This window comes from Antedon bifida, chromosome 4 (assembly GCF_963402885.1).
Source record: "Antedon bifida chromosome 4, ecAntBifi1.1, whole genome shotgun sequence".
Classification (NCBI taxonomy): domain Eukaryota; kingdom Metazoa; phylum Echinodermata; class Crinoidea; order Comatulida; family Antedonidae; genus Antedon; species Antedon bifida.
Genome location: NC_136229.1, coordinates 7,681,206 through 7,825,384, shown reverse-complemented (window position 1 = coordinate 7,825,384; position 144,179 = coordinate 7,681,206). Strand labels below are relative to the sequence as shown.

The 144,179-nt window shown below is 32.0% G+C and overlaps 10 protein-coding genes and 1 long non-coding RNA gene across 18 annotated transcripts in view; 3 read left to right on the top strand and 8 right to left on the bottom strand.

Moving 5' to 3' along the window:
- LOC144839671 (uncharacterized) overlaps positions 1-178 on the bottom strand; it is a 2,783-nt gene extending 2,605 nt beyond the window's left edge. Inside the window, exon 1 of the mRNA XM_078695125.1 lies at positions 1-178. This exon is cut by the window's left edge and continues 2,605 nt beyond it. The gene's annotated coding sequence lies outside the window, so the exon portion shown is untranslated.
- A 35,312-nt stretch (positions 179-35,490) lies between these two features.
- Positions 35,491-46,562, top strand: LOC144839149 (PR domain zinc finger protein 14-like). Its single transcript, XM_078694461.1, has 9 exons — positions 35,491-35,516; positions 40,024-40,361; positions 42,009-42,080; positions 42,224-42,435; positions 42,845-43,006; positions 43,446-43,557; positions 43,770-43,999; positions 44,744-45,041; positions 45,799-46,562. The coding sequence occupies exons 1-9, from the start codon at positions 35,491-35,493 to the stop codon at positions 46,056-46,058; spliced, it is 1,710 nt and encodes a 569-aa protein (XP_078550587.1). The 3' UTR covers positions 46,059-46,562.
- Positions 46,563-56,728: 10,166 nt separating this feature from the next.
- LOC144840138 (uncharacterized) lies at positions 56,729-74,794 on the top strand. Its single transcript, XR_013611847.1, has 3 exons — positions 56,729-56,817; positions 74,242-74,373; positions 74,604-74,794. It is a non-coding gene; the product is annotated as an uncharacterized LOC144840138 (long non-coding RNA).
- LOC144840944 (echinoidin-like) lies at positions 63,170-66,267 on the bottom strand. The gene is made up of 4 exons (XM_078697043.1): positions 66,204-66,267; positions 65,509-65,778; positions 64,284-64,394; positions 63,170-63,514 (listed from the first exon to the last, which is right to left on the bottom strand). Exons 1-4 carry the CDS (start codon positions 66,265-66,267, stop codon positions 63,417-63,419), a joined length of 543 nt encoding a protein of 180 aa, XP_078553169.1. The 3' UTR covers positions 63,170-63,416.
- LOC144840135 (low affinity immunoglobulin epsilon Fc receptor-like) lies at positions 68,256-75,317 on the bottom strand. The gene is made up of 4 exons (XM_078695818.1): positions 75,081-75,317; positions 74,336-74,461; positions 73,532-73,651; positions 68,256-68,439 (listed from the first exon to the last, which is right to left on the bottom strand). The coding sequence occupies exons 1-3, from the start codon at positions 75,292-75,294 to the stop codon at positions 73,563-73,565; spliced, it is 429 nt and encodes a 142-aa protein (XP_078551944.1). The 5' UTR covers positions 75,295-75,317; the 3' UTR covers positions 68,256-68,439; positions 73,532-73,562.
- Positions 75,318-83,915: 8,598 nt separating this feature from the next.
- On the bottom strand, positions 83,916-84,672 carry LOC144839148 (regenerating islet-derived protein 4-like). The gene is made up of 2 exons (XM_078694460.1): positions 84,609-84,672; positions 83,916-84,196 (listed from the first exon to the last, which is right to left on the bottom strand). Exons 1-2 carry the CDS (start codon positions 84,670-84,672, stop codon positions 83,916-83,918), a joined length of 345 nt encoding a protein of 114 aa, XP_078550586.1.
- A 3,120-nt stretch (positions 84,673-87,792) lies between these two features.
- On the bottom strand, positions 87,793-93,766 carry LOC144840746 (low affinity immunoglobulin epsilon Fc receptor-like). 6 transcript variants are annotated; one of them, XM_078696742.1, is made up of 7 exons: positions 93,608-93,766; positions 93,283-93,373; positions 90,780-90,874; positions 89,978-90,238; positions 89,240-89,365; positions 88,435-88,554; positions 87,794-87,960 (listed from the first exon to the last, which is right to left on the bottom strand). In XM_078696742.1, exons 3-6 carry the CDS (start codon positions 90,841-90,843, stop codon positions 88,466-88,468), a joined length of 540 nt encoding a protein of 179 aa, XP_078552868.1. In that variant the 5' UTR covers positions 90,844-90,874; positions 93,283-93,373; positions 93,608-93,766; the 3' UTR covers positions 87,794-87,960; positions 88,435-88,465. The 6 variants fall into 6 exon arrangements, with proteins under 6 accessions (XP_078552869.1, XP_078552868.1, XP_078552867.1 ...); XM_078696743.1 differs by lacking the exon at positions 93,283-93,373 and having other exon boundaries at positions 87,793-87,960; positions 90,780-90,859; XM_078696741.1 differs by lacking the exon at positions 93,283-93,373 and having other exon boundaries at positions 87,795-87,960.
- A 3,344-nt stretch (positions 93,767-97,110) lies between these two features.
- LOC144839146 (perlucin-like protein) lies at positions 97,111-97,461 on the bottom strand. The gene has a single exon (XM_078694459.1). It carries the CDS (start codon positions 97,459-97,461, stop codon positions 97,111-97,113), a length of 351 nt encoding a protein of 116 aa, XP_078550585.1.
- Positions 97,462-98,770: 1,309 nt separating this feature from the next.
- On the top strand, positions 98,771-110,080 carry LOC144840136 (uncharacterized). 3 transcript variants are annotated; one of them, XM_078695821.1, is made up of 3 exons: positions 98,771-98,843; positions 108,094-108,288; positions 108,406-110,080. In XM_078695821.1, the coding sequence occupies exons 1-3, from the start codon at positions 98,810-98,812 to the stop codon at positions 108,588-108,590; spliced, it is 414 nt and encodes a 137-aa protein (XP_078551947.1). In that variant the 5' UTR covers positions 98,771-98,809; the 3' UTR covers positions 108,591-110,080. The 3 variants fall into 3 exon arrangements, with proteins under 3 accessions (XP_078551947.1, XP_078551945.1, XP_078551948.1); XM_078695819.1 differs by having other exon boundaries at positions 108,394-110,080; XM_078695822.1 differs by lacking the exon at positions 98,771-98,843 and adding an exon at positions 101,820-101,862 and having other exon boundaries at positions 108,394-110,080.
- A 1,568-nt stretch (positions 110,081-111,648) lies between these two features.
- On the bottom strand, positions 111,649-118,751 carry LOC144839145 (adhesion G-protein coupled receptor D1-like). The gene is made up of 15 exons (XM_078694458.1): positions 118,622-118,751; positions 116,825-117,079; positions 116,475-116,717; positions 115,286-115,387; positions 114,731-114,815; positions 114,479-114,599; positions 114,234-114,298; positions 113,899-114,010; positions 113,535-113,638; positions 113,331-113,436; positions 112,778-112,998; positions 112,573-112,639; positions 112,167-112,270; positions 111,894-112,062; positions 111,649-111,723 (listed from the first exon to the last, which is right to left on the bottom strand). Exons 1-15 carry the CDS (start codon positions 118,749-118,751, stop codon positions 111,649-111,651), a joined length of 1,959 nt encoding a protein of 652 aa, XP_078550584.1.
- Positions 118,752-125,686: 6,935 nt separating this feature from the next.
- Positions 125,687-144,179, bottom strand: part of LOC144839144 (perlucin-like) — a 22,343-nt gene continuing 3,850 nt past the window's right edge. Inside the window, exons 3-4 of the mRNA XM_078694457.1 lie at positions 126,191-126,442; positions 125,687-125,832 (exon numbers count right to left, since the gene is read on the bottom strand). Of these exons, the coding sequence (XP_078550583.1) occupies positions 125,687-125,832; positions 126,191-126,442 (398 nt within the window). The remainder of the gene's footprint in view (positions 125,833-126,190; positions 126,443-144,179) is intronic.

Below are 144,179 nucleotides of genomic sequence, written 5' to 3'. Positions count from 1 at the left end.
CCGATTGTATCAGACGATATAATTATATCTGAGTATTGATGTGTCGTATAAAGCGGATTAACCGCGTGATTCGATCATTAATACCAGCAACTTTTGACTACAACATTCTATACGTGTTATTCATTTTAAAAGTCTAAATACGTAAGCTAATGTTTATACACTAATCATTTTCGATGTTAGTATATACCTCCCGTTGAGGCCTCTCGTGTTAAAACTCTCCGATTATGAACCCGTAGCTGGAATGAATCTAATATTATACTGTACAGGCTTAAGACAGGGAGGTAAAAATACCTCACTGCTTAAGATATGGTCCGGAAAAAACTCAACACAATACAGAATTATACATCTACATTAACGGCTGTGTATATGTATAGGCTGTCACAAGTTTATGCAATGCCCAACCCAAATTAAATGTGTTCCAATACCAGATTGATCAATATTAATAGTCTAATATAATACATTAAACAACTGAAATTCGATTCCTTCTTGGCTTTAACATAATATATATATATATATAACAATGGATATGATTTTAATCAACACTACAACATTACATGTTTAGTATTCCAAGGAAGAGGGAAATTGGAAAATAGAGTCTTTCCTGATTACCTACAGGATAGACAAGTCAAATAATGATTCTTAAATATTTAGGACTATGCCTGCGGTGATGGTAACATCATCCACCACGGAAGCATAATGACGATACTCCGGTTAATTAAAAACTAAACCATTCCATTCTGGGTATATAACCATAGGTTAATGTCTACTAAATACATATACTGACATCACTCGTACATCGTACATGCCTATATACGTTAATAGCATGTTAATACATGCCAAGAATGTTGAATTTTGTTTTGCAAGATATAGGTTCATTGTAAAATAATAATAATTACAGTATACGGTTCGTATCTCTAATGTTTTTTCCTGAATAATTAAAAATATTCATGGGTTACGATCGCCGTCAATTTGTTCCTTCAGATAGACAGAATTAAATGTTAAATTCCCACGATTTTTGACCAACGCTGTTTAAAGTTTAAAAAAATAATAATATGGACATAATTTAACGGATATATTTATATAAGGTCTTATAATTACTGTACGTATATGTATTATCAAGACGCCACATAAGCATATCGTTTAAAATATTACTAATTGAGTTGTGATAACACATTGAAACAAAGGCGAATGTACACAATTGAAGCGCAGAGTATAAGAATAATATTGAACCAGGTACTTTGCAGTGGTGTGGCAAGGAGGTGTGGTTAAACTTACCCACTTGTGTTCAATGTGAACTTAAAGGAACAATAAAGGTCTATTATAATAACAATAACGTGTTGTTGTCGATTATTAATAATGGGGCTCCAAGCTTCCCGAGATCCATTCGATTGCCTACGTACTGTCAAATACACTAGTGATTAATATTGAGAAGGGAGTTGATCTCGGATTTGATCTCTAAGGGCCTGTTTCTGCTGCATAAAAATAACCGGTTAAAATCGGTGTGAATAAATTAAAATCGGTGTGAATAAATTAACATTTTCTTGCCAGCAGAAACAGGACACATTTTTGGTAACCGGTTAAAAGGCAGCGCAAAATAACCGGTTAAAAACACCAATTTAAATCGGTGTTAGAACGCCGTTTAACCGGTTATCGCTGAGCAATTCTTGCTGCAACACGAAATAACGGTTATTTGATTGACAGTTGTGACCCCGGGTCAGATACCGTCGCGAACCATGTGTGTTTTCCTCGTGGTTTTGACAATCGAACGAAGAAGTGAACATGTATGTGGATGAATGAAATCACAAGATATGTTATTCAGTTGTGGGGGGAAGAGAAACTACGGGGAAGGATGGCAGGCAATAGAAAAGATTCACAGATATATAAGAGCATTTTTGCGAAAGTAAAAGAGGAATTCGGGGTGGAGTTCCGGACTACCCAAGCTAAACAATTTGAGGTGTTAATACACGCTCGCGAAGGGTATATGTATGGTCCTATAAATACCAAAACGGAAACAAAAGGGACTCAGAATGTTGCAAATACCTACCAAACGAGAATAGATAATGGTTAATTAATTATGAAAACCCAAATTTTATAGCAAAAATCGTCCGAATTTATGTTAAAAAAGATGAATTTTAGCAACAAAAACTGAAACCAAACGAGCGTATTTATGGCACGCCCTTAGTGCCTTTAATAGGAGAACAATGAACAATCTTACTTTGATCGTTTTACATCATCATTTTTTATAAAAACATCACATCGACCGAAAACAAAGGTTATCAGAGCCTTTGATAATATATTACATATGATTTTATTAAGCATAAAAATGTGCTATTATTTATGTTAGTACATAAATATACGAAATAATGTTCAACACTCATTATTCTATCAAAGGCACTATGTGCGTGCGATATTCTATGACTTGGATACACTCGTTTGATTTAAGTTTTTGCGGTCAAACTCATCGTTTTTAACATAAATTCGGACGATTTTTGCTATAAAAGTTGGGTTTTCATAATTAATTAACAATTATATACTCTCGTTTGGTAGGTATTGCAACATTCTGAGTCTGGTTTTTTTTCCGTTTGGTGTTTAGTAGGACCGCGCTCGCGAAAGACAGTCGTTCACGTGGGAAGGGCCGTATGACATCGCCTTTTTGAGGAATTAGGCTAGATAATAATGATCCTAGGCGATCGGACGCTGCACGACCCTCCCCATGTTTATTGAAGGTGGCATGAGAATTAATTTTATTAGTGATGGTAAGTAGGCTTTACAAAAAACAAAACTTGTAGACCCGGAGACAACATTTTATTATGTTCATGTTTGAGATGTTCGGCGATATCACACACGTGTGTACTGACGTCGATGTAAACAAACAGCCAACTTACTACTTCCGTCTGAGTGTATTGCATTTTGGGTAATGATGACGTTTTGCTCGACGACCACCCATAGATTTAACCGGTTATTTCGGAGCACAAATTGAGCAGAAACGCGGTCTTGTTATTGTTATCTTTTTTTAATCTATTTTAAAATAACCGGTTAAATTGCGTTATGCAGCAGAAACAGACCCTAAAGTACCGGTAAGGTTTTTTGATTGTTGACCTTATTCGAGATTTTCAGAAAAACATTACAGAAATATATCTATTTAAAAAAAAACCGGTAAAAGCAAAACACAATACAAAAACATGTCCCCCACCCTCAAAAAATAAATAAAATGTTGAGTGTTTCGACGTTTCGGTTATTATGCTAGGCTATAAACATCTTCGCATGTACGTAAATTTGGTCTCCTATACATATATAGTCTAATTCCTCGTATTTGCAGAAGTAAAAACCCCATCCCATATATACCCATTAGGCATATACATAATAATGTATACTGTATATGCATATTATGCCTAATGATTCTTAGTGGTTAGCTTTAAATGAATTCAAAGTTTAGGCCTACAATGATTTTACGATTCAGGATGAAGCTCTCTGTGTATAATAGTTATGTATAAGGAGTGTTTGCTGTGTCAATGTGCCCTTTATGTATTTTATGGCACTATTAACTTTTATTCAAACTCCTGTCTAAAATGAATGAATCCATAATGTAAATCTGACAAGAATGGAAATTAGAGGCATGTTTTTTCACTCTCTAATCAAAGGGTATCGTTTATAAGCACCAAATCCTCGAGATCAAGCATAAAATTCCTACAAGTATTTACTTAGACGGTGCGAAATTAACTGTCCAGTCCAGACAGAGCTAAACAGGTAGACTGCTCTTTAAATTGAATTACAAATATGTTTCAAATGTAGGCCTACTCTCAACAGACAGATGCACCATGGAAACCGTTACACGTGACTGAAAAAATCAAAGATTGAAAAGTTTTCCATTTAGCAATTGACTGCCGATCAAACCCTAAGGTCACAAATGAACACAAGGGATACGCATCGTTGTAACTGTATATAAAAATAGGCCTAATTATTAAACTGTGTTGACTGCGAATACATTGCTTGAACAAAAAAAACACACACACAATGAACTATTAAACAAGGGTTATAAGTTCTAGTAATGTTGAAAAGGTTACTGAAAGATTATGGGTTGGCTTGTAAAAGAAATTTATTTACACACTATTATTTTTTGAAATTAATAAATCAGTATTCAACAACTCCAGCATTCTATATGTTCGAAAAATCACCTTATTTTCACCTTAAAATTATAACGATAATGTTGTACTGTATTTACTTATAATGCCAGGGAATCTATAAGTAGTATTCGCGTTAAGGTTGATTTCATATCGATCAGATCGAGGACGAGAAAAGGGAATTAGATAAACCAAAGTATGATATACCAAAAACCTGTTCCTCTATATAAATTAATAAAATTCAAGGGTTATTATAACCCCCGAATCAATAAGCATACGTGTTTATTCTGATTGTATAATTTTCTTCTCGTAGTTAAGCTCTGTCAACACTATCAAACTTTATGTGACAAAAAGAATGTGATGTGCTCATATGGACATGATGATGTCATATCACTACCATATTTGGGTATATCACTACCATTTGGGCACACTTTTTTTGTCAAACTATAAGTGTAGTGTAGAAACAGATTTATACACAAATCACGCATGGCAGGACAATGCTAAACGATTTTTGCTTTTATATAGGCGAAAGCCTACAGCACAGTTACGATGTAACTATGTAAGTAAATTATACTAGCCTAACTGTACATCAATTTTGTTTTGAATATGGGTACCATGCATATCTAGATCACCTCTCTGTAGTGTATGGACATGGTAGGCTACGACGTAACAACACGTCACAACAAGCGCGACTACTAGTTTGAGCATTTCACACTGTGTATATTTACAGCCTAACGCGTAAAATCTAATCGATTTGAGTCTTAATGAACGTGGTCTGAAATGCGAAGCAATCAGAATCATCTCATTTTTTGTTTTTCCTTTACCAAACGTTTTGCAGGTGTTTCATCACCTGATTTCATTCGTCATTTTATCCACCGCATTTACAGATCGATATTACGGTAGTGTACATGAGGCATGCTTTACTGATGAAAGGTATTCATTTGATGTGTTGCCTGGTGAAACTGGAAACTCATCATCATCCAACCGAATTTGTTTAATCAACCGATAATATTATTAAATTCACGATTCAATTTTAGTAAAATCTCATATTACACTCACAGCAGGTTGACGTCATAATAATATGAGAGAATGTCATGACCGGCCTGTTGAGCGGTTTGCCTATACCTATCCAGCCAATTAACACATTTTAACATTCAATTAAGTAGTCCAATTTATAATTTAACTATTACATATCACTGTATTCATCGTCAATGGTAATTTTGGAGTAATTTTACAGTATAGAGGGTAGCAACGTGACGCTTTCGGTCACATGATTACATATACGCCCTCAATCCCGCGAAATGGGCCACAACTTTTAACGTTTACAAGTCGGAGAGCTTTAATAAATAATAAGACATAATGAATACATTTGATTAGGGCCTATTATCAAATAACATTCGATTTTTAAAAAACTAATATTCTCTTTTTTCCCTTTCAAATAACCTCGTATTTATTTACTTTTGAATAGGCATTGTATTCATGCAATGGTACCAACATTTGTTTTCCTATTCATGGCCGGTCCCAATATGATATGTCAATCTCCACTCTCTCATCCCAACTTCACTATACAATTTGGACAATCAACAGCGCCACCTGCAATTATCGATGCGTATACTATCAGGAAACCAATGGAAGCACATTCAAATAACAAAGTGTTTCGGCCTACGGTAAGTTCGTACTAACAGTTGGTTTTCTAAAAGTAAAAAAAAAAATAACGTATAACGGTCACAAAAATACAATGATCATTTTTTAATAATTAAATCTAGCTTTAAAAAAACGACATGAAGCAATTTTTTCAAAAGTAGGCCTACATTATAATTTTGGAAACAAATATATACATTTTTCCTGTATATTTAATCAGTAAAGGTGTTTATATTTTAAGATAGATAAGCAACCATATGTTTATGGTTTGATTCGAACCTGCGACTTATAACACAAATTGTAAACAGTAAAAAAACGCCAGGAAAATACTTATACATGATTCGATTCTGGACAGAGAAATAGGCAGTGTGAACATGGGCTACCGTAGTTAAATACAGTTATATTAGATTTTACAAATCGATATTGTTATATTCCTCATTATTATGTTAACTAGACCTTCACATCGGTCAAACAGTATGCTTAGTATTATTAGCTTATCTCTAATAACCTTGAAAGTACGGATAATTTCAAAATATATATGCATACTAAACTGCAAGAAAAACACCAAAAAGGAAGGAAACAACGTTTGTATTGCTTTGATCTTTGACCTCTTGTATCCAAGCGGAACTACAACTTACAAACCACTTAAAATATCAGTTTTTATGTTGTTGCTGTATTTGTCAATTAGATTCAGTACCAGTACGAATCATGGCCCTGATATTGAACATCGTTGGCATATTATGGCTTATGATGCTAACTGGACAAACTATAGGGCTAAGGTGTATGGTGTCCAAGTCTGATGTTCAAGTTGGAGACGTTGTTAATTTTTATTGCATAAGGGATTTTAGAGTTTCTTCGACGCCGATAAAATTGATTTTGAAGTACGGCAAAGCTTTAGAACAACAACGGATACAGACGTCCAGTAATGTTTCTCTAACGACAACAATAACGGCGGAAGATAATTACCGACCGTTTGTATGTAAGGAAAGAGATGGCCAGAAAACTGTAGATAATTGTAACCTTATTCCTTTTGCCATTCCAACTACAGTCACCATTCGAAGTCACCAGACTGATTTGTCAGAAGGTGATATTGCGGCGTATACATGTAACGCTGAAGCACAGCCACCTGCTGTTCCAAGTGATTATAGTTGGTACTTCAAAGGGGCACCTGTTACCTCTGGTAGCCCATCCAGGATACACATTGCACAAGCTGGTAGAAAAATAAAAATCTTTGACATAACACTTTCTGACAACAACTCGGAAGTTAAATGTGTAGTCATCAACTCTGTAGGAATCAATGGTACTGACACACTGAAATTAAAAATACAAAAACCACTTAAAAATAAAGATGTGCTAACTACACCAACTCTACTGAAAAACAACAATAGCTTGGTTACTAAGATTTCTGTACAATCTACTAAAAAACCTGATGTAATTTATACAACATCTGTACATGCTACTGATGAGTCAGACATGTTTGTTACCGATGAAATGTTTTCGACAATACTGGCATTGGAACAGGCTGATAGTGACACAAGTAGTTTCTCAAACGTCAAACTTTGGTATTATAATGTCATTGAAGGAACGGCTATTGGAGGATTCGTGCTTTTAGTCATGTTGATAATGTTTACTAGTTGTCTAATTGGGCTAGTCTTACGACGAAAATCTAAAGGTAATACAGAATGGGAAGAAGAACAAGAAAGAGAAGTGAGAAAACTCAAACGTTTATCTATAATTCCTGATGAAACGCGAGTCGGAATGACAGAGAACGACGCATACCTATCACCAGCTAAAACAAATAATTCTAATACTGTTTCCTACATGAACCAAACTACATCAGCTTATCATTTTCCACCAACTCCTCCTGTAACGCATGTATCACATCGTTCTGCTTCTCTACCATTAACAACATTATCAACGCGTTACGATGATCCGTCAACACAAGATTATGTAAACACCATTCCGCGTCATCACGACGACGCCGGTTACGTAAACGCACCAGGAACCAGTGATGCATCTAATGTATTTAATTTTGACCAAATGCAGGTTAACGCATACTTAAATGAGGAATATAATCGACTAAGTGAACTTTATGAGAATGATCCATCGTTAAGTGATATATTCAAACTAGAAACCACAGCTTGAGATTGACAGATCTATTATAAATGACATTGAAGCTTACGTAATTATTAATTATTACCAAATCATAATATAAATGTATCTATCTATTAAGTAAATATCATTACAGTACAGTAGGCGGTATATTCATGCAATATCCATATGACAAAATTTAAACATCTGAAAACGTATGTTTTTAAAGACAAAAAATATGTAAAATGGGCCGTTTTAACAGTAGGCCTACATAATTATAACATCTTTTTCATTTGTTTTTTCTCAATGATTAACTGAAATTCACATAAACATTTTATCAAACGTTTAATAAATGATATTTTCACAACTTAAGTAATCTGTTAAGACCAAAATTATGTGGACAATTGTAAGACATTTGAGAACTCTCTTTTAGCTTTAAAACCTTCGAATTAGGCCTAATTTTCAATCTCTAACTTGAAAAAAAAATTCATATAAATGAAAAACATAACGATTATTATTACATACATACACTGAACGTCTAAATTTAATTTCAATTAAATTTCAATTTTTGAGACAAACATTCCGAATAAATAATATTGTGGAATTTGTTCATTATAATTGATATAATACTATACTATAATACTTGCACTGATGAAGGGCTAGTGTTGCCCGAAAGCTCTGCTAACTTTTCTGGCTGTTTACTTTATCGTTTTGATTTAGCTTTTCGTTTTTTTTTTGTATCTCCATTGAGATCCAGCCACTGATACCCACAGCATTGTCATTTTTTTTAGTAATTTGCCTTTGGATTTATAATTGATATGTATTATAATGTAAATAAAATATATATTATAAACCATTATCGTTCTATTTTATACAAAAAATATATGGTATTTTGAAAAATAATAATAAAAAAAACCAATATTGATTATTCTGGCTTTGTTTTTATTTTAGAAAAACGTATATAAGGATATTGGGCATTTCTCCTATTGTTTAAGCTTTCCTTCTTTTCTGTTGGGTGTTACGTCACATTTCTATTTAATATAATCTCTGAACTATTTAAATGATGATAATAATATACAATAATGGTTAGATAAAAAGTGCAGTAGTATAATATTAATAGAAAGTTTCATAGAACCATACTTTATTGAGAACATGAGTATGTAGACCGCTAACTTGTCAAACTTGTGATTTTATGTTGTAGGATCCACCACTAGTGGTTGGCCATTGTTTTTCCTCAGGTCTATGTTATTCATGTTGTAAAAGAATAAAATATACCAAGTTCAAAACTAAGATTGGCTAATCTTAAAGTCTATAAGTAAAACATAGCATATGACATGATATGAACTCCGTTATTAACTATGGTATGGAACTATTTTTACCGGTAGTATTAGCCTAACCGTATTAGGGAAACTGAACTTTAAAAACCTCAATCAAACTCCGGAAATGATCTATAGAAGGTGTTCCGCAGTTAACATTCAAGATGGGTGTTATTTTTTTTGGACTGAGTACATTTAAACAGACATATAATTGTCTCTGGCGTAGTCGTGGAAGTTATCACAACGCGGCTTGCTTTGTACGAATACTAATAACATATTACGCTTTGAAATTGCTTCGCTGTATTTATTTATATAATTTTTATGTTTAGTCCAAATATGTAGGAAATAGTCTAAAACTATATTCCTTCAGTCGGTGGACTTCCTTACGAATGAGTCAGAAGTATGCTTCACCAAAGGCCAATATTAACTTGTTTGATTCCTAATACGGGATCTGTTATATCCTATCGAATTTCCTTTTACTTTTATAGCATTTTATTTTATATTCTCGTTAACATGAGGCTTTAATTAGACCATTTGGTTTTTTTTTACTAAAACAAAATGTCTATTACTTACTAGTCAATACCATAAATTAATTAGCATTTGTCTACTGCCAATGTTTAAAAATAAGTAATAGGCCTACACACTGAGAGAGATATACGATTCATGTTTTGGGGACTCATACTAAACCGTTAGGCCGCAGGAAGAAATTAGGTTTTCTCAGTCATTATGTTGTTATTTTTATGAATATATTAATTCCTGGCATCATTTTGAAACGGAAAACAAAATGTAGCCTACTCAGCCTATGGCGGAGGAAGACCTGTACAAAGCGTGCGCCAGATTATAATTCCTATTGTATATGGTTTTACATGGTTATTTAAATGCTTAAAAAACAACTCTATCCAGCTAGTCAATCTTTTGTGACATCATCGCAACATTCTCCACCCTCACACATTGGTTAAATTGCTAGTAGTACGGCAGGCCAATCATGCTTTCAGAAACTGCTATAATTCTGGTAACAGACTAAAAACACATTCTGTTTTTTTTACATACAATCAACATTGAGATCATGCACATTTTGTTACGGTTTAGGCTACACACCATTCGGATCACTGTTTTACAATGTACAGTTTGTCGTCTGGTGCAAGAGTTGACTCCTCATTGTTTTAGTATTTATGTTGTACGCAATGAATAAAACAGACGGGATATAATCAATTATCATGTATAGAGGTGAAACAGAGTAACAGGAAATCTATAGATCTAGTTTAAAAATCTAGCGGATCAATTCAAACATGCAAGAGACACACATCATTATGTGAAATAACTCACTAACTAAGTGCAGAACATGTACCCTCAAAATAAGATAATATGTTAAAATACTATATACATCTTCGCATGTACGTAAATTTGGTCTCCTATACATATATAGTCTAATTCCTCGTATTTGCAGAAGTAAAAACCCCATCCCATATATACCCATTAGGCATATACATAATAATGTATACTGTATATGCATATTATGCCTAATGATTCTTAGTGGTTAGCTTTAAATGAATTCAAAGTTTAGGCCTACAATGATTTTACGATTCAGGATGAAGCTCTCTGTGTATAATAGTTATGTATAAGGAGTGTTTGCTGTGTCAATGTGCCCTTTATGTATTTTATGGCACTATTAACTTTTATTCAAACTCCTGTCTAAAATGAATGAATCCATAATGTAAATCTGACAAGAATGGAAATTAGAGGCATGTTTTTTCACTCTCTAATCAAAGGGTATCGTTTATAAGCACCAAATCCTCGAGATCAAGCATAAAATTCCTACAAGTATTTACTTAGACGGTGCGAAATTAACTGTCCAGTCCAGACAGAGCTAAACAGGTAGACTGCTCTTTAAATTGAATTACAAATATGTTTCAAATGTAGGCCTACTCTCAACAGACAGATGCACCATGGAAACCGTTACACGTGACTGAAAAAATCAAAGATTGAAAAGTTTTCCATTTAGCAATTGACTGCCGATCAAACCCTAAGGTCACAAATGAACACAAGGGATACGCATCGTTGTAACTGTATATAAAAATAGGCCTAATTATTAAACTGTGTTGACTGCGAATACATTGCTTGAACAAAAAAAACACACACACAATGAACTATTAAACAAGGGTTATAAGTTCTAGTAATGTTGAAAAGGTTACTGAAAGATTATGGGTTGGCTTGTAAAAGAAATTTATTTACACACTATTATTTTTTGAAATTAATAAATCAGTATTCAACAACTCCAGCATTCTATATGTTCGAAAAATCACCTTATTTTCACCTTAAAATTATAACGATAATGTTGTACTGTATTTACTTATAATGCCAGGGAATCTATAAGTAGTATTCGCGTTAAGGTTGATTTCATATCGATCAGATCGAGGACGAGAAAAGGGAATTAGATAAACCAAAGTATGATATACCAAAAACCTGTTCCTCTATATAAATTAATAAAATTCAAGGGTTATTATAACCCCCGAATCAATAAGCATACGTGTTTATTCTGATTGTATAATTTTCTTCTCGTAGTTAAGCTCTGTCAACACTATCAAACTTTATGTGACAAAAAGAATGTGATGTGCTCATATGGACATGATGATGTCATATCACTACCATATTTGGGTATATCACTACCATTTGGGCACACTTTTTTTGTCAAACTATAAGTGTAGTGTAGAAACAGATTTATACACAAATCACGCATGGCAGGACAATGCTAAACGATTTTTGCTTTTATATAGGCGAAAGCCTACAGCACAGTTACGATGTAACTATGTAAGTAAATTATACTAGCCTAACTGTACATCAATTTTGTTTTGAATATGGGTACCATGCATATCTAGATCACCTCTCTGTAGTGTATGGACATGGTAGGCTACGACGTAACAACACGTCACAACAAGCGCGACTACTAGTTTGAGCATTTCACACTGTGTATATTTACAGCCTAACGCGTAAAATCTAATCGATTTGAGTCTTAATGAACGTGGTCTGAAATGCGAAGCAATCAGAATCATCTCATTTTTTGTTTTTCCTTTACCAAACGTTTTGCAGGTGTTTCATCACCTGATTTCATTCGTCATTTTATCCACCGCATTTACAGATCGATATTACGGTAGTGTACATGAGGCATGCTTTACTGATGAAAGGTATTCATTTGATGTGTTGCCTGGTGAAACTGGAAACTCATCATCATCCAACCGAATTTGTTTAATCAACCGATAATATTATTAAATTCACGATTCAATTTTAGTAAAATCTCATATTACACTCACAGCAGGTTGACGTCATAATAATATGAGAGAATGTCATGACCGGCCTGTTGAGCGGTTTGCCTATACCTATCCAGCCAATTAACACATTTTAACATTCAATTAAGTAGTCCAATTTATAATTTAACTATTACATATCACTGTATTCATCGTCAATGGTAATTTTGGAGTAATTTTACAGTATAGAGGGTAGCAACGTGACGCTTTCGGTCACATGATTACATATACGCCCTCAATCCCGCGAAATGGGCCACAACTTTTAACGTTTACAAGTCGGAGAGCTTTAATAAATAATAAGACATAATGAATACATTTGATTAGGGCCTATTATCAAATAACATTCGATTTTTAAAAAACTAATATTCTCTTTTTTCCCTTTCAAATAACCTCGTATTTATTTACTTTTGAATAGGCATTGTATTCATGCAATGGTACCAACATTTGTTTTCCTATTCATGGCCGGTCCCAATATGATATGTCAATCTCCACTCTCTCATCCCAACTTCACTATACAATTTGGACAATCAACAGCGCCACCTGCAATTATCGATGCGTATACTATCAGGAAACCAATGGAAGCACATTCAAATAACAAAGTGTTTCGGCCTACGGTAAGTTCGTACTAACAGTTGGTTTTCTAAAAGTAAAAAAAAAAATAACGTATAACGGTCACAAAAATACAATGATCATTTTTTAATAATTAAATCTAGCTTTAAAAAAACGACATGAAGCAATTTTTTCAAAAGTAGGCCTACATTATAATTTTGGAAACAAATATATACATTTTTCCTGTATATTTAATCAGTAAAGGTGTTTATATTTTAAGATAGATAAGCAACCATATGTTTATGGTTTGATTCGAACCTGCGACTTATAACACAAATTGTAAACAGTAAAAAAACGCCAGGAAAATACTTATACATGATTCGATTCTGGACAGAGAAATAGGCAGTGTGAACATGGGCTACCGTAGTTAAATACAGTTATATTAGATTTTACAAATCGATATTGTTATATTCCTCATTATTATGTTAACTAGACCTTCACATCGGTCAAACAGTATGCTTAGTATTATTAGCTTATCTCTAATAACCTTGAAAGTACGGATAATTTCAAAATATATATGCATACTAAACTGCAAGAAAAACACCAAAAAGGAAGGAAACAACGTTTGTATTGCTTTGATCTTTGACCTCTTGTATCCAAGCGGAACTACAACTTACAAACCACTTAAAATATCAGTTTTTATGTTGTTGCTGTATTTGTCAATTAGATTCAGTACCAGTACGAATCATGGCCCTGATATTGAACATCGTTGGCATATTATGGCTTATGATGCTAACTGGACAAACTATAGGGCTAAGGTGTATGGTGTCCAAGTCTGATGTTCAAGTTGGAGACGTTGTTAATTTTTATTGCATAAGGGATTTTAGAGTTTCTTCGACGCCGATAAAATTGATTTTGAAGTACGGCAAAGCTTTAGAACAACAACGGATACAGACGTCCAGTAATGTTTCTCTAACGACAACAATAACGGCGGAAGATAATTACCGACCGTTTGTATGTAAGGAAAGAGATGGCCAGAAAACTGTAGATAATTGTAACCTTATTCCTTTTGCCATTCCAACTACAGTCACCATTCGAAGTCACCAGACTGATTTGTCAGAAGGTGATATTGCGGCGTATACATGTAACGCTGAAGCACAGCCACCTGCTGTTCCAAGTGATTATAGTTGGTACTTCAAAGGGGCACCTGTTACCTCTGGTAGCCCATCCAGGATACACATTGCACAAGCTGGTAGAAAAATAAAAATCTTTGACATAACACTTTCTGACAACAACTCGGAAGTTAAATGTGTAGTCATCAACTCTGTAGGAATCAATGGTACTGACACACTGAAATTAAAAATACAAAAACCACTTAAAAATAAAGATGTGCTAACTACACCAACTCTACTGAAAAACAACAATAGCTTGGTTACTAAGATTTCTGTACAATCTACTAAAAAACCTGATGTAATTTATACAACATCTGTACATGCTACTGATGAGTCAGACATGTTTGTTACCGATGAAATGTTTTCGACAATACTGGCATTGGAACAGGCTGATAGTGACACAAGTAGTTTCTCAAACGTCAAACTTTGGTATTATAATGTCATTGAAGGAACGGCTATTGGAGGATTCGTGCTTTTAGTCATGTTGATAATGTTTACTAGTTGTCTAATTGGGCTAGTCTTACGACGAAAATCTAAAGGTAATACAGAATGGGAAGAAGAACAAGAAAGAGAAGTGAGAAAACTCAAACGTTTATCTATAATTCCTGATGAAACGCGAGTCGGAATGACAGAGAACGACGCATACCTATCACCAGCTAAAACAAATAATTCTAATACTGTTTCCTACATGAACCAAACTACATCAGCTTATCATTTTCCACCAACTCCTCCTGTAACGCATGTATCACATCGTTCTGCTTCTCTACCATTAACAACATTATCAACGCGTTACGATGATCCGTCAACACAAGATTATGTAAACACCATTCCGCGTCATCACGACGACGCCGGTTACGTAAACGCACCAGGAACCAGTGATGCATCTAATGTATTTAATTTTGACCAAATGCAGGTTAACGCATACTTAAATGAGGAATATAATCGACTAAGTGAACTTTATGAGAATGATCCATCGTTAAGTGATATATTCAAACTAGAAACCACAGCTTGAGATTGACAGATCTATTATAAATGACATTGAAGCTTACGTAATTATTAATTATTACCAAATCATAATATAAATGTATCTATCTATTAAGTAAATATCATTACAGTACAGTAGGCGGTATATTCATGCAATATCCATATGACAAAATTTAAACATCTGAAAACGTATGTTTTTAAAGACAAAAAATATGTAAAATGGGCCGTTTTAACAGTAGGCCTACATAATTATAACATCTTTTTCATTTGTTTTTTCTCAATGATTAACTGAAATTCACATAAACATTTTATCAAACGTTTAATAAATGATATTTTCACAACTTAAGTAATCTGTTAAGACCAAAATTATGTGGACAATTGTAAGACATTTGAGAACTCTCTTTTAGCTTTAAAACCTTCGAATTAGGCCTAATTTTCAATCTCTAACTTGAAAAAAAAATTCATATAAATGAAAAACATAACGATTATTATTACATACATACACTGAACGTCTAAATTTAATTTCAATTAAATTTCAATTTTTGAGACAAACATTCCGAATAAATAATATTGTGGAATTTGTTCATTATAATTGATATAATACTATACTATAATACTTGCACTGATGAAGGGCTAGTGTTGCCCGAAAGCTCTGCTAACTTTTCTGGCTGTTTACTTTATCGTTTTGATTTAGCTTTTCGTTTTTTTTTTGTATCTCCATTGAGATCCAGCCACTGATACCCACAGCATTGTCATTTTTTTTAGTAATTTGCCTTTGGATTTATAATTGATATGTATTATAATGTAAATAAAATATATATTATAAACCATTATCGTTCTATTTTATACAAAAAATATATGGTATTTTGAAAAATAATAATAAAAAAAACCAATATTGATTATTCTGGCTTTGTTTTTATTTTAGAAAAACGTATATAAGGATATTGGGCATTTCTCCTATTGTTTAAGCTTTCCTTCTTTTCTGTTGGGTGTTACGTCACATTTCTATTTAATATAATCTCTGAACTATTTAAATGATGATAATAATATACAATAATGGTTAGATAAAAAGTGCAGTAGTATAATATTAATAGAAAGTTTCATAGAACCATACTTTATTGAGAACATGAGTATGTAGACCGCTAACTTGTCAAACTTGTGATTTTATGTTGTAGGATCCACCACTAGTGGTTGGCCATTGTTTTTCCTCAGGTCTATGTTATTCATGTTGTAAAAGAATAAAATATACCAAGTTCAAAACTAAGATTGGCTAATCTTAAAGTCTATAAGTAAAACATAGCATATGACATGATATGAACTCCGTTATTAACTATGGTATGGAACTATTTTTACCGGTAGTATTAGCCTAACCGTATTAGGGAAACTGAACTTTAAAAACCTCAATCAAACTCCGGAAATGATCTATAGAAGGTGTTCCGCAGTTAACATTCAAGATGGGTGTTATTTTTTTTGGACTGAGTACATTTAAACAGACATATAATTGTCTCTGGCGTAGTCGTGGAAGTTATCACAACGCGGCTTGCTTTGTACGAATACTAATAACATATTACGCTTTGAAATTGCTTCGCTGTATTTATTTATATAATTTTTATGTTTAGTCCAAATATGTAGGAAATAGTCTAAAACTATATTCCTTCAGTCGGTGGACTTCCTTACGAATGAGTCAGAAGTATGCTTCACCAAAGGCCAATATTAACTTGTTTGATTCCTAATACGGGATCTGTTATATCCTATCGAATTTCCTTTTACTTTTATAGCATTTTATTTTATATTCTCGTTAACATGAGGCTTTAATTAGACCATTTGGTTTTTTTTTACTAAAACAAAATGTCTATTACTTACTAGTCAATACCATAAATTAATTAGCATTTGTCTACTGCCAATGTTTAAAAATAAGTAATAGGCCTACACACTGAGAGAGATATACGATTCATGTTTTGGGGACTCATACTAAACCGTTAGGCCGCAGGAAGAAATTAGGTTTTCTCAGTCATTATGTTGTTATTTTTATGAATATATTAATTCCTGGCATCATTTTGAAACGGAAAACAAAATGTAGCCTACTCAGCCTATGGCGGAGGAAGACCTGTACAAAGCGTGCGCCAGATTATAATTCCTATTGTATATGGTTTTACATGGTTATTTAAATGCTTAAAAAACAACTCTATCCAGCTAGTCAATCTTTTGTGACATCATCGCAACATTCTCCACCCTCACACATTGGTTAAATTGCTAGTAGTACGGCAGGCCAATCATGCTTTCAGAAACTGCTATAATTCTGGTAACAGACTAAAAACACATTCTGTTTTTTTTACATACAATCAACATTGAGATCATGCACATTTTGTTACGGTTTAGGCTACACACCATTCGGATCACTGTTTTACAATGTACAGTTTGTCGTCTGGTGCAAGAGTTGACTCCTCATTGTTTTAGTATTTATGTTGTACGCAATGAATAAAACAGACGGGATATAATCAATTATCATGTATAGAGGTGAAACAGAGTAACAGGAAATCTATAGATCTAGTTTAAAAATCTAGCGGATCAATTCAAACATGCAAGAGACACACATCATTATGTGAAATAACTCACTAACTAAGTGCAGAACATGTACCCTCAAAATAAGATAATATGTTAAAATACTTTTAATAAGTTTTTGTTAAATGCAAAAAAATAAGGCTCAGAAAGTCCAAACAGTTAGGAGTGTATTATTCTACATTCATACTTGCTTAATTTAACGGAACAGCAGACGGTAAAATAATGAAATACACAAAATTGAACGGCGCCTTTTTTGTTGTGTGAATGTAGCTTTACACAGTTAAACCTGTTCGAAAAAAACCCGCTTGCAGAAGGAGGCGACCGCTTACAAGAGATGTCAATGGATGGGTACAAAACAAAACAATAAAGTAAAAATGATGGCGAAGTTTTTACTGTACGTTAGAGTACGTGACAGCTATCCCTGGCACTTTCCATTACGTTCAACAATAACAGCTTAATACTGGCGTTTTGTACATTGGAAATATAAATAATCAATATATCAACCATATTTGTGTATTTGTTATTGTATAAAGGTCATATATAGTTCAAAATATTCTGCTATTTATTATGAACCTAGCCTATATTGTTGATCAATTCTTTATTAATTCAAAAGCGAATGATTCATATCTGTAGTTATACATAACTAGGTCTTTTCAATAAAATATTATGGCTGACATTGACCTTTCGTATTTCTCTTTGATCTATCTTAAAGTAATTGGTATTTGACCAGGTAGTATATGCCCTATTTTATAGTATTTCTATAATAATGATAATATATATTGGCGATATTGTCTACCCTTGAACTAAAAAAATGCAGGCAGTTAGGCATGAGAAGAAAAAAACACATTTTAATTTCCATTAACATAGGTCACAATTGAAACTATTTGATGAAAGTCAAGGCCCTGGATTAGACAACGACTTCTCTAGCAAGCAAAAAAGATAAACAAAATAATATAATAAATTAAATAAATAAATAAAAAAAATCAGCTTATTCTCATGTAACACATATAGGGCAAAAACTGATTTACCTACTTGATTTCGTCCGATCAAGAACTTTAGTTCAACCACATAAAAGATGCCCCTAACAAAGATGTGCACCTTCCAAACTAGCCTACGCCTTTGAAAGTTGGGCAATTGTTTCAAATCACAACATTTCAAATTAACTTGCCTGTACCATCAGTAAGTGATCATACCTCATAATGAGAGATCAGTCTCACCAAAGTTGGAACCAATTTAAATTTTGTTTGATGATATTAGGCGTGTTGTCGGTACACTATGACTGTTTCGGTATCCATAGACAAATTAAATTCTTTATTATTTATAATACTAATACCAGTGTAATACTAGTTATTTAGTTAATATTCGTTTTCTGGATAAAGAAATGAACTGGAAAAGCACAATCCTCATTATATAAAAGACTGTTTATCTTTATAGAGAGAAATAAATTAGGGCTTTTCAATCAATCATTGTCAAGTGCATTGTCTTTTCCCCATAACATTGTCTAGTTAGGTATACGTTATTCATACCACATCACCTTGATGGTTCCGATCGTTAAGATAAACGACTATAAAAATGATCATGAACTTCTTTACAAATTCCCCGATGGAGATCATCGGAAACATTAATTGTTAGACATGAGTCTATGAATGTGGGAATTTTCCACATTATTTTATAGTACGCGAGTTAAACTAATCATTTTTGTCTAAAACTACTTTTTCAATACCATGTACTTTTTTACCTTGAAAATTAATTGTTTTTAAAATTCATTTTACTACAAAAAGTACAATACCGGAACAAATAGCAGAGATATCCATTGTGATATGCGTGTTACTAAACGGATTGCTTATGTACTGAGTATAGGCTATTTATCTTGATACCTCACTCTCAAATACTTTAGGATTATTCAAATCTTTGGGGAGTTCTACCATAATAAATATCTGAAATAAATTTATTCATACAATTTATAAATATCGAAAACAGAAACACTTTCTTTGTTAATAGTAACATTTGGATATTAATATTTTAAAATTTGATTGAAACATGATGTGACTATTTTTTCTTAATTAATTACATTATGATCATAATGATGATGATGATGATGATGATGATTATGAGGATGATAGCAAATCTCCAACATATTGGAATGTTAAACTATTCAATCTAAATAGCATCAGTTTTAGACATATTTACCGAACAGTTCTCTATTGCTGTCCGAAGTACTTCCACATTACATATTTTACAAACTTGGGTTTAACTATAATATTACATAGTGGATTTAATGAGCCATCCTCTAGAGCAATATAATCTAACTATTTATAAATAGTATAACATAATATCGTAAAAGCAGATGTTAAGGATTCATAAAGATATAATAGTTTTATCCACACAGCGGTTAGCCTAGGCCAACATGCACTTAAGATTTCCCAACGGTGTGAATGAGTATCTCCGCAAAGAAACCACATAATCTCGCAGGAAATGGAGCATATTGACTGATCCCCTTACTGAATTAACTTTGGCAGCAGACAGCATTCTTAAATATGTATGAATGTTATAATGTTAGTGGGCTCAACGTGTGTAGTCCTACACACAATCGAGTAAACTCTGCGCTTCAGTATATGTTCTACTGTATTTGAATATTAAGTTACTGACGAAAATGATACTTTCTGTTATTTTCAGTTACTGTCCACTGAATAAACAGTTATACCTAACGGAGAAATTCTAAGCTAAGTTTGTCCGTTATAATCTTTTTACCCCGTTCTATAAAATAAAACCTATGCTGCTTGTATTGCCATGATAGTGTTGCGGGGAATCGGCTGTGAATATTCTAAACTAGCAAAATATTTACCATTTCCTCAAACTGATGGTAATTAGGTATACCCACTGCTAAAGGATGAAAAATAATTCCAGATAAAAATGTTGCATATTTTCCAAACCTTTAACATTAACTAGAATGGCATTCGAATTGAAGATGTACTGTATTGTCTTTTTATCTTACAATTAATTAATTATTCATAAAGTTAAAAATTACAATAGTAAATAAATAAAAACATGTTTTTAATAAATGCAGTTAATATTTCGTAAAAGATAAATGACAAACATGGATGTACGCTTAAAGTTGTTGTTTAAAGTGGAAGTAATTTCCTTGCAATAAAAGCGTGCTAAGACAATAGAAATAATTATAACAAACACCTATTTCCTTTCTTTCTTTTGTGTATCCTACTTAATCGAAGAATATTTTACGTCACACTGTGCTTCATTTAAGTTTTGAGAAGTTACTAAAATAATAGAGGGCGTATTCGACTATTTTGAAAGAACCGATAACATAGAGTGTGCTCTTCAACTTTGGCAAACCTAATGAAAACTGTGCATGCATTGTTATGAAGTTTTAAAAGTTGTATTCGTCAATAAAATTTAACTGATCCCACTGTTAGTACAGTATTTAATAGAACAATGTTGAGCTTATATTATTACATGGTACATTATGTAGACTCCGTCACCCACCACCAGACGCCTGTGTCCAGGGGACTATTTAACATGTGTGCATAGGCCCACATAAAACAACCAATATAAAACGTAAGCTGTAATGTATTAAACAAACAGTGTCATATTGTAAATTATATAAATTACAATTAAATATTATTAAGAAAATGTAAATGTAAACATTTAATTCAATTGCTCCCTCTATTTTTTATTGTGAAGTTAATAACTCCGCTTTAACCTTAACGCCCTCTATAGATGAGCACGAGTTTACATCGGTTTTGTAGAAATTCAATCAAAATAACTTTGTTTTTATCGATGTTTCAAGAAACAATCAAAGTATGAAGAGTACCAACAAAACATATTATATATAAACATACATTTCTGGCAGAATGTAAATGTACTGTACAAAACAGCATTAGTATAAACAAGAACATAACACGCACTCTAAAATTAATACTATCGTTAGTAGCATTGAGATATCGAAAGTGTTACTGTAGAGATACAGTCATGTGTAAGACATCATTTACCATAATCTTGTGACATTCATAATTTTGAATACGTGTTTCTAAAATCGCATCTACGAGGCCTATTAAGTGATAAAGTACAAACATGGTGAAAATAAACCCTGGTACGAATAGGTATGTCAGAACAATGGAATATGATCCGTACTACCTAAACACTTCCACACAATCGAATACATTGTCACAACATGTATACCGTAAATCTTCTAATAGTAACCCCACTTCTAATAGTAGCCCACCTTATAAGTCAATCTATAATAATAACCCACTACACTAATAGTAACCCATGGTCACAAAGTCACAAAAACTATTACCAAAATGACATTATGAAGATTGGCCGTTTATTTATGCAGCCGTATTTTGAAAATAAGGAGATAATGCATGTTGATCTCGGGAGTGGGAGGAGGATTGAGTGTTTTTGGGTTTATAGAATAAATCTAGAGTTCAAACCAATTTTTTTATTCGTACTGTTTTGTTATTTTTCTATGAGTTGCTGACCGGAAAAGTCGGGTGTGTTACTATATTCAGGCGCCTAATTTAAGATTAGTAATAGTAACCCACTACTCTAATAGTAACCCCCTTCTGAAAGTAACCCCCCCCCCCCCCACCCACCTCCTAAAACACAATCAAAGAATAGAATTAGAAGATTTACGGTAAATGTTGTTTCCAAAAAAGAAAAAAAAATAAAGAAAGATGACTGATCAATTCTCTATACATTTTCATTAATTTTAGTAACTTGAGGATACATTTACATTTTTTATGACTTAATTGTTGTTTTGTGGTAATTTTGTGTCATGTGCTACCGTTTGGTATCTGTGTTATTTCTTTTGAAATTATGTCAATTGTTTGTTTTCCTGTCTATTTCTGGTTAAACTTGTCGGCGTTTAGTTAGTGGTTTGTCTACCATTTTCTCCATTAAAACATTACTAATCGTCATTGATGATCAAGCACTAACAGGTGTAAAAAAATGGTTACAAAACAATTTTGAATGTGTTCTTGGTTTTTAATATTATTTTGAATCATTGGAATATTTTAACAAGTACAAAACTGTAGGTACTATTACCTAATTATAATAATTACATTAATTATTATTGTTATAATTAGCTATAGTACATATTTCTTTTAATGTGTTTATTTTTATTTATTCATTACCAAGTCCCAATTTGTTTCACTTTTTCCAAATTATTATTTTTAAATGATTTATCCAATTTCCCAAACAACATAAAACTCAAGTTTCACTGCATACAAATTGCAACGCACAGAATATAAATGAACAAAATACTAAACTATTAAAAATGTTCCATTATTATTATTATTGCTAAAATATCCAACTCATGATTCTTTAAATTAAAGCGAACAAATGATAATAATGTACTGTAATGTAATAGAAAATTCAATCTATTTTACTCTTGCGTGCTAAAACAAATATTAAATTCATGGTTTTTCTAAATATATTTATTTATAAATAGACGGTCTTATTATAAGGAATTTAATTCTTTCCCACAGACAGGCATAGTGCATATAGACCTGCTGCATATGCCCTACTGCATGGACCTCACTGTATAGGCCTTTTACAAATAACGCTGATCATTGTATCTCATATCGGTATACCACAAACGGATATGGAGCATTATTAAGAAAACATCGTGTACTTTTATACAATCTATTCAGAACGTTGTACAATGTGTTACAAGACCTGCAAATGAGTCAATTATTAGAAGGTCGTAAATAATAATCACACATATTTAAGAGCAATTAGGTCAAATGATATATCAATACGATGACACTAATATATATGGAATACCATTGTTTAAGTACAATTATGTCATTAACCTTAGAAGAAGAATATTTTAAAAATTGTTTATTATAATTTAGGCTTCTGTATCTTCTTTTTCATTTGTTTTTTCTCAATGATTAACTGAAATTCACATAAACATTTTATCAAACGTTTAATAAATGATATTTTCACAACTTAAGTAATCTGTTAAGACCAAAATTATGTGGACAATTGTAAGACATTTGAGAACTCTCTTTTAGCTTTAAAACCTTCGAATTAGGCCTAATTTTCAATCTCTAACTTGAAAAAAAAATTCATATAAATGAAAAACATAACGATTATTATTACATACATACACTGAACGTCTAAATTTAATTTCAATTAAATTTCAATTTTTGAGACAAACATTCCGAATAAATAATATTGTGGAATTTGTTCATTATAATTGATATAATACTATACTATAATACTTGCACTGATGAAGGGCTAGTGTTGCCCGAAAGCTCTGCTAACTTTTCTGGCTGTTTACTTTATCGTTTTGATTTAGCTTTTCGTTTTTTTTTTGTATCTCCATTGAGATCCAGCCACTGATACCCACAGCATTGTCATTTTTTTTAGTAATTTGCCTTTGGATTTATAATTGATATGTATTATAATGTAAATAAAATATATATTATAAACCATTATCGTTCTATTTTATACAAAAAATATATGGTATTTTGAAAAATAATAATAAAAAAAACCAATATTGATTATTCTGGCTTTGTTTTTATTTTAGAAAAACGTATATAAGGATATTGGGCATTTCTCCTATTGTTTAAGCTTTCCTTCTTTTCTGTTGGGTGTTACGTCACATTTCTATTTAATATAATCTCTGAACTATTTAAATGATGATAATAATATACAATAATGGTTAGATAAAAAGTGCAGTAGTATAATATTAATAGAAAGTTTCATAGAACCATACTTTATTGAGAACATGAGTATGTAGACCGCTAACTTGTCAAACTTGTGATTTTATGTTGTAGGATCCACCACTAGTGGTTGGCCATTGTTTTTCCTCAGGTCTATGTTATTCATGTTGTAAAAGAATAAAATATACCAAGTTCAAAACTAAGATTGGCTAATCTTAAAGTCTATAAGTAAAACATAGCATATGACATGATATGAACTCCGTTATTAACTATGGTATGGAACTATTTTTACCGGTAGTATTAGCCTAACCGTATTAGGGAAACTGAACTTTAAAAACCTCAATCAAACTCCGGAAATGATCTATAGAAGGTGTTCCGCAGTTAACATTCAAGATGGGTGTTATTTTTTTTGGACTGAGTACATTTAAACAGACATATAATTGTCTCTGGCGTAGTCGTGGAAGTTATCACAACGCGGCTTGCTTTGTACGAATACTAATAACATATTACGCTTTGAAATTGCTTCGCTGTATTTATTTATATAATTTTTATGTTTAGTCCAAATATGTAGGAAATAGTCTAAAACTATATTCCTTCAGTCGGTGGACTTCCTTACGAATGAGTCAGAAGTATGCTTCACCAAAGGCCAATATTAACTTGTTTGATTCCTAATACGGGATCTGTTATATCCTATCGAATTTCCTTTTACTTTTATAGCATTTTATTTTATATTCTCGTTAACATGAGGCTTTAATTAGACCATTTGGTTTTTTTTTACTAAAACAAAATGTCTATTACTTACTAGTCAATACCATAAATTAATTAGCATTTGTCTACTGCCAATGTTTAAAAATAAGTAATAGGCCTACACACTGAGAGAGATATACGATTCATGTTTTGGGGACTCATACTAAACCGTTAGGCCGCAGGAAGAAATTAGGTTTTCTCAGTCATTATGTTGTTATTTTTATGAATATATTAATTCCTGGCATCATTTTGAAACGGAAAACAAAATGTAGCCTACTCAGCCTATGGCGGAGGAAGACCTGTACAAAGCGTGCGCCAGATTATAATTCCTATTGTATATGGTTTTACATGGTTATTTAAATGCTTAAAAAACAACTCTATCCAGCTAGTCAATCTTTTGTGACATCATCGCAACATTCTCCACCCTCACACATTGGTTAAATTGCTAGTAGTACGGCAGGCCAATCATGCTTTCAGAAACTGCTATAATTCTGGTAACAGACTAAAAACACATTCTGTTTTTTTTACATACAATCAACATTGAGATCATGCACATTTTGTTACGGTTTAGGCTACACACCATTCGGATCACTGTTTTACAATGTACAGTTTGTCGTCTGGTGCAAGAGTTGACTCCTCATTGTTTTAGTATTTATGTTGTACGCAATGAATAAAACAGACGGGATATAATCAATTATCATGTATAGAGGTGAAACAGAGTAACAGGAAATCTATAGATCTAGTTTAAAAATCTAGCGGATCAATTCAAACATGCAAGAGACACACATCATTATGTGAAATAACTCACTAACTAAGTGCAGAACATGTACCCTCAAAATAAGATAATATGTTAAAATACTTTTAATAAGTTTTTGTTAAATGCAAAAAAATAAGGCTCAGAAAGTCCAAACAGTTAGGAGTGTATTATTCTACATTCATACTTGCTTAATTTAACGGAACAGCAGACGGTAAAATAATGAAATACACAAAATTGAACGGCGCCTTTTTTGTTGTGTGAATGTAGCTTTACACAGTTAAACCTGTTCGAAAAAAACCCGCTTGCAGAAGGAGGCGACCGCTTACAAGAGATGTCAATGGATGGGTACAAAACAAAACAATAAAGTAAAAATGATGGCGAAGTTTTTACTGTACGTTAGAGTACGTGACAGCTATCCCTGGCACTTTCCATTACGTTCAACAATAACAGCTTAATACTGGCGTTTTGTACATTGGAAATATAAATAATCAATATATCAACCATATTTGTGTATTTGTTATTGTATAAAGGTCATATATAGTTCAAAATATTCTGCTATTTATTATGAACCTAGCCTATATTGTTGATCAATTCTTTATTAATTCAAAAGCGAATGATTCATATCTGTAGTTATACATAACTAGGTCTTTTCAATAAAATATTATGGCTGACATTGACCTTTCGTATTTCTCTTTGATCTATCTTAAAGTAATTGGTATTTGACCAGGTAGTATATGCCCTATTTTATAGTATTTCTATAATAATGATAATATATATTGGCGATATTGTCTACCCTTGAACTAAAAAAATGCAGGCAGTTAGGCATGAGAAGAAAAAAACACATTTTAATTTCCATTAACATAGGTCACAATTGAAACTATTTGATGAAAGTCAAGGCCCTGGATTAGACAACGACTTCTCTAGCAAGCAAAAAAGATAAACAAAATAATATAATAAATTAAATAAATAAATAAAAAAAATCAGCTTATTCTCATGTAACACATATAGGGCAAAAACTGATTTACCTACTTGATTTCGTCCGATCAAGAACTTTAGTTCAACCACATAAAAGATGCCCCTAACAAAGATGTGCACCTTCCAAACTAGCCTACGCCTTTGAAAGTTGGGCAATTGTTTCAAATCACAACATTTCAAATTAACTTGCCTGTACCATCAGTAAGTGATCATACCTCATAATGAGAGATCAGTCTCACCAAAGTTGGAACCAATTTAAATTTTGTTTGATGATATTAGGCGTGTTGTCGGTACACTATGACTGTTTCGGTATCCATAGACAAATTAAATTCTTTATTATTTATAATACTAATACCAGTGTAATACTAGTTATTTAGTTAATATTCGTTTTCTGGATAAAGAAATGAACTGGAAAAGCACAATCCTCATTATATAAAAGACTGTTTATCTTTATAGAGAGAAATAAATTAGGGCTTTTCAATCAATCATTGTCAAGTGCATTGTCTTTTCCCCATAACATTGTCTAGTTAGGTATACGTTATTCATACCACATCACCTTGATGGTTCCGATCGTTAAGATAAACGACTATAAAAATGATCATGAACTTCTTTACAAATTCCCCGATGGAGATCATCGGAAACATTAATTGTTAGACATGAGTCTATGAATGTGGGAATTTTCCACATTATTTTATAGTACGCGAGTTAAACTAATCATTTTTGTCTAAAACTACTTTTTCAATACCATGTACTTTTTTACCTTGAAAATTAATTGTTTTTAAAATTCATTTTACTACAAAAAGTACAATACCGGAACAAATAGCAGAGATATCCATTGTGATATGCGTGTTACTAAACGGATTGCTTATGTACTGAGTATAGGCTATTTATCTTGATACCTCACTCTCAAATACTTTAGGATTATTCAAATCTTTGGGGAGTTCTACCATAATAAATATCTGAAATAAATTTATTCATACAATTTATAAATATCGAAAACAGAAACACTTTCTTTGTTAATAGTAACATTTGGATATTAATATTTTAAAATTTGATTGAAACATGATGTGACTATTTTTTCTTAATTAATTACATTATGATCATAATGATGATGATGATGATGATGATGATTATGAGGATGATAGCAAATCTCCAACATATTGGAATGTTAAACTATTCAATCTAAATAGCATCAGTTTTAGACATATTTACCGAACAGTTCTCTATTGCTGTCCGAAGTACTTCCACATTACATATTTTACAAACTTGGGTTTAAATATAAAATCGTCCTATACTGTATTTAAGTTAGCTGGTTTGAAATCTTAAGCTGGGTTCCCACTGAGACGCAACACAAGAACGCAAGGAATTTGACCAATCACGACACGATATATCATCCGAACTATCGTTTGTGATTGGTCAACTCACTCCCTGTGTTGCGTCCACATGAGAACCAAGCTTATAAGCTACGTATTGCAATAGTGCCATTATTTTCTCTTTTTTTCATTTTAATTTATATTTGCAGTAGCTTGTTTATTTTGTTACCACTATTTTTTTAAACTTGTAAATAAATACCAACACATTATAATAAATGATTGTAGATATTATTTTACTTTAATACCCCTTAATGCGTTTTGAATACCCGGAAGTAAACGTATGGATTACGACGGATACAGGAAGCAATTCAAAAACGTACTTCCAGACCAAGTCTGTAACCGCTCTCTATAATAATACTGTGTTCAACTTGTTTAAAATACCAGGCTTTACACAGGTTACACACAAAAAATGTACTCAATACTGCAACATACGTGTATTGTACTTTTTCTATCAACACTGGCACACTGTAAGTTACATTGTTCAAAGGATCCAGATAATCTAATGTTAGGAGACTTTGTTACTTTAACTTGTAAGAAAGATATCATTACAGAAAACGATTCCTTTCGATTAGTGTGGAAATCACTAAAAACACAGGCGATTAATACCGATAGTTATGTCCTTTCAACGGGACAGACAGCCAAATTGGTCGTAAAGGTAAAACTTACCGAAGAAGATAATTACCAGAAGTTCACATGTAAAGAAAGGCGGGATCAACAGACAGCAGATATGTGTGAGGTAACACCGTTGAAAATTGCGTCAGAGGTAATGGTTACGGCTTCATTACAGCCCACGTATCAAACAGCAAACGTAACCTTTTCTTGTGAAGCAAAAATGTTACCAATTGTTTCAAGATATTCGTGGAGTTTTGATGGAAACACGATTCAAGATGGTGGACGTTTTCAAATATTGAATGGTGGAAAGACACTTATTGTTCAGAATGTATTGCTTGATGACCACAAAAAGATAGCAACCTGCACAAGCTTTAATCGACTTGGTCTAAGTAAGTCAGGCTCAAATATTATTATGATAGATCCTGAAATGATCCCTCCTTCAATGATAAAATCCGACAAAGACTTATTCATCCTTGGTATTGGAGCTGGTTTTTCAGCGATGGCTATCCTTGTCGTGATATTCTGCATCGTTGCTGCAATTGTAAAGAAAAATTCCAGAAAGAATTCCAAACCTCTTACTGATTCCGATGAAGATGAAGAAACAGCATGTAAGGCAATCGATGGCCATACGAGGTCAAAGTGCAATCCATATGCGTCTAGTGATCTAGGAGTTAGCGGGCCTACATCGATGTCTGAAAGATGTCAGGAGAAAGAACGCCAGCTTGACCTCGAGGCAGAAAGTGACCAAGAAAGACGCTATTTTACGTTAGAAAAACCAGATGCTGAGAGTTTCAGTAAACCTGAATCATTATACGCTTCAATCGAAGAAGAACGTTTATAAAATGATATTTTGTAATTAAAAATGTTAATCAAAATACAAAAATTGTTTGGTATTATTGGTACTTTCAATACGGAACTAACCTGTACTAAACTGCTAATCTACACTATTTTTGTGAGTTTCTACTAGTTGATTTTTTAATTTATAAGGTAATTTTTACAATCAAAAACTCAATTTGTGTTTATTATAGAATAACTAATTGTGTTAATATATAATAACTTTTGAATAAAAAGCAGATTATGTTTGAAATAAATAAGAAATGTAAATTAACTACTGTATGTTCATAACTAGTATGAGCATGAATTATTTAAAATTAATAGTAAATATTAAATAGAGGTTCAGTTTTATGTTAGTAATATTTGACCAAAGTTATTAATGTATATAATATAATGACAATATCATTACTATTAATATGTTTTCTAACAGTCAGACTGTATCTGCCCAGCTGGCTTGGGTATTAAGTGGAAACAATACTAAGGTCGAAATTCTCCATAGATCATCTATTCATTTCACAGACAATGCCTAAAGTTTAATATACATCAATTGTGGCTTAGGTTACCATAATATAAAATTTAACAGTTGTAGACGTCTGTCATAATAATATTGTTCTCCTAATTATTTATTTGGAATACATGAATTATCAATATTAATACCGTATATATATCATTATTCGTTAACAACACATTTTTATACCATTAAAAATAAAGAAACGAATGTACCGAACTGTTATTAAGCCTAAATGCGAAATTTAAATTATTAAATTTTCTGAATGTTGAATTTATTTGTAATAAAAATTGTACTAAACTAATTAAATACTAAAATATCAAATCGTGTATCATGTAACTTTATACTGCTTTTTTTATGTACCTAAAAAATAGTAATGCATAGATAACAATATTGATAAAAGCAAAGCGATACAGTTGAAATAAGAATGTAATGTGTCACTGTGCTTGACCTTCTATCACGTGATATTAATAATCACCAATCACACTTGAGAAAGATTATTTCACTTAATTACTAATTATTTCAAGTCAATAGAATGGTTAAGAGTTGTTATTTGTAGCTACCATCATATATTTTCCTTTTTTTTAAATTTTAAATTTCTCTTAACCTAAGTGTGAATGGTGAATAAGTGGTGGTTACTTTAATGAACACGTGAACACCGGTGCACGTTAGTAAACATTTTTAAAACGCTGTAAACTAGAAGCATAATTTCAAATTTGACTAATTTCGGGCATTTTAATATCCAAAATCCTTTATTTTTTGGCCAAATAATCAATGCTATATTTATGCAACTATGTATTGGTATTTTTTTGATCTTTTTTTTTACTGAAATTTAATAACTTTATACGATTATGACAGACAGTGAATATTCAAATACCCATTAAAAAAATGCTCTTCGATACTGAACAATCTTTTCACTACCTAACTTTGAAGCGATTACTTGTAAGTTTATAATTAAAATGCCGTTGACAATTACATTTATCATAATTAAATGCAATCAATTTGCAGGCCTATTATTTGCGTGCGATAATACATGTAATCACTTTATATAAACCCCGTAGGCGCTAATCGGTGTGTTGAATGACGATCAAACATGAATAGCAGGATAATCATGATAATGAATTACATCGTGTGTATGCACATCGTTTTTCACACATCCCTGTTATCCCAAGGGAGTTAAACATACGTTCTTAGTAATCCAGAAAAAAAGAGGTAGCCGAAGTTATGTTTTTCTCTTTTTTTCTTATTGTGATATTTATTTGTTTTTACTAAGTCAAAGTGGCAAAAAGGAGTAATCAAGCCCGAAACTGGTTGTTTAAAATTTGGAATATCAAATTCCCGTAGATATTAGTTGAAGCCAAGCTTCTCATAAAAACCTAATCACCGACCACCGTATTTAAGTATAGAATATATACATTTATAATACTGTAGGGCCTAATGAATAAATGTACGAGTGGATGAAATATATATATATGTTACACCAATACATTTTATGCCCTATTTATTTCCAATAAGGTTTAGGCCTAGGCCTATACAAACAACAACAAAATACACGCAGAAATACAGTAAAAATATATAACCTGAAGACTAGTTAAAAAGGCCCTACATTGGCTCTATTTTTAAAACGTTCCCTTTGTTTTAACAGCTTCTATAGATTTACAATTTGCTGATTACTGTTATTGTTAATTTGATTTGATAAATTCAGTTAGAAATTAACACATTGACGAAAATAATTTAATACGATCAACATAAATTAACAGAACTAATATAGAACGGGAAATTTGAAACTTAATAAGATGTCCCTCGCTATCCCAACATGCAAAGGGAGTAACCCAAATCGGTACGACCGAACACTGCCCTCCCCGCGACACAACATTATCTTTTATCGTGCATATGACAAAAATTGTTTTATGTTGCTCCGAATGAACTCCCATTAATCTAATATTAATTAATAAATTGTATAATATATATTACATAGTTAGAATGATCACTGAAACCCTCGGGGAAGATGTTTTGTGACGATCAGTGGTGTAATTATTGAAGAAAATCGTAGGCCCACAGAATAGAATAATCAGTTGCGTAATTGCAGATTAAAAAAGAGAGGACGGGATAGGCCTAACTAGAAACATAATGTGCAATGTAAAAAAAAGAGAAACTTATGATGATTTTGAAGTTGGTGGTGATAATGAAATTCACCAATTTTAAACATGTTGTTAGATAATTTCAATATAATTATTTATTATAGTTATTTAGTTATTACTGCATTTAGTATATTTTAGAGAGTGCATTTTATGTCATTATCAGCTTCTTATTGGACTTGTAAAGCATAACATGTGTTATAAACGTTTAAAAAAATATTATATTTATTTAAAATAAAGATGATGTTGTTGTAGATGATGATGATGATGAGGGTGAGGGTGATGGTTTTAGGATAATGATAATAATCTCGACAATAATGATATTAATAGTAGGCCTACAAAAATGACGATATGATTACTGCAGCCCCTAATCCAGTGAAAAGATATAAAACGAACTCATAGCATTCCAGACAACATGAACGAAGTCGAGGCACAATCTAAACATGCAATTGTGAAACTTAAGGAAAGAATGAGAAGAAAAAAACATATCCGACCTAGATTCATTAAAGAAACTTTAAACGTATCTCATCTTTCTGTAGGCGTGGGTAAAGTAGCCTGGTATAAGAGAACCTATTTATAAAATGTAATCCTGTGTTTAATAAACATTAATAATATTTAAAACACTTGTGTTGATAATCTAAAGTAAATTGCCTAAATTAATATTTCATTAAGTTAAAAGGTTTCATTACTATCGATTCGTTTAGTTTTGTCGATAAAACTAGAGAAAGGTAAAATTCACCGTCTTTTAATTTCTACACGCAATCCGTAAATACTCTCAGACGGTGTTCTAAAAGAACATAGGGCTAATCAACGGATGTAAATGTTTGTATTTAAGCCAGCAATCTAGGTTGGTGATGATAGTATAAAGCTATTAGTAAATTACATAATTATAGAGGCGTTTCGGTGATAATTCTTGGACGTATCCTCGATTTTAATGCTATTGTGAGGAAAATTGTTCGGTATGCGTTAATTAAAGGGCTTCCACTTTAATATACAACATTGCTTTGCTATACTTATAACGATTAGAAAATAGGAAATGCAGTTAATTTGTGAGGAATTAGACGGATTAAAAAAAGTAGCAACTGTTGTAATAGGCCTTCTCCTTTTTTTTTTATATAACAACCATGGCAGTATCTAAATCTTCTAATTGAATATGTTTGTTGTGTTTATTTGCTTGCTGCAAGTACCACTTGGATATTTATATTCCATTATTTTTTTAAATATTTTTGTGGGGGTAACCCGCGTTTCAATTGTTTTCATTTTGAATTCCTTCTTGATTTTAACTCTTTTCCATTAAAAAAAAAATAATAATTTAGTAAGAACAAGTACGTAACGCAACATAAGTGATTTTACCAATGAAAAGCGATGAATTATTCGAACAGTCGCTTGTCATTGGTTAACTTGCTTGTTGCGTCTACGTCCTTGCGTTGCGCCTCTACTGGGAACCAAGCTGTAATTCGACCAATCACGAGGCGATGGGCCATCCGAATTGTCGCTTGTGACTGGTCAGTTTAGTTGTGTTGCGCCTACGTCATTGTGTTGCGTCCAAGTGGGAACCAATGATGAGTGCTACCTATGTTAATGTCATAAAATATTAATTGTATTTGTGTTTGTTATTAATATATTAATCGTCAACTACACTATTATTTATAAATAATTTAGTAACTTACAACTACCATGAGAGTATGACTTAATAAGACTAAGTAAATGCCTGGTTAGGGATGCGCGCTCAAACTTCACATCCAAAATAAATTCGCCTCAATGGTTCTTGCTTAAGTGGTAATTATATAAATAATTAAAATCCTAATTATTATAATGCAACAAGCTTCTTCGGAAATTGAATTATTTCTTTAATAAACATACAACTAAATAATGCTGGTGGTAAACAGAATAATTATTAATAAATGCACTATTACAATTAGCTATTTGTTTAATATGTAGATTAATTCAAAAAAAGTATAAAATAAAAAAATAACAAACTTGAAATTAATAGAGTGAATGGTAACTCTCATAATTGTATCTTATAACTATCATAATTATACTTATTATTTGCTACTAATTAATCGGGTCATGTTATATCGAATTTGATCTCAATAGACATGTATTTGCATTTTCTTTCCTTCCTTTCTATATATCCATTATTTATCCATTTTTTATGGCAAACGTTTATATTATTATGTTTTATAGGTATGTAGAATTTTTTATTTAAAAAAAATTGTTTGTAATAAAAACATATATCATTTTGTAGATTTTAACCTATTCTTAGTGAAAAGGATTGTATTTAGGAAGCTAACAAAATGTTCTCTGAAATTATTGAATAGGCCCAACATTATTTCAATAGAAAATGATATTTGTTAGTAATAATGTTATGACCGGGGTAATAATGTTTAGGCCTACAGCGCATTAACATTATTTTTATTACTATTTAGCATTAATATTATTATACTAAATAAATTACTAATTTAACTCTTCCCAGGTTTATTATTATTAATATTTAAAACATAACAAATACTTTGCAAACAAACAGTATAACTTAAATTACACTCTTCCCTGGGTAAACGAGTTTCTAATAGCAATATATCTAATTTCGTTACATCGAAACATTGCTTACGCTTGTGTTTGTGCATATAGAAGGATACCGGTAGATAGTATAAGGAGATACCAATTAAAATACTAATCGTTTGCATTGTCGGAATTAGCCGACCGACACCGTGAACAAAACTTCGAATTAGTTCCTAATTTAACGCCAAAGAAGTAAGAAAACAATGGCTTGGTTAAACCAGCCATGTAACTAATTCCTCTATTCATACCAGACACTTCTGTACACAGTACTTCAATGTACAGTTTATGTAAGCCAGATCTTTCTACCAAACTAAATTGCTGTGAACACGCATGCGCAAAGCTTTCGACGAATTAGATGAAGTGTGTTTCTAGCTGGGAGATTCTGAAACCTTATATATAAAGGACTATTATGTTCTAATTATATGATAATCTTCGATCTTTGAAGCATAGTCACGTTAATTTCTACAATACACATTTTGTAGTACAAAAACACCTAGTTGATCGTCTGCCACTCTGTCGTCTGTAACACCTCAATAAACAACCATCAATATAAGATGTCTCTCCTTCAAACTACTCCAAGGTAAGACACTTTTTTTTTTCAAAAATAATATAACGCACTGCTCAAACAGTATTTGTTTTAACATTTTCAAAAGTGTAGCGGTACCGTAGGAAAAAACTAGTTTACACAGTATAATTATGAGTTTTTCTCTTTTTAATCTCTGGTATTCGTTATTTCCCGTTAATAAAACTATTTAAATGAAACGAAATTAGTATAGTGACTGTATTATACGAATAAGAATACTTTTTCTCACATGGCCAATGAAAGTAGAATTTACAATGAAATCAGGTTTAACCAATGTTTGTTTGAATGAGAATACACATAATTATGAAAATTAAAAAAGATAGGAAAGATCATAAAGAAAGAAAAAAATGGGATGTCGGTATTTTACTTTTTGTAAAAGATCATGGGTACAACTTTTGGCCTAATTTATTTAATTTCCAAAGAAATATACATGTAGGCCTAAACTATGTATTCCATTCAAATGAATTTTTCTTTAAATAACGTAATGTTTGACTGTAATTAAGTATAAATAAAGAATTGTAATAAATTTGATTTATATTTTTAAAACGATAGCATTAAATAACATAATATTATTGCTTTAACGGTAGCTTTAAAATATTAAATATAAATAAATAGGCCTATTTGAATTTAAATTTTAAAAGTTTAAAATAGTTTTATCTTTACAAATAGGAATAGAATTTTTTTGTGAAATTAAGTTAATTTATTCATTTACTAAGTTACCGGTATTGTTTTTCACTTTTCAGACAAATAAAAGTATACACATAATTGCTATACGTCCATGTTTAGAAGTTACAAAAAGACCATTGCCTTTGAATTTTAACCAGATATATTTTTTTCTTCTGAATAGATTTAAGGTTTATTCACTTATCATTCATTTATGCATGAGGTTTCAATTTACTAATATTGGCTTTGAACCTTAGGTTCGTAATATAGGTTGTTAAATCTTGCAATTTCTCCCCTAATTTTTCCTTTTAATATTAGGCTTATTCACTTATCAATCATGGCGTTTATGCGTTAGTTTTTACTTTAAAACTTAATTGCATGATAACTTTGAAATTAATTGTTGAACAGCATAATGCTACTCAGATAATCATAGTTGCAAATAAACACGCTTTAAAGAAACATTGTCTCATTTCCTGAAACAAACTATTGTTGATTTATCCACATTAAAGCGTATGTACATATTTTTTATAATCGCTCCCTTTTCTGTTGGTTGGAAAATGATGTAAAGGCTAAATTCAACGAAATCTGGTACTCTATTGATATTACAAGAAATATGTACGTCATTCCTTTACAATAAATTGCTGTTCTCATCAGGTATTCCATATCTAAAGCTCTGTCCACACTATCAAACTAGTTTGACAACAATGTATGTGGTGGCGTTATGGCCAAATATGGGAGTGATATGACATAATCATGTCCATATATGGGCACATCACCTTTTGGTCACATAAAGTTTAATAGTGTAGACAGAGCTTAATATACCAGATGTAGCAACTGTCTATACTATAAAACTAGTTTGACAAAAAAAAATGTGATGTGCCTAAATACGGTAGTGAGATGACATCGTCGTATCCATATAATAATAGACACTCAACATAAAGTTTGATAGTGTAGATAGAACTTAATGCATGTAGCCAACTTGAGATTTTTAACCGAAATGGTGAGGTGTTATATCTGACTTTGTTTTTGTTTGTTTTAGTTTTATTTATCAACTTATGACAGGGAAGAGTAATTTCACTTTCATGGCTATGGATAGGCCTATTTTGTAAATTACTATTATTTATCTTTATATTAAATTCTGTATGTATTAAATGAATTAAATTAAGATAAAACATGTATTTTAAATAGTTTTGAATTATCTAAAATTAACGAATCAATACAAGTATAGATAACATTTAGAAAAGCATCCTTCTTGAAAAAAGGAATATCACCAAATATCATAAAAACAGGGATATATTCTGTTAACAGTTATACAATCTAATAAGAACAAGTAGAATATAAATTATCATACGGGTAATTTTATAGACCAAATTGACTATATAATCATTAGCCTTTGATGTATACAATATCTCTCTATGTAATCAAGTGCAATAATATAATTAATTTTGGATTACATTACACGACACCATTCACCAAAACAATTATTATAGTGTGGTAGATATCATTAATGTAGAATTATACACAGTTATTGTTTGGGAGAAGAAAAAAGTATAATTATATCCTATAACGGTATGATTAAAAAGCGTTGTTAGATTAAAATAGTTTTTCATTCACCGACTTCCAATGCAAGTCACTAATGCGTTGGAATATCATTTAAGGTTATTTAATTTATTGGTGTCAATATAATTACCCGTACCTTATCGTATTTGAGACTTAATTCGAATGACAACAATGGAAAAGTGTAATTCTTGAGTAGAATGACAGATATTGAATCAAATAATTACCGTAACACAATTAACAACACGACGATGCGATAATTATATAATTAAATATACAGCTAAATCGTTGAAATGTTGTGATGATATTACAGTAATAATATGGTAAAAATAAATTAAATCAACGTAATGAGTTAAATAACTGATAGAAATATAATCATTGCTGACGAAGGAACAGTGCTTTCCTACAGCCGACGTGTTTTGTTCGCTATTCATCTTTAATAAAATCCACTTACTGTTCCTATAGGCCTACAGTAGGCATACATCAATGTTGTCTTTTTCTTAAGGCACTATGCAACTGTTTTGTTGAAAGGCATATAAAAAATATCTAACGATATTATAGTACGCTAACTGTATCAAAGAGCGGGAGTATAAGACCTATGGAAGCACGTTTTTTATATAATATTTTCTAAAAAGTAATTGTTTATCTTTGTATTTTTGTTAGTGTAATTTCTTCTTTTTATTGTTTACACGTTGATAGAGTTCCTTTATTTGCGTTTAAAATGATTTGTAATAAAAATTATGTTTAATTTATATAATATATAGATAAAGAATAAAGAAAATATAGGCCTAGGTATACTTGATTGAAAACCTACAGAGCTTCAGCAAATCAATTTAAATCTAAGATGACAAAGTTTGCTTAAGCTAAAATATATGCACATACAACATTGTTGCCAGCCGGTATAAGAGTGAGAAATCGACACCTCTGGAAGCGATATGTTAAGGGTTTCATTCAGTATATATGTGGTTACTGATTGAGTGTTAAACATGAGATTATTCTATTTAGCAAAGCTAATTATATCTTATGAAAATACGTGATTATAAATAATAGTTTATGTAGTGTAATGAATCTTGTTAAACCTTAACTATTAAATTATTCCACGAACGGCCTTCCTAAACCCGCGTACCGGACCCTCTGTGACAACATAATTGTTTAACGCTAACACGAATTACAATGTGCTTTAGCGGTTACAATACGAAGTAATTAAAATGTTACGATGAGTGGTAGTTTAGCAAACAACTAGAGGACAGTAAACATTCGTAGACAATGGAACTGGCTCGATCTCCAAATAAAAAAGAAGGTACTAGTTTGTGTTCCAACATCATCTGTTGCTAACTATTACTGTGTATTAATCGCCTGATAAAAATATAGTTGGTCTTTACCAGGGCTATTTGGGAAAGACTTATAATATGTTTGTGTATGCAATAAATCAGTGTGATAATTAAAAAGAAGTTTCTTTTTCTTATAATTTCATAACAAGTAGTTGGAAAACCTTGCAATATATTTGGGAGTACAGAAATAGAAATAGATATTCTAATTATAATACTAAGAGCTTCAAAAATTCAGTTTTTAAATCTATCATGACTAAATAGTTTATTTCGTTATATAAAAATTCTGTTCTACGTTTAAATGAAAAAAATAAATATTTAAAGTTTAACAATAAGATCAGTATTTGTGGTAGATATACGATAAGTATATTTTAATTTAGTTGGGTTGTTTGTATAAAAGGAAAACATATATTTAATTCTAATATCTGAATAGAAGGGACAAACTAAAGTAAATGATATTCATCTTCAATTGCTTGTAAAGCACATAATTTGCATAATCTTTCATTTCTATTTATACAATTCCACCTTCCTTTTTCAATTTCAATATACATACAATACAAATGGGCACTGTAAGGAAGTAGGGGATTGTTTGAACATTAGGGAACTAGGCCCTCTTCAGATCTGAATAAAACCATAGTTAGATCTTTCTAGTTCAAAGAAACGAACCGAAATGATGTTATTCAATATGATTTAAAACAATAAATACATGCAAGTTTAAAAGAAAGTTCAGAGTACAGAGCCCAATGGATATGTGGACATAGATAATTTAAATTTAATTTAAACAGAGATAGATGTTTATGTTAACATACGTTATACTGTACGTGTACATGGAGTGGAGTGAAGTGAGTACACAAAAGGCTTTTTCTCCACTAGTATAAAATGATTATGATTGGTGAATGAAATCATCCTCATTATGATATAAATCATTATTATTTTTCTTGATTTTTTTACACTAGTCTAACTCTACGATGGCCCCCACCATTCGGCAAGCTGTTGAGCAACGACGACAGTCGAACAAGCATCCCGCCTCAAAATCATCATCTGTGGTTAGCACCAGAATTTCTACGACCACCACACCGTGCTACGATTGAAACGCCAACGTACCATGCAACTCGGCCTAAACATGTTAATGTCGATAAAAACAACAATCGAATAAAAAGTATAACAGAAAGTATGCAACCGCTACGATTTTCTTTCACTCAAGAAGAACTTGACACATCTCTGTATGGATACAGTAAAGGACAGATTGGTTGGACCGGACATGCACTGTCGGGCCTACACGTACACAATCCTGGTAGGTACTTAGTTACAATTCAAATCAAAACATTAATTTAAAGCTCAGGTACAGGCATGAATTTTAAATATAATATCTGGTTAATTGTACATAAATCAAATATTTGTAACAGAAATCAAGACGAAAAAACATGAATTTTCCTTAATTATTATGGTCAAATACAAAATTTGGCAAAATTCTACCATAAAAACCAGGAAGACCTTTTTTCAGTAGTTAGGTAGTTTAACTTAATGTAATACCGGTAACATTTCTGGTGACTCCCTAGAAGGTGAAAAAAGATGGTGAATATACGGTGGATAATTTTTGCTATAGCATGAAAATAAAAATCTGAAGTTGAATAAAAATACCAGAAATGTAAAATTCAAGTTATATTACCTATATTTAGTCATCAACATTTTTTACCACACCATTTATTTTTCATAGCTTTTTAAAATGCTTCTCTATTTACAAAATTTGTGTACAAAAGAATAGAGATTTTACTGTGTAATTTGAACTATCCCCCCACTGATAAGAAAGATTTTCAACAAGCTCGTGTAACACAAATAAAATCCCAAAAATTATGAAACATAGGGCTATCGATAATTATTGGAATGTATGATAAATAGAAATTTTTTGCCCGCACCTGGCCTTTAAAAACGCGCCAATTTCAGCTAGAATCAAACTCACGCCTTCTAAATTTAGTATAATTAATTGTACGGAGCTTGCTATTAGAAACAAAAAATAGTATTGGGAAAACTGCAGACTTCATGGTTAATTTTTATTGTTTAATATGTTATTTACTCGTTATTCATAAGTATTTTAGTTACATCACATATATACAGTAAGGTCACGTATTAGAAAACTCACTCATGAGACTGAGGCTAGAAGTCAGTGCTGTGAAAAATAAGAACAATTTGTCTGAGCTTGATGCAAGTGTTAGATGTTACTAATATGCCTACACATTGAAAAAAGAAAATAATATTAACCTATATTTTGCAATGCAAATGCATGGTAGGAACGAATGTCATCCAATATGATGATGTGTGATTAATTGAAATTTAAAATCTAAACCAATCTTGCTTCCTGGCAGCAGCAGTGACAGCAGCAGTAGTAGCACAGAATGATACAAATTACATTGGTTTCTCTATAACTAGAATAAGTCTTGGTATTTATTTGTTCGTTTATACAAACCAGTAAGGTATACCATCAACAAGGTTAACGATAGATTAGAAAAGGTATAACAAAGGGATGTTAATTTGAAAGGTTTTCAGGGAGTACTTGTGAGTAACACGGTCAACAGTTAACCTATTATAGCGTGCACAACGGTTCTAAAGGACACAATACGCCAAGTAGGCATTAAAATAAGGTCGGTAAAATCAAAGGATAAACCGATGTTGCCTCCAACCAGAGTACGCATGCCTTGTAATTTGCGATTTTACACTGATTTTGATACCATTATATCATTAAATACACTGATCGTTATTGTGTTTTGTTTTTCAAAATATAGATTACACATTATACCACCATAACTATTTTAAGCAGAAAGTATTTATACCTAGCACAATACTTTTTCTGAACATTCCTTACGAATAATAACTCCAATATTATTATAATATAAAACAACTTACAATACTATTTTTGTTATTGTTTACCTAATTATTTCTTTAGCGATAAGAAAAATCAACACATCTAAATCGGCCGTAGACCACATTGATATTTCACAGATGGAAATACCAAATGGTAAGTGTTTTATTACATTTTTCTAGCTTTATTTTTTTTATCTTTATGTACGTTTATACCATAATTTCTTAAGATCTTCAACAATAACTACCTTAATAACACTGACTAAAGTGGACAATATAATAGGCCTATCTAATTTTTAAAATCCAATGTTACTAATTTAAAATATGATGTGTGTTTGTCGTTTGTTTCAGGAGTGATCATCAGAAAGACGTTAGTAGGTGGAAACACTCACCATGGTGCGTTCTGTGACAAAGCAATGACGCCTAAAGGCACTAAATTTGGTCCGTTCCGAGGTAAAATTGTACACCCAAGTGAAATTAAAACCACCGATGATAATAGTTGTATGTGGGAGGTAAGTTTAAATTGTATAAGGTGAGAACCAAAATATCTAACATATAGGCCTAGCGAACATTGGCTAAAGACATGATAACGGCAAGCGCCAGAGTTGTTTTTTCACGGTGGCATTCTTAAAATGTGTAGGCCTATCATACAACTACTAGGCCTGTCTTCCGTGTGAAGCTGCTATGTAGCACACTAAAAAATGTCTTTGATCAAGCTTTCATTTCTCCAACTCTGCACAACAAAAGGTATCCCGTGGCCTGTAATGATCAGTACACCAGGAGACGATTACCGTTTGTTTTCAATAAAGTAGACCTACCTACTGGTCCAGGCTTCTATGACCACCCACTACTACCCTATTTACTCATGATGGACATGTGCCCAATAATCCGTTTAAATCTACAAATTCCGATCGATTTCAGATATTTGTTGAAGGTAAATTGAGTCATTTCATTGACGGAAAGGGATGCACCGGATGCTGGATGGCGCTAATAAACAACGCCCGCTACGCTCAAGAACAAAACATGACAGCGATTCAACAAGGAAACGATATCTACTACGAAGCATGCAAAGACATACCTAGGGTAATACAAAATCAAATAAATTATTTACGAATTTGCAATGAATTTATGCGATGATAGTTCAACCTCCCTTCCTTCCTTTCACGCACATATTGTGTAGTACCAAATCAAACACACAATACATTTGAAATCATGAAACTGTATAAGAACAAAATTGGCACGGATTATGATACACCTACGATCATAAAGACGAGTTTTTTTATAAACATAATTACTTATGAGCTAATGCGTACGAATACAGTAACGGCACTAAACGTTATACGACCGAGAAGCACAGGGCCTAGAACCACATCTTTAAATCACTGTTGTTTGGGGAGAATATAAACACAAATAGCATAGTTAATTCTGTACAGCATACCATAGAGATACGTAAAACAGTCACGGTTTTTTGCAACCTTTGTGATACAATATTTATTTTCATTCCCTTTTCTTATTTTTCCAGGGCTCTGAACTACTAGTTTGGTACGGTGATTCATACCTGCAGTTCATGGGAGTACCAGTGTCACTCAAAGCGATAGCAACTTTGAATTCTTTAGATGATCAGAGTAGTGACAGTAAGTTATATGTTTCTAGAAAGCAGTTCATAAGTTACATAAACTACACAACTACACATTATAGAGAAACTGTACCATATTAGCTAGCTAGCAATCTATCATGGCTTAGAAACAAACGATATTCAGAGCCGGTATATCGTGTTTTTTTTACTTTGACTTTTTGAGGATCATAGATGACGGTATAACAGTATAGGAACTATTTGTTTTTCTAGACAAGGAAGGATTCAAATGCAACAGATGTGGAAAAGTATTCGCTTACCAGTATTATCGTGACAAACATCTTAAATACACCAGGTGTGTTGATCAGGGCGACCGGAAGTTCCCGTGCCATCTTTGCAGACGATCTTTCGAAAAAAGAGACAGACTTCGTATTCATATCCTTCATGTTCACGAAAAACACCGCCCTCATAAGTGTAATGTCTGTGGTAAAAGTTTTTCACAGGTAAGAAATATTATGTCACAACTATATTTTCCGACACTATTTTTACTATATAATCTTTATTGTAAAGGAAGGCCTTAAAAGCAGATCTTAGATTTGCAATTACAGGCATATGCAACAACTTGTTTGGTTATTGACAAAATTGCTCAATACACAATTTAGCATGAATAAACATAATTATAAAACATTGTTCTTAATATTAATTAGGCTTAGTGTTATTATTTTAACAATGTTGTATTATAAAAATATTGTTTATGTTGACGCATGCCTAATATCTTATTATAATAAACGAGCTATATAAATAATTCAATATTAAGGTTATGTTATGTTAACATAAAAATGTTCATATACGGTCAAATATACTAGTTAGCAGAAGGCATCTTTTTTTTCTATAAATATACATCATAAGGAGGAGTTGGATAGCCGAGTGGTTAGGACACTTGACTGTCATACAGATAGACCCGGGTTCAATTCCCGACAACTCCCAGTCTACTCAGCTGTAAATGAGTACCTAGTTGAAAATACTAGGGAGAAAAAAGGCAGCGTGAAAAGGAACTGGCCACCCTACCACATAATGCCGAGGCTTAGTACTATGAGCTCCTAACAGCTCATTCCACTACGTTCAGAATGAACACGGGACTCACCTTTATCTTTATACATCATAAAAGCAATGACCTAATATTCTAAGGTGCTATCACGTACTACATGAATATTACTAACATTATAATTCTTTTATTTTCATTTTAGTCAAGCAGTTTAAACAAACACCTTCGAGTGCACAGCGGAGAGCGCCCATACAAGTGCGTGTACTGCAGTAAGGCGTTCACAGCCTCTAGTATCCTAAGGACTCACATTCGTCAACACAGTGGCGAGAAACCATTTAAATGCAAACATTGCCTCAAATCATTTGCATCACATGCAGCACACGACAGTCATGTACGCCGAACACATACAAAGGAAAAGTCGAGCGTCTGCCAGTTCTGCGGCAAAACGTTCACCCAACCGTACGAACTAAAATTCCATATCAGTACAGGTGTACACACAGGTGGGTCTAACACTAACAACTAGATTTCACTACCAAACTTGTAACAAACATACTAATTATAGCCTACAAATATTTTCTTCTAACTTAAGTTATGAATAATCAGTAACAATTTCTTCGTCATACTCCGATCGTTTACCTGATTTTTACGTACTTATAATTACGTGCAGACCTTCTACAATGACTTTGTTGTTACAAATGACGCTAAGTGTTTCCCATGACGTATTTCCGGGATAGTAATTTTGCTGGTTTTTTAGTCCAGCCGTAAATACAATTTGACCTTAGGTCCTGCGGCAGGTTTCGATAAGTATATTACCTAAAGTCCACGAGATTTCAAAGAGAATTATAATTGATCTATTGCTTTTAACAATTAATTGTTAAGAAATGCTAAATATTGTATTTGTTCCTGGTTTGATTTGATTTTATTCAGGTTTCAACATAAAATTACAAGACAAAAATAGGTGTCCTCTTAATACTGGAGTTAAACTATTTATGATACAATATTTTATTATGAATTATATGAGGTACTGTAACCAGAAATGGCAGGTTCATCTGTATAGCATACGTCCATATTGCGGTTAGCATTTCTGATACTGTAGGATACTGCACTATTCCATAATAAATTATTACTGTTTTATACGTGTATAACTTAATCAAAATAACGTTCTAATTAAGAATTACTGGGTCGGACAAATTAATCCACTTCATTATTCAAAATTATCTTATTAATATTTATTGATATAATTTGTTCTTTTAAAAGGGAAAACACCGTACAGTTGCACGGAATGTGGAGACGAGTTTGGTACATCATCGGCACGTGATCAACATCGCTCAAGCATGTTGTGTTCAAAAGTTGGTGCTAGTCGAAAGTTACACACACTGGATGATTTACCGTCTGGACAAACACAAATCCATAAAATTGTGAACGCCCTCACGGTACCGATGGTCTCGAAAAACGACTGTATGGACGCTATCGCCCAGAATTTTCCTCACACGTTTTTCCCTCAATCTGTCAATTAAAAACAGTGCTGATATTGTGCTTATCAATGAATGCATTAGATTGAAATACTATTTAACACATTTGTACAGAACAATGATGTATAATTACCGTACTGTACCGTATCTAAAGAAAACGTAGAATAGGCCTCATTTATAAAAGTTGTATATTTACTAAGACTTACTTAATTGATTAACATAAGAACAGTTGTTTCATCAATATTTATATGTGTATAAAAAATGGGCACAGGTCTATCAAATAAAGGCCTACAATAGTCATGTAAATAAAGTCAGGAAGAGTATATATCATTACCACTACTTTGCAGACAGATTAGAAATGTGAAATGCGGCTGAGTGAGGGGTTACTGGTGTTGATATATTATGGACACTAACCTTGTGTTTTGACGGTATTTCAACTAGTTTAATACACGGACACAATATTTCATCTTGATTTGGTTGTTGGCGACATTCAACCTTTGGCACTTAGAACGCTGCCTGATGACCGTCGTTGGTACTACAAATAACAATGAATATACAAATAATTAATAGTGTGGTAAAGGCCACGTCAATGGTGGCGATGGAGTGTTGAATAAAGTGCGAGGCATGCGAGGCAAGGGGCATGCGAAACGTGCCCAAAATGTGTGTAAGGCATCATTTTTATCTTTTCCAAAAGTGCGCGGTATCTAGTTTACAACTTTAAAAGTTTGAGGTTTATCTTAACGTGCTAGTCCTACTATGCTATGATATTATATAAATCAATTATTTATATTTTTATAATAATATCTAAATAGATATTGATATGTTCCCCATAAATGGCTATTAGAAGGTACTCCCGCTTTAGACATTATTTGTTTTAAATAGAATCTTTATAAGCTCAGGCCTTTTCTCAAGATTTTAGCTATTATTAGCATTCATTAGCTATTATATGCATTACCATGCATATAACCTCTTGATTCTGTCAGGATCTTTATTTATTCCTTTATTTATTCTTTCCTTAGCACTATTTTGTCCGTCAATTATCTTGATATCAGTTTCATCTAGCTAAGTCAATTTTTCAGAGTATATTCCTTATGGCCAGAAATCGATGTGGTTGTGTTGACGGTGCGCAATCAAAAATTTAACGAAATCACGTTTGTAATCATATCTTCACAATCATGAATCACTTTTAAACAAAATTTGGTACTCATAAATTTCAGGTCATATTTCATCATATGGCAATATAATTACGTTCGTAGCGCATATAACGCATGCGTACGCGCGCTTACAATTTTCAAAATTGTCAAAATTTATTTTCGATGAAATTAGAGTACGTTTCAGGCAATTTTAAGCGTTTAAAAAATTTCCATGAGTGCGCAGATTTTTGCACGCGCACTGCGCGTTATACGTTAATGCGCACTCTTTTTGTCCGATTTCTGTTGTAAAACCTTTCTTTAATAATATCATCATATTTTATTCACTTTTCAACACGAAAGTGCGTTATACGAGCACGTCAAAAGTGACAGGCTACGCACGTATAAGTTAACAAAATGGTGAAAATATGCTAAATTTTAAAATTAATATAGATCGTGAGAATGCTCGGGAACACCTATTTTTTATTTCATTTTCTTGAAGTGTATGTATCTTATGTATGATTTATTATTAAATTAAGGGAACAAAAGTTGATTAAGTCATAATTAATTGCATATTAAATTAAAAAAAATTAATTTCGACAATCAAACAAATTATGACATTTTCTTAAGCCAAAATAACAAACTTAACATTACTTTCTTCCTTCAAAAGTTCATATATTAAAGTTAAAAGTATATAGTTTGACAGTGCATCATTTTTTTACAATTTGAGAGATGTCATCATAGTAAAAAATTATAATTCATTGCGGTATGTAGTAATCTATCTGCACCAAAGTGGTTACTGCATAGTAAATACACGGAGGCATTTTTCTACAACTTTTAGTCAGTTATGTATGGCTCGGTGGTCTGTGCGCGTGTCTATGGCATTTAACGTACCGAGATCGAGTCTCACCTTGGGAAACAAAATAAGATTTTTTTTTATTATCCGTATTGTTTGTTCAAATTTATTTCTTAGTGTATAGATTATACACATGATTTATAATGAAATCTAGATAAAAAGTAACTTATGTCTTTATTATTATGTAATATGAATATATTATAACAAATGTGGTTTATGACATTATACGCAAAGGGATCTTTGATCGGATTGTGATACCGGCCATTGTATTCGCGTTATCAAGGTCCTATCATATATTATAAATAATTAAAGATTCTGAGAAAATCAATCAATCAAAATATCATTTAAAAATCAATTATCTTTATTTAAATCAATGTATATAACCTATAATTCGTCATAGTGACGAATTAAATCTAGTTATTATTATTAGTGATGAAGGAGTTTTCAATATTTTAATTTCGAGAAATTAATTTTGTATAACATTTTTATTAAGCTGTGTTTCACTCGACTCATGTTGATACAATATCCAAAAATCAGGGTTAAGTTATGTAAATACTTATCTGCTGAACCTATAGGTAACATGCCTATATAATTAATTATAATTAATTATAATTAACTTACACTGTTCACATATAGTTGGCAGTTCCCTGGTACAGAACAAATCATGCCAAAAACCGCCACGTCGATGATTTAAATTGGCACAGTCTTCATAATCTCCACTGGGTTCTTGGGGTGTGTCCCAATCTAAAAGACCACAAATAAAATCAAGTATTTCTGTTTAGAATTAATGAAGTATTGTTAGTCACATATTTGGCTGCTATAAGTTGATGATACATTTGAGTTTTCGTAGGACTTCGGTGTTCTACATTCATTGCATAATGTGTAAGTCTATTTGTAAGCAAAGATCGATTACTGTGATAAGGCCCATTTACACTAGGGCGATAACGATCGGCGATAAATAGATAAACATGCATTTTTCTTGAATAAAACGAAAGAAATTAGAACAGTTTTCGTTCTAGAACTATAGGATAATCATGTATGCTGTATTGATAAAAATAATATTTTTGAAAATCCAATCAAATGACGTCATGATCAATAAAACAATAAAATCGTTGTATTGTAACGATATTATTGCTCTTACTAATCATGACGTCATTTGATTGGAAGTGTGGAAATATTATTTTCAGCAAAGGCAGCATAGATGATAATCCTATAGTTCTAGGATGAAAACTTTTTAAAATTCTTTTGTTTTAGGTATGAAAAATGCATATTTATCTTTTTATCGTCGATCGTTATCGCCCTAGTGTAAATGGGCCTATAAGATGGGCACGTTTTACAACGTTTGTTATTATTCAATACTAGTTTTCCTTATTGCTTCTATTTAAAAAACACATATCCAAACTATACAAAGGGTAACAAAAAGGGGTGTCGATCAAAGAAAACATTCAGATTAAATCGGCGAATGTTTGACTGAGCGACATCATATTTACAGCGGACACAATTGGTCTAGGTATAGTTATACACTGGAGACAAGAACACAACGACTTCAGTCGGCGTTGAAATCAAGAACGTGACAATGCAAAGGATTGCTGTCAATAAAAGAAACACTGGCCAGTTGCATGCATATTATGTCGACGTAAATAAGCATTTGCTTATTTTGTAACGCTGTGGGTGGCCCGCGCTTTGTCGGCAAGATACATAGAACGTTTGATCCCAGACTGATTCAAGTCCTTGTGTTCCTTTGTCCATGATTATACTTTTATAGCTAGTTCTTCTTCCCGACACCCATTCAAATTCACCATCGCTATCTGCATCAACGAGGCCAATCCAAGCTCTGTGTATTCCCAAAGATTCAAGTATTCTATCTAACCACGTGTTTTCTGCTTCACTGGTAACTTCAACTAAATCCCCATTGAAACTTTGGCATATTTCTCTTCCGGAAGTCCACGTAGCAAGTGTTTCTATGATCCTGTAGCATTTATAAAAATCGACATTGTAATGCCATCCTTTTGGACAATCTGAAACTAAAATGAACTTCAAAATGAATTATTATTCTGGAATGTGCACACGGTAGTCTAAACTTTTACAATATTAATTATACTCATATTTTACTAGGTCGGCTTCATTGTGGGAAAACAATAACAAATATGTCTTATTAATGTATAAGTACCATTATGTTTTTCTTATTCGGCTCCACTAACGCTGGGGCGGCTTTAAATGTGAAAGGTGGGCTACGATTTTTTAGAACTAGTAGTATTAATTAACTTTATAACGTCACATTAGTATTGGAGTGTATGTGGGTGCCAATAACTGAAGTTTTTGAATTTGTCATCGTGGTGCTTGAATATTTCTCAGCCCAAAACAAAAAATAGTGGGCTTAAAAGACAAAACTATCCATTTAAATGAGACGATAAACAGTAGTTATTAAATATGATTCCATCCTCTAAATGCTGTGTTCAATGAGATAACAAGTAATTTATATATATTATTTTGAAACTCACCATCACAAATGACGTAATGTGTAGCAACCAAAATTGACAATAATATTCGTCCTTTTGTTTTCATTTTTAACAGAAAATTAAATATTATTACTTGGTTATCTTTAGCTGGCAGGCTATGGTATACGATGTATAAACTGTTCGCTCTGTGAAGTATAAACAGGAATACACAAATAAACACACAGTGTAAACGCCTAGTGTTGATTGACTACTGTTTTCTTGTTACTGGTAAACGCACTTTCCTTAAATTAAATTTTTTATCGTCTACACGTCAAAGAAGAAACATCTTTTGTATCGATAAGAAATACTACACTCCAAAATATGTAGGCTATAAGTAAAATATTCTATAGTAAAATATTATTTAATTAACGTTTCTTTACGTCGTTAGAAATGTCAATGTCAAAACAATTTAATAGCATTTTCACCAATTTCCGACGCAATAACTTACACTTACAACTTGTTATTATTTACTTAAATTAAAATTTAATGAACATTTTATTATTTGTTACGTCTACAGTAGAAGGTAAGGTGATGAGTGAATGAACGAAAATAAAGATTTATTAACAATTAGATTATTGATACGCGGACAGCCATCAAGCGAATAAAGCCTGTTTTCCTGTCGACGTTATTCAACGCTATCATTAACAATAATCGGCAATCTTCTCAAAGACGATAGCGTCGAATAACGTCGACAGGAAAACAGGATTAAATGAAAATTAAAAAAGAAAACAAATATTTATTAATATCAGCATTACCTCTCTCAACACGTAACTTATTGATTAATAATAGTAAACAAGATACAGACGTCTCTATGATGATTTATCTGTAATCTGTAAATTTTATTTTTATTGCTTTTAATGATATCCTGTATTTTTGTTGTTCTGTTTTGTTTTTGTAGTTATATATATTTATTGTACAGTTTACGTATTATATATTCCCATACAGATCTAATTAATTAATCAGTTTACATTTTGTTTTGATGTTATGTATTGATTTTTAGAACTTGTTGGCTTTGTTTGTAATTGTGTATGTAAATTGGACCATTAACACCATTAACTGATGTGTGCCATCGATATAAAGGTGATTCCTATGAATAAATACATAAATAAATACTTACCCCAGAACGAATTTAATATTCTTTCTGATTTGATATCCAAGTTACAAGCGGTTAGTTGTATCGCTTATGTTTCAGTCGTTTCCCATAACTGAAACTATGGCTTTAATTAGAAATTTATTAAACAAATTGTACAATGAAAATTACTGTTATTGATTTGTCGATCTTTGTAATTACTTGTAAGGTAAAGTTCTAACTCAGAAAATGATAATACACTAAACTTTTTCCTTATGTCCCCTTTTTGCTTCCCAAGGATAGGCGCTGCTCACTCAAATACATGTATGTTTGTCAAATTGTTTCAATTATGTTAGTTCATCCTTAAAATTGTTGATATGATCATATTTTATGAGAATTATGTCTTTGTGACAAATATTTGAGTAAAACAAACACAAAATGGTTTAAATTCTGGTAGTATGTTTAAAAATTGCACATTTACTATCGGGACAAGCTCTTTTATACGCGTATAAATTAATTAAATATTCTACTTTTGAATTACTATGTTAAACAAATTGATGATTCCTCTCCGTTCTAAATTATTGTATTCATCTGTATTTTAAAAAGGAAAAACACCGTGCAGTTTCACTAAATATAGTAATCACTTTGGTACCACATCGGCACCTGATCAGTATCGATCTAGTATCAGTGTTCAAAAGTTGGCGCTAGTAGAATTTTAGACACACTGAACTGGAGAGACACACATATCCATACAATTGTAAACGCGCTCGCAGTACTGATGGTCTCGAAAAGACGCTGGAATTTTCCACGCACGTTTTCCGTCAATCTGTCAATTAAACAGTGCTGATATTGGCTCATCAATGAATGCATAAGACATGTAGTTGCAATGGTGTAAATTCCTCTAATGAAAAGGTCAAAATAGGCTTCAATAAAGAGCTATGTATTCACTAGGAATTTACTTGAATATTAGATTTTTGTTTAAATAAGAATAAAATTATAAAGTTACTGCGACCATGAGTTTAAACAACAAAAATAGCTTTAATCCATTCAAGTTCGGAACTCTTTCAATATATAGCTATGTGCGCTCCATGCACGCTCTACGCGATCTACTACGATTATTTTGATAATTCGATATTTAAAGCCTTTTGAACATTATACATTTTTAAAGAAAATACTTGACTCCATACTCTACATAGGCATAATTGGACACAAATAACAATGGCCGGTGTGCACCCCATTTGACTTTCTAAAACTCTTTCAATATTATGGCTCTGGGTATAAGAAAGACCCAAGCCTTGTAGTTTGGCCTTCCTTTTATACAGTCCATGCGTTAATAGTACTTATAGAGTGGATTTGGGCCTATCATTCATACACAAGGTAGCCCTATGCAAACAAAAAAAACCGATGTAGGCCTTTCTAAGAAAGAGTTTGTGCATTACCAGGTAAGAACTGATAATCAGTAAGGAAGAGAACAAAATAGTAATAATAATACATAAGAATCGCAGCATTTTATTCCAAAATATTATATATTTCAGCCTCTAAGTTCTGTATTTAATTTGGTGTGAATTTCCTGGGATAACAAGTACTATAATATACTCAATTTAAACTCACCATCACAAATGACGTAATGTGCAGCGACAAAAATTGAAAGTAATACACGTCATTTTGCTCCCATTTTGAAAGAGAATTAAAATGAATCAGTACTTCTTTGGCTGAAATAATATAGTAGGCCAACAGGTAGACAATAAAAACTGATCGTTCTGTGAAATATAAACAGGAATCATAACGACAAATGTAAACGCCTACTTTGTTTGACGTACGAGAAACTACTATCCTTATTAAACATACTTATTTATTTTTCTTAAATTACCCCGTTTAGTCTCGTCTACATGTCACCACCAGAAGCTCACAGCATTGAATAAAACAATTAGTGCGTAAACAATGAAACAATAAATTGACTATCAGTGAAATAGGTTTTTGGTGTGAAAGGTACCAACATCAAACTCTCTAATATATAGCGGGTCTGTAAATAACCAGGGAACCACGGAGCAACTGACATTGTCTTATACGTAGTTTTGTTAAACTATTTTATTTGCTGGTATACACGTCACATAAGTTCAACTGTAGCATAATAAATACAACTGAAATTTGTAACAATAAACACTTAAACACAATATTGTTAATTTCCTGGTAAAATTGTTTTCTCTTTTTGTTTTGTATGATTTGTATATGAATGTACTATCCGAAATAAAGGGAATTAGTGAATGAATAAGTATTCTACCAATGGCTATTGTATAGTGGAATATGAACTTAATTAACGTTTCTTTACAACATTAGAAATATCAAATTACACAACTGTACTATTCCTGTATTGATTTCATTTTTATTAGGCCTAATCTACCAAGAACTTACTAAAAGTAAAACTTAATTTGTTATCATTTTACCATATGTAATTATCTCCCCTCCCTCACTAAACTTTCAACATTACGATTTAGATCAAATAAAATTATTTATTTTATTTTATTTTTTTTTTATTTTATTCAATTTTCAGGCACAAAAATACATGACAACAAGACAGCGGTGCAGCACCCTGAGGATTGCTATGAGTGCAAAGCACTATCGAGATGGCTCTCCATATACTGCACTTGAACATATAAGTAAACCATAAAAAGACAAAGATATAAAAATTTTAAAATTGCGAGGCATCAAGTTGAACAATCATTAAAATTGAATCTAAAAAATATATATATATAAATATTATGTACAGATAAAAATGATTGTTTAAAGATAAAAAAAAAATAAAAAGTTTAAAGTTGCCTGACATAAGACCGGAGAGCTGTCACAAATGTGTTAAAACTAAATAAAGAATGTTCTCTAATATAATTAGGAATCTCTTGCCATACACGGGGAAAATTAGTGTACAATGAATATTTAAAAGAATTGGTTCTGGCATATTTGTGTTTAAAAATAACTGATTCGGAATACCTTGGATTAAAATCAACAAAATCGTGAATATTAAGATCAATTCGACCATACATACATTTCATAATAAAAAGTATACTGAGAAAACACACTCTCTGGTCCATAGATGGCAAATTTAAATGTTCGAGCCGTTGCTCGTAATCGCCCTTAGCACACAATTTTGTGATCCTTCGAAGAGGTTTATTTATGCTAGTAATATGTTGTTTTTGATGAGGCACCCAAACAGGGGCAGCATACTCAAGTATGGGCCTACATAAACCGTTAAAAAGCCTCATCAAAATTACAGGGTCGTTAAATATCACAAAACGCTGTATGAATCCGACAATTTGGAGAGATTTTGTGGTAATTGCGGACACATGCGTTGACCAAGATTTATATATGGACGGTCAAAAAGCGGACAAATAAAAACAAAATACGCAAACATATTTACCCTGGAACGTATACAAATTCTTCCCGATTTGAGGTGCAATGAAACACGAAAGCGAGTATATTCTTTCGTTCAAGTTGAAAACGAACGTATAGTTTAATCGCTTATATTTCCATCATTCCCTAACTGAATTGTTGACGTTAATTATAAATTATTAAAACCACCGCATAACTGTTATTGGATACTAGATCGATCGTTGCTAGTTAAAGGTCTTTGACGATTCCTTTCCTGTTAATTTGATATTCTGCTAAATATACTTGTTTTAAACAAGTATATTTAGTTATAACAGTTATGAAAATGTGGTGGGCGGGTGGCATTATTTTTTTCCCTAATAGGTTAAGGCAGAAACTATAGAGGGCGTGCATGATGCATGCCTGAGCTCATGACGTAATACTTTCAAAACACAAACTCTCTGCACGTTCGTAGTGCATTCGTCATTAAATTATATGAAAAATATTTGTGAACAAATTCACACGAAGAGAAAAAAGTATGTTGATGATACCATTTTAATTAATACCGACGAACCAATAAGAGTTACCCACCTACACAAATGTCGATAGTGCTGCCCAAGCAAATTCGTTTAGTATGATTCATAGGTGAAGTAAAATAATTAGGATAAACTTTAAGCTAATAAATATAAAATTAAAAAATTAGGCTTGTAAACCTAAGGTAATTTACAATTTTAATTTAATTTTATAATTTAAACAAAAAGCGTAACCTAAATAGAATAGTCAAGACCGCATCGTGTATAATTGGATCTGCACAATTGCCTTTGGAGAACATTTTTTCGGATCGTCTTCTGAAAAAGGCAGTGGCTATCAAAGATGATCAATTTCATCCGGCCTCTAGCGATTTCGTTCTATTAAGGCCAATAAGGCACGATTTACAAATAGTTTCTTTCCAGGAGCCTTAAACATCATGTAGACACTTTTTGTAACGTTTTTGTTTGTGTTGTGTCCGTTGGATATTGTGCTCCGCCGCCAACAGAGCAAACAGAATTTCTATGTTTTTTCTTAAAACAAATGACAATAAATGATACTTGACTTGACTTGAATTGACATTAATACTATACATATTATAAAATATTTTATTATACGTGAGAAATTGTTATGTTTTTGCAATATTATTATTTAGCATTTGGCTTTTTGTGGATATCATACACTCATACATGTGTACTCTCTACTACAATGAAATGAACTGAGAGCATACTTTATTAGAGTAAATATTGTCGTAACTACAGTATAATAATTGTGAGATGAAGTGAACAATTGTTAATTGACCATGATTGCCACCGAACAAAACATATATTGAAGGGAGTGTGGCGCAGAGTGCTGGACGTCGGAATACTAACCGTGAGATCGGGAGTTCAAGTTTAACGTTTGTCGCACTGCCTGTGTCTTTTGGCAAGGTACTTTACTTACGTTTTCCTCACTTCACCCAGAAAGGGAAGACAGGCCTAAAATAATCTAACATTAACAAAAATATGCAGATGTAGATAACTTAAGAGTTTGAAACATGCATCATGATACTTGACATCATTGGAGCTAGTTTATGGCACAATATTTCATCTTGATACGATTGTTGGTGGAACTTAATCTTTTACACTTAGAACGCCGCCTGATGATAATCCTCGGTACTGTAATATACAAAGAATACCAATTTGCATGATAAAAAAAAAGAATTCAAGGCACGTCATTAACATATAAAATATACCGGGTCCAACAGTTGAAGGGATTCTTTGTCTAAATTTATTAGATGATGGATGTGTGTGAGTGTTTCTGTATCGTATGTGAGGCCTATAGAAAGTAAACAACCATACCTGTATCGAAACTCAACAAAAAGGTAGGACTATGCACAGACTACAGAATTTGTATGTTTATTATTTAGGATCACATGAAAAAATGCGCCAGGTTGTGTAGTACTTTGATGTCATTGACTGTGCCAGAATGCTAGACTGTTATTATTGTATTAATATAAACTGTTTAGTGTTATATTATGCGAGATATACAATAATAATATTATAGTAATAATAGTTAGAGAAATTAGTTTGTAATTGAAAAGAGTGTTCGTAGAATAGAATTAGAAACGTTTGAAAATTCACCGGCGTTTTCTACCAGTGCACGCTGCAGTTGTTGTTGCTCCCTTATCGTTAGTGCAGCGCCCGCACGCGTAATTCATAGCGTGTCTTTATTTGGAAGCTATTTTTGTGTGACCGCCGGGAACATTACATTTTTAGATTTGTCGCAGTCAATCATAAGATCAAAGGACTGTTACAAATTCCTATCTTGGCAAGGCAAGCTCAGCATCCTGCTATAGATTACCTTGATCTGAGCCTATAGATGAAATGTACCACATGCATTAACAAAAATAACACTAACTGTGACTTACACTGTTCACAGATAGCTTGAAAAGTCCAGGTGGCACATGGAACCTTGCGCCAAAAACCGCCAACTATATGATCTAGAATTGTACACTCCTTCGTTCCGGGGAAACTGTACCAATCTAAAAAGTCATACTATAAATTTAGCCAATTTATTCCTTAAATTTAATGTTAGCATATACACATTCTATTTAATAACAACAAATTATTTGTTCCAGGGTAATCAGAACTCTACCAATCTAAAAGGTCATACTATAATTTTAGGCAATTTTTTCTTACAATTTAATGTTAGCATATAGACAAATTCTATTTATTAACACAAATATTTTTCAATGTTAAGCAATGCAAACGGGGCGCCGTTTACCGTATTTAAAAGCCAACAATATTATTTCTGGTAGTGGATCAATTCTTCTCGGATAAGGAGTATAAAACCTAAATAACCATGTACACAGTTTGTCCGTGTGCACTTTCAAGAACCAATGTCATTATTTGAGACGAGTAGGGAGATACCATGGTGAACTGATTCACACAATTGCTGTGGAGCCGTGAAATGTGCAAAAAGTCACATTTGTGCAAACAACCACATTTGTGCAAACATTTTACCTTCAAATGTGCAAACAACCACATTTGTGCAAACATTTTACCTTCAAATGTGCAAATCTGTAAAAATTCATTACCCGCAAATGTGCAAACATCTCGCCGTTAAATGTAAACACGGTCAGTTTTGACGTTAAATGTGCAAAAGGTATTCTACAAATGTGCAAATCATTTCTTCAGTCAAATTCCTATTACATTTTATATTTTTGGTTCGTAGGTCTTTCAGAGTAGAAATAACAATAGGAAAAAGAGTCTAATAAATCTAAAATGTTCAATATCATAATAACTAATTATACTGTTGTATTTTATTATGATCAATAAATATATGTAATTATACTTAATAAACAGAACAGCTCGTTTGAGTTGCTTAAATATCAATTTATAATTCCAAACAATAGTTTCTGTCTTGGTAACATTGATCTTCAGGCCAAATTCCTTAAAAACTATATGTAGTATGGATACCATTATAAGGAGTTCTGAGACTGACCTGCTGTTTATTACCAGATCAGCTGCGTATCCTGCATGTACATTATTAAAGATTCACACTGATGATGGGAAGCGCTTCCCGAAACGTCAAATAAAATGGGTAAATAGTATTATTCTGAGTAAAACAATATGTATATTCATTCAATGCCTCGCTATAGTCATTTTAACTCGTAAGTTTGGTGGTATTATTCATGAATATGTATAGGGGTTGAAAATATAAATAATTTAAAAGAGGAGACAGAAATTTTCCCGATAAGTAGTATGTAATTGTTGATAACCGTCAAATAAAAGATAATAAAAATTAATATATATAATAAAAGACTCAAACGTGCTGTTCTGTTGAATGTATGTAAATACGGATAAGCTTCGGAAGATGTAAATATACATTATGGGTAAATAGTATTATTCTGAGTAGAACAATATGTATAGAGGTTGAAAATAATATAAATCATTTTAAAGAGGAGAAAGAAAACAATCCTGTAATTATATTATGAAACATTGAATGAATAAAGTTACTGGTAGTTAACCACAAAATAGAGAGGGAGAAAAAAAACAAAACTTTTAACTGCTATAAGTTTGGTAAGTTAATAACTTTGAGCTTTTACAGCATCTGTTTTCGTATTGTGAATCATTACAAGGTGTGTGTATGCCCTTTCTCAATCTCAGAGATTTCTTTCTCGTTTCTAGTTTAAATCAAGTTTGGTATGGCTATTTTTAGACTAAGTTATTATATTCGATCATTTACAAATGTATTAAATCATACTTGTATAGGTAGATTTGCTCCCAGACAGCCATTCAAAGTCATCATCACTATCCGAATCAACGTAGCCAATCCAAGCTCTTTGTAGGGCTGGGCTGGAATATTCACTAAGTTGGTCATCTAACCATTTGTTTTCGTCTTCGCTCAAAATTTCAACTAACTTGCCATTGAGACTTTGGCATTCTTCTCTAACGGAAGTCCACGTAGCTGTCGCACTGGTGAATAAGTAGCATTTAGAAAATGCAGCATTGTAACGCCATCCAATAGGACATTCTAAGAATGAAATAAACTTAAAAAATGACCTTATTTTTATTTTTATTCGGATTTGGATATTGTGAACAGTACGTCTAAACCTGTTAGATCGGCTTTATTGCATGTCCCACAGTGTTTTTTTCTTAATGTGGCTCCAATAATACTAAGACAGGGAGGCCTTCAAAAGAAAAGGATGAAGCATTGATTTTAGAAGTACATATGGAGTTTTACATCTCCCATGGTAGTTTTCACCTTAATCTTAATCTTGAATATTAATCTTGAAGAAGTTAAGTAAAATAGTGGTAATAATCAATAAAATAGTGAAAACCAGCAAAGCAGTGATGATATTTAGTAACGTAGTGATGGCATTTTGTAAAGCAGTGATGATATTTAGTAACGTAGTGATGGCATTTTGTAAAGCAGTGATGATTTTCAGTAAAGAAGTGATGACATTCAGTAAAGAGTGATGACATTCAGTAAATTAGTGATAACATTTAGTAAAGCAGTGATGAGATTAAATACTGTAAGGAGGACATCAGTAAAGTAGTGGCGAAATTCAGTAAGTAGTGGCAAAATTAAGTAAAGTAGTGATGACATTCAGTAAAGAGTGATGACATTCAGTAAATTAGTGATAAAATTTAGTAGGGTAGTGATGACATTAATCAAGTAGTGATGACATCCAGTAAAGTATTAATGACATGCCCTCAAGTGGTGATGACATTCAGTAAAGTAGTTAAGACATTCCGTCAAGTAGTGATGGCAATGAGTAAAGAAGTGACGAAATTCAGTAAGGGGTGATGACATTCAATACTGTAGTGATGACATTTAGTAAAGTAGTGACGACATCCAGTAAAGTAGTGCCGAGATTAAGTGAAGTAGTGATGACATTCAGTAAAGTAGTAACGACATCCAGTAGAGTGGTGATGGCATTCAGTAAAGTAGTTAAGACATTCAGTCAAGTAGTGATGGCAATGAGTAAAGTAGTGACGAAATTCAGTAAAGGGCGATGACATTCAATACTGTAGTGATGGCAATGAGTAAAGTAGTGACAAAATTCAGTAAAGGGTGATGACATTCAATAATGTATGTACGTTGTAGGCCTACGTGAACTCACCTTTTGTTGCGTCGCCCTTTGTATTAATTGTCGCACTTTGTATTACCTGTCGCACTTTGTAATACCTGTCGCACTTTGTAATACCTGTCGCACTTTGTAATACAAGTTGTCGCACGTTTATTACAAAATGCGACAGGTATTACAAAGTACGAGAACTTTGTTGCAAAGTGCGACAATTAGTACAAAGTGCGACGCAACAACAGTGGCGAAATAATGGCACATTCTTGATAGCCATAAAACGTCTTAACTTTACACTAGCCTACTACAATGAATGCAATAACAGCAAACGTTCGGAGACATGGTGGGCTCCCAATATAACATTTAAAAACCATTATTTTAAAACTCACCATCACAAATGACGTAATGTGTAACAACCAACATTAACAGTAATGTACGTCCTCTTGGTCTCATTTTCACAACTACACTATTTCAGAAATGTCAAAATGACGGCAATAACACTGCTTTTCAATGGAAATATAATTATACTTAATAGAACGTAGCTGACAATAATATGCTATATTGTTTATTAATTTAATTTGTGTGAACTTGATTCTTCTGATTAATTATAATATCCACGTTATAGCAACTCACGTCGTTCTATTACTTTAATTAGTAAGAATATGATTGCAACAGAAGAACTGATAACACAATTACTATTATACCATTTATAATTTACTAACTTAATTAGTGTTTCTGTTCCAACAATAATTCAATGTAGTCTAGGACACACACTCACAAGTATAATGACAAATAGACATCCAATAGCAAGACTTTTCTCAAATCATTTTGTTTAGAAGCCGTAATATTCAGAAAATATGTTTTTTTTTTCAATGTAGGCTACTCCATATATGCTAATTAAATTTGATTTTTGATTATTTTGACTTTTGACCTGTTTGTAGGTGGCGTTGACCCCGCATTTCAAACTAAAGATTGGTTCCCACTAGCGACGCAACTTAACGCAATCTACGCAACGAAAGAAAATGCCCTTCCGATAAGTTTGTTTTCCCCAGTCTGCGTGAAATCAATCCTGCGATATTTTCAGCACTGATGCGTCGTCGTTTCCCACTTGCGATTGCACAATACAGCACTTTGCATCAATACGTCGTAGTAGTAGTTCTCGAGAGAATTGAATTTCAGTTTACTTGTTACTTCACCGGTTTTGAAAATGTTATCTATCTTTTAACACTAGCCGGTATGGAAATAACATCATTTTTGTTATTTGTGAAATTATTAATTTATAAACCGATTTTCTTGAATTCCAATAGGCATGGTCTCAAAGTATATACCTATCTACACCAATCTTGAAAATTGTAGGCGCTATCGTGCTAACAAACAAACAAACAAACATACACAGCGAAACTGTATTTTTGTACGCGATCGACTACAATACCTCCTTGGCGGAGGTAAATAAAAAACAAATAGACAAACAGACACACGCGATCGCTTGCAGAAGGTACACAAGATACCAAATTCTCTTGAGAGTAAGCGTTTGTAATGGAGAAATCCGCTTATGAGAGGCTAAATTATAGCACATATGATAACTATCATGATGCGTCCTGATGTAACTCTACTAAACGATGAGGCCATATACATGGCTGCAGTCGCGTGCTCAAGTTAGTGTTTACCGACCGACCGACCAACTGACCGACATAGTGAGCTGTAGAGTAAAAATCATATTTATATGAAAAATATTTGTGAACAAATTTACACGAAGAGAATAAAGTGTGTTTATGATACCATTTTAATTAATATAATACGGACGAACCAATAAGAGTTACCCACCTACACAAATGTCGATAGTGCTGCCCAAGCAAATGCGTTTAGTATCATAGGTGAAGTAAATAATTAGGACAAACTTCAAACTTTAAACTAAAAAATAAAGCTTGTAAACCTAGGTAATTTACATTATACTATAAATATTATAAAATATTTTTTTATACGTGAGGAATTTTTATTTTATGTTTATGCAATATTATTATTTAGAATTTGGCTTTTTTGACATCATACACTCTTACATGTGTACTCTCTACTACAATAAAATTAACTGAAAGCATACTCTTCTGGAGTAAATAATGTCGTAACTGCAGTACAATAATTTTGAAATGAAGTGAACAATTCTTATATGTATTACTTTGAATTTACAATGTTGATTTCTACCCTTGTCAGTTATTACATTTTTAATATACTTTAGAATTACTGGGCGGTTACAACAATCGGTCACGTTGGTAATTGCTTAAACAAACTACTAATGTTTTCGTTTTTAACTACATCTTATCTTTAAAATGTTATTATTTGTTCGTTTGTTATGATGACATGTTCACCTCATCGGCACAAGATCATCATCGCTTCAATATACAGTGTTTAAAAGTTGGCGCACAAAATTGAGAACGCCCTTGCGCTGCTAATGGTCTCGAAAAACGAATTCAATTCAGTCAAGTAGAATGTTTCGATGAATGCATTATGTTGATGTAGACCTTCTGTTGTAGAAACTTGTAAAATATCTTAAAAGGGTAAAACCCTCAATATTCACTAGGAATTACTATTGTAATTAAGATTCCTATATTGTTAAAAAAAATGGAAATTACATTGACTACTGGTTGCCACCGAACAAAACAATAATAAGGAGTATAGCGCAGAGTACTGGACGTCGGAATACTAACCGTGATATCGGGAGTCTAAGTCTAACGTTTGCCGCACTGCCTGTGTCCTTAAGCAAGGTACTTTACTTACGTTTTCCTCTCTTCACCCAGAAAGGGAAGACAGGCCTAAAATAATCTAACATTAACAAAATATGCAGTTGTAGATAACTTGAGAGTTTGAAACATGTATCATGATACTTGACGGCATTTGAGCTAGTTTAGGGCACTGATATAATATTTCATCTTGATAGGATTGTTGGTGGAACTTAATCTTTGACACTTAGAACGCCGCCTGATGATGATCCTTGGTACTGTAAATTACAAAGAATAACAATTTGCATGATAAAAAAAAGAATTCAAAGCACGTCATTAGCATATCAAATATACCGGGTCCAATAGTTGAAGGGATTCTTTGTCTGTGTAAGCATAATATGTTAGAGGATGGACGTGTGTGCGTGTTTCTGTACCGTATGCGAGGCCTATAGAAAGTAAATAACAATACCTAAATAAAAAAAAATCAACAAAAGGTAGGACTGTGCATAGACTACAAAATTTGTATGTTTATTATTTAGGATAACATGAACAAATGTTGAAGCGCTAGGTTGTGTAGTACTTTGATGATGTCATTGACTGTGCCAGGGTGCTAGACTGTTTATATTGTATTAATATAAACTGTTTTGTACAGTATGTGATAAGGAGATTTTAGTGTTATGCGAGATATATAATACAAATTTGAGATACAGAAATCCGTTTGTAATTGAATAGAGTATTCGTAGAATATGATTAGAAACGTTTAAAATTTCACCGGCGTTTTCTGCCAGTGCACGCTGCCGTTGTTGTTGCTCCCTTATCGTTAGTGCAGCGCCCACACGCGTAATTCATAGCGTTTCTTTATTTGGAAGCCATTTTTGTGTGACGTCATGGCCGGGATTTTAGATTTGTCGCAGTCAATCATAAGTTCAAGGGACTGTTACAAATTCATATCTATACAAGGCAATCTCAACATCCTTAGATTACCTTGATCTGAGCCTATAGATGAAATGTACCACATGCAGTAAAAATAATAACACTGTGACTTACACTGTTCACAGATAGCTTGGAAAGTCCAGGAACATGGAAGCCTGCTCCAAAAACCGCCAGCTCGATGATCTAGAATCGTACACTCCTTCGTTCCAGGGGAACTGTACCAATCTAAAAGATCATACTATAAATTTAGCTAATTTATTCCTTAAATTTAATGTTAGTATATTCTATTTACTAACAAAAATATTTTTCGATGTTACACAATGCAAATTTACCGTACCTAAAAGCCAACAATATTATTGGCATAGGTTCGAGAACGAGTCGCTCCTATTTCTGGTAGTGAATTGATTCTTCTCGGATAAGGAATATAAACCGTAGGAACAGTGTACACAGTTTGTCCGTGTGCACTTTCAAGAACCAATTTCATTATTTGAGACGAGTAGATACCACGGTGAACGGATTCTCACAATTGCCCTTTTCAAGGGGATTACCACCTGTCTGATGATTAATTTAAAATAATAATAATTTTATAATAATAATTCTTCCTAAATGTGGTCTTTAAAAAATGTAAACAATACATGTAAATAGATGTAATTATACTTAATAAACAGAAGAACTCGTTTGAATTCCAAACAATAGTTTCTGTCGTGATACAGTAGCATTGATCTTCAGGCCAAATTCCTTTAAAACTTATATGTAGTATGATAACCGTTCTGGGGAGTTCTGAGACGGATCTGCTGCTTAAAAAAGATCAGATCCTGCATGTACATTGTTAAGGATTCACACTGATGATGGGAAGTGCTTCCCGAAACGTCACATGTATGTAATTGTTGATAACCGTCGTTCAAATAAAAGATGAGATTGAAACTACTCAAACGAGTTGTTATGTTAAGTGTATTTATATTTCAATACTTATAGAAGATATATATTAATGAGTAAATAGTATTATTCTGAATAAAAAGATATGTATAGGGGTTGAAAATATAAATCATTTTAAAGAGGAGAGAGAAATAAACCCTGTAATATTGTTTATGAAACATTGAATGAATAAAGTTACTGGTAGTTAACCATAAAATAAAGAGAGAGAGAGAGAGAAAACAAAACAACACTTTTAGCTGTTATAAGTTTGGTAAGTTATTAACTTTGAGTTTTTGGAGGTGTTGTGTAATATGCCCTTTCTCATTCAAGAGATTTCTTCATCTTTCTCGTTTCTAGTTTATATCAAGTTTGGTACGGCTATAAGTGATTATATTTGATCATTTACAAATGTATTAAATCATACTTGTATAGGTAGATTTTCTCCCAGACAGCCATTCAAAGTCACCATCACTATCCGAATCAACGTAGCCAATCCAAGCTCTTTGTAGGGCTGGGCTGGAATATTCACTAAGATGGTCATCTAACCAATTGTTTTCCTCTTCGCTCAAAATTTCAACTAACTTGCCATTGAAACTTTGGCATTCTTCTCTAACGGAAGTCCACGTAGCTAGCGTATTTGTGAATAAGTAGCATTTAGAAAATGCAGCATTGTAACTCCATCCAATAGGACATTCTAAGAATGAAATCAACTTAAAAATTACCTTATTTTTATTTTTGATTCGGATTTGGATATTGTGAACAGTACGTCTAAAATTGTTAGATCGGATTGTTGTCCTACTGTGATTGTTTTCTTAATTCGGCTCCAATAATACTAAGACAGGGAGGCCTTCACAAAAGTAAAGGATGAATCATTGATTTTAGTAGTATAGAGTTTTATATCTCCCTGTTATAGTTTTCACCTCAGTTTTAATTCTGTGGATGCCATATTTGGCTGCTGTGTATTCATTTTTCATAATTATTTTTAAATATATCTCAGCCAGCCATGCTGGTGCTGAGAAACTCAATACCTTTTTCTATTAATGAGGTACTATAAATTCTGTATTTAATTTTCCTTGTATATTCCCTTATATAACAATTTAGACAAAATTTGAAACTTACCTTCACAAATGACGTAATGTGTAGAAATCAAAATTGACAGTAGTATACGTCCCTTTGTTCCCATTTTTACATCAATAAATAATCTGTAAACACACCATGAAGTTCTGGGTTAAAAAATGACAATCCTATTTTAAAGCAGTAACTTATGTTGCAGCTTAAACCTGGTGGAATTTAAATAAAATATAAAGAAAACCTTCCAAGACTTGATACTTCTATTGCTGACGGTCTATGGGGTATACTACGATGTATAAACTGTTCGTTCTAAGGCGTGCAATAAAAACATAAACGATACATATTAATAAACGCCTACAGCGCTGATTGACGTGCGGCAATCTAATATTTCGCTTACATTCATTCTTCTATATTCTCGTCACAGCACTATTATAAAGTTATCAATTTTTACACAAACAACACTTACAATTTAGTAGCCTAGATATAAATTCGTAACAAATTAACACTATAACAATTGCAATAAGTAGACTAACTACTGTATAGTGTATAGTGAAATAAAAACTTAATTAATGTTGCTATAAATAGAAATTCCAAATACCAATCACACATTATACTCCTGTTTGTCAATATCAAACATAATAGCATTGTTACTACCAGGTTCCACACACGTTAACGTCTATTCGTAACAATTAAGAACAATTACCAATTTCATTGTTAAGTGAAATTGAAACGTAGTAAACATTTTATTATTAGAACAGATACGTTTGTAAAGTAGTGAAGGAATTAGGTAAGTAGTGATGACATTCAGTAAAGAACTGATGACATTCAGTAAAGAGTGATGACATTCACTAAGTAGTGATGTTATTCAAGCCAGTGACGAAATTAGGTAAAGTAGTAAAGAAGTTAAGTAAAATAGTGATGATAATTAGTAAAAGAGTGATGTAAATGATGATATTTAGTAACGTAGTGATGGCATTCAGTAAAGTAGTGATGATTTTCAGTAAAGAAGTGATGATATTCAGTAAAGAGTGATGACATTCAGTAAATTAGTGATACATTCAGAAAAGTAGTGATGAGATTCGGCAATGTTGTGATGACATTCAGTGAGTAGTGATGACATTCGGTAAACTAGTGATGACATTCAGTCAGGTAGTGACGACATTAATCAAGTAGTGATGACATTCAGTAAAGTATTGATGACATGCAGTCAAGTGGTGATGACAGTCCGTCAAGTAGTGATGGCATTGAGTAATGTAGTGACGACATCCAGTAAAGTGTGATGACACCTAAATCTCGTTTGATTCCAAATGAAAAGAGGCTCTCCCATAATGCATTGCAAAACTGCCTTGTTTAAGCAACCTTCAGTGTATTGTTTCAGTAATTGTTGATATCCGCTAACAACACCCAAAACAATTCGGCTTAAGTTATGAGTAGTGGTGTAACAGATGGATCGATTTTGATAGGAAAAACAAAGAGGTTTTCAATTAGTGTTCATTATGTGAAATGTTCACGTACGAAGTATGCAAATGGAATGTCGATGGATAATGAAACTAAAAGTCAAGCTTGATTCATTCTCGATAGATGATGATCGTCAATAATAACAAAGTAATTTCTGATGTAAGTTAGACAGAAAAATCACTTTAATTTGTTTAATACGTATTAAGTATATTATTATTTACTGCATATAACACATTCTTACACTATTGCCATCGAAATCAAACTTACACTATTGTATACGCATGTGTAAATTATCAAAATATTATGCTACTTTTGAATTTGTACTATTATTCATGCGTCCTTTTCGTCATTTCTTTTAATGAGTGAAAGAAAGCCTTCAGTTACATAGGACGTTGTGATAAATGTCCTACCTCATCGACACGTGGTCAACATCGTGTTGGTGGTATACTGTGTAAGACAGTTACAAAACAGTTACAAAAACAGGACGCTGTTCTCTACAGTCATTGGATTGTAATGCCCAGCTGAGACAATTGCAATTTTATTGAAGTTTGTTCAAGTTTTTATAGTAACTTTTGCTTATGTTGGTTAGGTTTTACAATACAAAATAAATGTTGCGTTGACGTGACCCACTTTATTATTATGTTTCCCTAACAAAGTGTCTCTCACAAGCTTGTGCGGATTCAGTAGGTTTATTTTTTAAATTGTGATTCGCGGTGGAATCAGAGCTATGCAGTAATTTACTAAAACATGTGTCTATTTAACATTTTGTATTTATTTGAGGAAAAAATACCAACTGTATGAACGCTCACGCACGTTTTTCTTCAATCTGTTGAGATATAAACAAGAATGATATTGGTTTATGAAAGAATAATTAAGTTAACTAGATGGTAAGCTCGCTTCGCTCGCGTAGGTCGTGCCCACAGATGGTTCTCGTATACACAGTAATTCCAGCGAGAAAAAACTGGAGATTTCAAATGTACGTACTGCAAGACTATAATACATTGTCGTTTACAGAAACGAATAAATATACACAATGATTTATGTAGTCAACCAAAATTAGCACCCTGGGAATTACTTCCGAGAGAGAAACTTGTCACAAAATGGGTCAAATTTTTTTATTTAGACTCATTTAAACAAACCCAATTTGTGTTTTGTATGTAACATTAACATTTGAGGGATGGGGGAAGAAGACAGGTACAAAGAGGAAACATTTTTAAACATATTGTTATCCACTCAGTAACGAAATATTTTTTTAATGTTTTATAGGCCTATAAATAATATACCACTAAATACAGTAAAACATTTACGATTTAATACTTTGTTAAAACTCTCACTGTCATAGTCGATTGAAATAGTAAAGTACATGTAACGATACACCACTACGACGTTTATATATTTTTAAATTACTAATTAATACAAACGTTGAGAAGCAACTGTCAGTAATAAAGTTTATTTATTTGTATATTATATGTTTATAATCTAACAGTAGGGCCTACCCTCACTCACAGTAATAAAGTTTATTTGTATATTTGTTTATAATTATATCTAACACTTAACAGTACCAACTCACAGTAAGAAATTTGCGATTTAAATTGCGATCAAAAGTGGTTAATTTAATAGTAATACCTATTTACAGTATTGTACAGCATTGCAATACTATTTATGTTTATTCCCCAAGGGCCCATAAATCTACCTACTTGTGTTAAACCATGGAGGTAAGCCTATACCTCTATGGTTAAACCAAATAATTTGGAATGTTCCATTCATCACAAATCAATACATTTGTAAAAATGTATATTAAATGTATCAAAACAGCATTTTTTAAAGGAAAATCGGCCTGTCTTCAACATTATGATGCTGTACTCGAACTGTTCAACCGATTTTCAGCTATTAAAAACAATTATCGTAGGAGGAGATAGGAAAATGCGAAGTGTCCTCGTATTATTGTGTGCGGGTATTTTTCAAATTGACATCCATTAGACAGTGTATACCACGATCGGAAAACACCCCTATTTGGGGCAAATCGTTGAACCTAAATTCGTTTTAATCGTCAATAACTAACTATCGAACTCAATTTAATTAGTAAACAGGGTTACATCAGGTGGTAAAAATCAGTACCGAAAGTACGAACCAACTTTATATACCATCGAGTAAACATTCTAGAAATAACGCGCGATTTACCGAATTTTGCCCTTACGTAAATTTATATATAGATATATTATTATTATGTTACATTATACCTGTGTACATCCTTGCCATTTGTTGTATCACGTGTATTAGGTTTTTTTGTAAACATTTTGAGAATGGTGTCAATCTTATGAATTCTTTCCATTTAACTTAAAAACTTTAATTATTTTGTAAACTAATAGTTATAAACATATACATGCCTTATTCCTATGTTAAACAATTATGGCTATATATTCAGTGTTATGTTAATTAAATATATTTAAAAAAACGCAAGTTAGGCTAGTCAATCTAGCAAAAAAAACAGCTCAAAGTGAAACAAATTGCAAACAGAGATTTTTTTTTTTTAAATGGTCATATATGATGAGGAGATGAAAATTTGAGCATCACACCTCTGTCACTCATCCCGAAGGTATGCAAATTAGCTTAAATATGCAAATTAGGGTGAAATTACAGGGTAACCATATCTCAAAAACTACTAGTCCGAAAGAGTTGATTTTTTCTCTGATTTATTCAAAATGTATATATTTATATTTACTCTAATGCAACATTTTACGATAAAATGACCGGAAGTACAACATTTGACCTTCGACCCCATTTCTCAATGTTTGCATATACAATGTGACTAAAATGTCTGTAGAGACTTTATTTTGCCCTCAAATGACCCAGACATAGGTTCCTAATAGCCAGCATAGGACCACTTTGTAATTCCCAAAATCACACCTTCGTCACGCACCTCGAAAGTATGCAAATTAGTAGTACAAGTAATATTAAATATGCAAATTAGGGAGTGAAATTACAGCGTTGCCATATCTCGAAAACCGCTAATGCTAGAGTGTTGATTTTTTCACTAAAATATTTAAAATATGTATATTTATATTTGCTCCAATGAAACATTTTACAAAAAATTGACCGGAAGTATGACATTTGACCCTCGACCCCATTTCTCAATATTGCATATATAATGAAACTAAAATGTCTGTAGAGACTTTGTTTTGCCCTCATATGACTCAGATACAGGTTTATAATAGCCAACATAGAACTGTTTAGTAAATCTCAAAATCACACCTGTATCACTCACCTCCAAAGTATGCAAATTATTAGTACAAGTTACATAAAATATGCAAATTAGGGGGTGAAATTACAGGTTCCTATATATCGAAAACTACTAAGGCTAGAGAGTTGATTTTTTCAATAACTTGTTCAAAATGTACATATTTATATTCGCTCTAATAAAACATTTTACGAAAAAATGACCGGAAATACAACAATTGACCCTCGACCCCATTTATCAATGTTTGCATACATAATGCGACTAAAATGTCTGTAGAGACTTGTTTTGGACTCAAATAACTCGGATACATGTTTCCTATAGTCAGCATAGGACCGCTTTGTAATTCCCAAAATCACGCCTTCGTCATGCTCCTCAAAATTATGCTAATTAGTAGTACAAATTACATGAAATATGCAAATAAGGGGGTGAATAAATAAATAAATAAATTACAGTCTTCCCATATCTCAAAAACGATTAATGCTAGAGAGTTGATTTTTTCACAGCCATACATGTACATATTTCTATTTGCTCCAATGAAACATTTTACAAAAAATTGACCGGAAGTATGACATTTGACCCTCGACACAACTGGTGCTGACCGAGGTTCAATTAGACCGATCCCTGGTTAGCGACGAAGGCGTATCTCTTTACTTCGGTTTGGGTTTTTTTTGGCATGGTTGGAATTCCCTTTTTTCGTATTAGTTTATGTACAGCGCTTAGAGGTTTCACAACATTAGGCGCTATATAAATCCAGGATATTAATATTATTATTATTATTTCTCAATATTTGCATATAATGCAACTAAAATGTATGTACAGACTTTGTTTTGGCCTCAAATGACTCGGATACAGGTTTTATATAGCCAGTATAAGTCAAGCACCCCGAAAGTATGCAAATTAGTAGTACAAGCTATATGAAATACGCAAATTACAGTGAATTGCCTTATGTATGTCGAAAACGCTAATGACCGATAGAGATATGGCAACTTTCTTGTACTACTAATTTGCATACTTTCAAGCGAAGTAACAGAGGTGTGATTTTGAGAATTACTAAACAGTTCTATGCTGGCTATAGAAAACCTGTATCTGGGTCATTTGAGGCCAAAACAAAGTCTGTACAGACATTTTAGTTGCATTATATGAAAATATTGAGAAATAGATTTGAGGGTCAAATGTCATAATTCCGACAATTTTTCCGTAAAATGTTTCATTAGAGCGAATATAAATATGTACATTCTGAATCAACTCTGAATTCAAATCAACTCTCTAGCATTAATGGTTTTCGAGATATGGGAAGACTGTAATTTCACCCCTAATTTGCATATTTCATGTAACTTGTACTAGTAATTTGCATACTTTCAAGGTGTGTGACAAAATTGTGATTTTGGGAATTACAAAGCGGTCCTATGCTGACGATAGGAAAACTGTATCCGAGTCATTTGAGTCAAAAAAAATTATCTACAGACATTTTAGTGGCATTATGTATGCAAACATTGATAAATAGGGTCAAGGGTCAATTGTTGTATTTCCGGTCATTTTTTCGTAAAATGTTTTATTAGAGCGAATATAAATATGTACATTTTGAACAAGTTATTGAAAAAATCAACTCTCTAGCCTTAGTGGTTTTCGATATATAGGAACCTGTAATTTCACCCCCTAATTTGCATATTTTATGTAAATTGTACTAATAATTTGCATACTTTGGAGGTGAGTGATACAGGTGTGATTTTGAGATTTACTAAACAGTTCTATGTTGGCTATTATAAACCTGTATCTGAGTCATATGAGGGCAAAACAAAGTCTCTACAGACATTTTAGTTTCATTATATATGCAATATTGAGAAATGGGGTCGAGGGTCAAATGTCATACTTCCGGTCAATTTTTTGTAAAATGTTTCATTGGAGCAAATATAAATATACATATTTTAAATATTTTAGTGAAAAAATCAACACTCTAGCATTAGCGGTTTTCGCGGGATATGGCAACGCTGTAATTTCACTCCCTAATTTGCATATTTAATATTACTTGTACTACTAATTTGCATACTTTCGAGGTGCGTGACGAAGGTGTGATTTTGGGAATTATAATACAGTTCTATGGTGGGTATTGAAAAACAATATCCAAGTCATTGAGTCCAAAAAAAGTCTCTACAGACATTTTAATCACATATTTATGTAAATATTGAGAAATGGGGTCAAGGGTCAAAATCTGGTACTTCCGGTCATTTTTTTTGTAAAATGTCTCATTAGAGCAAATATAAATATATATATTCTGAACCAGACTGTGCAAAAACGAACTCTCTACGATTAGTAGTTTTGAAGATATGGTAACCCTGTAATTTCACCCTAATTTGCATATTTAAGCTAATTTGCATACCTTCGGGATGAGTGTCAGGGGTGTGATGCTCAAAAAATAATCACCTTATCATATGTAACCATTTAAAAAAAAAAAATCTCTGTTTGCAATTTGTTTCACTCAAAATGCTAGATTGACTAGCCTAAGTGTCTGTTTGTTTCATTTCAGTGAAATAGATTGAGAGTGTAATTTTACTTCACTCTCTGGTTTCATACACATATTTGACCAAAAGCTAATAAAAGTCTCCAATAATGAATGTAAACAAATAGTAGGCATATAATAACAACAACACCTTGCAGACAACAAGAATGTATTTAAACTTACCTCATGTTATTTGGCGGTGTTGCAGCTAGTTTCATACACGGATACAATCTATCTTGATTAAATTGTTGTCAACAGTCAATCTTTGACAATTAGAACGCCGCCTGTTGATTTTCCTTGGTACTACAAAATAACATAACAATGAATAATAGTTCGATAGAAGTGTGCCAAAATGGCGAAAACTAAAACACAATTATAAGGATTTCTAGATGGCCACATGAATGAATTACTTTCATTGCAGTGTTCCCTAGAAAGACGAATACTATATTGATACTACATCCTGCTGGTTAGAGTTACAGAAAAGACAATTTATCAATACAAATTCTTAATAGAATTTTAATAAGATATATAATATTAAACACTGATGAAGGGCTTGTGTTGCTCGAAAGCTCTGGTAATTGTTCTGGCTTTTTTATTTACTTTATCGTTTTGATTTAGCTTTTTGCTTATTTTGTTTGATATCTCCATTGAGATCCAGCCACTGATACCCAAAGCATTGTCATTTTTCAGTAATTTGCCTTGGGATTTAGGCCTATATAAACATCGTTAGTAAATAGATGGAATATTAATCGTCAGTAATAATACTATCAAACCTCAAAGCAGTTAATTTTAATTTTGGCCTTATTGGAACTTACTTGAATACTGTATTCAGCCATGTTCTTTCCCATTTTCTTTGTTTCAAATTATTATTATTCTCTTTTTTCTTTTTAAAGAGATTGCTTGACATTTGTCATGGGATATATGCATTGCTCGATTGATTATCTGACCATAGGTGAAATGTACCAAAATAAAATGAAATTAACCTACACTGTTCACAGATAGCTGGAAACTGCCAATATGCACAGGTAAAATCATGCCAAGACCCATTACTGAATTTATTTAGAATTGCACAATCTTCATTATTATCCATATCGGGTTGATTTGGTTCCCAATCTAAAAGATAAATACTATATTAGCAGGTATTTTCTTTTCACAGAATGCTACAGATTGGAGATCTGATATAAGGATTAGACTAAATTAATTTTGTTAGTAATTAGTAATGATAGATTGTTTTTATTTCTGATCTTTCTAGCAGACATTGATGTGTCATCGTCGGTCGTCAAAAATCGAAAGCTACCTATTGTTGCAGAATGATGTAGACCGCAATCCTCAAGATGTTAACGTATCAGAAAATTTGTATTATAATACTTATATACAAGTTTATTTTTCAAAATGATGTTACGGTGCACCGCTTACTTGCCGCAAGCTTTGATTTTTAGGCCTTTTGTAGGCGTAACTGTACGATTTATTTAATTTGAAATAATTATGATGTTAAACGTAACTTAGAATGATACTAAATTAACAGTATAAATACCATTAAAGATCTAGTGAACACATCTGTCCTTTAAACAACCCAGTGAATCAGAGTAGGGAGTAACCCCCGTTTAATGGTCTACCTCAACCCCTGTCGTTCATGGTGGTCGACGATGCAGTGGGTTCGTAGAGGACCTTATCAAAACTTCCTCAATTGAGGATAAATATTAATACAAATACAAAAAGTATTAATTCATACTTGTATAGTTAGATATTCTTCCTGACACCCATTCAAATTCGTCATCGCTATCTACATCAACGAGACCAATCCAAGCTCTTTTTATTGCCAAATATTCAAGTATTCCATCTAACCAGTCGTTTTCCTTTTCACCACCAATTTCAACTAAATCACCACCGAAACTTTGGCATCTTTCTCTTCCGGAAGTCCATGAAGCAGATGTTTTGGTGACCATGTAGCATTTTAAAAATGCGGCATTGTAACGCCATCCGACTGGACATTCTGAAACGAAAATGTATTTGTACAGTAGGACTACATATCGATAATTGCACACACGTAAACATACAATGGGCCTATGTTGAATAGTAGCCGATTCAGGCTTTTTTGACGAAAAATTAGATTGAAAAAAATTTACCTGAAAAGCCAATGAATTTTTTATTGAATTTAACTATTTTGTCATTTTATAAGGGAACAAATATTTTTTTTCCATTTTTTTTTTCTACGAAAGTGATTAACTTTATTAAAACTGCAAAATAACCTATTCAAAATCAGGTGATGACATTCAGTAAAGTAGTTAAGACATTCAGTCAAGTAGTGATTGCATTGAGTAAAGTAGTGACGACATCAAGTAAAGGGTGATGACATCCAATACTGTAGTGGTGACATCCAGTATAGACTAGTCCAGATAGTCATATTTCCACTCTAATAAGATGCTGTAGGCATTTCGTGTTAAAAGCAAAAAAAAATGTGTTTTAGGGTAATTTTGGGGTGCTGAATCCAAATCTGCTGAAAATTTACCCGGCCCAATTTTTAGATCTTCACCCCTAAAATGTGAAAAACAAAATGGCCGCCATTTCAAACTTATTTTGGCTTATAACTAAACTTTTAAGTGACATAGCAAGTTAAAAATGGTGTCTATACCTATGTTTGTGATACTGAGGATTCCAAATATACTGTTATTAAATTTAAACATATTCTATTTCAGCCGCCATGTTGAATTCCAAGATGGCCGCCATTTTAAATGTATTTTAGCTTATAACTTGACTTTTAATTGACATACCAAGTTAAATATGGTGTCTATACCTATGTTTGTGATACTGAGGATTCCAAATATACTGTTATTAAAGTTGAAAATATTCTATTTCAGCCGCCATGTTTAAATCCAAGATGGCCGCCATTTTCAACGTATTTTGGCTTATAACTTGACTTTTAATTGACATAGCAAGTTAAAAATGGTATCTATACCTATGTTTGTGATACTGAGGATTCCAATTATATTGTAATTAAAGTTGTAAACAGCCGCCATGTTGAAATCCAAGATGGCCGCCATTTTAAACACATATATATATATAAACATCACAGGCACAGAATAAATGCCAAACCGCCCGGTGATATACTGACATTTAATTAGAAACAATAAAAATGACGAAACCTGGGAGAAAAGTTGCTCGAACCGAATTTCGAACCCGGAACCTTCTGCTTGATATGCAGATATCTTAACCATTAGACCACTGGGGCTTTCATTGCATTATTCAAATTTGAATGGATAGAGACTCTTTATAACTCTCGACGTATGTACATATCTGTGCCTGTGTATACTGTATATATATACCAATCAGTTTTAAAAAGTAGTGACTATAGGCCTATACCTATGTTTATGATACTAAGGACTCCAAATATAGTCTTATTGAAGTAAATATTTTCGTTTAGTCGCCATGTTGAATTCCATGATGGCCACCAATTACATAGGTTGGCTTAATCGATTATTTGTAAGCAATCATATAGGAGGTTAACAACAGGCAATGATTCCAGATAGGCATTACTCCAGTTTAGTTGCCGTGTTGAATAAATACTCTTTAAGTAAAGAGTGATTACGTTCAGTAAAGAGTGATAACATTTAGTAAAGAGTGAGGGCATTCAGTAAGAGTGATTCCATTCAATAATGTAGTGATGACATTCAGTAAAGAGTGATGATATTCAATAAAGTATTAAGTGTTGATATTCAGTAAAGTAGTGATGACATACAATATAGTTGTGGATACTACTACTATAGGCGTTTTGAGTGTACGAGAGGTTATGTCGACAAAAGACCAAACATTTTAGCATGTATATAACCCAAAATCTCATTTGATTCCAAGTGCAAAGAGACTCTCCCATAATGCATTGTAAAATGTTTAACTGCATTGTATAAGCAACATTCAATGTATTGTTCAGTAATATGTATAACAAAAATGTGTTGTTGTTTTTGTTGTTAATATCCGCTTACAACACCTAAAGCATTTCGGCGTATGTTATGAGTAGTGGTGAGTAACAGATGGATAGATTTTGATAGGAAAAACAAACAAGATTTTGAATTAGTGTCCATTATGTGAAATGTTCACGTACGAATTATGCAAATGGGATGTCGATGGATAATGGAACTAAAGGGCAAGCTTGATTCATTCTCGATAGATACTTCATATGATCGTCGCTAATAACAAAGTCATTTCTAATGTAAGTATTTTTTTCTTTACTGCATATAACTCAATCTTACACTATTGCCAACGAAAAGCAGTCATATTTTAAAATTAATAGAAAATTCATAACATTTTTGTTTTGGGCCTACATTTAGAAAGCACCTTCTAGCAGCTTATTTTTAATAATGTGAATTGATATAAAGACGACTTTTAATAGAGAATGGATTTTGATTTAAACTTCACAAAAGACGTCGTAGGTCTACGTGAACTCACCGTTTGTTGCGTCGCACTTTGCAATAATTGTCGCACTTTGTAATAACAGTTGTGGCACTTTGTAATACCTGTCGCACTTTGTAATACCTGTCGCACTTTGTAATACAAGTTGTGGCACTTTTATTACAAAATGCGACAGGTATTACAAAGTGCGACAATTATTACAAAGTGCGACGCAAAATGATGGCACATTCTTGATAGCCATAAAAGTTTAAAACTTTAGTTACACTAACCTACGATAATGAATGCAATAACAGTAAACGTTCGGAGACATATGGTGGGCTCCCAACACAACATTAAAAAACCATTATTTTTAAAACTCACCATCACAAATGACGTAATGTGTAACAGCCAACATTAACAGTAAAATACGTCCTATGGTTCTCATTTTTAAAACTACACTATTTTAGAAATGTCAAAATGACGGGAATAACACTGCTATTCAATGGAAATATAATTATACTTAATAAAACGTAGCTGACAATTAAAAATAATATACTATATTGTTTATTAATATAATTTGTGTGAATCTGATTCTTCTAAAGTTACAATATCCACGTCATAGCAACTCACGTCGTTCTATTAATTTAATTAGTAAGAATACGATTGCAACAGAAGAACTGATAACACAATTACTATTATACCATTTATAATTTACTAACATAATTAGTGTTTCTGTTCCAACAATAATTTAATGTATTCTAGGACACACACTCACAAGTATAATGACGAAAAGACATCCAATAGCAAGACCTTTCTCAAATCATTTTGTTTAAAAGCCGTAATATTCAGAAAATATCTATATATGTTTTTTTTTCAATGTAGGCTACTCAATATATGCTAATTAAATTTGATTTTGGATTATTTTGACGGCGTGGCGTTGACCCCGCATTTCAATCTAAAGATTGGTTCCCACTAGCGACGCAACTTAACGCAATCTACGCAACGAAGGAAAATGGTCTTCCGATAAGTGTGTTTTCCCCCGTCTGCGTGAAATCAACCCTGCGATGTTTTCAGCACTGATGCGTCGTCGTTTCCCACTTGTGATTGCACAATACAGAACTTTGCGTCAATCGTTACGTTGCGTCTCTAGTGGGAAAAACGCTTTGAGAATGATGAATCTTCAGTAATGTTCATTAGTAGGCCTATGTGATGTGAATATCGTGGATGTACATGAATAAAGATGAATAAATGTCTAATTAGCTTTAATTAAGTACGTTCTTAAATTAATTTAGCGCAGAAATATTAAATCCATTCACCACTCTACAGTTGTAAATTATCCATCATTTCTAGGTCTCAAAGATCATATAATCAACACACCTCAAACCTGTTGTGTGTATGTAAATTTGGTGTAATGGTTATGCAACCAGTCTTCAACTAACAATAGTTTTTTTAAATTAATCGTATCAACAAACGTGAACATTGAATAAAATTATGTTTTAAAATTACAAATCACAAACTATAACTAATTTTTTGACCGTCTTACCTGTGTCTGTAAATAGGCTGGCCCGCCACAAGATTTGTATCTTCTTGGGCACTGCCTACTTCCTTTTATTGATACCTGTTTACTTTTTTTTTTATCATCAATTGACTTATTTCATATTTTACTTGAATTTGTTATGATTACCTAATTTTATTGAAGGAAGAAATAAATGTTTAGTTGAATTGAATAAATTGAACTCTTTCCTCTTGTACAAAAATGAAGTTTTTTGGACAAGTAGTTTTTAAACTTTTAAAATGTTGATTTCTACCCTTGTCAGTCATTACATTTTGAATACTTTAGAATTACTGGGCGGTTACAAAAGGCGGTCACTTTGGTCATTGCTTAAACAAACTACTAATTTTTTTGTTGTTAACTGCATCTCATTTTTACAATGTAATTATTTGTTCTTTTGTTACGATGACATTTTCACCTCATCGGCACAAGATCATCATCATTATACAGTGTTCAAAAGTTAGCGCTAAAAAGATACACACTGGATGGTTTACCGTCTGGTTAAATACCCACACACGCATATAATTGAGAAGCCCTTGCGGTGCTGAATGGTCTCGAAAAACGAATTCAATTCAGTCAATCAGAATGTTTCAATGAATACATTATGTTGATGTAGGCCTTTTGTTGCAGAAACTTGGTGTATAATATATTTTAAAAAGTGTTAAAGGTTCCAGTATTCACTAGGAATTCCTACTTTAATAACAATACACAATTCCTATATTGTTGAAAAAATGGAAATTACATTGACTACTGGTTGCCACCGAACAAAACATTAATAATGAGTGTTGAACGTCGGAATACTGACCGTGAGATCAGCATTGCTTGTGTCTTTAAGAAAGACACTTTACTTACGTTTTCTTCTCTTCACCCAGAAAGGGAAGACAGGCCTAGAATAATCTAACATTAATAAACATAATATGCAGATGTAGATAACTTGAGTTTGATGTATGGAAACAAGCATCATGATACTTGACAGCATTTGAGCTAGTTTATGGCACTGATATAATATTTCATCTTGATACGATTGTTGGTGGAACTTAATCTTTGACACTTAGAACGCCGCCTGATGATGATCATTGGTACTGTAAATTACAAAGAACAACAATTTGCATGATAACAAAAAGAATTCACGTCATTAGCATATCAAATATACCGGGTCCAATAGTTAAAGGGATTCCTTGTCTGTTTAAAGCATAAGGTGTTAGAGGATGGACGTGTGTGCGTGTTTCTGTACCGTATGCGAGGCCTATAGAAAGTAAATAACAATACCAACATTTAAAAAAAAATCAACAAAAGGTATGTTTATCATTTAGGATCACATGAAAAAATGTTAAAACGCTAGGTTGTGTAGTACTTTGATGATGTCATTGACTGTGCCAGGGTGCTAGACTGTTATTATTGTATTTAATATAAACTGTTCTGTACAGTATTGTGATAAGGAGATTTTAGTGTTATGCGAGATATATAATACAAATTTGAGATAGAGAAATTCGTTTGTAATTGAAAAGAGTATTCGTAGAATATAATTAGAAACGTTTGAAAATTCATCGGCGTTTTCTGCCAGTGCACGCTGCAGTTGTTGTTGCTCCCTTGTCGTTTGTGCAGCGCCAGCACGCGTAATTCATAGCGTGTCTTTATTTAGAAGCCATTTTTGTGTGACGTCACGACCAGGAAAATTACACTTTTACATTTGTCGCAGTCAATCATAAGATCAAAGATCACTGTTAAAAATTCATAGCTTGACGAGGCAAGCTCAGCATCATGTCGTTAGATTACCTTGATTTGAGCCTATAGATGAAATGTACCACATGCAATAAAAATAATAACACTAACTGTGACTTACACTGTTCACAGATAGCTTGAAAAGTCCAGGTGGCACATGGAACCTTGCGCCAAAAACCGCCAACTGTATGGTCTAGAGTTGTGCACTCCTTCGTTCCATGGCCATGGACATCAGAACTGTACCAATCTAAAAGGTCATACTATAATTTTAGGCAATTTATTCCATAATCTTAATGTTAGCACAAATTCTATTTAATAACACAAATATTTTGCGATGTTACACGATGCAAATAGCCAAGCGGTTCAGAATAGAGCGCCGTTTACCTACCTAAAAGCCAAAATATTATTGCCATAGGTTCGAGGCAGACTCGCTCCTATTTCTGGTATTGGAAAGATTCTTCTCGGATAAGGAATATAAACCGTGTAAACAGTGTACACAGCTTGCCCGTGTGCACTTTCAAGAACCAATTTCATTATTTGACACGAGTAGGGAGATACCACGGTGAACTGATTCACACAATTGCTCTTTTCAAGGGGATTATCACCTATCTGATAGGCCAGTGATTCATTAAAAATAATAATAATAAATTTATAATAATAATTCTTCCTAAATGTGGTCTTTAAAAAATGTAAACAATTCAGGTAAATCTAAATTATGGTTAATTCTGACATAGGCGAGCACAATGCAAAAACTTCGGTACAAATCTCCGCCTTGGATACCTACCTTATCTATCTCAGATGTACCGCGAAACGTAGATTTGATAACATTAGTTTTCACATCGACGCTATTGTTCCACTTTTGTCTTTTACGACAAAATTTAGCGTTACCTATCGAAATTTGTGGATATCACAGGGTTATTTTCACACACTCGCGCTGTTGTTCAAGTGGCTTCCGGATACGTCACTTCCGGCAAAATGGCCGTTGGTGGCGCCATTCAATATTAAATAAAAAAATATTTTAGTGGTTCAACGTATCGTGAACTACTGAAATTAATTTGTTTTAGATATTCAACTAATCAATTATATTGATTAAAGGCATTTACTTTACGTGAACTACAATTTGTTTTAGTAATTTAACTTTTATTGAAGGCCTTTACTTTTATGTGAACTACAATGTGATTTTAGTGATTCAACTGAATCGTGAACTACAATTTATTTGTTTTAGATATTCAAATATCAATTATAAAGGCCTTTACTTTACGTGAAATACATTTTGTTTTAGTAATTTTACTAATTATTTATGCTATTTATTAATCATTTTATCAAAATTTAATTTAGGTGCGATTCAATGTTACTATAGGAGGCAAGGCCTACCAGGGAAACACCTTTACTGTTTATCGATTATTTCTGTTGCTTGCTCTATTTATAATTATAAATGGTGTCTACTACGACCGAAATATAAGTAGGCAACGAAAGTTGTTATTTGATCATTTTGTTCCAAAATTAACAAGATGCTGTTGTCATGATATATTGTGATACAAATTTTAAAGCCCCGCTCACTGTCACCCACGTTGATAAACTATGCTTTTGGTCTCTTGGTACTGTCACGTTAGAGACTGTTTCAGTGGTTGATGACCCCTATTAACGGTTTCCTCCTGTGTGTAACGTTCAGATAATATATATAATAATATAATATACGTATACTGTTCTTAACAATTATATTATTTGCATTAATACCAATTGTTGTAATACCAATTGTTGAAAGTTTTTACATCATTACAGGGAGAATTAATGTAAATTTTGTTTACAAATAAATAAATCTATTGAGTAACTTTTCCCCTTTACGTTCCTAACCACCGATTGCTGTCAAGTGTCCATACATTATTACTGACAGGGGACGTAATCAATCATAATTGGTGTACATTTCGCATCTTACCAAACTTATTTTCAGTACAGGTTCCAATCCCACACACACAAGACCGAATATAATAATTAGCCTATATTGTTCTTTATTCGTACATTTTTTAAACTCTAATTTGCTATATTACCCTGGAAGCGATATTTTTGGTGTACCTAATTTATGGACCACCATGAAACATCACAAAATAAACATACATTACTCATCAGTCATATGCATCACCCGGGCTTCAATTTCCAGAGGCGTTGGTCATGTTTTCGAGGACCATTCGGGTACACCCACTAGAGGGTGCGCGAGCGAAGCGAGCGAACCCTCTAGTAGATGTAATTATACTTAATAAACAGAACAACTCGTTTGAGTTGTTTAAATATAATTTTTATAATTCCAAACAATGGTTTCTGTCTTGGTAACATTGATCTTCAGGCCAAATTCCTTATGGTAACCATTCTGGGGAGTTCTGAAACTGACCTGTTCTTTAGTACCAGATCAGCTGCGTATCCTCTATTACATTATTAGAGATTCACACTGATGATGGGAAACGCTTTCCAAAACGTCACATGTATTTATTTGTTGATAACCGTTGTTTAAATAAAAGATGAGATTGAAAATACTCAAACGAGCTGTTCTGTTAAGTGTATTTCAATACTTCTCACTTATAGAAGCTTCGGAAGATGTAAACTTACATTAATGGGTAAGTAGTATTATTCTGAGTAAAACAATATTTATAGGGGTTGAAAATATAAATAATTTTAAAGAGGAGACAGAAAACAAACCTGTATATTATTGTTTATGAAACATTAAATGTTACTTGTAACTGCTATAAGTGAATGGATTTAAGTTTTTACAGGACCTGTTTTCGAATTGTGAATCATTACAAGGTGTGCCCTTTCTCTTTCTCAGAGATTTCCTCATCTTTCCCGTTTCTAGTTTAAATCAAGTTTGGTATGGGTATTTTTAGACTACGTAATTATATTCGATCATTTACAAATGTATTAAATCATACTTGTATAGGTAGATTTGCTCCCAGACAGCCATTCAAAGTCATCATCACTATCCGAATCAACGTAGCCAATCCAAGCTCTTTGTAGGACTGGGTTGGAATATTCACTAAGTTGGTCATCTAACCAATTGTTTTCGTCTTCGCTCAAAATTTCAACTAACTTGCCATTGTAACTTTGGCATTCTTCTCTAACGGAAGTCCACGTAGCTATCGCACTGGTGAATAAGTAGCATTTAGAAAATGCAGCATTGTAACTCCATCCAATAGGACATTCTAAGAATGAAATAAACTTAAAAATGACCTTATTTTTATTTTTGATTCGGGTTTGGATATTGTGAATAGTAGGCCTACGTCTAAACTTGTTAGATCGGCTTTATTGTATTTCCCCCACAGTGGTTTTTTTGTTCCTAATTCGACTCCAATAATACTAAGACGGAGAGGCCTTTACAAAAGTAAAGGATGAAGCTTTGATTTTAGTAGTATTGAGTTTTACATCTCCCTGGTAGTTGTCACCTCAGTTTTAATTTTGTGGATGCCATATTTGGCTGCTCTGTATTAATTTGTCATAATGATTTTTAAATATAAGAAATTCAATACCTTTTTCTATTGATGAGGTACTATCAATTCTGTATTTAATTTTTCTTGTATTCCCTTATATAACAATTTTACAAAATTTGAAACTCACCTTCACAAATGACGTAATGTGTAGAAATCAAAATTGACAGTAATATACGTCCTTTTGTTCCCATTTTTACATCAGTAAATAATCTGAAACACATGAAGAAAAGTTGTGGGTTAAAATAGACAATCCTATTTTAAAGCAGTAACTTATGTTGCAGCTTAAACTTGATGAAAATAAAAATAAATATACAGACAACCTTTAGACTTGATACTTCTTTTGCTGAAGGTCTATGGGGGTATACTTCGATGTATAAACTGTTCGTCCTGAACTAAAGTCGTGCAATAAAAACATGAACGATAAATATTAATAAACGCCTACAGCGTTGATTGACGTACGACAATCTAATATTTTCGTTACAAACGAACGCATTCATTCTTCTAATTTCTCGTCACAGCATTATATAAAATTATCAATTTTTACACAAACAACACTTACAATTAAGTAGGCTAGATATAAATTCATAACAAATTAACACTTTCAATAAGTAGACTAATCGAGAACTACCTGTATAGTGTCTAGTGGAAAAAACTTAATTAATGTTGCTATAAATAGAAATTCCAAATGCCAATCACACATTATACTCCTTTTAGATCAATTTTATTTGTTTATCAATATCAAGCATAATATCATTGTTACTACCAGGTTCCACACACGTTAACGTGTTCGTAACAATTAAGAACACTTACCAATTCATTGTTAAGTGAAATTGAAACGTAGTAAACATTTTATTATTAGAACAGGTACGTTTGTAAAGAAGTGAAGGAATTAAGCAAATATAGTGATGACATTCAGTAAAAAGCTGATAACGTTCAGTAAAGAGTGATGACATTCACTAAGTAGTTATGTTATACTATAAAGTAGCCTGTGACGAAATTAAGTAAGGTAGTGATGACATTCAGTAAAAAACTGATGACATTCAGTAAAGAGTGATGAAATTCACTAAGTAGTACTATAAAGTAGCCTGTGACGAAATTAAGTAAAGTAGTGAAGAAGTTAAGTAAAATAGTGATGATAATTAGTAAAATAGGGATGATAATTAGTAAAATAGTGATGGCATTCAGTAAAGTAGTGATGATTTTCAGTAAAGAAGTGATGATATTCAGTAAAGAGTGATGGCATTCAGTAAATTAGTGATAACATTCAGTAAAGTAGCGATGAGATTCGGCAAAGTTGTGATGACATTCAGTGATTAGTGATGACATTCGGTAAACTAGTGATACCATTCAGTCAGGTAGTGATGACATTCAGTAAAGTAGTTCAGACATCAGTCAAGTAGTGATGACATTGAGTAAAGACGGAATTCAGTAAATGGTGATGACATTCAATACTGTAGTGATGACATTCAGTAAAGTAGTGACACATCCAGTAAAGTAGTGACGAGATTAAGTGAAGTAGTGATGACATTCAGTAAATAGCGATGAAATTAAGTAAAGAGTGATTACGTTCAGTAAAGAGTGATGACATTTAGTAAAGAGTGATGATATTCAGTAAGAGTGATTCCATTCAATAATGTAGTGATGACATACAATAAAGAGTGATGATATTTAATAGAGTAGTAGTGATGATATTCCGTAAAGTAGTGATGACATACAATATAGTTGTGGATACTACTACTATAGGCGTTTTGAGTGTACGAGAGGTTATGTCGACAGAAGACCAAACATTTCAGCATGTATATAACTCAAATCTCATTTGATTCCAAGTGAAAAGAAGCTCTCCCATAATGTATTGTAAAATATTTAACTGCATTGTTTAAGCAACCTTCAATGTATTGTTTCAGTAATATGTATAACAAAAATGTGCTCTTACGACACCCAAAACATTTCAATTAGTGTTCATTATGTGAAATGTTCACATACGAGGTATACATCTCGATGGATAATGAAACTAATGGACAAGCTTGATTCATTCTCGATAGATACTTCGTATGATCGTCGATAATAAAGTAATTTCTAATGTAAGTTAGACAGAAAAATCTCTTTAACTTGGTTTATTACATAATAAGTATATTATTCTTTACTGCATATAACACATTCTTACACTATTGCCATCGAAATCAAACTTACGCTATTGTATACTCATGTGTAAATTATCAAAATATTATGCTACTTTTGAATTTATACTTATTTATCATGTTAAAGATGTATTGTCCCTTGAAACACAAAAAAATGAAGGTCAAAATTTTCTAAATTTAAATTGGCCATATCAAAGTAATATTAAAGTTATTCACTTTAAGTCGAAAATTCGAGCCAAAAGCAACAAGTTTACGTAATTAACAGGTAAATTAGTTTGATCATTTCGTCTGGAAAATCGTCGCGAGCAAAAGTAAACAAAGATTTCAAACCACGAGTATGCATTATGCATGATGCTAATTAGGATTGTTTACAACTCGTCACGGTTGAGAAGGTATTTTCACACAGATCGTGAGGAAGTTTTATGATTATGCATACAGAGTAGCCAAACAAGCGCGTTTCATTATGGGGTATGTTTTGATCGAAAACTTTGACTGGAAGTCAGAGTTATTTTTTAAACAAAAAAACGTCTGTATTTCAGTTAAATGATTTTTTTTCCGACAAATTTTTGGTGATAGTTAATAACTATTATGATACTTCAAAATGACCCACCTTTTTTCGAAATCTGTTATTTTTTATTTTTTTGGAATTAGTCAAAGGGACAATACATCTTTAAACAATGACTGTATGCTTTGCTTGTAGCTCAAATACGTTGCTGCATCCTTTTCGTCATTTCTTTTAATGAGTGAAAGAAAGCCTTCAGTTACATCGATACGTGGTCAACATCGTGTTGGTTGTGTTAGACAGTTACACAACAGTTACAAAAACACGACGCTGTTCTCTACAGTCATTTGATTGTAATGCCCAGCTGAGAAAATTACAGTTTTTATAGTAACTTTTGCTTATATTGGTTAGGTTTTACAGCATTCAATACAAAATAAATGTTGCGTTGACCCAATTTTTTTTATTATGTTTCGCTAACAAAGTGTCTCTCACAAGCTAGAGCGAACTTACTAAAAAAAATTGTCTATTAAACATTTTGTGTTTTTTTTTAGGAAAAAATGCCAACTGTATGAACGCTCAGGCACGTTTTTCTTCAATCTGTTGAGATATAAACAGGAATGAAAGAATAATTAAGTTAATATATTAGTATTGTTACATTATACCTGTGTACATCCTTGCCATTTGTTGTATCACGTGTTTATCAGTACTGTGTTTGTTTTTCGCGGGGGAATCAGAGCTATGCAGTAATTTACTAAAAAAAATTGTCTATTAAACATTTTGTGTTTTTTTTTAGGAAAAAATGCCAACTGTATGAACGCTCAGGCACGTTTTTCTTCAATCTGTTGAGATATAAACAGGAATGAAAGAATAATTAAGTTAATATATTAGTATTGTTACATTATACCTGTGTACATCCTTGCCATTTGTTGTATCACGTGTTTATCAGTACTGTATTAGTTGTTTGTAAACATTTTGAGAATGGTGTCAATCTTATGAATTCTTCCCATTTAACTTAAAAACATTCATTATTTTGTAAACTAATAGTTATAAACATATACATGCCTTATTCCTATGTTAAACAATTAAGGCTATATATTCAGTGTTATGTTAATTAAATATATTTATAAAAACGCAAGTGTCTGTTTGTTTCATTTCAGTGAAATAGATTGAGAGTGTAATTTCACTTCACTCTCTGGTTTCATACACATATTTGACCAAAAGCTAATAAAAGTCTCCAATAATGAATGTAAACAAATAGTAGGCCTATAATAACAACAACACCTTGCAGACAACAAGAATGTATTTAAACTTACCTCATGTTATTTGGCGGTGTTGCAGCTAGTTTCATACACGGATACAATCTGTCTTGATTAAATTGTTGTCAACAGTCAATCTTTGACACTTAGAACGCCGCCTGTTGATTTTCCTTGGTACTACAAAATAACATAACAATGAATAATAGTTCGATAGAAGTGTGCCAAAATGGCGAAAACTAAAACACAATTATAAGGATTTCTAGATGGCCACATGAATGAATTACTTTCATTGCAGTGTTCCCTAGAAAGACGAATACTATATTGATACTACATCCTGCTGGTTAGAGTTACAGAAAAGACAATTTATCAATACAAATTCTTAATAGAATTTTAAAAAGATATATAATATTAAACATTGATGAAGGGAAAGCTCGAAAGCTCTGGTAATTGTTCTGGCTTTTTTATTTACTTTATCGTTTTGATTTAGCTCTTTGCTTATTTTATTTGATATCTCCATTGAGATCCAGCCACTGATACCCAAAGCATTGTCATTTTTCAGTAATTTGCCTTAGGATTTAGGCCTAATCATCGTTAGTAAATAGATGGAATATTAATCGTCAGTAATAATACTATCAAACCTCAAAGCAGTTAATTTGAATTTTGGCCTTATTGGAACTTACTTGAATACTGTATTCAGCCGTTTTCTTTCCCATTTTCTTTGTTTCAAATTATTATTATTCTCCTTTTCCTTTTTAAAGATATTGCTTGACATTTATCATGGGTCATGTTGGGATATATGGATTGCTCGATTGATTATCTGACCATAGGTGAAATGTACCAAAATAAAATGCAATTAACCTACACTGTTCACAGATAGCTGGAAATTGCCAATATGCACAGGTAACATCATGCCAAGACCCATTAGGCCTATTTTTCAGAATTGCACAATCTTCATTATTATCCATATCGGGTTGATTAGGTTCCCAATCTAAATACTATATTAGCAGGTATTTTCTTTTCACAGAATGCTACAGATTGGAGATCTGATATAAGGATTAGACTAAATTAATTATGTTAGTAATTAGTAATGATAGATTGTTTTTATTTCTGATCTTTCTAGCAGACATTGATGTGTCATCGTCGGTCGTCAAAAATCGAAAGCTACCTATTATTGCAGAATGATGTAGACCGCAATCCTCAAGATGTTAACGTATCAGAAAATTTGTATTATAATACTTATATACAAGTTTATTTTTCAAAATGATGTTACGGTGCACCGCTTACTTGCCGGAAGCTTTGATTTTTAGGCCTTTTGTAGGCGTACTGTACGATTTATTTAATTTGAAATAATTATGATGTTAAACGTAACTTACAATGATACTAAATTAACAGCATAAATACCATTAAAGATCTAGTGAACACATCTGGCCTTTAAACAACCCAGTGAATCAGAGTAGGGAGTAACCCCCGGTTTAATGGTCTACCTCAATCCTTGTCGTTCATGGTGGTCGACGATGCAGTGGGTCCGTAGAGGACCTTATCAAAACATCCTCAATTGAGGATAAATATTAATACAAATACAAAAAGTATTAATTCATACTTGTATAGTTAGATATTCTTCCTGACACCCATTCAAATTCGTCATCGCTATCTACATCAACGAGACCAATCCAAGCTCTTTTTATTGCCAAATATTCAAGTATTCCATCTAACCAGTAGTTTTCCTTTTCACTACCAATTTCAACTAAATCACCACCGAAACTTTGGCATCTTTCTCTTCCGGAAGTCCATGAAGCAGATGTATTGGTGACCCTGTAGCATTTTAAAAATTCGGCATTGTAACTCCATCCGATTGGACATTCTGAAACGAAAATGTATTCGTACAGTAGGACTACATATCGATAATTGCACACACGTAAACATACAATGGGCCTATGTTAAATAGTAGCTGATTCAGGCCTTTTTGGAAGTGATTAACTTCATTAAAACTACAAAATAACCTATTCAAAGTCTGATTTAATTAATCTTAATTTTTCATGTTTTTTTTTTTTTGGGGGGGGGGGGGGAGGGGGGAACAATACATCTTTAATATATAGTATGTCGAACTCATTGTGTGGTGAACAACAATTTAATACGTTTAAGAAACGGTACCTGTTCCAAACGTTGCGATACGGACTTAATTGTGTAGGCCTACTTAATGTGTATGTATATATGTTTGTATTGACTGACTGAACAAGTAAGTGGATGATTTGCTTTGGAGACCCACTCCCCAGTTTGATTTAGCTCGCTTTTGGGAATCCTGTCTCTCTCTATTGTTTGTTATTTTTGGTTATATGTTAGACGAAATAAATGAAATGAAAGTAAAGTACTAAATACTAAAATAAACACATTTTTAAACTTACCATCACAAATGACGTAATGGATAGCAATGACAATTGATAGTAATATATATCCTTTTGTCCCCATTTTGTTTTACTAAGGCCTAAAATCAACAATCCTGTTTTAAAAAGTGGAAACTTCTGCTAATGAAAAATGAAATTAAAATAAATAAAATACAGCATATATATATATTGTCGCTCTCAGAAACCAAACTGAATTTGAAAGTAAGTCACACAATCTGAAAAATAATTGAACAAATATTATCGTATTGTACACATTCTCTTCAAGAACTATAGTTTTCCGTCCTATGACGTCAAAGCAGCTCTCTCAGTATCAAGTACAATATTAAGTAACAAAATAGCAACTTACAATAATTAGGCTAAACGTAAGTGTAATTTAAACCTAATTAACTTTACAACAATATAAATGTCAATAGCTATCATACAGATATCGCACTTCTTGTATCAAATGCATTTTGTTTCTGACTTTTATTGGGAAAATATACGAACACCTATTGTTGAAATGAAAATTAAACTTAATGAGATTTTTATTAATATATGGCACAAATCGTTATTTCACAGCATTTCAAAATTATGAAGACAACGGAATAACAAAAATAAAATGATGCAAAATTACTTTGATTTGGGAGTAAATTAGTTATAGCTGAATATGTCTAAGTTATAGGTGAGAAATTGCTACAAATTTAAAATTATAATTAATTTGTTGTGGCTTTTATAATTAAAATAATTATTATATAGGAAAATATGAAAAAATGCTGTAGTTATTTTATAATTTATATACTATGAAATTATGATTATTACAAATCCAAAATTATGTATAAGATAATATTATAATAAGATAAGTTATATAAGAAGCAAATCATGATTAAAGTTGAATAGATTCAAAATTAATTATATTTGTACATATACATGTATACTTAAATTTAATGTGTATACAAATATATTACCATAAGAATAATGTGTGTGTAAGTTAAGAAGAAATTGTTAAAAAAGGTATATTCTATGTAATGTATTTATAAAGCAGCGGGATATGATGGTCTATGCAATGAGCATTTCAAATTCGCTTCTGAGCGACTTAGTATTATTTTAAGTGTATGTTTTAAGGCTATGTTTGTTCACGGGTTTGTTCCAAGTAATCTCACAAAAGTCACGCTTGTGCCGGTAATTAAATCTAAATCAGGGAATATCACTGATAAAGGGAATTATCGGCCAATAGCTTTGGCATGTGTAGCTTCTAAACTTCTAGAATCTGTAATGATACAACATTGTGGTAATTCACTGGACTCCCATGACTACCAGTTTGCCTTCAAATCTGGTCACTCAACCGAATTGTGTATATTTGCTCTTAAACAGATTATCGAGCATTACAACAATCATGGTAGCCCAGTTTATTGCTGTTTCTTGGACGCTAGCAAAGCCTTTGATAAAGTGAACCACTGAACACTTTTCAAGACCCTAATTGACAGGGGTACCCCTTCACCTATAGTTAAGATACTGAGGTCATGGTATAGGAATCAGGAATTTGTTGTCAGGTGGGGTAGTTCCGTTTCCGATTTTTTCACTGTTCATAATGGGGTTCGCCAGGGAGGCGTTATGTCCCCTCTACTTTACAATGTGTACACTGATCCCTTAACTGTTGAACTGACTAAGTCAAAAGAAGGTTGTGAAATTAACAGTCTTAAACTGAATTGCCTAAGCTTTGCCGATGACTTGGTACTTTTGGCTCCGTCAGTGACTGGCTTACAAAGCCTAATTGAACTCTGTGAAGGGTTTGCTAGTGACCATGATATTACTTTTAATGAAAACAAATCCAAATGCTTGCTATTTTGCCCGAAAGTTCCACATATTACCTTAAATGGGGCACCTCTAATCGTTGATAATTCAATAACCTATCTTGGTCATGTGATCAGTAATAATCTGAGTGATGAAAGTGACATCAACCGTCAATATCGATCTATTTGCATTAGGGCCAACTCTCTAAATAGAAAGTTTGGAAAATGTTCTACTAACACTAAATGTTATCTATTTGAGAGTTACTGTGTCAGCATGTACTGCTTATGGTGTAGATATAATAAGAGCACTCTGAGATCACTGAAAGTATGTTATAACAATGCCTTACGTTTGCTGCTGAAGCAGCCTAGACATTGTAGTGCAAGCATGATGTTTGTCTTAAATGACGTCCCATCCTTTGATGAGTTCATTAGAAAATCTGTTTTTAGTTTTAAAAATCGTGTGAACTCAAGTAGTAATTCCTTGATCATGGCCATTAATCGCCACGTTCTTAATGTGTCAAGAATGCACATACAATGGAATGCTTTGTTGCATTGACTTTATATATTTACATATCTTTGTTTTTGTTCTATGAGCTGTTAGATTAAGATTTTTTTTTTCTCTCTTTTGCTATGGATATAATATTATGTCACCATGATATTCCGAAATAAAAAGATAAATGAATGAAATGAATGAATGAAATGAATAAAAAAGAATAAACGTGGGACAAACCCACCAAAGAGATATAAATGGGTGTTCTGGCCAAATCAATAATTTTAAGCACACTGTTAATGCGAATCTTTAATGTCCATTCATAAACCGATGAACTGAAACAACAAAAATATCTCTCAGTAATAAGACAATAGCAAACAATAATAGTAAAGTTATACAAACTAATTAATGCATAATTCAGGCTAGATAATAAATAAATACACTTTAAGCAACAGGTGAGTATGCATATAGCCAATAGCAAATTAAGGTGTGGATCAAATGGCTCAACCACCATAACAACATAAATACAGTATAAATCCATCAATAAAGGTAATAAACTTAAAACTCACCAAAGATTGTGCTAACTACTTTGTACCAGAACATATAGGCCTACATTGCCATCTACTATAGTTGAACATAGCTATACTAATACTACTATTCTTGTTGTGAGGACACATCCACCTAGCTTTCCACTGGCTTTCCAACTACAACTGACCTCAAGGCCAAGGTCAAGCTCTAAAGTGAGCCACCTGGAATATTTATTCCTTCTATAACCTAAAAAGTAGCCAAATTGGTTCCTAGACTTAATAGGGACATATGAAGCTATCAAATTGGACCTTACAATGGGAGTAAATGGAGTTTCTATCCAATGAAATGAAGGAGTAGATTGATTGATATATGTACGACCAACGGGTAGAAAAATTGTTATTATTATAAATGAAATAAGCGAAAAATAACTCTGTTTCTACTCCAACCACATCAGATATAAATTTCACTGAAATAAGGTACAATAAAATTAGTATGATCTATTTTCGACGACAAACCATTAACATGCGTATAAAATAAAAAACAGCTACTGTATATAGAGAAATGAACAACACCACCAACAACAACACTAACAACAACACCAACAACAACAGGTATGTAACATAATGTTATAGAATAACAAGGCAATATATGGCTGCAGTAGCGTACTTAAGTTATGTGTTTACCGACCAACCGACCGACCGACCGACACAGTGAGCTGTAGAGTCGCGTTGCACGCGAATTAAAATCGATCTATCCAGCTATGAAGAGAAATAATCAACGTCGACAACGACAACACCACCACCAACACCACCACCAAAAACACCACCACCAACAACAACACCACCAACAACAACAGCACCAACAACAACACCACCAACAACAACACCACCAACAACAACACCACCAACAACAACACCACCAACAACAACACCACCAACAATAGGGACTTTTCGTTATAAAGACTGTTCGTCATCAGGGCTTTTTGTCACCACAATGGGACGCAATGGTGTTGCATGATTCATTATTGTTGCGTAAAATATCGTATGGTGGCCAGTCTTTATAATGGAAAGTCTATTGAGGACAATATCACCCTCAACGGCCCATATAAAACCACCATTGGAACTTTGACATTTTTCTTTCGCAAAAGGCCACGTAGCAGATGTATTGGTGACTCTGCAGCTAAAGAAAATTCAGTAACTAAACCAATTACTCCTGATTATCAGTTAATTTGTACAAATAATTATTTTGCACACGTTTACATACATTAAAAGGTCGACTTTATTACGTGATGAACGATTTTTATTTAAACAAACACCACTTTAATAATCCTTAAAATACTCACCTCAGCATGACTGTTTGAGAAAATTACATGTTCCTAAAACTGACTGCAATATACAGTACTGATTTCAAATATAACAATCATGTGTGTATGTGCGCGCGCAAAAGATGGATGGAAAATTCTATTCTGTTGTTATTAGAGAAATGAAATAATGAAAGATCGCAACATAGCCTACCGTTATGGTTTGTTTTTTCTTCTTTTAACTATAAACAGTAATAACGAACACTAGTTATAAGTAATAAAGTTCTTGTGATTTGTCTAGTTTAACAACTTCGTTACCTATTCAAAATAAATAGGGTTCTAATTAAATAATTCTAAAATGTATCTTTATTTTCCCGGCACCCCACGGGTGCTGAGTAATTTAACTGCATGTGTCATGATGTGATTTCAACATTTTTTCTTCAACAAAATCAGCTATTCGGCTGGCAGTGGTATCATTCTGGATTTTCTGGATTAAAACACAAAAGAATATAAGATTATTATAAATGATTACCGGTATTTGACATCAGAAACACAGCAAACATAATTGCGATCCTTACCGTCACAACGCACACACTTTAGAAATAATACCTACCTAGTAATAAGATCCCTATTGCAATTTACCGCCATGTCAGCAACTATCACCATCCATCATCATATCTACAATCGATCCGCAACAACCCAACCAGCCACCTAAGCCTCTTCAATCAACAACACATCCAGGACAACATTAGGTTTAAAATTCAGCGAGTTTGATACGTAGATACGACGAACATTATTTCCTTACCAACTTTGGACTAACACAGCCTCTCTACAATCTAGACTCATCCACCTCTAACATCAGCCCTTGTTAACATCCATTCATATCCTATCCTATCATCACTGCAATTCATCAGCATCCAACCAGCTTAAGGAGACGGGGATGGGTCTTCTAAAAACGTACCTGGTTTGAAGGCGTCGCAGCGTCTTTGATACGCGGATAAACGACGTCACATTGATGCCACCAGATATCGATCTTTGACACTGGGATTGTCTGCTTCTTAATGTTCTTCTTGCTGCTAACAATAAAATCGAGGTTAAATAGAAGCACGTTGAGAGATTAACAACATATTTATATATCAATGTTTTAATATTAAATTGTTAACCACAAGAAATGTAATTATTATCGGTTCGCAAGATATCAAATCGTTAACTGAACTATCAGTCTCTTGATATTGTCAAAAGCAACCTGAACACCTTATATTTGGCAGTACTTTGCAAACCTTCGACGATAATCAAGAAATTGCAGCTCCCTCTATTGTCAGATGGATCCTTAACATCGAACACAAACAGGTGACTTCTCATCTCAAGAACAACAGGAAATACATTTACTGGATTTAGAGAGATTTTCAATGGATGGTCTGAGTTGTCAGTTGTAACAAAAACTATATTAGGTAGTATTTTACTGTACCTTCAACCAATATTGTAAAATTGCAGCTCCCTTTGTTGTTAGAAGCATCCGTAACATTGAACACAAACAGATGACTACCAATCTCAAGAACAGCGGGAAATACATCTACTGGATTTGGAGAGATATCCAATGGTTCGTCTGAGTTTTCAGTTGCATTTACGTCGGTTGAATAGTCAACGATGGCCGTTGGTTTACCAAAATCAGTGACAACAGTCAAATTGTCAGCCGGGCATGTCAGAGCAGGCTTTTCGAAATCTAAACAAATTACAAATAAATCAGAGTTAGGCCGGTAGGCCTGTATGAAAGAAACACATTTTAAACGATTGACTTGGTAAAAATGAGCGGATTTGTCAGACGACAAAAATAGTATTATAATTGTATGAATGTGTGTACTTACACTTTTCACATATAGCTATCCTATATGTGAAACATGATACATCATTCCAAGTACCATTGCTATGTTCTACTATAACAACACAATCTTCACCACCTGTCTTATCGTTTGGTTCATGATTACGCCAATCTAAAGGATCGGATAGTGTTCAATAATAACTAGATGATTTCGCGCTCAAATGTTGACTTTTAGTCCTACATTATAAATGTTAACGTTGAAAAGAAACTTCGTAGTAAGTACTGCTTATTTAGTACTTATCTATCGTTTGTTCTAGATGGATTAACTACAAATAAAATATCTATATATAATTAGGATCCAAATAAAATCTGTTCAAAATTTAACTACAGTATATAACGTTTGAAAATAATATTTTTGTTATATCTTATCTTAATATCTTATTTGACTTTTCTGACGCAAAAATAGGCTTAGGCCTACTTGTATAATTTAAACTGTTTCCTGACAACCACTCAAATTCGCCTTCTGTTTTGATGTCATTGTAGCCAATCCAAGCAGCGTTTGGCGTAGAATCTTCAGCAAAGTCAGCAAGTCGTGCAAGTATCCACGAGTTTTCGTTTTCATTTGCAATTTCTACCAAATCACCATTGAAATTGTGGCATGTATTTCTCATTGAATCCTGTGTACCATATGTATCTGTGATCCAATAGCATTTAGTGGTTTCGTCATTATAGCTCCATCCATTTGGACAACCTGAAAATGGAATATGGCGCTTCATACTTATAATACAATCAACAATTTCCAGACAAAAATCGAAATGAGGACTATTTGAATAATTACAGCCTTGTTGCAAGTCTAGTGACAAAATATGTATTATTTAATACTGAGTAGTAGAAGTTAACCATTCCTCGTTAGGAGACATGTTGGGCAACATACATTTAATAAATAACCATTATTCTAAAACTCACCATCACATATGACGTAATGTGTAAGAACCAACATTAACAGTAATATACGTCCTCTGGGTCTCATTTTCACAACTATACTATTTTAGAAATATCAGATGATGACAATATAACACTGCTATTCAATGGAAATATAATTATACTTAATAAAACGTAACTGACAATTACACTATTATTATTCTCATTAATATCATTTATGAGAGATCTTCTTCTAAAGTTACAATATCCACGCCATATCAGCTCATATCATTCTATTAATTAAATTAGTAAGAATATGATTGCAACAGAAGAACTGATAACACAATTAATACACCATTTAAATTTTACAAAATTCAAATTAGTGCTTCTGTTACAACAATAATTTAATAATATAGTCTAGGAGACACACTCACCGGTGAAATCTAATAGCAAGCATTTTCTCAAATCATTTTGAGAACATTTTAGAATTTTTGTTTAAATGTAAATCACTAAATTATTATATATGCTAATTTAATTTGATTTTGTTTAAATATTATTTTGACCTTTGACCAAGAGACATAAGTAGTACATGTGATGTGAATTTCGTGGGTGTACTCAACATACTAAATAAATGTCTAATTAGTATTAATTATGTGCGTTCTTTTAGTTAAAGTTAATTTAGCACAGGAATGTAATATCCAATTTTAGGGATAATTTGAATGATTCCACATTTCTGGGTCACATATAGACCAACACACCTTTTTTACTTAAATTGATAAATAAGTTAGTTGTGGCGGAGTTGTTATAATTTTTGTCATGGTAACTACACTACAGCGGCTTTGAAAATTCCATGAAATAAGTCAAAATTCCATTAAAGAATTTAGATTTATGTTATCAAAATACTAAAATAGGGTTAGGGTTATACATATTTTCATATTATTATGGTAGAATATTTCACTCAAATTTATAGTAATTTTTATATTACTATTGAACGGCCATTTTGTATTTATTAATGTAAAGTGGTATATCATTTTTATTTATTTTTTTATTTTAACCACGTTATAGTCTGAAATAAAGATATATAAATAGCGCCCCCTAAAAAATTGTACTTTTAAGGAATACCCCTCGTAGCGATTGGTACCGTCCAAACTATGAGAAGACGGAAGACATAACACGAGTGATGCGGCCATTGTGGTTCGACAAATGCTGTACATCGTGTATTATTATTGTCTTGTAGGTATGTAAAGATAACTGGGTTATTTCATAAAGTAAATTGTCAGGAAGTAGAACGGAGATGAGTCTACTTATTTAGAAATTATGTAGGAACGAACGATGAAGCATGAATCTATAAAAACAGTATTTTAAGGGATAAATCAACCGGTATGTTGCCGTAAATGATTATAAAATGTGACAACATAGGTAATGATAAATTATGTCTGGAGAGGAACATCGGGTAAATTACCAGCAGGGTAACAAATACGAGCGATTACTTTATGTGTTGTTATAATTATTGGCACTATACTAGGACAAGTTATAATGTATACGGTACTGAGATAAGCCTATTCTATAGTGTATTTACTGTTCATTGATTCGACTCACATGTGTAAGATGAGTTCCGTTACTGTAATTTGTAGAGGGCGCACTTGTTGTTTATTTTGCTGTCAGGCCTAGATTATAATGCATAGTGTTAGGCATAGACATGGGTATTACAGTACTATTGATGACGTATGGAATAATTATACGGTATTGTTCTATGAGGGAAAGATATTTTTAATCAAGAATGTGTTTGTTAACATGTTGTTTTTGGGTATTAAGAAAAAGAAAGAGAATAATGTAAATTCTGCTAGTGTTAGTAATCTATGGTATGAGGTTTCTACCATATCTACTGTAGTAGTAAGATAGCTGAATAAAAGCATTGTGGTTCGACATCTAATACTGTACATCGTGTATTATTATTGTCTTGTAGGGTGCTGACCTCATGCTGCTGTGACCTTCGATTACTGAACCTAACGCCCTCTAGCTATTAGTGCATATTGGGTGTAACAACCATTTTAATTAATTCTTATTATTTATATGAATGCATTTATATATTTATTTCAGCTTTGACCAGTTTGAATACTGTTTTCTATTTATAAATATATTTATTTGATTATTTCTAAAATCGCTACGTCAACTTTGATTGACACAAATGACGTGAATTTCAAAAGTGATAATACAAATCAGTGGCTGAATATTTGTACCATACTATAAAGCATGGTTTGTGTCCAAAAGTACATCAACTTTCCCACTAAGTCTATAGGAAATAAGAACATATACATTCGTTCGAGAGAGCTATCAATTTTGCACAATTAAGTACTACACTATACAATATAAACTATCTGGTTAAGATTAAATTTAACAGTACAATTCTACATGCCATGAAGCTGGATACATCTGGGACACATTTGGCTGCTATTTAGGTTATATGCATGATATGCATATAACCTCTTGATTCTGTCAGGATCTTTATTTATTTATTTATTTATTTATTTATTTATTTATTTATTTATTCTTTCCTTAGCACTATTTTGTCCGTGAATTATCTTGGCATCAGTTTCATCTAGCTAAGTCAATTTTTCAGAGTATATTCCTTATGGCCAGGAATCGATGTGGTCATGTTTTCACGGTGCGCAATCATAAATTACGCGGTCTACGCGCGATTTAATGAAATCACGTTTGTAATCATATCTTCACAAGCATGAATCACTTTTAAACAAAATTTGGTACTCATAAATTTCAGGTCATATTTCATCATATGGCAATATAATTACGTGCGTAGCGCATATAACGCATGCGCACGCCACGAGTGCGCAGAATTTTGCACGCGCACTGCGCGTTAAACGTTAATGCGCACTCTTTTTGCCCGATTTCTGTTTTACAATCTTTCTTTAATAATATCATCATATTTGATTCACTTTTCAACTCGAAATTGCGTTATACAAGCACGTCAAAAGTGACAGGCTACGCACGTATAAGTTAACAAAATAGTGAAAATATGCTAAATTTTAAAATTAATATATATCGTCAGAATGCTGGGGAACACCTATTTTTTATTTCATTTTCTTGAAGTGTATGTATCATATGTATGATTTATTATCAAATTAAGAGAACAAAAGTTGATTAAGTCATCATTAATTGCATATTGAATTAAAAAAAATTAATTTCGACAATCAAACAAATTTTGACATTTTCTTAGGCCGAAATAACAAACTTAACATTAACTTTCTTTCTGAAGAATTTCATATATTAAAGTTAAAAGTATATAGTTTGACAGTGCATCATTTTTTTAAATTTTTAAAGATGTCATCATAGTAATAAATTATAATTCATTGCGGTATGTAATAATCTATCTGCACCAAAGTGGCTACTGAATAGTAAATACACGGAGGAATCATTCTACATGTTTTAGTAAGTTGCGTATGGCTCGGTGGTCTGTGCTCGTGTCTATAGCATTCAAGGTACCGAGATCGAGCCTCACTTTGGGTAACGAAACGAAATAAGATTTTTTTTTATTATTTGTATTGTTTGTTCAATTTTATTTCTTAGTGTATAGATTATACACATGATTTATAATGAAATCTAGATAAAAAGAAACTTATGTCAAGATTCAAGATTCAAGAAATTTTATTTGTCCATAAAAATGGAAATTCACTTTGCTTGGTAGATTAAAACAACAATATTGCAAACAATTTAAAACGTGCAGTATTATAACAGATTAAAAAACTTATGTCTTTATTATTATGTAACAAATGTGGTTTATGACATTATACGCAGAGGGATCTTTGATCGGATTGCGATACCGGCTATTGTATTTGCGTTAGTAAGATCCTAGCATATATTATAAATAATTAAAGATTCTGAGAAAATCAATCAATCAATATATCTTTTACAAATCAATTATCTTTATTTTAATCAATGCATATAACCTATAATTCGTCATAGTGACGAATTAAATCTAGTTGAATTTATTTTATTATCAGGTCAACTCAACATTCCCTAGATGAGCATTAAACAGTTGATAATTCACATTCCAATAGGATGACCTCTTGTAGAAACCAATGTCATTGGTTGTTTAAGCAATTAACACTGACTGTTTGGGAAGGTGGAGTTTGTATTTATAACAGTTGGCCTTTTTTAAAATCAGCAACTTGTATTTTTAAACAGTGTTTTATAACATTTCTATAGAGTATTGTTTATCAGCTTCTGAAGTGTATCAGGTAAGTAAAGTTATTATTTAGTAGTATTTATCGGATATCCATACAATAACCATTTTAAAGTACCAGGCCTAGGCCTATCAGTACTAGTTTAATGTTAAGACATACTAGACTAGCAAGAAGGTCATGTTGTATTTCAACTCTGGTGGTTCAGCTTACCAATCAAACTACTGCTGCAGTATATGATATTATTTTTTTTCACTGAAAATAAATCTGTGAGTTCTTTATATTCTATTTAACTTTCCTTTTTAGTAGCCTACTTTATCATATTTTTGTCATACTGTATATTCCTTCTACCTACAAGAGAAAATACCCGATTGTCTTGGCGAGCATTCACAGTGGGAGTTGTTGAAAACATTGTACCCATTTTATAATGGACGATTCAAGGCCGATTCCCAATAACAGCCTCATTTTACGAGGGATTGGCAAATTTAGTGATACCAGTGGGCTATAGACTGATTGGTCAAGGAGGTACCGTACTGTATTATATTAGGTTGAAGATAGACTAGAGAGATCCATAAAGAAGTACTGTATTTTAATATTGTTTACGGTAATTGATTCATTATACTGGTTATTACAACTTTCATTATACTGTAATTGTAGAATGTTTGTTAATGTTTAATCACTAAATTGTCCCTGAATTACCACTTAGTAGGCGCAAGTCATCTACTGTTGTCAAACATGTACAGCGGACTGCTGCTGGCTGGGGACGATTATAGGTGATGTTTATAGAAAATGTTTGTAACCCTGTCATGTTTGCTAATAATAATAATAAATATTTATTTGGAACAACACTTTTTTAACAGTGGCACACATGGGTAGATGGTGCGCCCATACAAATTACAAAATTTAATACAAAAACAATGGAAAATAAAAACTAAAACATTTTTCCTATTTGATCATGAACTAAAAACATACAAATTTGACTCAACTCTATTACAAAACTTATTTTAAAACAAAAACTACACTAATACAACAAATAATTTTGCAACAGCAATGGAAAAGAAAACATACATTTTTAAAATAAAACAGTTCAAAGTTGTGATACAATTCATTTCTTAATTTCCAAGCACGGCTTGTTTAAATTTTACAATAACTGTCAAACACAGCATAAATCTCATGAGAGTTATTTTTATGAAATAACGTGCTTCCTATGACATTGAATAGGTCACCAGAAATAAAATTAACCCAAGTATCTATACAATTCATTGTAATAATATTACGTTGAAGTGTTTGAAATTCTTCAATTCTAATACAATGTAACTTACTACAAATAAACAGGAAATGTTTAACATCTTGCAGCTGGGTGCAGTTGGTGGCTAAGATTGTTTATCTTGTTAGCATTACTTTTACTGATTTCTCGGAACATCCTGTATTTTAATTATCTTGTTAATTGATCCTTTTAAGAACTTTCTTTGTTCTGTTTTAATCTTTCCATGTGTTTAATTAATTAATTAATTGGGAGGTCCTAATTAGAAAATTTACCAATCGGTTTGTTTACCCCTCTCTATTTTGCCTGGTAACAAGGATGGACCAATAGAGGTAAACCATTTCTTAGATAATTTGGCTATGATTTCTTTTGTGTTGCCTCTTAATTGCCATCGGACGTGATGGTCACAAATTCATATACGTTTCTGTATAATTATGTTAACGCTGATTACACTTGTCCATTTGATTCAGAGTCATGTTGATAATTTGAAATGTTATGTTAGAGCAACTTTTGTAGATTTTTCCTCTGCATTCAATACATTGCAACCTAGCATTCTAATTAGGAGACTTAGTGATATGAACGTAAATCCTTATCTTATAACATGGATTAGTAGCTTTTTAAGTAATAGAGTACAACATGTGTCAGTATCGGGGACTCTTTCGGATAAACAGATAACTAATGTCGGATCCCCACAAGGTTGTGTTCTCTTGCCGTTATTATATGTTTTGTATACGAATGATTGTAAATCTATTCATCCGAACAATTATTTTTTAAAGTACGCCGACGATACCGTCTTATTAGGTTTAATTGATAAGAATGAAGAGACATTGTATAGAAACTCAGTGAATTCATTTATTACATGGTGTGTAGATAATCGTTTAGTTATTAACGAAAGTAAAACTAAAGAAATGATTTTTGACTTCCGAAATCGTTCTAATCAACCGGATTATGTTCAGGTTAAAATCAATGAAGTTGATATTGATATTGTGTCCAAATATAAATATCTTGGAATGGTAATTGACAACAAGCTTAATTGGGGTGAACATTGTAAAAAGATCATGTCTAAGGGTAACTCTAGATTGTACTTTTTAAGAAAATTAAACTCGTTTAATGTTGACAACACAATATTAGGTCTATTTTATAAGTCAGTAATGGAAAGTGTCTTAGTTTATGGTTGTCTGATATGGTTCAGTAGTTTTAGAAAATCAGACCTAAAGAATGTTCAATGTTTAGTAAATAAGGCGTGCAGAATAACTAAACAGATCATTATATTTGATGATGTTTGTAACGTCAAAATTTATGATAAGGTCATTGCCATAATGAAAGATGAGAGTAATCCGCTCTATAGTGATTTTAAATGGTTGAGATCTGGAAGGCGTTTGAGGGCTACACGTTGTAGAACAAAACGCTTCCTTAATTCTTTTATTCCATACTCAATTAGATATTTTAATAATAATAACCGTAGTTGAGTCGTTGAATTTTGTTGCTATGTAATTTTATTGTATTAACCTTTTAACTTTGAGCAATATTGTATGTCACATGAATTTCCGTATGGACAAATAAAATGAACTATGAACTATTTAGTTTTAGTATATTTATAAGAATGTTGACTCTCTATTTAAGGTGAGTGTATTTAAAAATACTATATTGTTTTTAATGGTGTTTTTAATAATAACCTCTGTCTGTATTTCCAGAAGACACCGGTGGAAGCGATCCGCGATTTAGGCACCTTTAGAATTTTAAATTAATACCGGTTTCTTTTTATTTATATTTATTTTTATATTTTCTATTATTTTTATACTCTGGACGCACCTTCATTCAAGAAGTGTGCCACTGTTTTAAAAGTATTAGGCCCTACTTTTGTTAATGTTATTTTTTTAATATCTTGTACAAAATTTAGTTGAGGGGCATTCCACAGTATTTGGTCCGTGGGTTGAACAATTTAATTTACTGATTTTGATGTAACTCTTGGCCATTTCTCAAAGTAGACACGTTGAAGTTTATTAAATAACATTTTTTTTCTGATATTTATTTTTTAAGTTGAATATTAGATATGAAAAAAACATATTTGACGTTACGGACGGGGCATTTTTAATCCTATTTATTTCATAAACTATGCATCTTATTACTGTTTTATCAACAGATATAGTTACTTTATGTGTCAATAATACATAATCAAGTATTTAACTAAAATGTTGTTGTTTATTAACATTTTTTGCCAGATATAGTTACTCTATGACCCTATTGTACATAGTCAAGCATTTTATAACACTTATTTTGCTAATTAAATTTCATATATACAAAATTCATAATTGTCCCATCTGCGACATTTTAATAGTAGTAGTATGGTGTTTTTTACATTTCAGTTAAAAGTATTGATACCACAATTTAATATTTTGTTTTCTCCTTTTAAAAACTATATACAGTACATTATAAACAAATATTTTGAAACTGTTGGTGAAAATATTATCATATTTCAAAAATATATTGATGAAATTTTTTGTAGGAACGGGACAGATATTTTTTTTATTATTTCACAGTAAGCTCCAATTGTTCATAATCAAGTATTTTATTTAAAAAATGGTTTATTAATTTCATACTTGCATTTCAAAATGTATAATTACTGTTATATATTGTGCTCTGTGAATGAATGATAACACTAAGTATTTCATTAAGAAATCAGACCATGTGCTGATGTTCAGCCATCTTGTAGAACTTTATTCGTCTCTAATCCAGTCGTTAAAATACTAGAGGGTGAGCTCACTCCCCCTCTAGGAAGTGTAGACGATGGTTCTCGGAATGATAATGACTCGGGTAAAAAGTTTTAGAAGGACATTCTGGCCTGGACGATTTCGATCGGTTACCATTATTGAAATGCTTTTAATATTGGTAAAACTAAATCTACTCACTCACAGTGTCTTAGATGATTAATAGCGTTTTACGTATAGTGTTTATTGTAGATATGAAAAGTGGTAAAAAAGAATAACAAATGCTTGGTAAATTGTAGATAACAGTCCGATGAAATCTACGCAAAAATAGTATAATTGTGTTATAAATATAATACAATATTATGTGTATAAATGTTGATAGGCGTTAATAAGATGGTATTTGGATATGGGGGGAGAGGGGGGGGGGGGGGGGTGGCGATAATTATTTTAATTGATGTTTTATTGGGGAGGTGTTCCGGGCGTTTATTCAAATAAATACCATCCTAATCGGTATAATTAATACATTATTCCGCGACACAGTGAGCCGTTTTGGCCTAAAAAGGAAGACGTTTTAGACGGCTTGCAATATGGGCAGAAATATCCAGGGTCCTGACGGGACACAACTCGGCTATCGGGTTTTCATTCGATTTCAAACAAAAGCTCTTATCATTAATTCTCTCGATGTAATTTTATATAATTATAATATAATAATAATACTCCTATGTTTTATGAATATATTTAATTTGATCTTTATGTACTACAGTAGGCCTACTATACCTTCACACGCGCGGTCCGAAAAAAACAAAAAATCAAAATGGCTATCGCCACCAATCACCAACGGCCAACTTAGTTGAAATAGGGAGTTGTTTTATAACTCCCTCTGGTTGAAACCAACCATGGAGGACCTTGCAAGGTGATTGACACAAAACTAATGTTATAAAATCTACGTTTCGCGGTACATCTGAGATAGATAAGGTAGGTATCCAAGGCGGAGATTAGTACCGAAGTTTTCCATTGTGCTCGTCTATGTCAGAATTAACCATAATTTATATATAGATGAATATATTACAGTTACTTCTGAGACATTTCGATTGGGAGTTTTTCCTCACTTGTGTTTATTGGAGTAATGGCTACCAAATTGTTATTCAATTCTTAATTTACAACTCCAAAGGATATTAAATTTCAATAGATTTAAAGTTTTTTTTTTTCAAAATTTATTGAATGTTACGGATGGGATATTTTTGTTATGGATGGGATGGCATTATTTTAAGAATTAAAAAGTGTTTTTGTACTGTAGGCTGGTTAGTACTGTACAAAGGTGTTGACTGTTGTTTATTAATCACAAAACATTGTGGTCTGTATTTAAAATAACATTCCACAAAAGAACAATACCCAAATTCAAAACAACATGACCAGCATGAATGAGAGTATTGGGTGTGGTCATCGCTTTGTAGATTTCATTCTTTATGAATTTGAAACCAATAACATTTATAAAGGTTTATAAATCAGATACTAAATAATTAAAATTGAATTTTCATAGAAATAGGCCTACAGTAATACTAAATCCAAGCAAGGATAGAAAAAAAATTTCAGATGCAATTTGGATCCACCAACAAATTCAGACGTCAAACGCCAACGTCAATTTTTAGTCGCGTGGACGCGACTCTATAGTTCACTATGTCGGTCGGTCGGTCGGTAGGTCGGTCGGTCGGTCTGGTATCACTATGCATTTTAGCACGCGACTTATGGCTGTTGGCCTTGTTAAAGATTCTCCTTAAATGTGTTAATAGCTTGAAGTCTTGTGTAATTATGCGAAGCATAACTTTTAAGTTAGTGTAAATAAATATTTTGATAACATTTAACAATATTGCTTCGCTTTTTAACTCTCGAATTAATTTTATAAATATTATTTCATATTTATGAATTTTAATATCTTCACTTGACATAAACTTTTAAACAGTGTTTCAAAGGTTGAATTAAATTTTGATTTGTAAATAAAAGATTACATTGATGTAAAATACTTATTTTTAAATTTTTTTAATAGCAAGATTATACATTTTTTTAACCTGGACAAAAGTGTCCCGTCCGCGACGTTAGAAATGTCCCGTCCGTAACGACATATTTATTCATATTTATTAATAAATTTGCAGTTAAAATTTACTATCTGAACAAACAAACTATTATGGCAACATAATAATACAAAACAAATTTTAAAATCTCTTTTAAATGAGGAGAAATATTACAATACGTAAACCTTCTTAAAATGGGTTGATTATTTTGTAAGGTAAATTTACCCTTTTTCTTCTTTTTATTTAGTTTTTCTTCAAACAAACAAAATGCCCCGGAGGACAAAGAGTGGAAAAATCAATGCACAGCAGGTTCGAAATTATTTAGATAAGAAAGATGATGAACAGCAGACAAATATGCACCTTTCTAGATGTGAAGTACAGGAAAATAGTACTGCAGAGAAACCAACAATTGACCAAACAAGTCACAAGCCAGTTGATGCAGGTAATAAAAATAAAGCAATAGGTACAGCCGGTACATGTACGGTAATGGCTAGCACTGATAATTTCCAAACTGATGTTGATGAATGTTCTGATCATAATGATTTAGATGATTTTTCAGGTAATACCTGTAACTTGCATGGTGAACCACGAACATTTCAAGCTGATTTAGCCGCCTGGGCTGTGGAGTTTAGTGTGCCAATTCCAGCACTTGGTGATTTATTACAAATTATTAAAACCTGTACCAATAAGTATCCAAACCTTCCAACTGATCCAGAAACATTGCTTCGAGCTGTACCTAAGTAAGAGATATGTATGGAGGTTCGTAACATCATCTTGGACTACAATCTTCTTTTATTCTAAGAAACATTAAAGCCGATTTTCCACTAGGGCAAATTTGTTCAAGCGAATCGAAAGCGTCATATTATACGTAGAGAGGGAATTAGAAGATGGAAACATGAACACGCATGCGTATAAGCTGGCGCTTTTGATTCGCGCGAACAAAATCGCCTAGTGGAAAGGTGACACTTTTACTGATCAATGTGGATGACTTGCTAGTATACAACAGTGAAATCAACCATTCAATGTTGGCTGCATGATATTTGTTGGTTTACACAATAAAAAAACATTTATAATTGCGTTGTTTTTGGTGCATAAAAAACCACATCGTTGAATAATGAGTTTGCTAAGTCTGGAAGGAGGGCATCATATTTCCCAATAAGAAAACATAAAATATAATTAATATGTAAAAACGCTACATTGCTTTACAGTACTTGAACAATATATTCCATTCATAAAAAAACACATGTCACCCTATAGACGTTGCGTAAACAGTTTAATCTTATAATTACCTTCAACATTAATTAATGAAGCTACTGTAATATACATAAATATTTATAAAGGCTGGTTTCCACAACACAAGTTATTGTAATCAACCACAAGAGGCGAATCATCAAAGAAGTCAATTTTTGTGCGTTACATGTAAAATACTTCATTGCGTCCTGGTGGGAACCAAGCTGAAACTATTCAGTTTATTCCCCAGACAAGAAGTTTAATATTATATGATATTTCAAAAGAATGTTTTTAAGTTTTTCCTTGTAGTTAGAAGTTGAAAATTGAATTTTAGTGATGTTCAAGTTTGTTAACCAGGTAATTAGGCCTATTTGTAATTAACATAGTATTTCCTGTAAACATTGATTGTTTTTAGACTTAGAAACTTAGACATAGTCATATAGGACACAAAAACAGCTTTTTTTTGCTTGACCGATTAGTAAAATTAAGTAGGGTTATTATCAATTTTATTGCAAAGGTTTATATTTAAACTAAACACTGGGCATGTTATTCCCGAAGCGACCCATTGTTTTATCAGACAACTAAAACCTATATATTTCTCGGAAGTTTAAACATGCAACTATCTCACGTCTTGTAACCGACTATTTTAGCCAATAAACACATTGCTAACTTACATAAGAGTTTTATTCATCTAAAAATACACACAATGTATCCCATTCACCTGTTTTAGTTATTGAGAAACTCTGCATAGCAATTAATGTTATACTATTTTACTTAGTAATACTGATTTCACCCCTAAATGAAAAATTCAAACTCAAAGCCACTGTAAACAAATTGTAATTAGATGTCATTTTAGAACTTATCTTATACTAATGTGTTTGTTTTGTTATGTGCTGCGTTTTATTATTATAGAAGAAGATAAAATGTATGTATGTAATGAAAATGTACCATACAGTATTCATTTTTATTCTCTCTGTATTTTTGTTTAATGTTTAAAACGAAATCTAACAACAGTACACTGAGCTTGCCTTTCCTAGATAGGAACTCGTAACAGTCCTATGATCTCAAGTCTGGCTGCGACAAATACCAACAGTACTGTACTATGTACTGTGAAGGGGCGTGAAACTGATCGTGTCGCAGCCATAAATAAACCCTTTGATCTCCGGAGCTCAACAACACAACAAGTGTATACTTGAAATCAACGATCGCCTGTTACAAGAAAATATTGTATAGCGCGCTATTGACGGGATTCGGGCGGACAAAATAGTACTTATATCATGATTTCCTAGATAACCTACTATGATACCTTTTGATACAGTCAATTAACTCAAAGTATTGTCTACGTGCAAATCCAAATTTGATTGCTTAATTAATGAAATGCTTTGGATAAAAAGAGTCTCTTGACAAACAAAAATCAATTAAAGCCAAATATGTCTTTGTAACTAATTGTTTAGCCATTTTTTATCACCATTTGATGCTTTGTATTTTGCGTAGTTTGCGTAGTAAATTTTACTCATTTGTTTTTGAGAATGGTTCCATGATGGTTCCGAAACGTCGATCTTTTTGACATTTCAATTTTATTTTAAAATTTTATTTTCATAATTAGTAATAAGATTAAATTGACATTAACCTATGACACATTAGTTGTAATGGTTCTACTTGTACTGATTATTTTGCCATTAAACATAATAAATTTATTCAATAAATACATTGACCGTAAATAGACCACCTTGACAATTTAAAATTAGATTTACCAAATGTGTTTCTGACATTATAATAATTCTAACATTCTAACGAGTGAGATATGATATCTCTCGGTGCAGAGTGCCAATATAAGTACGTCAAGGTCAATTTACACCGACGAGCGGTAACGGTAAAGGTAAGCGGAACCGCGTAGCTTGTCCCATTCACACAGCGCGCGGAATTCGCGAGCGGTGTTGTAGAAAGTAGGTGTGCTTGTAGGCCTCGGAGGCTAGTGCTTGTTGCAGACACCGATGGCCGGGACTAGACGTGTTATGACTGGCTGTCATTAGGCCTAGGCCTGCTTTTGGATGGACTTAATAACGTCCCAAATGTATCTTTTCTTTACACTATCAGTCACGTCGTAGTTGTTTGTATTTCTGAATAATAAAGAAGTTCAGAAACTAGGCTAGGCCTACTAGGTTTACTGTCATCTTAGACTCGATGGACTCACGGAAAAAAGTTGTTGATAGCTGACGTCACATCAATCATGTCGTTGATTGGCCAGAGTCCACAATTACCGCGCAGTGTTTTCACAAAATCCTCTCAACCGCCCGTCCGCTCCGCATTCTGTGTAAATGGTCACGTAAATAACATAGATTCTATTTTTGCGTTTTTCGCCGCTTACCGTTCACGTTCGTTTGTGTAAATTGGCTTTAGATAGAGATATCGGGGACTTTATCTAGGCTACAATATACATATTTCAGAATGAATCTATGAACTACAATAATATGTGTAGGTGAATATTATTGTCAATCCAATTAAGCCTAGGTGACAGACTTTTGCGAACAGTGCATTAGCTTTGAAAAATTCAGCGAACGCTTTCAAGAAATCAAGTAATTTGTGTTGTCACCGTTGACGTAGTAATTCGGTTCTTCTTAAACCTCTTCTTAAAACATTCGTTTGTCTATAAAACGACACAAAATAACAATTATTATTATGATATACAGGTGCAATGCATATTATCGTACTTTAGGTTGTTATGTTTGTTTGTCTTGTGCCACCTATTTAGCCTATTGTATGACGGTATGTTTTAATCTTACTGTAGACCTTAACAACAATAATGATAAAAAATACCTCGTTATCAAGTAGACAGTAGATGACGAATATAAATATGCCTTGGCATCCGTTCAACACGTTGAATATATAATCAATAAATGTTGTATCAGAACTGACAGCGAATGGTCCAATGAGCCACGTGGTACCCATTAAAGGTAGAAGCATTGCAGTTCCTTTGGCTGCTTTCCTGTACATTTTAATAAGACTTGTAATTAATTGAAATTCTAACGTATATCTAACGAACAATATTCTATAAAGTTGATACAATGTAATTTCAAAATGTTGTCAAACCTAAGCTGTTTAAATGTTGTTTTCTCTCCTGTTGATTTTCCTACCATATGACCAGATCTTTTGTAGATTGTCAAGACAACGTAGATCAAAATAGCTGTATTAATCTGAAAAAGATCGATATTGTTATTGTACAGTTGATTTTGAATTTGAGGTTTAGATTTCATAATAAGCAATTAAAAAATAATTTCATAAACAGCAACATTAGAGTATAGGCAAACTTGTTTTTGTATTGACCACGAAAGAATTGCGATTAGTATCGATTTTTTGGTTATTGCACATAACCAAACGAAACGGCTTAAAAACTTATTCGAAGGAAGGTGTGATCTCAACAAATTATATTTTATCTCCAGTCATCTTTCTCCCTCGCTATTTCTTCATACATACATTTAACATTAATTGGTCTTACCAAAGTAATACATGCTGCGGGTGCTACAAACATCCATATCATGCCTGTTTCTGGACTGAGCCAACATCTAGAATAACAAAAATACATAATTGAAATAACACTAAGCTAGTCTAAAAATCGTACTAGAAATAGAATAACTTCAGTGATGCATTGGACATTACTACCTAATTACTGACATCTATACCGTAATAAAAATAAAACTTACAGGTTATCGACATTAAACTTAGAAGCAAATGCTCCAACAGAAATCGCTACGATCACGAAGGAAACTCCATAACAAAATATGAAATAATACCGAAGTAGGTAGAAGTTGGCGTTACTTGACATAGAAAGCTTAGACAGTAAGTATACTGCTTCTGCGCACATCCAAGTAAATGTATTAAGTGATGTGAAATGAAGAAGAATACTTATGCATTTACATACAATCTGAAAAACATTATTTAAATGAAACATGTTGGTTTAGTTTAAATGAACAATTTTATTTAAAAAGAATGTTTCTTACAAGAAAACATCTGAAATGCTCTATTTGGTTACGTCGTGGTTCATGTAATGTGCATGGGCCGTTCACGGGGGCTGAAGTGCCTATTATATTATTATCATCAGACTTTTTCAGAGAATCTCTTCTTGTAGACGTACATTAGGGTGTGCGCATACCCACTCCGATGTTACAAATTCCCATTTTTTGGCCTTCGTAAGTAATAATTTTGTATAATTTAAACGAATAAACGAAATGCAACCAAAATAAAAAAACAACTTACCTCATTTTCTGTTTTGTCGATTCCAAATAAGAACAGGGATTGCATTATAATCATATTAATCACCAAGTTCTTATGAATTGAATTGCGCACAGATTTCCACAAATCTCTAATAATTAAATGTCAAATTATTAAGTTCGTTTACGAATATACTACGTTGTTAAAATTTGACTAACGCATTATAAATATAATACAATCTAAACTTACGGAAACGAGAAGTAAATGAAGAGCGTCGTCATCAAAGCGATAACTGATAGTGATACACACACTGTTGACATTAAACTTAGAGTTTCACTGTTTTCAACAGAAACCTTTATGAATAAATATTTTATCATTAGGATATAACATTACATTATGAATTTGGACATCTACAACATTATAAGATTATTAGATACATTTTAAGGTAAACTTAGCGTAGGCTATATTATTGTGTTATAAGGTTTACTTTCTGCAAATATGTAATCTATGCAATCGTATGGTGGTTAGGAATTTGTGATACACACTTCTTGAGTTTTAAAATGTGATTTGGACGGAAGCACAATAAATATTTTCCATTATTTTGCTAACTTACGTTGTCTGTTGTAACTTTCATTAACACGCTAAAACTCGTTAGATGTTCAGAATAACACGACACTTTATCCTGAGAATACGATGTGGTTATCATACCGGTATCACTCCAAGTACTGTACAAGGACAATACCAGAAGGTAGCATTGGTGAGTCACGATAAAAATGTATAGGAAAGAAAAGATTATAAACACTGAAGAATAAAACATTTTCATGTGTTCGATTCTAGAAAATGGAAAGTAATTGAAGTAGAACACGCAGTAAGACATCGTCAGGCAACACAAAACTGTGTACGGAATTACACGAGAATATATTGAAAATATACTATAACAGAACTTACCTTCGTGTTTCATCGTAGAACACGCAAAACATCTCCCATTCATCCTTGTTAGTCATTGAGGAACTCTAAAAGAAGATTAATTTAACTACTCATTAAAGAACCCAGTAAAACAGTAGAGGGTTACCCCGGTGTACTAGTACACATACAGCCACTGATCATAACTGGGCCCTCTCTTGAAGAGCAGTCTTTGACTGAAGAGGTTGCCCAGTATAAATAAATAAGAAATTCAAAGTTATTGTATTTACAATTTTCTTGGTCACGGTGAATTCTATTTTCGCTTCCAAAGGCATTTGGTCATTGAAATCGTAAACGCTACAGGAAAATACCATTCCGTTGAAATATCTAAATGCAATGTTTGCATTAGATCTGATGGAAAGAAATGCAGAAAAGTAAGATATAGGATTTGTTTTAAAGAGTAAAGTAAACATTATTCTCATTTATGAATCATTTTTTTAATCCACATATTTAATAACACTTTATATAAAGAAATAGCTTACAAATTAGAAATATCAACACTTTCATTTACAGCTTCATTCTCGCCCATTGTGTTGTTACTGTAAGATGCTATAATTAGCATATCACCTTGAAGAAAAATAAATTAAAATTACAATAAATAATTACCAAAATAAAATAGCGAATCTATATTTTAGTCATAAAAAGAACATAATACAAAATATAGAGAAAAGAAGAATGAATATGTTTTATCTATTTCAGAAATTGGCCAAGAAGTGCTATAAGCCGTATGATTAACAATTATTACCAAAATACAAGAAGAATGAATGTATGAAGTGTCATTAACAAATAACATATAGAAATAAATTGAATAGAGAAAAGAAAAATGAGTTTCGTCTGATTAGCAGCATCAAAGCATTTGGCCTTTTTTCGGTTGTTGTATTGTGTCGTTATGTTACTTTAATTTAAATTCAAATTACTATGCTATTCATAGTCCTATCATATTGAACTATTGTAATTGTAAGAATGGCACGATCACCATATTTGGACAAAGTGTCCAATAGACATAAATAGATAGCAAGTGATAAGTCTAATCAAACCTGTATTTTCAGCTTGAATCTTCAGATCAAAATCCAGCTGATTATCGTCATGTTCCAGACTGCTATTAACGAATTTCTCGCTCTCTATCACTACTAATCCAACTGCAAAAAAAACATAAACATATTATCATGTCTTATTCTAACAACACTACAAGACACTTTTGAACCTGATTGAATATTTATTTAGTTTTGATCACTGCTAATGACTCTAGTTTCAAACAGTGGTTTAATTTGTCTATACACTTTTTAGGAAGCTCCAATTGGAAGCTCAAATACATAAGAACTTGCCATATGTTTCTTCCACATACACTTTCCGCTCCATTGATTGCAAGTTCGATATATCGGATAAAACATCTTGTTCAAACTCGTGGAATCCAGTTACTAATAAGTCCATTGTCTAAAAATAATTAAGCATGCTGTAAATACTAACTAACAAATCAACTAACTAAACTTTTAATGATCTACCAGGGAAGAATTAATTTGCAATTTAATTTAACTCTTCTCTGGATTTACAAACAAACTTATCCTTATATGAAGATTACGCATGCATATTTTGGAATTAATTTGTTGTAATTGTTATTAATTATTGTGTTCCTAAACACAAACTATTTATTAAGTAACCTCAACGTGTTAGAAGAGAAAGGAATGAAATAAAATAAAATAACATTAAGCAAAATTAGTATGTTGTAAAAAAACTATAATCATCCTACCATTTCTGTTTGAAGAATCCACATCGAAGCAAACAAAATAATAATAATGGTAAGCTTATTAAGTAGGTTATACGTTGGTATTTGTATCAAACAACATAGCTACAGTTTACGGTTAATAAAAAGGAAAAATCTGAAAACATGTGCTGGGGAAACATTTTAAAGATGATCAAAAGAGACGCAAGGTTAATTACAATCTTTGGTAATATTACCGTTGTCAACACACTTACTGAAGACAAGCTACTTTTATTTTAATAACTGTTTTGCACCGAACCCCAGTCAATATTTATTTTACGGTCATGAAATGGAACAAACTTTTGTTGAAGTCACTATTTGTGATACATTCTGGGATATAAGCAACTGCTCTTTATCAGACGTCTTGTGTAGGCCTATTTAAAAGGACATCCAAAGATTACCAAGAAGTAAGTAAGTGGTATGTGTTTTCCATTATTTTGTAGATCTAAAACTTGAAATTAACTTACGTTCAACGTTTATTGTAAACGAACAACTGTTTGAATTGTTGGATGAGTCTGTAACTGTAAACGTATATACATATACTCCTATTCCAATATTAGATGGGAATATTGCATTAGGAACTGGTGATACAATAAAGTCGTTTGAGTTGTCATTTGCAGTTATATCGGTGGAGTAGTCAACTGATATGGAGACTGTGGTCGTTTCTATGGTAACATTTGCAGGGCATTCCACTGTAGGGGATTCCGTATCTGTCAAACAATTAACAACATTATGGACATTTCAAAGTGCGTAGTCAGTATACCTGCACATTTCAAATGGTAGAGACTGTCGTAATAAGTAACTGTATTTTACAAACCTTCAACCAATATTGTAAAATCACAGGTCGCTCTATTGTTATAAGCATCTGTAAAATTGAACGCAAACATGTGACTTCCAATCGCAAGAACTGCGGGAAATACATCTACTGGATTTGGAGAGATTTCCAATGGTTCGTCTGAGTTGTCCGTTGCATTAATATCGGCTGAATAGTCAACGGTGGCCTTGGAGTTATTGAAGTCAGTGACTGCAGTCAAATTGGCAGAAGGACAGGTCGAAACAGGCTTTTCGGTATCTAAGAAATATTGTTCGGTTTAAATACACATACATCCATTATAATACAAGCACAAATCTAAATGAAAAATTATGTCATTTTTTAAAGCAAAAAAGTATTTCTTGTATGAAAAAACAATTATTTGAACCGTGTTTGCTTATGGTTTTCATAAAACTAGTAAAACTAGAAAACAGTGTCAGTCAAATACTTAACCTAATGTACTATGTAACAGTTATACTTATGGAACGCTGATAATAATCAGCTTGTCAACCATTTTACCATTGGGGCTTTCAATAACGGAATAACAGTGCATTACCGTAATAAGCTAGACACGACCAAAACAATTCTTACTGTTCAGCTCTCATCTTATACTAATAGTTTAGGTACTTTTTTGAAAATGGAGGTCTGTGAATTACTGCAATATTGCATTCACTAAAGCTCTGTGTACACTATTAAATTAGTTTGACAAAAAGAGTGTGATGTACCCTAATATGTTAGTGATATGCCCAAATATGGTAGTGATATATCATCATTGTTTTGTCAAACTACTGTAGTCTAGTGTAGACAGAGTTTAACATACTGTTTTGAGTTCTATGTTCTAAGTCTATACACAATTTTCTATTTCCAATATAAATAATACGAATGGGTGTCACAGTAAAAAGCTAATTTATCAATAAGACATTGTAGGTTAAAAACAGTATCACTACCTAAAAAGAGGTCATCGGCATAGAGTAAATGATTAATATATAAATTATACAGTATATCACCAATTTGAATTTTACTTCTTGAACTAGTAAGATTTAGAGACTCACTTGAAAAGATATTAAAACTAGAGTAGTGATCCTTGCTGGATACCAATATTACAGCGAAATATGTTGCTAGTTACATTATTAATTGCTGACATGATCATTTAGAGTACATTGAAATAATATTGTTAACAATATACTGTTATCGATAAAAATAACAGATATTAATAAAAAACACATATCCAATAAGCCATTCAATTTGATACATGGGAATGTAGGTAAAATATTAAAGAACCGCGAGTTCTTAGATTATTGTTTGCATTATTCGTATTCTAAAAAGGGCATTTGCAGAGGGTATTTGCAATTGTTCAGCAGTCAGAAACTTCAACAAATATATTTAAAAAGTGACTGTAATAATGTATGTAGAAATTATTCTCTACTTTTAACACGTACACTAAAATACGTCTATATATCTTTTACCGTAGGCCTACTGTATTAATATAGTCTAGGTTCCCGGGCGGAGTTTTGACTTAATATTAGTAAGAAGATAAATATTTTGGCACATAATTATGGTGTTTCATACGTATACTACTTGAGCTCGAAACAGGCCCGATTTCAGGTTCAGACAAACATCGAAATAACTTCAGACTTGGGGCAAATCTATGTATTAACAGTTTATGATTTTAAAAAATGATATGCATATATGGGGATAAACTTTAGAAAACATAACAAATCCGTGTCTCTTTTATATTAATCTAAATTAAACACATTTGGAAAAAAAATCAATAATATCCTAACAAAAATTATTAACACTGACCTTTGACATTGATTTCAAAAGAACAATTGGCAATGTTTTCAAATGCATCCGCATAGTTAAACTTGAACTCATGTTTTCCAACGGTGAGTTTTACGGGATATACTTCAGAAGGAATCGGTGAAATTTCCATTCCGTCTATCATTAGTACGCTTCCATTTACATATACCGAATCGGAGTAGTCAACAGATGCAGATGGGTATCCAACGTCAGTATGTACGGTATTGTCAGATGGACAAATCAATACAGGCGTGTGAAGATGACTTGCTGTAGTGAGATAACAGTGCGTTTGTATTAAACTTACTAGTGTGTAACACAAAATATAATAAAGTAATTACATTATCCACATACTTTCTTCTTATACATATACCTGCGCTCAGGGGTGAAGAAGGACCATGAATAGGCGCATGAATAATTGCACAATCGTTGTTATACGGAATATAAGCTACTCAAGTAGAAATGTTTTGCACCGAACCTCGAAAGGACAGTAATGCCCCACTAATTTGAAATCGCAGCTAAGACGGTAAATAATATATTAATTCATTCCTTCAAAAAAGGTTCAGAAAATGGAATAAACTGACACAAGAAGTTATTGAAGCCACAATTTGAGATCAATTCAAGAAGATTATTTCAAATAATAATCCATGGCCTCCTTCTAGACCTCTTTGTCAGAAGTGTTAAGTATTAGGAGGATAACCACGAAGTACCAGGTAAATAGTATTTGTACAGTAGAAATAAGACTTGAAATTAACTTACGTTCAACGTTTATTGTAAACGTACAACTGTTTGAATTGTTGGATGAGTCTATAACTGTAAACGTATACACATGTACTCCTACTCCAATATCAGATGGAAATATTAAATTAGGAACTGGTGATATAACAAAGTCGTTTGAGTTGTCATTTGCAGTTATATCAGTAGAGTAGTCAACTGATATGGAGACTGTGGTCGTTTCTATAGTAACATTTACAGGACATTCCACTGTAGGGGATTCCGTATCTGTTAAACAATAACAATATTATGGAAATTTCAAAGTGAGCCTTGTTGAATGCAATTGTTAAACGGAAGTGCCTGTCGTAATAATGTACTATATTTCACAAACCTTCAACCTTTAAGGTAAAATTGCAGCTCGCTCTATTGTTATAAGCATCTGTAACATTGAACACAAACAGGTGACTTCCAATCGCAAGAACAGCGGGAAATATTTCTGTTGGATTTGGGGAGATTTCCAATGGTTCGTCAGAGTTGTCCGTTGCATTAATATCAGATGAATAGTCAACGGTGGCCGTGGGTTTATTGAAATCAGTGACTACTGTCAAATTGTCAGACGGGCAGGTAATAACAGGATTTTCGATATCTAAGAAACAGACAAATTACTCGATTTACAAGCACAAATCTGAATGTGGAAATATCATTTTTTAGACCAAGATTTAAAAAAGGTTAGAAAAAATTGAATCCCGTGGTCTCTAATGAGGGCGTGCTCCATTAGGTTTTTCATTTAAAACTAGCAAAATTAGAAAATAGTGAAAGTTAACTTAATGTACTATGTAACGGTTACAACACTATGAAAGGCCCCAACTCGTAATATTAAGTTAGTCAACCTGATATTTTCAAACGAATGTAATAATAATATATTTCTCAAACCGTTAACCAATATTGTAAAATTGCAGCTCGCTCTATTTTGAAAAGAGTCGGTAGCACTGAACACAAACAGATGACTTCCAATCTCAAGAACAGCAGGAAATACATCTACAGGATTCGGGTAGATTTCCAATGGTTCGTTTGAGTTGTCCGTTGCATAAATATCGGATGAATAGTCAACGGAGGCCGTGGGTTTATTAAAATCAGTGACTACTCTCAAATTGTCAGACGGACAGGTCATAACAGGCTTTTCGATATCTAAGAAATTGACGAATTGCTCGATTTAGATACACGTTATCCATTAAATAAAAAACATGGTTTGTATATAAACTATGGTTTGTCTTTGTTGATGTAATGTGGCTATGTAATGGTTTGTCTACAATCATCTAAAAGTTCAAATGTTGGATGCTTACTTATTATTTATAATAAATATTACTTTATACACTACATTATTACTCACGAAGTTCATATTCTCTAACTGAGGTGCGTTAGCTTCTCTTACATCGAAGACTAATTAGCATATGAATGCTCAGGTGTGTATTATAAGTACGCATACAATCCTCTCTTATTTTATTTTATGTTCGTAATTTCGGTAGTGCGTGAGTGAGACAATTAGATAAGTTAGCTTCTATTATATTGAAAACTAATTAGCATATGAATGCTCAGGTGTGTATTATTTGCGCATAAAGTCCTCTCTTTTTTTTCTTATTTTCCTCATTTTTTTTTCTCTTTTCGGTAGTGCGTGAGTGAGACAATTAGATACGTTAGCTTCTATTTTGAAGACTAATTAGCATATGAATGCTCAGGTGTGTATTATTATTAGTACGCATAACATCATCTCTTCTTTTATCATATTTCCTCTATTTTTTTCTCTTTTCATAGATAACTTGAACGTCATGCTGAACGGACGTGTCTAATCGTAGCTCCGGGTTTATCACTAAGCTACTTCACTTCAATTGATTGTTCACTGATACAACGATAATTTACTCTGCTTTACATTGTTTCTCTACCTGTGCTATATATTTCTGAATATTTACTCTACGTTTTGAATCATTTGAGAAGCTAGCCCAGCTATGCCGAAAACAACTAAAGCGAAGAAGGACCAATCACCTGACACCAGCACAAAGGAAAATAGCGCGAATTCCAACTTTGATAGGAAGAATGCGGATAATGGCGGCCTAGCTGACGGTGAATTGGCGGACATAATACTCACTCAAATACAAAGTTTTTTCGATGATAATTCGGATATGATGTCTAACATTGCTACTAAGGTTACTACAATGATTAAAACACAACTGGCTGCAGATTTAACTGAGCAAATAGCCCAGGCCACAATTGATAGCCTAAATTCAAAACTTAACGATCAAAGTGATCGTATAAAAACGCTAGAAGAAAAAATTCAGAAAATGGAGGATGACATGGACGAATCTGAACAATATTCCAGACGGAACTGCTTAATTTTATATGGCGTTCCCGAGCAAACAAACGAAAACACCGATAATAAGGTAATTGACATTATTTCTAATCAACTATCTGTTACTGTACATCCTAAGGACATTGATAGAAGCCATAGGCTCGGTCCAGTACGCAATAAAAACCCAAGAGGTATTATAATCAAATTTAGTAACTATAACAAACGATACGAGGTATATAGAGCCAAGAAGTACCTAAAGAACTCAAGATTATACATTCACGAAAACTTGACAATAAAACGCTCTGGCCTTTTGAAGCAGGTCAAGCGCATGTTCAGTACAAACATTAAGGCAACGTGGACCCAGGATGGTAGGATACATGTTTTATCGAATTTGGACAAAAAAGTTGTCATTACAAAGGAAGCAGATATTGCAAGACTTAGAAGAACTCTTGATTTTTAAACAATCAGTGTTGATCAATCATATTTAATATCATTCGTTTATTTGTAGCTTAGTGTATCTCGAATTTTTGAACTTTTTAAGAACTTTTTAAGAACTTTTTAAAAAACTTTTTAAACTTTTTAAAGAATTTTTTTTTTTTTTTTTAACCTTTGTTTAGAACTTTTTTACTCCATTTAGTTAGTTGTTGTAGTATATATATTTATTTTTTTTTAACAAACTGTCTTGTTTTTAAATCATTTTTAACGTTTATGATAACGTAATTGACCAGGTCTGCTCTGCCTATGATGCAAACATTAATAATACGTATATTGCACCTATCAATCTATATGTTAAAGAAAGTTTAAATTTCAAATCACGACCTGACTTGACTATAGATGATAATATATCCGACTCGCTCTTCATTGAAATTTCCCAAAAAACTAAAAATATTATTGTTGGTATTATTTACCGCCCTCCTAGCTCTCCGATTTCCGATTTTACTGATAATCTTGAAAAGGTCCTCCATGTAGTTAATAAGGAAAATAAACACTGCTTTATCCTAGGCGATTTCAATATTAATATTAGTAAAAATACAGCTAATACCAAAACATTTATTAATACCATTGAATCTTCCTCTTACTTTCCATTAATAAACAATCCAACTCGTGTAACTGAAACAACTGCAACACTTATAGATAATATTTTAACTAATTATAGAAATCTGAATCCTGAACCATTACAATCTGGTATTATCACATCTGAAATAACTGACCATTATCCCATTTACATTATTGTGAATGATCTCAATATGCCCTTACATAACACTGCATCATCTACAAAAATTAAAATCATTAATCAAACTACAATTAATGATCTTATTACTAAAATTGTGCAAATTAATTTACAATTCAAATGACACTAATACTAGTTATAATATGTTTATTAAAGAAATACAAGATGCGATTGAACAAACTATTCCATCTTAAACACCTAAACCAAGAAAAAATCATATAAAAAAACCATGGATTACTAGAGGTATTCTTAAGTCAATCAATAAAAAAAATGTATTATATAAAAAACATTTAAAATCCCCAACACAATTAAATATATCAAAATTTAAGAAATATAGAAATATGCTTACTAATCTAATCAGAATTAGTAAACGTAATTATTATTCTCGTATTTTATTTAATGTTTCTAATGACGCAAAGCAGACTTGGTCAATTATTAATGATGTGCTCGGCAGAAAGAAACATGTTACTGTCTTACCTGACTCTGAAGGTCATAGCAAAGTAGATATTGTCAATAATATTAATAAACACTTCAATGAAGTAGGAGAAAATCTTGCCAAAAATATTGTCTTGCCTGTAAATAAAAACTACAAGCAATACCTTAATGGCAATTTTCCAAATTCAATTTATTTTAAGCCTACTGATGATTTAGAAATTATTTCTATTGTTAATAAAATGAAACCATCTAACTCTGAAGGCATTGATGAAATTAGCAGTAAATTACTTAAATATATTATTCCATATGTAGCGTCACCTTTATCATACATCTTTAATTTATCACTTGAAAGTGGTGTTGTACCTGAGCTAAGCAAAATAGCAAGGATATTTCCTCTATTTAAGTCTGGTGATAAAAACATGTTTAATAATTATCGTCCAATATCCATTTTACCTGCTCTATCAAAAATCTTAGAGCGTATTGTTTATAACCGTTTGTATTCCTTTTTAGATAAATTTGCAATCATCCACAAAGAACAATATGGGTTTCTTAAAAACAGTTCAACCTTTATGGCTATACTTAATCTTATTGAAAAAGTACAAGCTGCCTTAGATAGAGGAGATACTGCTATTGGAATATTTATTGACCTGAGTAAGGCTTTCGACACGATTGACCATTCGATTTCATTATGGAAACTTGAATACTATGGTATTAGGGGGTCTGCACTATCTTGGTTTAAAAACTATATATATGGAAGAAGGCAATATACAGTCATTAACGGAATTTCTTCTGAACACACAACTAATAATTATGGAATACCCCAAGGAAGTATTCTTGGGCCATTATTATTTATTATATATATAAATGATATTTTTACTTCTTCAAATATTTTAAACATGACTTTATTCGCTGACGATACAAATCTGTTCTTATCAAACCCCAATTTGAATACACTTATTGATATTGTATATTAATTCTGAACTTATTAAAATTGATAAATGGCTTAGGTGTAATAAACTTTCTCTTAACTGTGATAAGACTAGATATATAATTTTTAGAACTAAAAGAAGTAAAATTAATGTTAATAATATATCCATTAAAATTGCTGATAAATCTATATCCAAAACAAATTACTATAAGTTTTTAGGAGTCTTTGTTGACGAATTTGTTAATTTTAAAACTCATATTGATCTCACTACTTCAAAAATATCTAAATATGTTAGTTTACTTTTCAAATTCGTCACTACCTTCCTTTAAGTGCACTCCTTTCAATCTATAAGTCACTTATGCAACCTCTTATCAGCTATTGTAACATTATTTGGTTTAATTCATATGCTTCTTATACTGATAAACTTGTTAAACTCCAGAAAAAAGCGATACGAGCTATAACTTGGTCTAATTATCGTGCACCAACAAGTCCTCTCTTCCACATACATAATGTATTAAAAATTGACGATATTCATAATTACCAAATTGGCATTTTTATGTTCAAAATATTGAATAATCCTGATTTACGATTTTTAAACCTTAAAAATTTTACTGATGGTAATGGTCATAAGTACAATACTAGAGGAAAATGTAAACTTCGACCTCCTCTTCGAAGACTAGTTTCTACAAGTCATAGTATTGCTGTTTCGGGTCCTCATGTCTGGAACAACTTAGATATGACTTTTAAAAATGCAAAATCCATCAATGTTTTTAAAACATTGTACAAGTTGTATCTAATTAATAAGTACAAATCTTAATTTCTGCCGATGTCAATGTTATTTTATATTTATATATTAATATATTGTATATATCCTGTTATAGTTTAGCTGTTTAGTTTTTTAGGTCTTCAACCTTGTACAAGCTTTTAGCTTTTTGTTGTTGATCCTTTTCATCTTTTATGCATTTTTATCTTTAACATGTTTTAAAATTTTTATGTTTTTTTTTATGAATAAAATGAATGAAATAGTACGTGAGTGAGACAATGAAATACGTATAGCCTCTATTATAATGGGAGACTAATTAGCATACGTGTAACATGTGTGTATTCTATTAGCACGCATAACAAAAACTAGACCAAGTCTATAGTTATTTCGAGGCTTTTCGATGTTTGTCTGAACATGAGATCAAGTAGTATATGTATGAAACGCCATATGTGCCAAAATATTTATCTTTTTAGACTAAGACTAAACAAAGATTATTAATTACCATGTTTACAAAGCAACAACACAAGAAAGTTTACTACATATTTTGTTCGTTTCTCCCAAGCAGTAAAATAAGAGGGTAATGTAACAATTTTAAAGCTGCATTAAATAAAATCTAGTATATGTGTAAATACAGTATATACAATGTTAACAAATCATTACTTACGCTTTTCACATATAGCTACCCTCCAGTCGAAACACCAGTTATTATACCAAGTACCTGTGGGTTTATACAGAACAACACAATCTTCAATACCGCTATCAAAAATACCATGTTTATTATTAGGCTCACCAACATTCCAATCTAAAAAAATGTAAGAATAACTATTAAACAGGTCACAAGTAATCGGTACTGCTTTAGTATTTCATAAAACGTAGCTAAAATACAAAAACTGGATTAAATAATAGGAAAGAATTTTAAAAAATAAATAAAACTGCCATAATCAAAATACATTTTGTGTATTAGTTATTACAATACCATACCATTGTTTATTGATCTTGTCTCAGCTTTTGAGTCTTACGATTTAATATGAGGTTAAATATTATTAACTCATCGTTTAAAGGGATTTTGATGTCATCGTTTATTTGGGGAAGGTGATTATGGAGAGGTGCCATGGGATAATAAGGACTTTTTCCCACATAAAACATGAATAAAACCATACTTGTAAAGTTCGCACTCATCCCAGACAGCCACTCAAAAACGCCTTCTGTGTTTATATCATTGTAGGAAATCCAAGCTTCATCCTCAGTAAATCGTTTAAGTATCCATTCGTTTTCTTCTGCACTTGAAATTTCAACCAAATCACCAGTAAAAGACTGGCATGTACTCCTTGTATAATACCACGTATCAAATACGTTGGTGACCCAGTAACATTTTGAAAATACGGCATTGTAATGCCATCCTATCGGACACCCTGAGGTGTTTGGAGAGAAATTGATTAATTAAATAATGTTATTATTATTAAAGAAAAAACAAAGATATAAAAATGGAGCTCGAAATTCGAATTATATTTACAATATTTTTTATATTAATTATTTAAAATATTGCACATCAATCACTCGACCATTAAGACAAAAATAAATACAAGCAATTCAAATATAAAAATAGACAAATCGAATAAAATAATTAAAATAACAGGGAAAAAACATCATAGCGTTTAATGTATTTTCTACATCATAGATGTTACTCTATATACTACATGATATTATATTACATGAAATTAAATGTATTGTATACATGTAAGATATGTTTTAGTCTAAAATTTAGGCCTATATCTACAAAGATAAAAAAATGAGTATCGGGTCTAATTAGTTTCTCTGCAAATGTGGCGACTAAATTCATTTAGGCAGATGTGTGCAAAAGGATGAAATGAGCATGCCACTTTGTAGGCCGTAAGCGTAATTATCTAATACTTATATACTAATACAATAAGACTTACACATTTATACGAACTATAACAAATATCATGCAAAAACACAAACCAAACAAAACAAAATGAAAAAAACAACAAATCGGCCTAAAATCATGACTAAAACAATACGACATAGAATCTCACCAGCATCACAGATGACGTAAAGTGTAATAATCAAAATTGACAGTAGTGTACTTCTTGCTCCCATTTTTACACAATTCATCAAACTATCAAATGAAACGGGTAATTTAAAACATTATTGAAGTTGCAACATTCGTTGCTGTTGTTATTGAGTAAGCACACATCAATTACTGTTACACATGATGAACTATTACTACGATCTATACCGTACCTATTCTTCTCATAAAGGTAAAATACATACAGTAGTACCTGAATGGATCAAACAATTGATGAACATGAATTACACGCGATTGAATTTGATTGAAAGAAACAAGGAATAACTAAATAATTATAAGATGCTTTTCCGCAAGTTACCATGGTTTTACAAGTCACGCATAAAATTAATAAAGATTAAACAAAATTCCTTTTACCTGGCAAAAATAATTGTCGTGTTAGTATTGTTAATTAGCCATCTTTATCACTCCGTTCTTTTGTTGCAAGAGCTGCCACAATAATCCGTAGATCTTGTATAATGAGAATTGACGGTTGGTGTAAATTTGTATACGAAATATTATATGTTAAAGAAATTGGATATCAATCACATTAACTATTAAATTAAATATAAATAGTGTACAGCAAATCGAAAATAAAAATAAAAAAATCATTTAACAGACACAACAGAAAAAACGTTATACATGCCCGGTGGTACTAGGTATTGTATGCATGTAAGCTATTTTTTAGTCGCAAATGTAGACAATACATTTTATATCTGAAAAGATAAACTCAGGTCTAATTAGATTTTCTGCAAAGATGGCTAGTAAATTTGTTCAGCCAGATGTGTGAAAAAGGATGAAATGACTATGCCACTTTGTCTCGTCTTTAGTTACTCTAATGCTAAGATACAACTAATATAATACCATTTATTTCATAAATTTATATACGAGAACGAAGTCACGCTATAAGACATTTAACAAGCAAATCACCCCGACATTATGAAAAACATAATAAAAAAATATGGACTAACAAAATATGAACAGCACAGAAACTCAAATAGAAACTTACCAGCATCACAGATCATGGAATGCGTAATAACCAAAATTGAGTAGTGTACCTCTTCTTGGTCCCATTTTTTCAAACGTTATTTCATCAAACTATAGCAATAAAAGATATTAATGAAACGACTAATTTAAATAGTATTGAGTAATCATACAACAAACTATTACACTTGATAGAATATTACTACGATGAGGTAAAATACATACCTGAATGGATCAAACAAAATAATGAACATAAAATACACGCCAATTAGTTTGATTGAAAAACACTAATATTCTTGTACATTGAACGAAATAACTAAAATATTGTAGGCCTACAATGTATGGCAAGCCTCAGCTGTCTGAAGTATGGCAAGCCTCAGCTGTCTGAAGTATTCAAAATATTATATTATTATATCATTTTTTTATTATATTATATATTGTATTGTAATGAATTATACGTTTTGCATTATATTACTTGGTTTTAGCATTATATTACATCTATTTCTAATATATTATGTGAAAAATGTAACAAATTATTGACTTTTTGTATTATATTATTCGGTTTTGGCATTATATTATGAACATTTACTATTATATTATTAATAAAATACATTATATTATTAATAAAATACATTATATTATAATATAATTGTATTATATTAAACCCATTTACCTTACTTTATAACATACAACATTATTATATTATACGGATTCGTTAGTTATATTATTATTTTGTATGATGTTTATTATACGTCACGGCTCATTTCAGTTCTTCTAACTCTTTCTCTCCCTCCCCCTGTTCACTAGCAATCAGCGGCAGAATCTGAATTGTGTGACTGTTGAAGAATAACTATACTACGTACTAGGCCTAGCCTAGGCCTACTAGGGGATCTAGCCTAGACGTAGCTAGTTAGACAAGTGACCAAGGACCACCGGACAGCTACAACTAATACTACAATACAATAATACTACTAATGCAATAACTACTACTGCTAATACTTAGGCCTAGCTAGTAGAGTACTAGGTAGCTTAGCTACTACTAGGCTCTAGGTACTAGGGGGGTTAGGGCGTATGTATGATGTTAACTACTAGGCCTAGGCCTACTAGTACTAGCCTAGGCTAGGCCTAGACTTAAGTTGTAGAAGGCTAGGGCCAGGCCTGCTGCCTTGGGCTAGGCTAGGCTACTACTACTACTACTACTACTACTACTACTAGGCCCATGATGGTTACTAGTAAGCCAAAATTTTGGATATAAGTAAACCAAAATTTGGGTACGAGCGAGTTGGCATGGGTACGGGTTGACCTGTATCCTTCTTTCTAGCTAATCGTACTAGGCCTAGGCCTCAAGTAAGTCTATGCTACCCAGTCCGGCTACAATATGGTCTATTTTGTTTATAGCTTTATTGATAGCTGGGTTCAAATCTGGGTTGGGACGGCTTTTTCTCATTCTAAAACAGAGTTCCTTATCATAATAAAATAATATATGAATTTATTTGTAATAGTACCTAGGCCCTAATTGCCATTGCATTTATTATTATTAATTATATATTATACGGTTACCCCTTAATTATACTATAGTATAATTTCCTTGTTATATTTTACAATATTTTCTTTATAATTCTACAATTTTGTCTTTCACAGCACAAATTTATCATACTGTATTTGTCCAAGCTACTCCAGCTACATGGTATTGCCTTGAGGCTAAACTACACGGTATACTGGCACTACCATCATTCCTGGCTCGTCAACCTGGACCACATAAGCACAGTTTCAGTTTCAGTTTATTTACCATTTCAATTTCTGAACATAAGAGATGAACAACTTATATGGATGGATAACCGTAAGAGCGAAGCTCGTTTACCGGTCACCCGTTAGTGCAGTGACATTACGGACAACATAAAGACAGGACAAAGGTGCAATACATAACAAGACATGTGAACACTTGTGTTTGCAACCCCTTGGATAAAATAATATATTTATATAAAGGAGAAAGATAGATATTATAATATTTCTTTTTTATCATACAATACATAGTACCTATTGGTATTATATCTAAAAATACAAAGGCGGCTAACACAGATAGTTCCATATATACAGTACTCTCTTATTAATAGATGTATCTCTCCAATCTACCTAATCTAATAATAGTACTATTAGCATACTACTATACACTTTGTAGACAAGAAGTAAGTTGTATACACCTAGAGGACTTATGGTAGTACAGTCGAACGCCCTCTCACTGGCCCGGTCAACATAATCTATACCTAGATTATTACAGTAATTAAAGTACATTATTACAGAGATTTTTTTTTTTTTTTTTGCAGAAATCAAAGTTATGTGTATAGAAAGCAGTACTCGTATTAAAAACTAAGCAGGTTGTACTCTTGAACGCAAACTGGCAGGATATTTTGAATATTTTTTATTGTTAAAATGAATGGAATCCTAACTTCTTTGCAACAACTGGAGACGAAGACATATTATGACCCTTTTATTTAAATTTATTTGAATAGACCTTCATGTAAATTCATTAAAGGCTATATGTTTGTTTTATATTTTAATATGTGATAGTAGAAAATCATTGTGTATAATGAGGACTAAGAATCTGATATTCACTTGCATTCTCATCTTTTAAAAAATTTATTTATAATGCTGGTAATAAGTTTAAAATTTAATTATATTGACTAGTTTTGATAATCATTATGTCCTTATAAATTCATTTATATTTCTTTTGTGTAATATAGTTCATATATTATGTATTGAATACATTGGTAAGGCCCTATACTGTTATTATTTAAGGAAAGTTTATATACACTTATTTTATGCCTACTTAGTATTAATTGTTTATATAAATATTTTGTCTAATTGCCTTGATTTTTTGTATAGGCCAATGGCATCAATGTTTTTCTCAACGCAAATTAGCCTAATAATGCCACATTTAGACACATGATTCATTGATTTCTGATATTCTGTACTTGAGTATGCATTACTAAAATAACCTAGTAGTTAATATATTTCATTTGTAATGTATGTATAAACATTAAGTTTTTTTTCACATTTTTAAATTTAAAAATTATTACAATACCTACCTTTCTGATATTGTTACTATTGTATAATATATTTTGAGGCAGCAATAAAAAAAAATTAAACAATTAATTTCACTTATACTGTACTATGTTAGTTCAGGATATGAAATGTGTGTGGGCATCTGGTGTGTTGGAGGTTGGTGGTGTGAGGTGTATATCTGTCACTTTAAGACCTAAATTAGATGTTTTCTGAAGAAAAGAAGTAAGAGGATACGCTTTCAAACAATTCCAAGAAGATTCACACAAAAATAATTACTTTCCAATAAAATAGTATAACAGTGTATATTACAGTACATTGAATAAACTCGAGCGGAAAAATAACGCACATAAAAAAACACTCATATTCTTGTCGAAAAGTGCCCTCTATAGTTTTCTATTAATTTATTAATAATTATTATTAATTAATGAGTAATATGAACATATTTTTAACATTCAATGCTGGAAACTGGTTCTACTCCTAACAAAGTTTCATACCTCCAAATTTCATCAACGTATTCAAAGCACTTCAATATTAAATATCACATTTAACATAAAAAATTCGGGTTTTGGATAGAATTTTGCTTAAAAACATATACAAAAAACATCGATAAAAAATACTTTTCGTATTCAAAAACAGATGATACTTGGTATAAATGTTCACTATAGGTTGCTCTATTCACAGAAACAAAATTGCATTCATGAACGTTTTTTGTTGGTTGTTTTTTTTCAAAATAGTTATTAGCTTGAAAAAAATGAGTTGGAATTGTATGGTCTTTCATAAGTGTACATTTTGTAAAAACGTAAATTAAAAAAATCAGTGATATGGCTTGATAGTTATTTTTTTTTTGCAATATGGATGGAGCAACCTATATTGAACATTTATACCAAGTATCAAATGTTTTTGAATACGAAAAGTATTTTTTATCGATGTTTTTTGTATATGTTTTTAAGCAAAATTCTATCAAAACCTGGATTTGTAATGTTAAATGTGGTATTTATTTAAGTGCTTTGAATACGTTGATGAAATTTGGAGGTATGAAACTTTGTTAGGAGTAGAACCAGTTTCCAGCATTGAATGTTAAAAATATGTTCATATTACTCATTAATTAATAATAATTATTAATAAATTAATAGAAAACTAGAGAGGGCACTTTTCGACAAGAAAATGAATGTTTTTTTATGTGCGTTATTTTTCCGCTCGAGTTTATTCAATGTACTGTAATATACACTGTTATACTATTTTATTGGAAAGTAATTATTTTTGTGTGAATCTTCTTGGAGTTGTTTGAAAGCGTATCCTTTTACTTCTTTTCTTCAGAAAACATCTAATTTAGGTCTTAAAGTGACAAATATACACCTCACACCAGATTCTGCCCACACACACTTCATCTCCTGAACTAACATAGTACAGTATAAGTCAAAATAATTGTTTGTTAAAATTTTTTTTTATTGAAAACAATCTGCCTCAAAAAATATCATACAATAGTAACAATATCAGAAAGGTAGGTATTGTAATAATGTTTAAATTTAAAAATGTGAAAAAAAAATGAATGTTTATACATACATTACAAATGAAATATATTAACTACTAGGTTATTTTAGTAATGCATACACAAGTACATAATATCAGAAATCAATGAATCATGTGTCTAAATGTGGCATTATTAGGCTAATTTGCTTTGAGAAAAACATTGATGCCATTGGCCTATACAAAAAATCAAGGCAATTAGACAAAATATTTATATAAACAATTATACTAATATTGGTAGGCATAAAATAAGTGTATATAAACTTTCCTTAAATAATAACAGTACAGGGCCTTACCAATTTATTTAATACATAATATATGAACTATATTACACAAAAGAAATGTAAATGAATTTATAAGGACATAATTATTATCAAAACTAGTCAATACAATTAAATTTTAAACTCATTACCAGCATTATAAAAAAATTTTTAAAAAGATGAGAATGCAAGTGAATATCAGATTCTTAGTCCTCATTATACACAATAATTTTCTACTATTAGTATCACATATTAAAATATAAAACAATCATGTAGCCTTTAATGAATTTACATGGAGGTCTATTCAAATAAATTTAAATAAAAGGGTCATAATATGTCTTCGTCTCCAGTTCGTAGAAGTTAGGATTCCATTCATTTCAACAATAAAAAATATTCAAAATATCCTGCCAGTTTGCGTTCAAGAGTACAACCTGCTTAGTTTTTAATACGAGTACTGCTTTCTATACACATAACTTTGATTTCTGCAAAAAAAAAAAAAATCTCTGTAATAATGTACTTTAATTACTGCAATAATCTAGGTATAGATTATGTTGACCGGGCCAGTGAGAGGGCGTTCGACTGTACTACCATAAGTCCTCTAGGTGTATACAACTTACTTCTTGTCTACAAAGTGTATAGTAGTATGCTAATAGTACTATTATTAGATTAGGTAGTTGGGAGTAGATTGGAGAGATACATCTATAGGAGTACTGTATATATGGAACTATCTGTGTTAGTTGCCTTTGTATTTTTAGTTATACTGTAATACCAATAGGTACTGTGTATTGGGATGCAATTCAACAGTTATGAATAAAAATAGTCCTATGTACTCTGTATGTTGGAGGAAATAAGCATAAGAGCAAGTCTTGACCACAGGGTGTAAGTCAGTCACTATTTTGAATCAGTAGTATGACTTCTTAGGATTTAATTAATTTTAAAATTATCATTGTATGATCGAAAAGAAATATTATAATATCTAACTTTCTCCTTTATATAAATATATTATTTTATCCAAGGGATTGCAAACACAAGTGTTCACATGTATTGCACCTTTGTCCTGTCTTTATGTTGTCCGTAATGTTACTGCACTAACGGGTGACCGGTAAACGAGCTTCGCTCTTACGGTTATCCATCCATATAAGTTGTTCATCTCTTATGTTCAGAAATTGAAATGGTAAATAAACTGAAACTGAAACTGTGCTTATGTGGTCCAGGTTGACGAGCCAGGAATAATGGTAGTGCCAGTATACCGTGTAGTTTAGCCTCAAGGCAATACCATGTAGCTGGAGTAGCTTGGACAAATACAGTAGAAATTTATGAGACTTGGTGTGTGATGATTCAGTATGATAAATTTGTGCTGTGAAAGACAAAATTGTAGAATTATGAAGAAAATATTGTAAAATATAACAAGGAAATTATACTATAGTATAATTAAGGGGTAACCGTATAATATATAATAAATAATAATAAATGCAATGGCAATTACTTATATTATGTATACATTACAATATTACAAATAAATTCATATATTATTTTATTATAAGGAAATCTGTTTTAGAATGAGAAAAAGCCATCCCAACCCAGATTTGAACCCACCTATCAATAAAGCTATAAAACAAAATAAACCATATTGTAGCCGGACTGGGTAGCGTAGACTTACTTGAGGCCTAGGCCTAGTACGATTAGCTAGAAGGATACAGGTCAACCCGTACCCATGCCAACTCGCTCGTACCCAAATTTTGGTTTACTTATCCAAAATTTTGGCTTACTCGTACCCATCATGGGCTGACTGCCTAGTAGTAGTAGTAGTAGTAGCCTATAGCCTAAGGCAGCAGGCCCTAGCTTTACTACAACTTAAGTCTAGGCCTAGCCTAGTACTAGTAGGCCTAGGCCTAGTAGTTAACATCATACATACGCCCTAGAGCCTAGTAGTAGCTACCTAGTAGTACTCTACTAGCTAGGCCTAGGTAGTAGCAGTAGAAGTTATTGTAGTAGTATTATTGTATTGTAGTATTAGTTGTAGCTGTCCGGTGGTCCTTGGTCACTTGTCTAACTAGCTACGTCTAGGCTAGATCCCCTAGTAGGCCTACGCTAGGCCTAGTAATTAGTTATTCTTCAACAGTCACACAATTCAGATTCTGCCACTGATTGCTAGTGAACAGGGGGAGGGAGAGAAAGAGTTAGAAGAAGTGAAATAAGTCGTGACGTATAATAAACATCATACAAAATAATAATATAACTAACGAATCCGAATAATATAATAATGTTGTATGTTATAAAGTAAGGTAAATGCGTTTAATATAATACAATTATATTATAATATAATGTATTTTATTAATAATATAATAGTAAATGTTCATAATATAATGCCAAAACCGAATAATATAATACAAATAGTCAATAATTTGTTACATTTTTCACATAATATATTAGAAATAGATATAATATAATGCTAAAACCAAGTAATATAATGCAAAACGTATAATTCATTACAATACAATATATAATATAATAAAAAAATGATATAATAATATAATATTTTGAATACTTCAGACAGCTGAGGCTTGCCATACTGAAGTATTCAAAATATTATATTATTATATCATTTTTTTATTATATTATATATTGTATTGTAATGAATTATACGTTTTGCATTATATTACTTGGTTTTAGCATTATATTATATCTATTTCTAATATATTATGTGAAAAATGTAACAAATTATTGACTTTTTGTATTATATTATTCGGTTTTGGCATTATATTATGAACATTTACTATTATATTATTAATAAAATACAGTATATTATAATATAATTGTATTATATTAAACGCATTTACCTTACTTTATAACATACAACATTATTATATTATACAGATTCGTTAGTTATATTATTATTTTGTATGATGTTTATTATACGTCACGACTTATTTCAGTTCTTCTAACTCTTTCTCTCCCTCCCCCTGCTCACTAACAATCAGCGGCAGAATCTGAATTGTGTGATTGTTGAAGAATAACTAATTATCTTTATTACGTACTAGGTCTAGGCCTACTAGGGGATCTAGCCTAGATGTAGCTAGTTAGACAAGTGACCAAGGACCACCGGACAGCTACAACTAATACTACAATACAATAATACTACTACAATAACTAATACTGCTACTACCTAGGCCTAGCTAGTAGAGTACTAGGTAGCTACTACTAGGCTCTAGGGCGTATGTATGATGTTAACTACTAGGCCTAGGCCTACTAGTACTAGGCTAGGCCTAGACTTAAGTTGTAGTAGGCTAGGGCCGGGCCTGCTGCCTTAGGCTAGGCTACTACTACTACTACTAGGCAGTCAGCCCATGATGGGTACGAGTAAGCCAAAATTTTGGATAAGTAAACCAAAATTTGGGTACGAGCGAGTTGGCATGGGTACGGGTTGACCTGTATCCTTCTAGCTAATTGTACTAGGCCTAGGCCTCAAGTAAGTCTACGCTACCCAGTCCGGCTACAATATGGTTTATTTTGTTTTATAGCTTTATTGATAGCTGGGTTCAAATCTGGGTTGGGATGGCTTTTTCTCATTCAAAAACAGATTTCCTTATCATAATAAAATAATATATGAATTTATTTGTAATATTGTAATGTATACATAATATAAGTAATTGCCATTGCATTTATTATTATTTATTATATATTATACGGTTACCCCTTAATTATACTATAGTATAATTTCCTTGTTATATTTTACAATATTTTCTTCATAATTCTACAATTTTGTCTTTCACAGCACAAATTTATCATACTGAATCATCACACACCAAGTCTCATAAATTTCTACTGTATTTGTCCAAGCTACTCCAGCTACATGGTATTGCCTTGAGGCTAAACTACACGGTATACTGGCACTACCATTATTCCTGGCTCGTCAACCTGGACCACATAAGCACAGTTTCAGTTTCAGTTTATTTACCATTTCAATTTCTGAACATAAGAGATGAACAACTTATATGGATGGATAACCGTAAGAGCGAAGCTCGTTTACCGGTCACCCGTTAGTGCAGTAACATTACGGACAACATAAAGACAGGACAAAGGTGCAATACATGTGAACACTTGTGTTTGCAACCCCTTGGATAAAATAATATATTTATATAAAGGAGAAAGTTATAATAATTATAATTATAATTATTATAATATTTCTTTTCGATCATACAATGATAATTTTAAAATTAATTAAATCCTAAGAAGTCATACTACTGATTCAAAATAGTGACTGACTTACACCCTGTGGTCAAGACTTGCTCTGCTTATTTCCTCCAACATACAGAGTACATAGGACTATTTTTCATTTTCATAACTGTTGAATTGCATCCCAATACACAGTACCTATTGGTATTACAGTATAACTAAAAATACAAAGGCAACTAACACAGATAGTTCCATATATACAGTACTCTCTTATAAATAGATGTATCTCTCCAATCTACTCCCAACTACCTAATCTAATAATAGTACTATTAGCATACTACTATACACTTTGTAGACAAGAAGTAAGTTGTATACACCTAGAGGACTTATGGTAGTACAGTCGAACGCCCTCTCACTGGCCCGGTCAACATAATCTATACCTAGATTATTGCAGTAATTAAAGTACATTATTACAGAGATTTTTTTTTTTTGTTGTTGCAGAAATCAAAGTTATGTGTATAGAAAGCAGTACTCGTATTAAAAACTAAGCAGGTTGTACTCTTGAACGCAAACTGGCAGGATATTTTGAATATTTTTTATTGTTGAAATGAATGGAATCCTAACTTCTTTGCAACAACTGGAGACGAAGACATATTATGACCCTTTTATTTAAATTTATTTGAATAGACCTTCATGTAAATTCATTAAAGGCTATATGTTTGTTTTATATTTTAATATGTGATAGTAGAAAATCATTGTGTATAATGAGGACTAAGAATTTGATATTCACTTGCATTCTCATCTTTTTAAAATTTTATTTATAATGCTGGTAATGAGTTTAAAATTTAATTATATTGACTAGTTTTGATAATAATTATGTCCTTATAAATTCATTTACATTTCTTTTGTGTAATATAGTTCATATATTATGTATTAAATAAATTGGTAAGGCCCTGTACTGTTATTATTTAAGGAAAGTTTATATACACTTATTTTATGCCTACCAATATTAGTATAATTGTTTATATAAATATTTTGTCTAATTGCCTTGATTTTTTGTATAGGCCAATGGCATCAATGTTTTTCTCAAAGCAAATTAGCCTAATAATGCCACATTTAGACACATGATTCATTGATTTCTGATATTCTGTACTTGTGTATGAATTACTAAAATAACCTAGTAGTTAATATATTTCATTTGTAATGTATGTATAAACATTCATTTTTTTTTCACATTTTTAAATTTAAACATTATTACAATACTTACCTTTCTGATATTGTTACTATTGTATGATATTTTTTGAGGCAGATTGTTTTCAATAAAAAAAATTTTAACAAACAATTATTTTGACTTATACTGTACTATGTTAATTCAGGAGATGAAGTGTGTGTGGGCAGAATCTGGTGTGAGGTGTATATTTGTCACTTTAAGACCTAAATTAGATGTTTTCTGAAGAAAAGAAGTAAACGGATACGCTTTCAAACAACTCCAAGAAGATTCACACAAAAATAATTACTTTCCAATAAAATAGTATAACAGTGTATATTACAGTACATTGAATAAACTCGAGCGGAAAAATAACGCACATAAAAAAACATTCATTTTCTTGTCGAAAGGTGCCCTCTCTAGTTTTCTATTAATTTATTAATAATTATTATTAATTAATGAGTAATATGAACATATTTTTAACATTCAATGCTGGAAACTGGTTCTACTCCTAACAAAGTTTCATACCTCCAAATTTCATCAACGTATTCAAAGCACTTAAATAAATATCATTTAATATTACAAATCCAGGTTTTGATAGAATTTTGCTTAAAAACATATACAAAAAACATCGATAAAAAATACTTTTCGTATTCAAAAACATTTGATACTTGGTATAAATGTTCAATATAGGTTGCTCCATCCATATTGCAAAAAAAAAATAACTATCAAGCCATATCACTGATTTTTTAAATTTACGTTTTTACAAAATGTACACTTATGAAAGACTATACAATTCCAACTCATTTTTTTCAAGCTAATAACTATTTTGAAAAAACAACCAACAAAAAACGTTCATGAATGCAATTTTGTTTCTGTGAATAGAGCAACCTATAGTGAACATTTATACCAAGTATCATCTGTTTTTGAATACGAAAAGTATTTTTTATCGATGTTTTTTGTATATGTTTTTAAGCAAAATTCTATCCAAAACCCGAATTTTTTATGTTAAATGTGATATTTAATATTGAAGTGCTTTGAATACGTTGATGAAATTTGAAGGTATGAAACTTTGTTAGGAGTAGAACCAGTTTCCAGCATTGAATGTTAAAAATATGTTCATATTACTCATTAATTAATAATAATTATTAATAAATTAATAGAAGACTATAGAGGGCACTTTTCGACAAGAATATGAGTGTTTTTTTATGTGCGTTATTTTTCCGCTCGAGTTTATTCAATGTACTGTAATATACACTGTTATACTATTTTATTGGAAAGTAATTATTTTTGTGTGAATCTTCTTGGAATTGTTTGAAAGCGTATCCTCTTACTACTTTTCTTCAGAAAACATCTAATTTAGGTCTTAAAGTGACAAATATACACCTCACACCACCAACCTCCAACACACCAGATGCCCACACACATTTCATATCCTGAACTAACATAGTACAGTATAAGTCAAATTAATTGTTTTAATTTTTTTTTATTGCTGCCTCAAAATATATTATACAATAGTAACAATATCAGTAAGGTAGGTATTGTAATAATTTTTAAATTTAAAAATGTGAAAAAAAACTTAATGTTTATACATACATTACAAATGAAATATATTAACTACTTGGTTATTTTAGTAATGCATACTCAAGTACAGAATATCAGAAATCAATGAATCATGTGTTTAAATGTGGCATTATTAGGCTAATTTGCGTTGAGAAAAACATTGATGCCATTGGCCTATACAAAAAATCAAGGCAATTAGACAAAATATTTATATAAACAATTAATACTAAGTAGGCATAAAATAAGTGTATATAAACTTTCCTTAAATAATAACAGTATAGGGCCTTACCAATTTATTCAATACATAATATATGAACTATATTAAACAAAAGAAATAATGATTATCAAAACTAGTCAATATAATTAAATTTTAAACTCATTACCAGCATTATAAATAAAATTTTTAAAAGATGAGAATGCAAGTGAATATCAGATTCTTAGTCCTCATTATACACAATGATTTTCTACTATCACATATTAAAATATAAAACAAACATATAGCCTTTAATGAATTTACATGAAGGTCTATTCAAATAAATTTAAATAAAAGGGTCATAATATGTCTTCGTCTCCAGTTGTTGCAAAGAAGTTAGGATTCCATTCATTTCAACAATAAAAAATATTCAAAAATATCCTGCCAGTTTGCGTTCAAGAGTACAACCTGCTTAGTTTTTAATACGAGTACTGCTTTCTATACACATAACTTTGATTTCTGCAAAAAAAAAAAAAAATCTCTGTAATAATGTACTATAATTACTGTAATAATCTAGGTATAGATTATGTTGACCGGGCCAGTGAGAGGGCGTTCGACTGTACTACCATAAGTCCTCTAGGTGTATACAACTTACTTCTTGTCTACAAAGTGTATAGTAGTATGCTAATAGTACTATTATTAGATTAGGTAGATTGGAGAGATACATCTATTTATAAGAGAGTACTGTATATATGGAACTATCTGTGTTAGCCGCCTTTGTATTTTTAGATATAATACCAATAGGTACTATGTATTGTATGATAAAAAAGAAATATTATAATATCTATCTTTCTCCTTTATATAAATATATTATTTTATCCAAGGGGTTGCAAACACAAGTGTTCACATGTCTTGTTATGTATTGCACCTTTGTCCTGTCTTTATGTTGTCCGTAATGTCACTGCACTAACGGGTGACCGGTAAACGAGCTTCGCTCTTATGGTTATCCATCCATATAAGTTGTTCATCTCTTATGTTCAGAAATTGAAATGGTAAATAAACTGAAACTGAAACTGTGCTTATGTGGTCCAGGTTGACGAGCCAGGAATGATGGTAGTGCCAGTATACCGTGTAGTTTAGCCTCAAGGCAATACCATGTAGCTGGAGTAGCTTGGACAAATACAGTATGATAAATTTGTGCTGTGAAAGACAAAATTGTAGAATTATAAAGAAAATATTGTAAAATATAACAAGGAAATTATACTATAGTATAATTAAGGGGTAACCGTATAATATATAATTAATAATAATAAATGCAATGGCAATTAGGGCCTAGGTACTATTACAAATAAATTCATATATTATTTTATTATGATAAGGAACTCTGTTTTAGAATGAGAAAAAGCCGTCCCAACCCAGATTTGAACCCAGCTATCAATAAAGCTATAAAACAAAATAGACCATATTGTAGCCGGACTGGGTAGCGTAGACTTACTTGAGGCCTAGGCCTAGTACGATTAGCTAGAAAGAAGGATACAGATCAACCCGTACCCATGCCAACTCGCTCGTACCCACATTTTGGTTTACTTATATCCAAAATTTTGGCTTACTCGTAACCATCATGGGCTGGCTGCCTAGTAGTAGTAGTAGTAGTAGCCTAGCCTAGCCTAAGGCAGCAGGCCCGGCCCTAGCCTACTACAACTTAAGTCTAGGCCTAGCCTAGGCTAGTACTAGTAGGCCTAGGCCTAGTAGTTAACATCATACATACGCCCTAACCCCCCTAGAGCCTAGTAGTAGCTAACCTACCTAGTACTCTACTAGCTAGGCCTAAGTATTAGCAGTAGTAGTTATTGCATTAGTAGTATTATTGTATTGTAGTATTAGTTGTAGCTGTCCGGTGGTCCTTGGTCACTTGTCTAACTAGCTACGTCTAGGCTAGATCCCCTAGTAGGCCTAGGCTAGGCCTAGTACGTAGTATAGTTATTCTTCAACAGTCACACAATTCAGATTCTGCCGCTGATTGCTAGTGAACAGGGGGAGGGAGAGAAAGAGTTAGAAGAACTGAAATGAGCCGTGACGTATAATAAACATCATACAAAATAATAATATAACTAACGAATCCGTATAATATAATAATGTTGTATGTTATAAAGTAAGGTAAATGGGTTTAATATAATACAATTATATTATAATATAATGTATTTTATTAATAATATAATAGTAAATGTTCATAATATAATGCCAAAACCGAATAAAATAATACAAAAAGTCAATAATTTGTTACATTTTTCACATAATATATTAGAAATAGATATAATATAATGCTAAAACCAAGTAATATAATGCAAAACGTATAATTCATTACAATACAATATATAATATAATAAAAAAATGATATAATAATATAATATTTTGAATACTTCAGACAGCTGAGGCTTGCCATATACAATGCATCTCAACAATTTACCGTGCTTTTACTTGTCATACGTAAATCATGAATAATGTTTTGATGAACAATTATTAAAGATTATATAATTTATATTTCATTCAATTAAAATTTTGACCCATTGAAAACAAAATGGTCATATCTTTGCAACGCTTAGATAAATAAATAATTTTAGTTTCAAATTATTTGGAAGATGCATATTAATATTCGTTCTAATGAAAAAGTTTGTCCAAAAATGGCCGGAAGTATGATTTTTGGCATTTTTGACCTTTGACCTGCATATGATATAACTTCGTAACTAACAGTTGGAAAAACTTTAAATAGGGCTCAAATTATTCTGCAGGTATAAGTTTCTATTCAGTCTAATGAGAACTTTTTCAAGAAAATTACTTAAAATCTTTGTATTGACCTTTGACCTGTACTGGTAGTACACATTCCTATAATCTCAAAAACTATTGGCCGTAAAAGGGTTTTTTTTTTGTGAAATTTTTCGAAAAATTTACATTTATATGTTGTATAATAACAACATTTTATAAAAATGTAAAAAAATTATATTTATGAAAACTAACTTTGTAATTTATTAACATCACTAGCGTTTGTTATAATATTATAATGTGTTATATTTGCTGATTTTGAGCACTTCAAATGAATTTATCAGAATTATGTGTATTTAATATTAATTTTTTTTTTGATTCAGTCTAATGAGAACTTTTTCAAGAAAATTACTTAAAATCTTTGTATTGACCTTTGACCTGTACTGGTAGTACACATTCCTATAATCTCAAAAACTATTGGCCGTAAAAGGGTTTTTTTTTGTGAAATTTTTCGAAAAATTTACATTTATATGTTGTATAATAACAACATTTTATAAAAATGTAAAAAAATTATATTTATGAAAACTAACTTTGTAATTTATTAACATCACTAGCGTTTGTTATAATTTTATAATGTGTTATATTTGCTGATTTTGAGCACTTCAAATGAATTTATCAGAATTATGTGTATTTAATATTAATTTTTTTGTTTGATATAAAGAAAATTTAATTATCTATCAAATAAGACCATTTTCAAATTATTATGGCTAAAACTTAATTAGATACAGGGAAAAAAGTGTATTTTTACTTGGTTGAACAGCGCCCTCAATCTTCATTTCCCCCTTAAAATACCACATTTTTATGTGGTTTCATAAACTTAGCTGGTTATAACTTTGTTTCAAAGATTTTTAACAGTAACCTGTAATTTACATACCCCTTCTATAACATACTAGGTCAGTTTCTGAAAAAAATTTAAAAAAATATCCTGAAAGCTTGATATTTTTGTTGAGGTTATTACATGATACATGCCAGCAAAATATTTTTAATTTTGTGCTAAAAGTCCATCTTTTTGGTTTAATAAAAGCTATCTAGCAGTATAACTACACAACATTCATATTTTATTGGATAGATTTTATGATTATCTTTCCAATAAAATGTGCTGTTTATGTAAGAATGTCTGTACAAGATTGTTTATACTGACCAAAAAGATGGATTTTTAGCACAAAATCAAAATCTTCTTTAGCGTGTACCATGTAATAACCTCAAGAAAAATATCAAGCTATCAAAATATTTTTTTCATTTTATCTCAGAAACTTACTTATTATATGGTAGA

Coding starts and splice junctions, on each gene's coding strand:
- LOC144840136 (XM_078695819.1), top strand. CDS start 98,810: ATGCTGTACATCGTGTATTATTATTGTCTTGTAG. Junction 98,844..108,093: donor GTATTATTATTGTCTTGTAG/GTATGTAAAGAT, acceptor CTTTTTATTTAG/TTTTTCTTCAAACAAACAAA. Junction 108,289..108,393: donor TCACAAGCCAGTTGATGCAG/GTAATAAAAATA, acceptor ATAATGATTTAG/ATGATTTTTCAGGTAATACC.
- LOC144840944 (XM_078697043.1), bottom strand. CDS start 66,267: ATGGGAACAAAGGGACGTATACTACTGTCAATTTTGATTTCTACACAT. Junction 65,779..66,203: donor ACATTACGTCATTTGTGAAG/GTAAGTTTCAAA, acceptor TTTCATTCTTAG/AATGTCCTATTGGATGGAGT. Junction 64,395..65,508: donor GAGAAAATCTACCTATACAA/GTATGATTTAAT, acceptor ATGATCTTTTAG/ATTGGTACAGTTCCCCTGGA.
- LOC144839145 (XM_078694458.1), bottom strand. CDS start 118,751: ATGGAAATTTCACCGATTCCTTCTGAAGTATATCCCGTAAAACTCACC. Junction 116,718..116,824: donor TTTTACAATATTGGTTGAAG/GTTTGTAAAATA, acceptor ATTGTTTGACAG/ATACGGAATCCCCTACAGTG. Junction 114,816..115,285: donor GATTCAAGCTGAAAATACAG/GTTTGATTAGAC, acceptor TTTTTCTTCAAG/GTGATATGCTAATTATAGCA.
- LOC144839146 (XM_078694459.1), bottom strand. CDS start 97,461: ATGAAGCGCCATATTCCATTTTCAGGTTGTCCAAATGGATGGAGCTAT.
- LOC144840135 (XM_078695818.1), bottom strand. CDS start 75,294: ATGGTCACCAAAACATCTGCTTCATGGACTTCCGGAAGAGAAAGATGC. Junction 74,462..75,080: donor AAGAATATCTAACTATACAA/GTATGAATTAAT, acceptor TTTATCTTTTAG/ATTGGGAACCAAATCAACCC. Junction 73,652..74,335: donor TCCAGCTATCTGTGAACAGT/GTAGGTTAATTT, acceptor GTTATTTTGTAG/TACCAAGGAAAATCAACAGG.
- LOC144839149 (XM_078694461.1), top strand. CDS start 35,491: ATGTCTCTCCTTCAAACTACTCCAAG. Junction 35,517..40,023: donor CTCCTTCAAACTACTCCAAG/GTAAGACACTTT, acceptor TTTTTACACTAG/TCTAACTCTACGATGGCCCC. Junction 42,081..42,223: donor ACAGATGGAAATACCAAATG/GTAAGTGTTTTA, acceptor TCTAATTTTTAA/AATCCAATGTTACTAATTTA.
- LOC144840746 (XM_078696743.1), bottom strand. CDS start 90,843: ATGGGGACAAAAGGATATATATTACTATCAATTGTCATTGCTATCCAT. Junction 90,239..90,779: donor CCATTACGTCATTTGTGATG/GTAAGTTTAAAA, acceptor TTTTCGTTTCAG/AATGTCCAATCGGATGGAGT. Junction 89,366..89,977: donor AAGAATATCTAACTATACAA/GTATGAATTAAT, acceptor TATAGTATTTAG/ATTGGGAACCTAATCAACCC.
- LOC144839148 (XM_078694460.1), bottom strand. CDS start 84,672: ATGGGAACAAAAGGACGTATATTACTGTCAATTTTGATTTCTACACAT. Junction 84,197..84,608: donor ACATTACGTCATTTGTGAAG/GTGAGTTTCAAA, acceptor TTTCATTCTTAG/AATGTCCTATTGGATGGAGT.